This window comes from Malus sylvestris, chromosome 12 (assembly GCF_916048215.2).
Source record: "Malus sylvestris chromosome 12, drMalSylv7.2, whole genome shotgun sequence".
Classification (NCBI taxonomy): domain Eukaryota; kingdom Viridiplantae; phylum Streptophyta; class Magnoliopsida; order Rosales; family Rosaceae; genus Malus; species Malus sylvestris.
Window position 1 is genome coordinate 32,267,001 of NC_062271.1, and position 141,196 is coordinate 32,408,196.

General features: G+C 37.1%; 14 protein-coding genes and 1 long non-coding RNA gene across 30 annotated transcripts in view; 6 read left to right on the plus strand and 9 right to left on the minus strand.

Moving 5' to 3' along the window:
- LOC126591777 (phospholipase A(1) LCAT3-like) overlaps positions 1–2,208 on the plus strand; it is a 4,807-nt gene extending 2,599 nt beyond the window's left edge. The window contains exons 7-11 of the mRNA XM_050257454.1: positions 123–302; positions 549–706; positions 1,082–1,136; positions 1,622–1,675; positions 1,820–2,208. Of these exons, the coding sequence (XP_050113411.1) occupies positions 123–302; positions 549–706; positions 1,082–1,136; positions 1,622–1,675; positions 1,820–1,993 (621 nt within the window). The 3' untranslated portion in view covers positions 1,994–2,208. The remainder of the gene's footprint in view (positions 1–122; positions 303–548; positions 707–1,081; positions 1,137–1,621; positions 1,676–1,819) is intronic.
- Positions 2,209–9,246: 7,038 nt separating this feature from the next.
- LOC126592462 (AP2-like ethylene-responsive transcription factor BBM1) lies at positions 9,247–13,821 on the minus strand. 3 transcript variants are annotated; one of them, XM_050258137.1, is made up of 9 exons: positions 13,286–13,821; positions 12,351–13,095; positions 12,137–12,219; positions 11,928–11,936; positions 11,729–11,817; positions 11,232–11,305; positions 11,028–11,078; positions 10,760–10,836; positions 9,247–10,623 (listed from the first exon to the last, which is right to left on the minus strand). In XM_050258137.1, exons 1-9 carry the CDS (start codon positions 13,611–13,613, stop codon positions 9,602–9,604), a joined length of 2,478 nt encoding a protein of 825 aa, XP_050114094.1. In that variant the 5' UTR covers positions 13,614–13,821; the 3' UTR covers positions 9,247–9,601. The 3 variants fall into 3 exon arrangements, with proteins under 3 accessions (XP_050114094.1, XP_050114093.1, XP_050114095.1); XM_050258136.1 differs by having other exon boundaries at positions 12,351–13,098; XM_050258138.1 differs by having other exon boundaries at positions 12,351–13,112; positions 13,286–13,411.
- Positions 13,822–30,520: 16,699 nt separating this feature from the next.
- Positions 30,521–32,296, plus strand: LOC126592708 (protein FAR1-RELATED SEQUENCE 5-like). The gene is made up of 3 exons (XM_050258467.1): positions 30,521–30,688; positions 31,133–31,622; positions 31,956–32,296. The coding sequence occupies exons 1-3, from the start codon at positions 30,681–30,683 to the stop codon at positions 32,154–32,156; spliced, it is 699 nt and encodes a 232-aa protein (XP_050114424.1). The 5' UTR covers positions 30,521–30,680; the 3' UTR covers positions 32,157–32,296.
- Positions 32,297–32,584: 288 nt separating this feature from the next.
- On the minus strand, positions 32,585–34,737 carry LOC126592709 (ycf20-like protein). Of its 2 annotated transcripts, none has more exons than XM_050258468.1 (3): positions 34,596–34,737; positions 33,834–34,003; positions 32,585–33,224 (listed from the first exon to the last, which is right to left on the minus strand). In XM_050258468.1, exons 1-3 carry the CDS (start codon positions 34,605–34,607, stop codon positions 32,780–32,782), a joined length of 627 nt encoding a protein of 208 aa, XP_050114425.1. In that variant the 5' UTR covers positions 34,608–34,737; the 3' UTR covers positions 32,585–32,779. The 2 variants fall into 2 exon arrangements, with proteins under 2 accessions (XP_050114425.1, XP_050114426.1); XM_050258469.1 differs by lacking the exon at positions 34,596–34,737 and adding an exon at positions 34,118–34,583.
- Positions 34,738–34,846: 109 nt separating this feature from the next.
- On the plus strand, positions 34,847–38,322 carry LOC126592705 (putative metallophosphoesterase At3g03305). 2 transcript variants are annotated; one of them, XM_050258465.1, is made up of 5 exons: positions 34,847–35,321; positions 35,444–35,685; positions 35,929–37,230; positions 37,309–37,491; positions 37,801–38,322. In XM_050258465.1, exons 1-5 carry the CDS (start codon positions 34,994–34,996, stop codon positions 37,915–37,917), a joined length of 2,172 nt encoding a protein of 723 aa, XP_050114422.1. In that variant the 5' UTR covers positions 34,847–34,993; the 3' UTR covers positions 37,918–38,322. The 2 variants fall into 2 exon arrangements, with proteins under 2 accessions (XP_050114422.1, XP_050114421.1); XM_050258464.1 differs by having other exon boundaries at positions 35,929–37,491.
- Positions 38,323–38,563: 241 nt separating this feature from the next.
- Positions 38,564–46,315, minus strand: LOC126592707 (probable E3 ubiquitin-protein ligase ARI8). Its single transcript, XM_050258466.1, has 15 exons — positions 45,791–46,315; positions 44,400–44,524; positions 44,064–44,169; positions 43,848–43,938; positions 43,134–43,306; positions 42,500–42,604; positions 42,089–42,177; positions 41,253–41,360; positions 40,932–41,022; positions 40,735–40,824; positions 40,003–40,050; positions 39,730–39,801; positions 39,557–39,656; positions 39,355–39,481; positions 38,564–39,239 (listed from the first exon to the last, which is right to left on the minus strand). Exons 1-15 carry the CDS (start codon positions 45,971–45,973, stop codon positions 38,969–38,971), a joined length of 1,779 nt encoding a protein of 592 aa, XP_050114423.1. The 5' UTR covers positions 45,974–46,315; the 3' UTR covers positions 38,564–38,968.
- A 1,843-nt stretch (positions 46,316–48,158) lies between these two features.
- Positions 48,159–52,149, minus strand: LOC126591856 (phosphoglycolate phosphatase 1A, chloroplastic-like). Of its 2 annotated transcripts, none has more exons than XM_050257563.1 (11): positions 51,735–52,149; positions 51,269–51,336; positions 50,959–51,120; positions 50,801–50,872; positions 50,368–50,439; positions 50,145–50,204; positions 49,937–49,989; positions 49,433–49,530; positions 48,833–48,932; positions 48,493–48,596; positions 48,159–48,403 (listed from the first exon to the last, which is right to left on the minus strand). In XM_050257563.1, exons 1-11 carry the CDS (start codon positions 52,024–52,026, stop codon positions 48,297–48,299), a joined length of 1,188 nt encoding a protein of 395 aa, XP_050113520.1. In that variant the 5' UTR covers positions 52,027–52,149; the 3' UTR covers positions 48,159–48,296. The 2 variants fall into 2 exon arrangements, with proteins under 2 accessions (XP_050113520.1, XP_050113521.1); XM_050257564.1 differs by having other exon boundaries at positions 50,959–51,051; positions 51,735–52,147.
- Positions 52,150–63,270: 11,121 nt separating this feature from the next.
- On the minus strand, positions 63,271–65,616 carry LOC126592443 (protein HEADING DATE 3A-like). 2 transcript variants are annotated; one of them, XM_050258124.1, is made up of 4 exons: positions 65,054–65,616; positions 64,829–64,947; positions 64,640–64,680; positions 63,271–63,841 (listed from the first exon to the last, which is right to left on the minus strand). In XM_050258124.1, the coding sequence occupies exons 1-4, from the start codon at positions 65,249–65,251 to the stop codon at positions 63,618–63,620; spliced, it is 582 nt and encodes a 193-aa protein (XP_050114081.1). In that variant the 5' UTR covers positions 65,252–65,616; the 3' UTR covers positions 63,271–63,617. The 2 variants fall into 2 exon arrangements, with proteins under 2 accessions (XP_050114081.1, XP_050114082.1); XM_050258125.1 differs by having other exon boundaries at positions 64,886–64,947; positions 65,054–65,593.
- A 12,440-nt stretch (positions 65,617–78,056) lies between these two features.
- On the plus strand, positions 78,057–84,687 carry LOC126593972 (chromatin assembly factor 1 subunit FAS1-like). 4 transcript variants are annotated; one of them, XM_050260155.1, is made up of 12 exons: positions 78,057–78,871; positions 79,357–79,456; positions 80,673–80,820; positions 80,912–81,035; positions 81,103–81,470; positions 81,552–81,872; positions 82,562–82,643; positions 82,717–82,854; positions 83,133–83,546; positions 83,776–83,932; positions 84,115–84,160; positions 84,250–84,687. In XM_050260155.1, exons 1-12 carry the CDS (start codon positions 78,395–78,397, stop codon positions 84,329–84,331), a joined length of 2,457 nt encoding a protein of 818 aa, XP_050116112.1. In that variant the 5' UTR covers positions 78,057–78,394; the 3' UTR covers positions 84,332–84,687. The 4 variants fall into 4 exon arrangements, with proteins under 4 accessions (XP_050116112.1, XP_050116110.1, XP_050116113.1 ...); XM_050260153.1 differs by having other exon boundaries at positions 78,058–78,871; positions 83,776–83,913; XM_050260156.1 differs by having other exon boundaries at positions 78,058–78,871; positions 84,253–84,401.
- Positions 84,688–86,406: 1,719 nt separating this feature from the next.
- On the minus strand, positions 86,407–87,392 carry LOC126593905 (uncharacterized). Its single transcript, XR_007613056.1, has 2 exons — positions 86,879–87,392; positions 86,407–86,783 (listed from the first exon to the last, which is right to left on the minus strand). It is a non-coding gene; the product is annotated as an uncharacterized LOC126593905 (long non-coding RNA).
- Positions 87,393–90,131: 2,739 nt separating this feature from the next.
- On the plus strand, positions 90,132–94,561 carry LOC126593110 (stearoyl-[acyl-carrier-protein] 9-desaturase, chloroplastic-like). Its single transcript, XM_050258994.1, has 3 exons — positions 90,132–90,472; positions 92,316–92,820; positions 93,742–94,561. Exons 1-3 carry the CDS (start codon positions 90,357–90,359, stop codon positions 94,300–94,302), a joined length of 1,182 nt encoding a protein of 393 aa, XP_050114951.1. The 5' UTR covers positions 90,132–90,356; the 3' UTR covers positions 94,303–94,561.
- Positions 94,562–94,893: 332 nt separating this feature from the next.
- LOC126593111 (uncharacterized) lies at positions 94,894–95,829 on the minus strand. Its single transcript, XM_050258995.1, has one exon. The coding sequence runs from the start codon at positions 95,638–95,640 to the stop codon at positions 95,056–95,058; it is 585 nt and encodes a 194-aa protein (XP_050114952.1). The 5' UTR covers positions 95,641–95,829; the 3' UTR covers positions 94,894–95,055.
- Positions 95,830–97,669: 1,840 nt separating this feature from the next.
- LOC126593370 (splicing factor U2AF-associated protein 2-like) lies at positions 97,670–109,830 on the plus strand. Its single transcript, XM_050259415.1, has 14 exons — positions 97,670–97,813; positions 98,025–98,162; positions 98,484–98,624; positions 98,708–98,886; positions 99,150–99,362; positions 99,558–99,650; positions 99,730–99,768; positions 107,328–107,417; positions 107,508–107,610; positions 107,832–107,912; positions 108,623–108,699; positions 108,883–108,963; positions 109,099–109,190; positions 109,445–109,830. Exons 1-14 carry the CDS (start codon positions 97,741–97,743, stop codon positions 109,566–109,568), a joined length of 1,524 nt encoding a protein of 507 aa, XP_050115372.1. The 5' UTR covers positions 97,670–97,740; the 3' UTR covers positions 109,569–109,830.
- A 10,685-nt stretch (positions 109,831–120,515) lies between these two features.
- LOC126592524 (protein ASYMMETRIC LEAVES 2-like) lies at positions 120,516–125,982 on the minus strand. Of its 7 annotated transcripts, XR_007612672.1 has the most exons (4): positions 125,396–125,982; positions 125,224–125,286; positions 122,912–123,756; positions 120,516–120,678 (listed from the first exon to the last, which is right to left on the minus strand). XR_007612672.1 is itself a non-coding variant. In XM_050258231.1 (2 exons), the coding sequence occupies exons 1-2, from the start codon at positions 125,151–125,153 to the stop codon at positions 122,977–122,979; spliced, it is 903 nt and encodes a 300-aa protein (XP_050114188.1). In that variant the 5' UTR covers positions 125,154–125,186; the 3' UTR covers positions 122,825–122,976. The 7 variants fall into 7 exon arrangements, 1 of the variants encoding a protein (XP_050114188.1); XR_007612668.1 differs by lacking the exons at positions 125,224–125,286; positions 125,396–125,982 and adding an exon at positions 124,828–125,197; XR_007612669.1 differs by lacking the exons at positions 125,224–125,286; positions 125,396–125,982 and adding an exon at positions 124,828–125,197 and having other exon boundaries at positions 122,912–123,773.
- Positions 125,983–139,034: 13,052 nt separating this feature from the next.
- Positions 139,035–139,493, minus strand: LOC126592382 (serine/arginine-rich splicing factor SR30-like). The gene has a single exon (XM_050258064.1). The coding sequence runs from the start codon at positions 139,491–139,493 to the stop codon at positions 139,035–139,037; it is 459 nt and encodes a 152-aa protein (XP_050114021.1).
- Between the last annotated feature and the right edge of the window lie 1,703 nt (positions 139,494–141,196).

The window sequence follows — 141,196 nt, forward strand, 5'->3', positions numbered from 1 at the left end:
GTTCTTTAGCATTTCATCCATAACAAGTATTTGGCTACATTTTTCAGTTCTTACCGTTTTTTATTCTACAAGATGTTGCTATTAGGAAGAACTAAACCTGAATAAATTTGTTTCTCATATAGTTGATTGAGTGTCCATCAATCTATGAGATGTTGGCAAATCCAAAATTTAATTGGAAAAGGCCGCCAGAAATTCAGGTTTGGAGGAACAAATCCACGGATGGGGAAACTTTGGTTGATTTGGAGTCTTATGGCCCAATTGAAAGCATCCCTTTGTTTGAAGAAGCATTGAAATATAATGAGGTACCACTTTTCAGATTTTTCTTGCTACAAAACTATTTCATTTGCTTTGATTATTGGGGCAAGTCTTGCTTTCTCGTGCGCTGTTGTACTGTATTTTGGAAAACAATTTTACATTTAATATAATTAAATCCAGTACTTATCAGAGCTCAAGAAGGATACACTATCTCCCTGCACATTCTGATATCACCATGACTTCTTTCTCTCTTAATCAATAGCCAGAGCTTATGTCAATCTCCTTCAATGCAGCTAAATTATGATGGTGAAACGGTAGCTTTGCCATTTAACCATTCTATTCTCAGATGGGCTGCTGAGACTCGCCAAGTTTTGAACAGTGCTAAACTACCAGATAGCGTCAGCTTCTATAACATATATGGCACATCGTTCGGCACCCCTTTTGATGTTTGGTATGTAAGAGAACTACTTTATGAATTAGGAATACTTAAGGGAATAGAAATCCAAAAAAAGTAGCAGCTGGACCCAAACTTAAATCAAAACAGGAAACATGTGAACGGGCTTTGCAATCCTTGGTATGACTGGTTGCTTAGTTGATACAGAGACCTTTATTATAGTACACAGGCAGAACTACGTTTGCAATTGACTAGCAGAACTAATTTAAATGGAAATTCTCAGGGTTTGACATTGTAAAATAAAATGGTTTGATGAATATACAATCTAGAAGGTGCACCATTCTGTTCTCTTCATAAGTTGTATCATTTCCCTATCAAGTTATGCAACTGTGAATTTGGTAGTGCATCTGACATATTTATTTACTAATGCAGCTACGGTTCGGAGACAGCTCCAATTGAGGACCTGTCTGAAATATGCCATTCAATAGTGAGTTATTTACTCTTTGTGAAATCTTGAATTTTCAAAATGTTGTGTGTGTAGGTATCCCATGGGTTCAAAGCTTTAAACAGCCTAGATCATATGTCCCTTGATTTCTGGTTGCTTAACTAGTCATTGGTCTGAAGCCTATCGTAGTTTAAGAAAGTTGTACACGTGCACCTTTATTTTTGAAAATGTTAGGTCCCACGCTGTTCAACATTATCCAGACTCTGAAGTTATGATCTGCACTATTTTTATTCACCGTTACTCTCCCATTTCTTGTTATTTCCCTTACGTACATTTATACGCATCAACCCTTGACTCTTATTCCCTGTTTTACTTGCACCTCTAACTTCTGATTAATCCAGTTGCTGCTTTATCCAGCTACTAATCAAATAGTAGCATCCAGTTTTGACAAAGATTATGTACCCCTGGGATGTTAATGCTTTTATGACCTGTCCTCTCTATGATTTACACGATTTCTTTCTTTCCAGCCTCAGTATTCTTATGTGGATGGAGATGAAACAGTTCCGGCTGAGTCAGCAAAGGTGCTCTATCCGACCTATGATCCCAGTGTTAATATATATGCTCTCTTCAATAGTTCATGCTAAGTTTTATTTGCAAACTATTATTATGGTTTCAGAATTTGAACGAATTTGTTCGAACTTTCTATCTTGATTACTATCAAACAGGCGGATGGAATTGCTGCAGTGGAAAGAGTAGCAATAGCTGCAAGGCACCGGGAACTATTACGGGACAAAACAGTTTTTCAACATATCCTAAGGTGGTTGGGAGTCGAACAGAAGGTCAGCAGACATTCTAAGACATCCAGAGTTGCAGACGCCTCTTCAAATAAGCGTGCTTGAAAATTGAAGGAAATTCTGTGTTCAAATTATAACTATAATAGCACCTTATAATTGTATTGAATATTGTGTTTTTTAGCGTTATTTGTTATTTGAGTACTATATGTATAATATTCTTAGCGTGCATGTTAATTTCATTGAGTGGTGGCGTGTGATATTGAATTTAAATCACATTTACATACGCTATACTATATATGAATGAATTTTGTCACGGAAAATATGTTAATTTTGCCACGGAAAATATGTTTTGTCGATCTTGTATTCTTGCAATTGGCCTGCAGCTGGCTAGCTACCACTAAGAGCAAGTCCACCGGGAAAAAAATGTCCCAGCCCTCAGTCCAAAAAACAAGCTGGCCCTCAGTCCATTTGCTCCAGCCCGTGGAGTTGCCTGGCACCCAGCCCATGCCAGGCAACAGCCCAGCACGTTTTGGACTGACCAAGAAGCTGGCCTGTTTCTCGGGCGCGTGCAACACAAGCGCGCAAGGCGCGAGTGGGTTTCAGGCTTTCCTGAAAATGTGTCAGCCCACTTGGGCTCACCGACGTGGCGTTATGATAGCCGTTGGATTTCCAACGGTAAAAAAAATTTAAATTTTACTTTTAAACTGGACCGTCCGATCAAAGATCAACGGTCCAGATTAATTAACTTAATTAAAATTTATTAAAAAATACAGAAAATTTATTAAAAAATACAGAAAATTAAAAAAAAATATATTTTTTTCTTTCTATAGTTTATCTGATGAGTTTATGTAATTTTATTTTAGTGTGTTTTTTTTAAGTTTATTTGATGAGTATGTAATTTTATTTCAATGTGTTTTTTTTTTTAAGTTTATTTGAAATTTTATCCAAAATTGGTTAAAAATCATATCCGAAATAAACTTTAAAAAAAAAAAAACACACACCAAATAAATGCGCTGGGTGCCAGCGCCCAGTGCATTTTTTTAGGGATGGAGATGCTTTGGTCTGTTACTGTTCACTGGGGTCTATTACTGTTCACTTGAGTGGATAAATGCGCTGGGTGCTGGCACAAAGTCCTTAGAGCAGTTCCACCGGAGGTGGAATAGCCCAGCACCCAGTCAAAAAACCAGGCTGGCACCCTGTCAATTCACTCCATCCCGTGAAATCGACTGGCACCCAGCCCAAGCCAGTCCACAGGCCGGCCTAAAATCGACAGACCTTGGGACTGGCCTATCTGACGTCAGCGTGGTGTCGAAGGAGAATCCGAGCACCGAGACAACGAGCGGTGAATCGCTCTGGAGCTCGTTCTGGAACTTGAGCTCGCGCTGGAGCGAATCGGAGTCCACGAGCTTGACGGCGACGTCTTGGCGGGTGTGTGGGATTATGCCGAAGAACACGGACCCGGAGCCGCCTTGGCCGAATCGGTGCGTCGAAGAGAACGAGTCGGTCGCTCGGCGGAGGGCGGAGGACGGAGTAGGAGTACCGGTGGGGGGGCTTGGAGTTGGATTCCAGGGCAGTCCGTTTCTGGGTGATTTTTCGAAAGCAAACCAGGAGGAAGAGGAGGAGAGAGAAGGCGGTGGTGGTGGAGGCGGCGGCGAGAGGGTGGGGGAAGCGGCTGCTGGCTGAGGACTAGCTGCGGGCTATGGCGATGGGGAGTGAAGGAATTGGCGCATCGTGGGGACCAAAGACAGTCAGAGGAGTTGAAGGAGGAAGAAGAAGAAAGTGTTTATAATAAAAAATAATAATATTTTAATAAAATTGACTAGGCTATTTTTTTTTAGGAGTGGAGATGCATTGGCCTATTACTACTGTTTATTAGGGTCTATTACTGTTCATTTGAGTGGATAAATGTGATGGGTGCTGGCACAAAGTCCTTAGGGGTGGACTTGCTCTTAGGGGTGGACTTGCTCTAAGTGAAGGTATAGATTGTGTCGTTTTCATTTTCCTTTTTAACCTGAAGGACAAAAAATGAGGCCCCCTCTCCTCCTCGCAAATTTGTAAATTGCAGGTTCTTGCACAAGTCACAGTGGTAAATATACAAATCTTTTACCCGGCTAACTAGTAGTCTAGTAGTGATGATTCCACATAAAAAAAAAATTAAAAATTATAAAAAAAATCTAGTAGTGATGATCAATTAAAGCTGTAAAGGGCTAATTTTGCTGATTTGATGCTGAACCACAATGTCAAGATAACATTACACTTGATCATTTATTAATAATAAGAACAAGCGACGGTAGCAGTATTGTAAATAAGTTAAAGTTTGAAGACGGATGTAGTATTATAAAATAAGTTGAAGTTTCGTGGTGCAGGCAATTGTTTCTTAAGAAACGGTCGGTTATGAAAAAATGACTCCACCAATAGGTCAACTTATTTATGCCACCAGCTCCAGACTAACTTATATACAATAATGTCACTGCCTCTTATTTTTGTCCTTATTATTAATAAAAAAAATTATTAAAAATGTGTGAAGTCCTTTTCATTAACCTTTTTTCTTTTCGTCCTAATGAACTTCCTTAATTTCTTTATATAAAAATTATAATTGTGATGGTGTTTGTTCTAATTGCTATCCAAGTTCGTAGGGAAACACAAGGATGGATACATTAAGCCTGCCTACCCAAATAATCAATCCAAGTATTCAAATAGGGGTAACCACATAAAACTAGAATCTCATATATGGACAAGGATTGTCTGCCCTTCCACTTTCGGTGTCCTTCCGTGCTCTCCTGTTTTGTGGGGTCACGATTAAGCCATGTTAACATTTTATATTATTTTTTTATAGAAATAATAAGACAAAATGAATAGTAATATAAAATGTTGATGTGGTTTAACCGTAACCATACAAAAGGCACGGAAGTGGAAGGGTAGACAATCTTTGTCCCTCATATATGATATATACATGTTCAGGTCAGGAGTCAAGGGGGACGAGGTGGTACACGTGGAAGACAGCCCCCTTCAGTCACACGCAAAAGCATGTTCCCATCATGCTCTATATATATATATTTAAAATTGTTATTGATACTCCAAATTCTTTATTCTACATTTCAAACTTTCTATATTTAGAAAGAAAAATACATTTGTGAGGAGTGTAGAATGAAATTTTTAGAATACCAATAACACATCCATATATATTTATAAATTCGAGTTCATGCATGCATGCTCTTCTAAATAAATATATAGAGAGTGTGTATTAATAATTAATTGGCACCTAGATAATTACGCATGATGAGAAGGGAAGAAGATCAACTCGGGGCCGAAGTACCAATTAGTGACAACCAACACTTAAATCCAAGATATATATAGCTGTGCTTCCAAATTCAACTTCAACTGCAAGAAATATATCTAGAAGCTTTAGTTATAACTTAAGGAATTTAATTAGTTCCCAAGTACTTTTTAAATCAAATGATATAGTTGTTAATAATCAGATTATTACTTAAACGTTGATTAACGTGTATATTTTTTATTATTAATAAATTATTTGATTTGTAAATTTAATTTTAAATTTTAATCTCTCAAACATTTTTTTTTCCTTATTTTATTTATTATTATTATTATATTATTCAAGAGAAGACAGGGGAGAGGGATGTGGAACGAAGAGATGGTGCATAGTAATGGTATGGTCAAAGGTCAAAAAGGTTTGAATCCCAAACACACAGTTTTTATTTATTTACTGGCTAGGGTTTGGAGTTTCGATGTGAATTTTCAATACATTAATAATTAATTAGCCAAGAAAATAATTTAGAGGGGAGAGAGATGAATGCATTAAAACCCCACCACACCCCAACCCCCCTCTTCCCGAGAAAGGAGACGAGAATGAGCATTCCTAGACCTGTTAGCTTATGGGATGATTCTATTTGTATTTGAAGGAGATAAGTAAGGAATCGGATCCTTCCTGAGCCAAAAGAACTGAATCTAAAGATTAAATAATCTAGATCATTAAAATTTGATCAAATAACTACAATTATTATAATTTTTAAAGAAGTCTTCTATTTGTAACAGTTGGATCAAATTTTAATGATCCGGATTATTTAATCATTAAGTTCAGATTTTTTTGATCCGGAGGGAATCTGGTTCCATAAGTAAGAGTCTGTCTCACGGACACGTATGAGGCATCCATGCAGCAGCAGCACACTGCAGGTGCAGGGTTTAATAATTTATTATAAACCCTTCGACTAGATTCTGAATTTGGCTCGATCTTAACATAATTGATATTTAAAAGGATTATGCTAAAGTGATCAAAATTTTAAATTAAATGATATGTCATCAATTAAAAATAAATACGTTAATAAATAATTAACTAGTAATCCAATCATCAATATTTACCTTATTTGGTTCACAAAACTTAGTTTAGAAATTTGATTTCTCTATCATTATCTTATTTAAATGATAAAATGACAGTTCATATTATCGTATAATGTTACATGATTAGAAGGATATAGTGAAAGTTTTTATTATTCTATCTATATATAAGGTCATTACTAGGCCATCTTTTTAGCCACTCACATACTATTATTTTAATTTTATTAGTAATTTTTGTTTAATTTATTCAAATTAATGGCTAAAATGAATAAAGGTGTGTGCGAAGTTAAAAAAAAAAATTTGAGTGAATGACGTTTTATGTAAACCTAATATATAAGGAGAATAAAAAGAGTATGATTCTTTCTTTTCTAAATTCTACTCCTCTTCCTTCCCTTATTATTTGAACGATCACGATCGTCACGTTAACATTTTGTGTTAATTTATTTATGAAACGAAAAAAAACAAAAAATGAATGAGGAAAGGAGAGAACAATTTTAGGGAAGAGAATCCTATTAAAAGAAAAAAAAAGGCAAGACCGCATGGTATGAGAAGAAAAGAATATAGGAACGAGGAGGGGTTGGATCCTCTTTAGTTGTAACTAGCCTTCATGCACGCGCTCACGTGAGTGCATAAGACATTTTTTGAATCACGGCGTGCTACGCGGTACTTAGACATTTTAAATGTATTTATATGAGTAAATTGACAAAAGAAAAGTCAAATATTTAAAATAAATGAATAATCCTAGATCATGCTAGAAGAAACCCCTCATAAACCAATTAAAGCAGCTAAATCCACATAATAAAATCAGTCTCTATTGAATTTATATTAAGAATAGAGAAAATAATATTTAATAAATAACTTATTGAATCACATTATTACTAGTCATTGTAAGGCTAAGCCCACCCCCTCCATCTTAGTGTAGATAATATCATTTGTTCAAAAAAAAAAAAAAACAATCATTTGACAATTAATTTAATCACATTATTATCTTTGTGCGAAAGACATTTTTTAAAATCGGCATTACACGCATCTTAAGATGTTTTGAATGCGTTTAAAAATAAAGAAAATAATATTTAATGAACAACTGATTGAATCACATTATTGCTAGCCTATTGTGAGGTACTAATTATTTTAAAAAAAATGTACAAAAATTTTTAATTATTAAAAAATGCTATTAAATGACAAAAATACCCCTACTATATTTTATGCATTATTTTGAGTTGCTTTTGAAATTTTTATTTGAAGAGTATTTTATTTTTGTCTAATTTTTTTATGAAGTTTGTGACACAAAAAAATACTATTCATTAGTCCCTTGAATTTATATGCAAAGATAACAAAAGTCTTACTTTTCCTCGGGTGATGTGGAATTAAAGTTCTTCTTTCATGGGGGCCTAAGGCCGGGGTTGTAATATTTGCTGCATGCCATTTACCCAAAATAAATATTTTTGCATGGATAAGGGTGCGAGCGAGAGAGAGAGAGAGAGAGAGAGAGAGAGAGATCTACGCAGTGGTTGTGGGGGGATTTTGTGGTATTATATCCAAGAAGGCACGGGTGCTCCGCTGATTTCTCCAATGCAATCCCAGTTCCCACGGGGGCTTTGGCTCTCTTTGAAACCAAAATTGATAAATATTTCTATAAATAAACATCTCCACGATTTTCATGCCACATTATTATTTTTCTTATTTGTTGTGTATATATCTTCATGTTACTCGTGTTAATTCTCTTTGTACAAAAGTAATGTTAAGTAAATTTAAGAGTGTATTTTTGTTCACAATCAAGAATTATGATGTACGGTCATCATACATGTCATTATCTGACATCATTGGCAGAGCCAAGCCAAGTACAAGAAAGATCTCCTAGGCTATAATATAGGGAGAGTTTTGATTCTTTAACATTAAAAATATTAAGCTTTTGAGATATTATATGATTTTTAATAAACATAGTATACTTAACAAATGAAAATTTTAAATCTTAAGGCATCGCGCTTTGAAGGCTAGAAGCCTAGTAAACATAGTACAATTTTTTTACTTCAAATTATTACTTTCAAGTTTGCTATTATATAACTTTACGTATGCAACAAAAGATTAAAATTTGATTTCATAGTAATAATTATAGCTTAGCCCACCAACCGAATAATTCATGGCTACACCATTGTCTAACACTCATCCTTTCACGTAACTATAGTTTTTTTTTTTCAAAATTAGAAAAGGAACATTTAATAATAAAGTTAACCATAGTTAGTTGAAAGGACACATGTAAGATAATGAGGTGTATGGTGAGCATACACCAGAGTTCTAAATTTACAAACTAAATAATGTGTCCTTAATAAGAAAAAGTGTGGTAATCAACACTTAAGTAATAATTTAGTCTACACATTTGGTCTCCCTAGCATTACCTTTTATATAATCATCAATTCTATTTTGTTAAGGGTGCTAGGGAGACTAAATCAATAGATAAAATGAACTAAATGACATAGAAGTTAAAGATTGAATTATTACTTTAAATATTGATTATTGTGCTTATTTTTTATTGCTAACACATCATTTAATTTACAAATTTAATCTATAATAATCTAGTTTACCTAGCATTAGTGTATTGGTTCATCGTGGAACTACTAACTACAAAAGTGCATGCATGGATAATGAAATGTGTTTTCGTCGAATTCTCTTCCAATTTATGATGAATATTTGTTATTAAACCTTTTTTACCTTTGTTATTAAACATTGTTGTCCACGAAACGGCCAAAGGTGAAATAATCCACATTTCACGTTGTGTATGTTTTGATGATCTCTTACCCTAAACCCTACGAGAACAACACTTCCCAACTAATGTAACTGATAGTGTATAAATGCACGTAATTCAATTATTTTGGTCATCTTCACATAGAGATTAACTTGTATGACACACTACTAGAAGAGTTAAAACTCCATCGACCTTTGCATCAAATGTATGAAATACATGTGTTATTCAAAACTGCAAAGCTAAATTGGTGTTAATTAACATATAAAACTTTCCGAGAATCCATTAGAATATTCTCAAGTGCCCAAAACTCATAGCAAATGAGAAAAGTAGAGATCTCAGATGCTATTTCTGAATTCAGATAGACCGTTGCAAAATTTGCATAGAGTACCCTACTGCAAATTAAGTTAGTAACAAAAGACCAAATTAACAAAATGCCTATCTTCCCCACCTAACTAGGTGATCATCATCTAGTAATTAGCACAGAGGCAGAATGAAAAATCAAAATTAGGAAATTCGTTCCATATTTATACATCCTTTTCTTAATCCCCATCCTAATATACCAGACTAGTAATATACGTCCTCCCTTCAACCGTCCATCCATTTGAAACGTATACGCGTTAATTTGTGTCATTCCAGACTGTGAAAGGAGCCATATTGTTAGTAGATGTTGGAACTGCTATTGGCACCCAATTGTTATACTCGCTGCTTCCCTTCGCTACGCCTACTGATGAAACTGATGATGACTGCGGCGCCTGAACCGGAAGATAATACAAGCTCTTTGTATGATTATAAGCATCCGCAGCGGTAGTAGTACTACTTGAGCCAAACACATTTTCATAACTTAGCGCCGTTTTTACCTGATCATGATCGGAACTGCCATCTCCAAAAGCATTACTATTATTCTCATGACCATTAGCTATAACCGTCCCCATAGGGATAATATAGCCACCGTGATCTCCGGCAGTAGTACCATTGTATATGACAGAATTAGAACCTGAGCTATGTTCCATAGAATCCGTTGTAGTACTATTTCCCATGAGGTTGACTGGCTGAAAGAAATTGTGGGTACTTCCCAACTGAAGTAGTTGATGATGATGAAGATCTTGATGATGATAATCTTGTGGCTGATAAAAGCTTTGAGAATTAGTGTCTTGCTCTTGCTTGCACCAAACCCTCTGCCCGCCATTAGAATTATATGGCACTGCTGAGTAATAAGACGTCCCAAAAGGCGGGGCCACGGCCTGATGAGCAGCGGTGGCGGCGGCTTGGGTCAATGCAAGAGTTGGCCAGACGTTATTTACGCTCATTCCATGATGATCGCCATTTATCAGTTGCTGATGATATTGATCGTGACAATTACTAGTACTAGTACTACGAGTCATCATCATCAGCTTTTCGCGTTGATCGTCCGTCGTTGATCTGTGGTGTCCGTCAGCCAGTAGAGTCATCTCATGCTGATGCTGGTGATGTGCCCGCTCAACGTCTTTCAGTCGCTTCGCAGCACCACCAATGGGCAATGTGCTGCTCTCCAGAATCGACTTCACGTCGTATCTTGTCATGTCAAAGTTTGTTACTGCATTTAGTCCCCGGAATTTTATGGCTGCGATGTCATACGCCTCTGCTGCTTCCTCCTGAGTACCTATATATATATATATATATATAAATGGAAATTCATTAGGAAATTATAAAGTAAAAAAGCTAGTTATCATCGGTACCTTAATTAATTTCAAGGTCAAATTAAAATTAATATTGCAGGAAAACGAAATTGAACTTACTGAATGTTCCCAGGTAGAGATCTTTGTTCCCTGCTACTCTTCCAATCCTTGCTTGCCATCTCCCATGCTGGTGGTGTCTATTGCACATGCAACCAAATTAATTACATGAACCAACTATACATATGTAATATTTAGGGCTTACTTGTAACATGCATATGAATACCGATCTTTACATTGATGATTGAATGCTACTCACAATTGGTGCCTCCAAGCATTTTCAAATCAAAAACATATTTAATTGCGTCACATGCATACTCTGTTGCATTACCTTGTTACTCCTCGATAAATGGATGCACCACGAGAAAACCCACTACTCTTCCTGCAGCAAGAAAATTCATGGAGTACATATAATTAAATCGGCAATTTCATTATAATTAATCGGCTCCAAAACGAATTATAATTGATGGCGTAGTTTTGAGATATGATGCCACTAGCTTCATGGTCATTTATATATTTGTATGTATTTACGTACCTTCGCAAAGATGCAACAAATTCCTGTCTTGTCATGTGCTTCATTTCGTCTACCTCTTTCTCATAGTTGCTAATCTGGTATTATTTCAAATCATCGAAAATATTAGAAAACTCAGAGGTTATCCATCTCATATATCTAATCAATCAAAGCCATGCATGCATCTATAATATCACAACGGCGAACAATATATGATTAATGATACTTAATATTCTGGGATTAACTTGCGTGAATATTTGACACTTCCCTCCCTATATGTTAAGGATACTTAATGTCAGTTGGTAATGGGGAGTGTATACAGTATATATAAATATTTTTTAATATATAGTCGAAACACTTTCCCCAGTTTCCAAGCTAACCAAAGTGCGCATGTCAATACCAATGGCCGACATTGAGCAGATTTTGTTGCGCAAACAAAATAGGCAACGTGATCGATCGACATACATGAATAGTGGGAACTCTTTCATTAATTTTTTCTTTTATTACGTTTTATAACTCACCGGGAAGTTTGTAGTGGTTGTTGTACCCCAATATTTCAATGCTGCTAGGTCATAAGCTCTTGCTGCCTTTTCTTCCTTGTCATAACCACCTATGGATTAAGGATTTAATTAATTATTCAGTTTGATCATAGAAAAAGGGAGATCCGGAAAGGGGAAAAAATCATGTGAAGAAAGGCATTGACCTTTAAATTGTACGTACCCAGATAAACTGCAAATTAAAGAGGATTGAGATAGAAAGGCGGCCCAGATCAAGAACCGCACAAAAGAAACGCAGCACTATTAGTTAAAGAAAAACATGAAATGCATGATGCGTCCTTAAATTAAATAAATCAATAAACTAAACTTGAAACGAAATAATCATATATTTTCCTAAAAGATTCAACAATTAAATTAAAATGGATTATGTACCTTGCCTTCCCTTCCGAGTTTGTCCCTCTCTTCGGCAACTATTATCCCACAAATGAGCTTCATATCTACCTGTCCATCTGTGCCTGTGTGTACGCATAGATTGAAACAAGTAGAACTTTAATTATTTAAAACATTAATTAGACCCCCAAAATCCAAAAATCAATTAAAATAGTAAATGAAGAAATAAGATAAAATTAGTTATTTATATAGTTACCTGGTTACACCACGGTATATAGAAGTTCTCTGCCCAAATGTATCAATGGACTTTCTGGGCACAGCCTCAATAGCAGTAGAAGTACTAGTCTGGCTATCGATCCCAGACTGAGTAGTGGTTACAGCGGCAGTCCTAATAATTGCCTGCTTATTATTATCTCGATCTGACGAACAGGTTTGATCTCCAGCAGTAGTAGCACCTGCAGTACTCATCGAAAGCGAAAGAGTCTGCGCACTGGTAGTACTAGCGGTAGTACTAGTACTTTTGTTGGAGACACCGATGCCATTGATATCGTTTTTGTTCATCTCTTGCTGCTGAGGTGCCGGTTGATTCCTCAGCCACGTCTTGATCATAGAAAGCCCAATATTCGAGCTGCTACTGTTGTTATTAATTTTCCCGCCTGCACCGTCTCCGTTGATGACATCTGTGGGACCGGCACTCTCTAATGGAAGCTGCAAAGAAGAGGCGGTTCTGGAGAAGATGTAGTCAGTGTTATTAGTACTGGCAGTGTTATTATTGTATGCATGCGCAGAATTAGTGCTACTCTGGATGTGATCGTGATGATCCGCAATGAAAGAGTCTCGGCCCAGGAAGTTTTCGAGCTTTGGCTGTTGATGATGACGATTATGATGGTTTTCAAGGTTTAGGGTATTGCATGAGTTACTTCTTCCCATCAGCATAGAGAGGTGGTCTGATGTGATCTTGTAGTTGGTGCTATCCGATGAGTTCATGTTCCAATCTGCACCTGCTAAAATATGGTAGCTAGAACCAATTAACAATTAATTATTAAAATATACAACTTAAATTTTACGAATGATCTCCAGGACAAAAGAAATAAAAGAAAAAGTCATTCATCCAAAAACAAAAAAGAAAAAGAAATCAGAAACGAATGTATTTATATGGATGGAAGGGAGGAGGGGGGGGGGAAGACAAACCTTGGGAGTTGAACGCAGCTTGATGAAGCATTCCAAAAGATGGAGGGAGGTGGTTGAGGGAATGATGCTTAGGAGCAGTAGTAGTGGCGGATGAGTCGTCATGAGAATAAGTGAGATCAAAGCAGTCGCCGGAGGCATCGGTACCGGAGATTTCATCAGAGTACTTGAAGCCGAAGCGAGAGACTGGTGTGGTGGTTTGGGCAGATAAGTCATGAAGATCTTGGCCGTGCTGATGACGACGACGATCAGCACCCTCGGATATCATTGGATCAGCCGGAACAACTTCTTGAGGGGAAAGAGAGAACCCCAACCAGTTCATGGAACCCATCTCAAATGATTTGAGTTAAAGAAAAGAGATGATCAGACAGCTAATACTCCATGCATGAAGAAGAAGAAAAAGAAGATCAAGTGGCCAACTGGTTCAGGAACAACTATTGTTTAAAGAGAGAAGACAGAGGCTCCATTTCCATGGCGGTATGTGGGACTCATAGAGAGGAGGAAAGGTCAAAAATTTGCAGACCTAGAATCAATTGAAAATGACTATCATTTCTTCCTAAGCATTTATATACAAAGTTTTTAACACACGTCTCTTTCCTTTCCACTTCTTTCACACGCACGGCCGCCTCGACCTCTTACACATGTATAAATGATGAGCCCTTTAATAGACATTAGTTGTGGGACTCTATATCGAATTTTAACGTCCGAACGGTTGATTTTGTAAGTCTAGATTCATAGGTCATTTTTGTAAAAAAAAATCATTTGCCTATTTAATTATCACAATAAAATTTCATTGATTCTTATAGAACAAAGTATTCGTCAATTTCTTTGAACTCAATTAAATATGTCAGATATTTCCGATTTGGCTAACATTTTGCAAGTATGATCTAAGAGGTGCAACTTGAAAAATATAAGGTTCAGATCGTTGAAGTTCGATGTATATGAGCCCCACAACTATTCTCCATTTTAAAGAAAAAATGGAGATCTCTTCTCTTAAAGGTCTGCTATAAATGATAAACACAACATCCTTTTTATACACTTCTTTTTAATTATACCCGTTAAATTCATTTGATTTATCTAATTTGATAATTAAAAGTACAAAAAGATGTGTGAAAAGCTTATAAAACACAAGAGCAAGATCTTTTATTTGACTTATAAGATTAACGACAATAGGACGTTGGGGGGTGGTGGGGAGGGGTGATACTATAATTTTGCATTAAATCTTAGTTAACTAGTTAATATCCAAAAACACAAAATGACGTATTGGTGGATTGGAATTTGGACTTTCTTTTCCATCTTTCGTCCTGATGAGATCTAATCATTTATTTCAGTCTAGCTTAGGTTTTCCACATTAGTTTAAATGAGTTAGATATCTATATATAAGAATTAGGTAACTTAAGTTTAATACTTATAACACTATACCTATATTATTGTTAGTTCAATAGTTGTGAGAGCTATATTCTATAACCTAATCGTTTGATAGTATCACATTCATGAGTTTAATATAGTTGTATCACACTCAAATTTTTCAACTCATGGTAAGAATGTGATTCATATATGAACTCAATATATTTGTGTCACACTCCCTTTTTCCAACCTATTATGAAAGATCTTAAAACAATAATATCGCAAGTATGTTTAAGTACACACACAAATGAAAATCAGATGCCAAATGCGCTGAATAAGTTAAGAAATCAATTCATACATTTTTTTTATATAATTAGACCTATGTATCAAGAATTGCTTGCTAAGTATTGACTGACAAATGAGAAATTAACAATACTAATAAAAAGGTACACGTACGAGAGTAAGAAAAAAATTTATTATTGAATTGAATTTTTAATATTTTAAATGAACTCCATTACAATTGTATACTACTTAGAATGAATGTATAAACTAATTAAAACCTTTAGGTGTTCGTATATCCATAATTGGTAGTGTATCCATCAAGTGGAGCCTATTATATGTGGATGCTAGATAGTTCAATTAATTAGTTGCTATAATTATAGGAGATTATGAGACTAGCTAACACATGCATGGGTCTCATATTATATACATACATATATATATATATATATATATATATATATATATATATATTAATATACATGCAGACTATGACCATGTGTGCTCTCGTAATCTTAAAACAAAGGGGAAGAGATCCCCGAGAGATTTTTCAATGTGACCGGTACATGGGGTAGTACATCACGTGTCACTATACAAATAGTGGGATATGTGTGCTAAAAAGTTAATAACTTAAAAAATAAAATTTCCCACCACTACTATTGAAACACATGGTATACCACTTGTGTTCCCGTGACAATTAAAAATTTCTCCCCCTCTCCCACCAAATCCTAGGGATCTGGAGATCCGAGCTCTTGAAATTTTATCCAACGGCTACAAACAAGGGGGCCTTCTAAAAGTTATAATAATTGTAGTCGTTGGATCAAATTTCAAGGATTCGGATCTCCGAATCCCTAGGATTTGGTGGAAGAGATCAGAGGGGATCTCTTCCCAAAACAAAGTAGTCACATATATATACTACATATTACATTGTTCCCTTCTTGCAAGCTGTTCATGATCACATTTCCTTTTCCACTTGTCCTCTTGAAATATATTATCTTTGTTAATTCTTGTAAATGGTGAATTGTTTTGGCATATAATGTTTTTTCTTCGACTCATTGTATTTTAAGTTCAAATTTTTTTTTCTTTAATCTAGATTAGAATATTAATATTCTTTTCAATAAGAAAAAGGTATATATATTGGGTCCAACTTTAATGTTACGCTTTATTTTAGTTGTTAGATACAATTTCTCTACAACATCTGTTAGATATTCTATTTTTCTTATCATTTAATACTACGTAGCATTGAAGAATTTTCCATATGTTACATGTATTTGGTTAATAATCTCTCTCTCTCTAACTTTTCTCATGTGATGCATGATCAGTATCTCTATTAATCCAATCCTTCCTACCAAACAAGGTCTAAATGTGCACACACCAATTAATATCTCAAAATTCACTTAATTGGTGCTTCTTGTAGGAAGCAGTTCAAGTGTTTTTTCCAAAATTAACTTGCATTTTTATTAAGAATTATTTTCTAAAACATTTTTTTTAAAACGCTTTCAGTCATTTAAAAGAATTTTGCAAACAAGTGTAATCAACGAAGTATTCTCAACCATTTGTGGGAGAGGGATGCTCTCGGGTCTGCTCTCTAATATCGGGCGACCCATATGTTTCAGTCATTTATCTAATTATTCACTAAAAGAAAAAAAAATCACAAAATTTTTAAGCTTTCTTTTATTTTACCAAACCTAAAATCTCTCCCTTCTCTTCTCTTCTCTCACAAAATTCACTTACTTTCTTTTATTTTTTCTTCAACTCATTGTATTTTAAGTTAAATTTTTTTTCTTTAATCTAGATTAGAATAGGGAATTATTATTGGCAATCCAAAAATCTTATTTTACACTCCAAACTTTCTATAATTAGAAAGAAAAATACACTTATGAGGAGTGTAGAATGAGATTTTTGGAGTGCTAATAACAATTACCTTAGAAATATTAATATTCTTTTCAACAAAGAAAAAAGTATATATATTGGGTCTAGCTTTAATGTTATGATTTGTTTTAGCTAGTAGATACAATTTCTATACAACGTCTATTAAATATTCTATTTTTAATCTTACTAATTCATTTTGGCTTATTATATTAACACCCCACAAATTGTTGAATAACCCCTACATAGTTAATACACCATACATTTACTTTTTCACTTAAAAATTATCTTAATACACCCCACATACTTTCCCATAATACCTCCACACCCTACATTCTCAATATACACCTTATATTTTGTACATACATCCCACATCTTCTATACACCCCACATTTCTCAATATACTCCTTATATTCCTCCACAAGAAGTGTTTTTTTTCGCTCGGTCTCAGAGATTGTGATATTTGCGGCGTTGGGATCACTGATAATGCTCTGCCTATAAATCATCACCCTTTCACCAAGAGCACTGCTTTTCTTCTTTGTGTTGTTTGTAGGGAACGGGCCTTTCTGCTAAAGAATTGGAGATATGTGACTTCTTTGTGTATATTCCGCAGTATGGAGGTCGTACTGCTTCCTTGAATGTGACAGTAGCAGCTTCTATCATGCTGCATCAGTTTGTGGTTTCATTGGTCAAAAGCAATTTTTCTCAATCAACATGTGAAGCTTCCGAAACATTGATTTTTTGTTCCATTTGTTAAAAGCAATTTTTCTCAATCAACATGTTTGTAGTTTCATTGGTTAGGGTTTTGTTCAACAATGGAGGGTGGGAGGGTTTTGATAGTTGAGAAGATAAATAATGGGGTTTAGTGATTTGAGGTGTATTTAGAGATTTTTATTTTATTTTTTTAAAACCTAATAAGGTCAAAATTGTCATTGCATAGTGGGATAAATAAGTTATTTAATATTAAATTTTAATGTAGGGTGTATTCAACATTTTGTGGGATGCTAATTAAAAAAGCCTTCATTTTTCTTATCATTTAATACTATGTAGCATTGAAATTTTTTCCATATGTTACATGTATTTGGTTAATAATCTCTCTCTCTAACTTTTCTCATGTGATGCATGATCAGTATCTATGTCTTTCTCTCTCCTTAATTTGCTTGTTGTGAAAAACCTGTTTGTACGTAGTAGAATCTCTCTCTAGCAATATCCCCTTCCACCGAAGCTTAACTTTTCTTTCTCTAATTTTTTTTTTTTGGTGCTATCTTTCTTTCATTTTCGTTTCATTATGTTTCACTGCAATTTGCATTGCATTGCCCTGCCGCTGCCTCTGCCTCTGCCTATGCCTGCAGCACATTTGCCTTCTCTCTCTTCTTCTTTTACTTTGTGACTCTGAGTCTCTGCTGCTTACAAACAAATACACCCATAACTTTTTCACATTCCATCCAACCATATCACATTATTTAACTATATATTATCCCCTCGTCCTAATCATAAATCTGCTCCCCCGGCCCGCTTCAAACGGGGGTCTCTCTATCTCTTCGTCTACCTTTATCTACCATCTCGCCATATATACTTATGAATATGACTCACACGCTTGTAAAAAAAAAAAAAAAAAAAAGAACACTGTTAGTTTGATTAGTGCAGAAAGTTAGAGAAAGTTAGGCAGAGATATGGGATGGAATCCTTAAGTAGTCTTAATTATTTTATAAGTAACAAAGAAAAACAACAATATACATGTGTATAGGAACGGGATCCCCTCCTGAGCATAGGGTGGGATCCTCCTGATCGGATCATCTGGACCATTGAAATTTGATCCACGGCTACAATAATTATAACTTTTAGAGGGCTCTCTGTTTGTAGCCGTTAAATTAAATTTCAATGGCAGATGATCCGGTCAGGAGGATCCTCACCCTATGCTCAGGAGGGGATCCGGTTCCATGTGTATATGGCATGCAGCCAGCTAGCAGAGATATTGTATTGTATGAGAGAGAGGCTTGAAGCCTGCACCCCCATGCGAGGACATTAACCCTTGTCTTCCGGGTGGGTCTACGACTCTGATGAGATTGATTATAATTTCATTCTCTTTCAATAATTTAGTCATTTTTGAAAGGGACAGATCGATTGCCAGAAAATCTAACTCCTATTCCTATACTATATATATCTCTCAATTATACTCACTCAAGCTTTCAAATCCATTTACCTCAGATATACACATCCCTTTCATTTTCAGTGCTTTTTTGTCAATTCTGCCTCTCAGTCTCCATAGTATCATTTTCTTTATCCTGCACGTACGTACGCATATATCTCCGATAGAAATACACGAATTTATATTAATTAATAGAAGAAGAGTATATTCTTAGATATATATATATATACGCACACACACACATATGCATGTATTTTCAAAATTTGAATTTAGGGTTAGGGTGCAGAGAGTGACAGAGAGAGAAAGAATGAATAAATAATTAAAGGGGGGGCGAAGGTGGTGCTGAAAGGATGAGAGAGAGAGAGATTCATCTCGAAAGCTTCAAAAAACACCTCCCTGTAAGTTTGACCATCAAGGAAGGAAGGAAGGAACCAAAGACGGTAAAACACATGGCCCTATACCCTTTTTAAAAAAATAATTTATTTTATCAACGTAAGTTAACAATTATTAATCAAAGCCTGTTTACCACTGTAAAAATTTAAATTAAAAAAAAAAAAAAAAGCTCTCGGTATTCTAAATCATCATCATTCCTAACCTTACCTTAGCCCTCTTCTTAGACAGAGAAAATCATGTAAGGGAAATTTTAGAGAGAGAGAGAGAGAGAGAGAAAGTATGACTTTTGACCTAGAACTACTGAGCAATGTGGCAATCTTTTGGTTGGGGTCGGCAAAATGACAACCCTTAATAGAGCATTATTTATTTAGTATTTGAACAAGAACGGCTTAAATTAGTTTTCAAATTTCACCGTCTTTTGTTTGAAATTACTGTTAGCTCCCCGTGGCCATGTCGAGTTATCGACCCATTGCCCACCCACGAGTTAAGTGAAGTGAATTACAATATATAGTAGTCAAATATTGCTCAAGTACTTTAATTGAAGACATGAGATACACATGGGAATGGCAACACACCAATATCAACACATGGCTTCCATTCAATGGTACTCCCTTTTGGATGCCGCGTCCACTTCCACATGTACTTACTCAATGTTGATTTGTTGTAGCATTTATACTTATCGAAATATTTTATAACCACCATATCGAGTAGGGTGGGTTTGAAAAAACCGAAAACCAAAAAAAATAGGACCGAAAATCGAACCGAGATCGAAAAAAACCAAACCGAAAAAAAAAACTAAACCGAAGCTGTCAAACCGAATCTGGTTGGTTCGGTTTCAAATTTTTAGGTCTGGAAACCAAACCTAACTGTTATATATATATATATAATTATTTTTTATAATATTTTAATTATCAAAATTATCAAAATTCTCTGAAATCTTGAATGATTGTACAACTAAACTATTTATAAAGATTGAAATCTATAGTCTTTTGTGGAATTAGAAATCAACAAAACCCTAGCCACTAGTAGTAGCAGCCGCACCTTTTCTATTTTTCATTCCCTTCTTCTCTCTCTCGTCCCTGCCTCCAATTTATCCATTCTTTTCCATAACCCGCAGCCAACCCTCCCTTCATCCCAACAACCCACTATCGTCATCTCGCCGTCTCGACAGCCCACCCACAACCCTGTTTTAGAGCTTCTCAATCTTTTCCTTGAGATGAACTGTCTGATATGACTTTGGGGGAGCATCCTCCTTTCTATTCCAAGCTTCATTTTTGTGAGAAGCAACTTCTTGCGTTTCTTGGACCAAACTTCCACGGCCATCTATTTCCATGACAGTATCTTCCCTGGCACTGAGAGACTTGTGTTCTTTTTCAAAGGGTCTATGCCTAGTCTGATGAACGTGATCGTCCTCCCCAGTCTCTCTTATTTATTTTGTCGATTTATGGGTTTTTTTAGGGTAAATTTATGGGTTGTTGTTTTGGTTTGTATTGCATATTTGTTCAATTTTTATGTTGTGGGTTTGTTAGGCATTTGAATTTCAAATGAATGAATGTAATTATTGTTGTGAGTTGTGGATTAAGATAGTATTTTGATTGATTATGTGCTTGTGTTGCTCTTGGTGTTGCAGATTTGTTTCTTTCCAGATTCATTTCTTTACCAATTTCCAGATTTATTTGTTTATCAAATTTCAGATTTTAAAAAAAAAAATTCTGAAAAAAACCGAACCGAACTGAAACCGAACCGAAATTTTGATTCAGTTTCAGTTTTAGCAAAAAAACCGAACTGTTTTGAACCAAATTCAGCCCTAATATCGAGAATAACAAAAGATCAGGCAAGCAGAACACCCTTTCATCTCTTCAAACATTAATTAAAGTAAAATATATATTATTGATAAAATAAAATACAATGAACGCCCTGCAAAAAGAATACAAGAAAAATCTGAAAAGACTATAACAAGAAGTGATTAATTAGGCATGTACCAGTCTTTGTGATTATAATTAAGATGACACACACATTACAAATAGGTGTTTTATCCAAAATCTCTGTGCAACATGTGAGTTTGGAGGACTGAGATGAATTTCTGGTCTAAAATCACGTACGGTTTGATATCGATAACATAAGTACGTGCATGTGTACTTTGTATAGACACAATCGATCATTACAGATTATAACCGATCATGAGATGACCTGATCGTGGAGTAATAGTCGTGATCATATGGAATACATTATACATGTATGTATGCCGACCGGTAAACATATTTGCTCTAATATAGATATGCTGAACTGCGTTCTAATCTGGATGTGGTGAATGGTGATTGCGAATTTGCGATAAAGCAAAGCATGGGTTACGTTACGTTACATGCATTACTTGAATCCATGGCCTTCACGTTTCACAATTCAGAGATGCAGCAAAACATGTTGAAGCCCCAAAGTAATAAAACTTTATCAGCAAAACGTTAAAGAAATCATATATAGAGCCATAATTTAAAAATACATGTATACATATTTGTGGGCTAAGAGTAAGATTAAGAGTAACTAGCTAGCATGAATGTATTTTGTATATGATACAGTAAATTTTTTATATAGTCGTAATGGTGTGGCCAAATCAATTTTATAACTTTAGGGAGATTACTATCCTTAATGAAAGTTGTATGGACACAAAGTTCTAAATTAGTAGTGGAGCATATCGATTTTCAGGATGTACAATTGGATAGAGACAATCTTTAAAATCTAGTATGTAACATTGGAGAGACACCTAATCCTTAAAATCTATTGCTCTCTTTCATATTTCTCTCTAAACATGCTTAAAAATCTAGAAATATTTTGACTTCAACAAGAAGATGTTGTTGTGCAGGTATTACATGCCTGCAAGCTCAAAGACGCGGTATAAACTCTAAAAAAATTAAAGCATTTTCTAAAACAACTTTATAAAAAAAATATTTTAGTTCATCTCAATTTTTTATTTATGACATTGCATATGTTTGTATTTATTGACATGTATTATTATTATATGAATGCGAGTTTCCTTAATACGAGACCTAGAAATTATAACTTATTACAATATAAAGTTTATTTCTATACATAATTGGCCCAAGTTGGGACCAGAAAATTTGAAGACTATAAGGGGGTTAATTTCTTTATGGATAACACTTGTGTGTCACCACATGGGGGAATGCACGTATTTCACCATTTTTCGAATAATGTATTTTCACCATATAAGCTTTATAATTGAAATCACTCACATATAAAATCTTTATTTGAAGATTATTAGAATAAAAATTAGGGAAAATCAATGAAAAAGGTTTGAAAACTTTGAGTTTTAACAAAAATGACAAAATAAAGGGTAAAGTGAATAGTACCATAATTGATTTTTTAGTGTAAAAATGTGGTTTTTCGTTAAAGTGAACAATACCAGAAACTTTTCGTTAAAAGTTCCATAAAAATTATTCGAATCGAATAATGTTTAGTCATGTAAATGTATCTAATAAATGGACGGTTCATCAAGAACATGTTACTTAGTGCTCATACCGTCAATTTATTCTATAAATTTGGATGATTAAATGATCTCCGGTTTGAATAATTTTTGTAAGAATGATCCTCAAATGAAAATTTATAAATTGAATTGTTCAAATTACGATGTTTATATGATAAAAATACATTACTAAAAAAATAAGGGAATATGTGCATTCACATGTGAGGACGGAAGTATTATGCTTTCTTTATAGAACGGGAGGGTGACAAAATGACAAATAATGTATAGACAGACAAGCAGCAGGTAACAGGCAGGAGAAAATAGCGGAGTGATTTTGTTTCTCCTAGCCTATTCTATTCATGGGAAAAGGATCCATCCCGCAATCGTGTTTGTTTATCGTACATCGTGCGATTAGAAATTATATAAAATTTAAATAATAAATAGTACCTAACGAAAACTGATCGTACAATATACAATGAACGGATACAATTGTTGGATCTTTAAGATCCCTAGAAAAATGATCCGGCTAAAATCATTTTCCCTATTCATGTATTCTAAAATTGGGATTTGGGTCCTCTCCGAGGCAATTGGTTGGGATCCTCCTGACCAGTGTCTGTGGGCTGTTGGATTTTTATCCAACGACTACAATTATTATAACTTTTAGAGGATTTCCTGTTTGTACAAAAATCCAACAGCCCACATACACCCGATCAGGAGGATCCCAACCAATTGCCTCATAAATGATCCAAATCCCTAAAAGGGAAAGAGGGAGGGACGTACAACTACAGGCAGGTAGCTAAGCTAAGCTATGACTTTCACCGGCAATTAAAGGGGCAATGTGGTCAACGTATTGTCAAAAGAATTTTAGAATCGAGGAAATGGGAGGAATTGTCCCTAAATTATGATCCAATTGTAGCTTTGATTCATAAATTAAAAATTTATTATATTTGATCCTTAAACTTGATTAAATGTGGAGGAATAGTCCTTCGTAACCAATTCCGTTAAATTTTAGTTAAAAATGTTTACTTGTTAGTGAAAAGTGTGTACAGTAGAAAGTGCAGGCCTACCTCATCCCACCAACACTTGTAGCCCACCCTTCACCTTCAATCTTTGATACAGTACTCCCCGCCAACCTCCCACTTCCAACCCCCAATCGCTAATGCCTACTCCCTAGCAGATCCCAATCTGTAACCCACGGACCACTGCCTTCACCCGAAACCCGAACCTGCATCCCACAAAATTCTTGAATCTTATATGTCGAGACAGCGTGGATGGATGTCATTGTGAATTCGTTTGCAAAAGGAGATCCAGAGAAGTGTTCCAAATTTGGATTAGAAACTTTCTTTTATTTTGGTTGTTGGGAGAGTGCTACAATGGTATGGCTGGGGTTTGGAGGAGGGTGAGGCGGAAGGGAAGATGGGGGAGAGAGAGAGAGTTAATAGAAAATATGAAGCCCACAAAGACCACGTCATCAAATTAACAGAAAATCTCACAGTGTTAGTATGGAGGGACCAATGCTCCACATTTTATTAAGTTCAGGAACCAAATCTAATGAATTTCTAATTTAAGGACCAAAGCTACAATTCGATCATAGTTCAGGAACAATTTCTCCAATTTCCTCTTTAGAATCAAATTGTCTCCTTCTCCTTCAACGTAAATTAATAATTATGGTATACAACATTTTCGAGTGGCCAACATCAAGTTTTTTATAGGAAATAATTAGGATTTAAATTTGAGATCTCTTTGAATATTGTAAAAATTACTATATTATGATTTGGCTATATTTCTCTTCATTTATATATAAAAAAAACTTAATTTTGATTATCGCTAAAGGATGAGCTCAAACCAAATTAATAGGGTTAGTTAATTGTGAGGTTTCATCCACTCCTTCACTACTTATTGTAAATAATATCAAATTTATTTAAAAAAAAAATAACGATAATATCTAGTATGGGAAATATTTAAAATGTCAGTTTTTATTTATTTATAAAAGTAGTGGTCTGTTGCCCCCGAACAAAAAGAGAGTAGTGGTCTAGTGAGGAGGGGAGGCCCAAAATCGGAGGAACCCACCCTACCGACTTGGTGGGATGTCCAGGCAGTGCCGATGATCAATTCGATTGATGAAGAGAGAGGATCTATTTGGGCCGGGTTAGCCGATTAATCCCCACCTCTCCTGTGTGTTCATTAGCTGGATTTGAAGAAATTGAGAGTATGTGTGAATTGCAAAATATGAAGATTGATCGCTGGACAGTGCAATTCTGGCAACTTGTGTTGAGAATGAGGACATTGAGGAGGCTTCTAGTCTTGTGCAAAATCAGGAAGCAGCGGCTCAAAATTGTTCAAGAGTGGAGCAAAATGCTAAACGCGCGTATGCTGGCCAGGAATTTATTGAAACAGAAGCAGTTGCACATGCATGCCTTTTACTTTTACAATGCATTATTTTACGCAGCAAGAAGAGGTTTCAGAACACATACGCTGGTGTGAGAGATCTACCTAGCTTGTTCAGTCGTTCTAGGTTGGATGGCTTAATCATTGCTTGGGTTGGCTGTAAGGCAATGGTATCGATCAAGAAACTGAGTATTGGAAAAGTACGTGAGATGTGCAGTCAAAAGTGTTATATCCTGTTTTAGCCTTATTAATGTTTTGTTTGCCACCAGTCATTTGCCCAGCACTTAAGTATATAACATGTGTTTTTACTTATTTGTGTATTAACGACACGATTTACTTATTTGTGCAATTCCACAAGAATCTGAGAGAGTTTCAATCTTTATATTAACGGCACGATTTACTTATTTGTGCAAAGCCATTGGTAAGCTATTTCTTATTATATCTTACATTGTTTTTTATGACTTGGTTTTTGATAGGATTTTTAGGTACCTGCGCAAAGAGGTTAAAATCACACAAAATACTTGCAAGAGAATAAGGTTGTTGTAGTATAAATAGCTCAAGCAAATGTTGTTTTCCACACGAATTATTTAAAACAATTAATGCAAAACCAAAATCTTAGTTAATTATTTACTAAAAAAAATTGGAAAATGTTGATTTTGAATTTAAAAATAATAAAAACGAATTTTAATAAGAGTAATTTAGGAAAAACAACTAATAACCAATTAAGAAGAAAACAAATCAGAGATAAAAAGTTGTGAGAAATAAATTTGGAAAAACACTAGGGTTCCACCATCCTCTTAACAATTCTATGTAGATTTACTAATTACTTATGGATTACCCATGCAACTTTGAATGTTAGGTTTTCCTAATGCATATTCTACTAGTGATGTTCAAGTTAGAACGTATATCAAACGTGCAATTTGTTGGTATTCAGATCAAATATAAACATACATGACTTATTATGCTTTGTGAAAATCCTTTGAAAAACCATGCAACCCCTAAGACGTGGTATTCATCATAGGTGAAATTACAACTATCAATCACAATAAGCAATACTCAATTCCCCGGTGGTATTCCGACCGAATTGCATCCAATTACTTATCTAACATCCTAATGGTCGCAAATCATTAAGACACAAAGACAGTTTAAAGTACAGTGATTAATAATTCAAAGCATGCATGCATAATATCATAAGCAATTAAATAAAAACTACATATTCATGCTAAGGCTCAAGGCATCACCCTAACAAAAGAGAATTAGTTACGCATATGCAGAATAAAAATCACAAAGTCTTTATTGAAATAGAAAAAAAATGAAAACACCTTGTAGAATAAAGTCTGAAAATCTCTAAGCTTTGCCCAAAATCTTCTCTCCAATCTTGCGTACATTTTTTTTAGAGAATCCTCCTAGAGCCGGCCAAAAAGGCTTATTTATACTACTCTAATGAAATCCTCCTAGTAAAAGGTCTTAGAATAAAAATAGGAAACCTAATAAATTGAAATAAATTAGGAAACATAATCCTAAATTAACTTGGTAAATTCGTCTAAAAATCTGCACAGCTATGTTTTGAACCCAAATCAGCTCCAAAACTGGCCCAAAATAGCTGAATTTAAAGCTTGAACTAGTCTGAACACCTATCCAGAAGGACACGAACCCATTTGAGGTCATCATGGGCTTCAAAAATGCAATTTAAGCCCAAAAAATCATTTTTCAGCAACGCACACTGCTTCTTTATTTGATCGCCATAAAATAACCGCTTGGTAGAAAAATATCATATTTTGATATGAATGCACCAAGAGACACACAAACGTCCTCCAATTTGAATCACTCCAAAATTCGTTCGTTTGATCATGTTTTACTCTAGAGGAATTCAAATGTCCTATATTGAAAATATAAAGCAAAATATCAAAATTCTACCAAAATAGTTACCAAATTATACTAAGAATAGGATAAAATATATAATATCATTTTGACTCATCAGTTTTAGTTATTTAACAAGGCGTAGTATTTAATTTAGTTGCAGGATGAAGAGAGATGAAAATCAAGCAATTAGCTCAGCATAGCTTTTCGCGGTTAGCTTTGATCCTTGGTTGCGCTTCTCCAGCTTCTACGAGGCATTGTTTGAGCTAACTGCTGGTTGAGAGAAAGTGCTCTGCTTCATATAGGAAAACCATGCATAGACCTTTCTCTCAACCAGCCGTTAGCTCAAGCAATGCCTCGGTAGAATATTCAATTATAGTTACAATATTGGAGGAACATATGTACTCGGTATTCTCAACATCTCTCACAGAAGATCCTACATGCACATAACTGACAATGCCAACCAGATTTTATCAATTAAAATCAACTCAAGAGGGCTGTCGAAATGTATGTTGGTCGCTAGCTAGTTTGCGTTTTCTTTTATACAAACCTACCGTAAAATTTGTAAATTTGATATCTCACAATTGTTTTCTCATTAGATTTTCATGTTATGTTACCTATCTGTCGATTTAATAGTAAATTTTTTGGGTTTTTCCTGCGTAGCTTAGGTGGAAGACAAAGAAGACCCCCTTTTGGGGAGCCCAAGCCATCTATGAGATACCACTTTGGAAGAGTTAGAATTCTAACCTTGTGTCAAGACCTACGAGCGAAGGGAGACATGTTTTTTCCAAATATTTTACGTGATCGTGAAAAGAACAAGTTATAAACCATATGAAGGCGAATTTCCTATTTATTGGACGAAAGTATTTTTTTTATAGGACATCCAAGCCAACAACTTAAAAACAAGTAGGAAAAAAAATTAGTGGGGTCCCATTTACAAAACGGTCTTCTGCCCCTAAGAATATTTCCAAAAACTCCTACGTGAAATTTCAAAAGCTGACGGTGTGACGAAGATTAAAAGAAATAGATTTTATGATAGTTTTTGCACAAAAATTACAAAATAAATTAAAATCCCATATTTTTATGAATATTTTGAATTTTGCGTGCACGTTAAGGAAAACGTTACAAACCATTTGTAATCGGTTTTTTTTTACCATTTATTGAGCATCAAAATTATTTTTATAAAATATTTAAGCCGAAAATTTATAAATAAATAGAAAAATTGGCCCAAAACATTACCAAAACGAAGTTCTACACACAAGAATATGTCCAGAATGTCATACGTGGAATCTCAAAATCTCACAGTGCAACAAAGATGAAAAGAAATAAGCTTTATAATGGTTTTTTTTAACAAATTTACAAAACTGATTAAAAATTGTGAGTATTAAGGAAAGCTTTAAGGCAAAACTGATTAGCCCACAATGTTTGAGAAAGCAATAGAATTTTGTATTCTGGCTAAATAAATTGTTTGGGCATTAAGGAAAGTGTTATAAACCATTTGAAAGTAGTTTTACTTTTTATTGAGCGTTGAAGTATTTTTTTTATAGAATATATAAGTTGAAAACTTAAAAATAAGTAAAAAAAACTAGTGGGGCTTAAAATATTTACAAAATGGTGTTCCGCCTATAAGAATATATCTGAAAATTTCTTATATGAGATTTTCAAAACCTTAGAGCAATTCCACTCCTAAGGACTTTGCGCCAGCACCCAGCGCATTTATCCACTTAAATGAACAGTAACATACTCCAATGAACAGTAATAGGCCAAGGCATCTCCATCTCTAAAAAAATGCGCTGGCACCTAGTGAAAAAATGCGCTGGCACAAACGATCTACATCCCTACAAAATGCGCTAGCACCTAGCCCATTTAAAATATTTTTAAATTTTGTCAAAAGAATAAAAAAATAAAATAGTTTTAATTTCGGATAGGATTTTTAACCAATCTCGTCACGCCACATGTCATTATCTGAACGTACAATTTTGTGAATAGATTTCCGCTAAGATTTTCAACCAATCCCGACACGGCACGTGTCACTTCCGTTTTACAATAATTTAGCCAAGATTTCGATAAGATTTTCAACCAATCACGTCATGCCACGTGTCATTATCTGAACGTACTATTTTGTGGATAGATTTCCGATAATATTTTCGACCAATCCCGACACGCCACGTGTCACTTCCGGTTTACAATAATTTAGCCAAGATTTCGATAAGATTTTCAACCAATCACGTAGTGCCACGTGGCATTGTCCAGAACCTCATCCTTTCTTTTTTTGTCCATATAAACCCTACATCCCTACATCCATCCTCACACCAAGCTCAATCCTTCTTTTTAGCTCAGAATCCTTGTTCATCGCCATTTTTTCCATGTACATCGCAAAACGCTTTCGTAATTTTACTCCACATTTCTCGCTTATCCATCTCATTACCCGTAATCGGGTCATGAGTAGTGTGAACCCAACATTCACACAACGTAACATCTTCAATAAGCTTCCACGAAGACATTTTTTTCTCTTAAAGTGTAGAAAATATTGAAATGTAGATAGTATAGAAAGTGTAGAAAATATTGAAATGTGGTGTAAAGGTAGAAGATGAGGGTTAGGTATTTATAGGAAAAAAATTAATATTTTTCAAAATTTTATGTATTTTTTTTTAAATTTTATGTATTTTTTAATAGTTTTTCTGTATTTTTTAATAATTTTAATGAATTTTAATAGTTAATTAATTTGGACCGTTGGATTTGAAAAATATTCAAATCCAAGAGCTAGGGACTTGCCACGTGGCCAACGGTCATATTTATGACCGTTGGGTTGTTTTTTTATTTATTTATTTACTTTTTGTGAAAAAAAACTTGGACCGTTGATCTATGATCGGACGGTCCATTTTAAAAGTCAAATTTAAATTTTTTTTATCGTTGGAAATCCAACGGTCTACAAAAAATAGCCGTTGGAAATCCAACGGCACTGAGGAGGGCCACGTAGCCCTATTCTGGGTGAACACAAGTGGGCTGACAAGCGAGCCCCCCCCGCCTGCAACCCGGTCTGCTACTCGCGCACAAGCGCGCTTGTGCTGCACGCGCCTGCTAAACAGGCCGGCCTCTAGGTCTGTCCGAAATGGGCTGGCCTGTTGCCTAGCTTGGGCTGTGTGCCAGGCTCTTTTGCGGGCTGGAGCAAATTGACAAGGGGCTGGGCAGTTTTTTAGACTAGGTGCTGGGCAATATCCACTGGGGTGGAATTGCTCTTACAATATGGTGAAGCTGAAAAGAAATTGTTTTTATAATTTTTATGGAAATTTGCATAATTAATTAAAAATTATGAGTGTTGACCCACTCTTTTTGTGTTTTCGCAGAATATTTTGCATGAGTATTAAAAAACAAATGTTATAAAGTATACTAAAACAATTTTACTATTTATTGAGCATAAAAAATATTTTATGAAAATATTTAGGCGAGAAACTTAAAAATAAGTAGATATTTTTTATTTTTTATTTTTTATTTCGACGAAATATGGAAATACCAGAAAGCCTCTCCTAGTTCCCTATCGCGGAGGGCCTGAGCGTGGCGCTTTAAACAAAAGGGCTGCCGTCTGTGTGCATCTGAGCGACCACTGCCAGCATTTCGGGGGGCTTCCGAAAAATTCAATGACTCAGTAAGTTTGACATGCAATTATTCAGGCTTCCTTATTAATTTTCCGTCAATTCAATAGAATTGGGTTTTGCAATTTCCTTTTAGTTTCTGGGCGCGATTGTGATATTACTCTTGGGAATCTTCTTTTTCTTAGTTAGAATCATGGAATAATATGGAAATTGATTTCTTTTAAATTGTGTAATGTGTTGTTTGAGCTTCATCCTCCAATTCCTCCCGATGTTCCATAATCCATGTGCTTTAAAAATAAATCCGCTTAGATATTATTAGATAAATACATGAATTCGGATTTGGGAAATCCACAGGCAGTGATAGTGCTCATAGAATAGAATAAAGAAATGGGGTGATTTGGCACTAGAAGACTAGCTGCAGCCTGCAGGAATGGATCCTTAGAGTTTCATCGATTATAATTTCTTCTCAACTTGATGTAAATATGTATTTATTGCAGTGAATCTGATGGTGCATCGGTAGGAACTTCTCTTGTAGATATGAGTCATCTTTTTGGACAGGATGATGATGATGATGATGATGATCAAAGGACTCCAAGTTCTTGTAAAGATGGATCAAGTCTAGTCCAACCACATGAGCCGTATGTGGGTCAGGAATTCGACTCACAAGAAAGTGCACTGGCATTTTATAATGCCTATGCCACTCGTATGGGTTTTGTTACTCGTATGAACGATATGTATCGATCCAAACACGATGGAACCGTCATTGGGCGGACATTGGTATGCAACAAAGAGGGTTTCCGAAAGCCTGACAGGCGTGACAAGAAGACCCTAAAGCCTCGGGCTCAAACTAGGGTAGGTTGTAGGGCAATGCTGTCCATCAAGAAACTCAGTGTTGGGAAATGGGTTGTTACATGGTTCGTTAGGGAGCACACTCATGCATTGACTCCCAACAAAGCTCTAAAAGGACTGATCAATGATCAAGTACCGGTAAGATCTTTTACAGTTGTTATTGACTTTAATTTGTTTAAAGCAATTTTTTGTTTTGCGTCATGGATATTAACTCATATTAGACTTGAAACAATCTTATATCGAGGTTCTGCAACTTAATTTGGTCAATTAAATGGGATTTTTGGGAGTTACAGAGCTCATAATGTATCTGCTGCGCATGTTGCTCAATGACATATTTTTTAGGACTTCATATGAGAGTTACATTATTGAACAGGCCTACAAGTTGACATTGCAGTTGCATCGCATTAGTATGACCTGAAATTCATTTACCTCAGGCTTCTTTTCTTTTTTCACCCTGTCGTGTGTTTGTAGGACGATAAGACAAAGATTGCAGAGTTAACTAACGAGCTCTTCCTCGAGAGAAAGCGGTCTGCTGCACTTAGAGAAATAGTTGATCTTCTATTTAATCACATTGAGGAACATACGCAAGACCTGTCGAAGAAAGTTCAGCATGTTGTCGAAAATGTCAAGGAGCTTGAATCGGAAGGGAAAAACCGTCGTAGCCTCGGATAGGCCTGGCATTCTAATGTACATTGAATATTTTCACATTAGTTTGATACTTTTTATTTTATTTTGCGGAACAAGTATTACTTCGAAATTTTTAAGTATGAGTTAGCTGTGTTTTGTTTGAAACAGCCAACCCTATATACAAATGCTCGTATGGTTGTCACATGGCACAAGTAACGAGTGCAGAATGTAGAATGTAGCATGCTAGAGTTGAGAGGTTAAGCCATTATTCTGTGCACTATGGTGTATGAGGGTGAGGTTGTACCATCCCTTCCGATCCCATTCCCGCCAACACCATCGTCCTCGCCGCCAGCCCCAGCTCCAAAGATACCGAAACTGGCGGTCACTAGGGGGAAATCTTCTAATGATCCCATCCCCCGGAGGCATAATTCAAGAAATTTGTTTATGCAGGATTCATTTAGTAAGACAGTAGCTTTGTACATTAAACTGAGCGCTGCATGTACAGGGCAAACTTTCATTCGCAAAAATTTAGTTGAGATTGGTCATCTTACAATAAAGGTGGGTCTGGACTGGACATTCTACCGACGGATAAAGGGCGTTAAAAACACAAGTTCAGTAGTAAATCTCCATCTTCCAAACTTGAGGTGGGTACAACTGTAGAAGCACCTTTAACTACCCAATTTAAAAGCATCCACAAAGAGGCCTAGGCAAACACCTGCTTTCCAGTAATTTACCATCATGACAAACGACTTGAGCCTCCCACTCGATTGAGAGGGGGGCTTTCTATACATTAGCATGCCAATACCTTCAATGGCAGCAACCACTATACCCGCAACCAAAACATCCCAATCCCCGGTCTGCCCCAGGATTGTAGCCAACGCATTTGCCGTGTAGAAACCCAAAAGAAGAAGAAATATTTTCATGGGAAAATTTTTCCTGGCTAAATTCAGCTTCTCCAGTAGCTGTCTCCCACCTGCAGTCACTATCCGACCCAACCGGGTGGCATTGAGATTAGAGTTGTTGCCATTGATGCCCTCTTGCCCACCCTCATCGGGAATCCCACCTGTGTCCAAGGCAAAGGCTATTCTCCACTGTCGTCTTGTTGACTGAAAACTGCGTCAGCATACCAAAAATAAGCATGTTAAGAAGGGCATTAACATATTTTTTATGAAACAAGGCATCAGTATACAGCAAGCTTTTGGACCAGGAAACTTATAACTCCTAAATACAGTTCGCACAACTTTTATTTGATGTGGATATATAATGTTGACTGCCGACAAAAAGTTCCAAAATGACTGAAATCATTCTCTGTAAATCCCTCTCCCATTCCTTTAAGCCCCTAGTTCTTAGTGAAGGCAGGATCTTGGAATAAGTTCCTAATCTGCAGCAAATTTGGGCATAATTCCACATCATAATTTTCTACGACTCCGAAATAGGTAGGGTGGGGATACAGCAGATCAAAAAGAGGAAATCCAAGAAAGAATGCTAGAACAACAGAATCAGTCTATGCAACAAGGATGCATACAACTCACATTATTTATAAAGTGCTGCTAATTATTAAGGTATTCCTAGGAATAAGAGAAATCTTTAGTCATCCGTTCATATAAAGATATAATGCAGTTGACCTTATTCTGTAAACAACAAGAAAGCAGAAAATGCAAAAGTTCAGTCAGATATAGCATAGAACAATACAAATTTTGAATGACCCAAAAATATGTATACCTCCTTTGGGGGAATGGCAGAGACTTTATGCGAATCTTTGAAGTTTGGACCATGAAAAAAGTTGGTTCGCTGCAACAGTTGTGGATCATACAAGTTGCAAGAGCTACATGTGATCTTTCAGGAAATTGATTCTCCAGTGGTGGTGCGGTTCCTATTCGAGAGGCCAAGAACTAGAATAGAAGGATGGAAGGAAGAGAAAATGAAATTGTGAGTACACAACACAAGCCTTCAATTTGGACAGTGATGATGGTGACTCAAGGTTAAGGATTGTTACAGGGGCTCACGTGAGTTTGATTCTTGTATGGTTATGAACATAAATCCATTTTGGAGAATGAGGTGGAGCCTAATTGATTCCATGGCAAGGTTGATACTCATACTAGTGTGAGTGAGTCTTGGTATATTTGATAGAGTTGTTGGTATCAATCATCCATAACCAAATGAAATGAAGAAAAGAAAGCAAATTGCACATGAATTTATTTAGGAAGCAGAGAAAATGAACAAAATACATAATGATCTGACCTCCCAGAAACCCCTTCTTTTGCGAGAATACAATTAACAATCACAAACAAGGCAGACAGATGATGATAAGAAAGAAGCCCAAAGAAAAAAAAAAGGAAAATACTTGGAGCCAATTACTACTAGGGACAGGAGTCAGGACCCTTGGGCATGAACAGAAGAATCAACAAGCCGTTGACCCAGCCATAAGGAAACATTTATAATAAAAATTATAAAATTACAAGAGATAAAGATAAAGAAGATTACATTACTCGCCATTGAACTTTGAAGAGAACAAGTGCCAGTAGTCGGAAGACAGCGGCGGTGGCAAGGCTTCGTCTCAGCAGCGGCAATTATCAAACCGGAGCATGAATTCAGCAGCAGCAGCAGCGTAACTCTGGGTTTTACTTTTTGGAACAATCCATTCACTTTTTAACATTTTGTTTATGGAAATATACATCCCTGAAAAGAAAGACGAATGTCATTTACTAAAATGCCCTCCACTCTATGACTCGGTCATTGGTGTGTGTCTTATCTTGTGTTTCTGTTTCTGAATCTCAGCTGTGCAGAGTGAAGAAGACCCAGCAAATGAGGGCAATTGGGCGAATTGGGGTGAGCGGAACTGGAATATTCAAAAGATTATTTATTTATTTTTGAGGAACAAGATGGGTGGTGGGTCGAGTGGCATTCTGATGATGGTGTTTAGGGTAATAATGCTCTGCCACTGCCTCCCTCTATTTCTCAATCTCAATCTCAATCTGTATGCGGTAGCAGTAACAACGACTGAAGAATCCGAAGAAGAATTCCAACAACAACTGAGGAGGGCGGTAGATGTGAAGGGAGGCCCCGACTCAGTTGTGTGGGTGGTTCAGCTCTCTGATCTCCATTTCAGCGTCCACCATCCCGACAGAGCTCTCGACTTCAAGAATTTTGTGGGTCCCGCCCTCTCCTTCATCAACCCTTCTCTCGTCTTCATCACCGGTGACCTCACAGGTCTGTTTCCATATGTCATCACATGGATGATGGGTGACGGATACTAATAATCTCACAGTCACAGGCATAGTATTGATTAGTGCATACTTATGTTTGGATTTTCATATGTAATTATTAATCAGATGGAAAAAGCAAGGATTTGTTGACAATGAAGCAAAATGAGGACGAGTGGCTGGAATACCACAACGTCATGGAGGACGTCATCAAAAGGAGTCGACTTGACAAGACCCTCTTCTTTGATCTCAGAGGAAATCACGACAACTTTGGCGTGCCACAGCTCGGCGGCTCCTTTGATTTCTTTTCAAAGTACAGCATCAGTGGCCAGTTGGGCAGAAGACGGAATGTCAACAGTGTCACTCTTCAGGTATTATTCCTCTCACTTTCAGACTTTCAGTTTCAGAGAGAGATGCTTCATATCTATATGTCATCGTGTATTCAATAACTCAACTCAACTTGTGTGCTTAGTTTACCCAACATTGAGTTCAACTTTAATTGTACGTTCCCAATTCCCATGCTTTGATCACAGATGCAACCGTTCCCTTAAGTGTTTGTTAATTCAGAAGCTTTTCGTCATTTCCCCAACTTTACGCCTTTTATTTCCATCCAGACTGGTGATCGGAAGCATCTCTTTGTTGGAGTTGATACCACAATGTCTGTTGGTTTACGAGGTCCAACTAATCTCTTTGGGCATCCAACTGATCAACTATTAGCAGAATTGGATACACACCTCTCTCAGTGGGACTCTAGATCACAAGAACCATTAAGCAAGATTTCCTTTGGGCATTTTCCTCTTTCATTCTCAGTGACCTCAAACTCCGGGAAGAGACTAAAAGATATATTCCTCAATCATTCCATATCAGCTTATATATGTGGGCATCTGCATTCTAGCTTTGGCAGAAACTTGAAGAGGCGCCATCAGTTGAGTCGTCACTTTTTATCCTTGCAAAAGTTTTTCCAGCTTAATGTACACCAGCCCTATTTTCATAGTGCTGTTAACTGTTCAACTGAAGCCCCAGCCGCCAAAGAGTTCTGGGAGTGGGAGATGGGTGACTGGAGGAGGAGCAGAGCCATGAGAATTTTGGCCATTGATAGAGGCCATGTTTCGTATGTTGACATTGACTTCAAGTCAGGCACCAAAAAGACTATCATATTGCCAACTTTTCCCCTGGACTCACGGTTCATGTCAACATCTTCATCCCATCACGAGTATGAATGTCATGATATGGTCCCTTTATCTTATGGGACAGTTAGAGCCCTGGTGTTTTCTGTTTCTCCAATTGTATCAGTTACAACTAAGATCTATGACTCAAGACCTGGATTTCTCAATCTGGTATTTGAGGCACCCATGCAAATGATTGGGGATAACACCTCCAGGGGAGATCTTTATGTTGCTCCATGGAATCATAGAGCCTTTGAGGATCCAGTCCCTAGCAGATATTGGTTGCAAATAGAAGCAACAGACTTCATGGGCAGATCAATTTTATCTGATTTGAGGCCATTTTCTGTTAATGGCCTTACTACTATGACTTCATGGACCTGGAAGGAATTTATGGTCATGGGTTGTCAATGGGATGCCTTGTATTACCCAATGCTCTGGTGTGCTGTATATTTCGTACTCTCCATCCTCCTTATTCCAAAAGCTATCCTCACTTTCTCAGTTAGGCATTTCACTTACAAGAATAAGGGCTTCGTGAATGCTGTAGGATTGGTTTTTCAGGAGCTCTGCAGGCTTCCCGTAGCATGGTTTGGTTTTTTAGGATACTTGTTCTACCTTATATTATTCCCCTGGGTTACTGGGCAAGTTTTCACTGACGGCAAGGATAAAGGATACATGACCTATATGGGGTGGGTGGTCAAATCTTTTAATCAGAAGGGAAAACATGAGTATGTTGGATCTCCAGATGTAATGGTAGTGGTTCTTCCACATCTCGTCTTTGTGGTTTTTCCTGCTCTTTTCCTGACTGCAGCTTTGGCTACTGAAAAACAGATCTCCAGAGAACATTTTCTCTCCGTTACAGGGAAGAAAGAAGATGACTATGGTCCAGAGGAAAAGAGATCTTTATGGTACGATTACTCAGGTAATAGGAGATCAAATTCTGGTGTTGGAAACCGGTGGATTCGAAATGTACTTTTGGTTCTTTGCTTTGCAGTTTGTTGGAAGCACTTTATGGTAAGGTTTCTTTCACTGCCCCTCATTTCTGCTTAAAATATATGTCGTAAATATGTGAATACTTTTCCAGAATTCTTAAGATAATGGAGGCAAGAGAAGTGCTTGGAACCTTGCAACCACCATTCTGAAACGTTGCAAGGTCTCCAAACTGAATTCTCTTTCTTCTATCGTCCTGGGAACCATATTGAAGTAATGAGTATGAGGGCATAAATCAAGATGCATCTTTTGTTTTCTTTGTAATCAGTTTGCATATTGTACTTATGTATGTTGTACTTTGGTTTCTATGTTTCTTTTGTCTCTGGATTGCAGAATTGCAGGACTCTCATCAAAGCATATGAGATGAATCCCATTCTCCATTTTCCTGGATATAGCCTAACAATTCCACTACTGTTGGCTTATACGGCCTACAAAACCAGGAGTGTATAATTACCACGCGTGCATTGCAGGAAGCAAAATTCAACTCGCATTTCTTCATGTTGTATCAGCATTCCTTGTTGCTAGCCGGTAACCAGATTAGGGGGGATTCATTCATGCAAACTTGGGTTTGGGTCAGGTGACGAAATAAGACGACTGGAAAATTGGTGCTTTGAGTCTTAGATGTCCATCATGGCTGGTGCATTTGTACGTATGGGGTTGGAGATGACTTGTGTTGGGAAAGCAGGCAGCCCTAGGTCCCTACCTAGCTAACCTAGGCCACGCTAGGGATATATTGTACTTTTGTAACTTTGTTGCTTCTAAGGAGGTGGGATTTGCAATTCATCTCTCTTTTGCATCTTATGATACGTGAACTTGCTGAGAAATTGATCTTGTCAAATACCGTTTGATACAAAATTCTCTGTTAATCTTAATTCAGTCACAACAAAGCCGATATTTTAGAGCATCATAAGAACATGCGCCGGATGTAACTTCAGTCAGATTGGAAATCCAAATCGCCGTATATTTGGATTTTACTTGCACAATGATACAAGAAAACAAAGGAAATTGAAGAATAGTTCAGAGGGAAGTTGGAGCGAAAGGAAAACTCAAAGGGGATTTCGTTCGATAACATTCAAGATGAGAAGAAAAAAAAAAGGAAGATAAATAGTACGTAACTTATTTAATTTGCGCAGGTGCAGCAGGGGACTAGTTCACTCTTACAAGTTACAACCACTACCCCCGACTTTTTTTAAAGATTCAAACTTCGCTACAATTTTATCAGCAACTGATTAATGACATGAAAATCACAGATCCAGGGCATTTGCATTTGCATGAATCAAGACAGCAACGTAAATGCTAGGCGAACAACAGAACTATATACAGCTCATGTTCCTATAAACAAGCAAGACACTCTCTTCCTCCCACCCTTGTTATTTTGTGCATCCTCCTCGCACTTGCAATCCCAACCCGCCAGGCCAATTCTCCGCTGCAATCTGCCAGCCAAAGAGGCAAAACCAAGGCATCCACAACCGATTAGGCCAATTTGCATAGGAAACACAAGTTACCGGCGCTGTTGACACATCTGGCACACACTGGCCGACCTGACATTTGCGAAGGTGCAATGTTCACAGGACCAGTGGCCTAAATCGTCAATGTTTCTACTCGAACTACTAGACCTGGATGTTGTAGCCTTGACCCTCCCACCTCTTCCCTTACTTGAACCTCCCAAACACTTTGAGCTTACTGTCCTGCTGCAGGCACCATGGGAATCCACGTCTGATAGACCATTCTCCAGAGCTCGAACTAAATTTTCAAAGTAGTTTCGAGTCACGCTGTTTTCATTGAAATTGAACCGTAAATCAATAAACTGAAAAGCTATATCCTTGTAACCCGAGTCAACTTATCCAATCAGAAAACTATAGTGTAATATCTTTAGTCGAACATAACCTGGTCAATCCAGCAAGTTTTGTGCGGAACTCATTGAAATCTTTTGATGGGTCCTCATCATTAAGGTAGACTTGTAGCTCCTTTTCTGCACATTGATGAAGCCGTTCCAACCCAGACTCAGCTTCACCTGCAGAAACAGAAATTAATTAGGACAAAGCAACATGATGCATCGTCTCTCTTCGAGCTGGAGAAAATGACATACCTTGCAAGTACTCAAAGAACTGTCTCTTGGCATGTTCATGCTCCGGTAAATAATATCCATAAGCATACGTCCATTTTAGTACTCGCCTACATTCAACTATCTGAAAATACAGAAAATTTACTAAGAAAAAGCAAAACACTCTTGGTAGAAAAGTGTGGTAACTTGTAGGGTACCTGTAGCCAGGCCTCTGTAATGAACTTCAGCTGTGACTCAGGTTGGCACTGGATATCGCTCAGCTTCTCAAGCTACAATAACAACATCGACAGTATACATAACTTAAAAACGCTGAACAGAAAACAGTAGGTGGAGAAAATTGTACATATATAAAATACACTGCACTAAGCATAAACCCAGGAACACAAGCTATACACAATTGATATTCACATAAATCACCAATACCAGAATCACTAACCAAGAAAGACCTGATAGTAAAATGTTTTACTTACGTGCACAGTTTGCATCTGCTGCAAGTCTGCAAGTGCTTTTTGACGGGACTGCAGTGAAGGAAAGGTTAAAAAAAAAAATTAGACTCTAACATAATGTATTTTATTAAGTATAGTAGATTGTCATGAAGAACATGTATTTTGAAATTATTAGATACTATTTTATACCCCAGCAAAGAAGAAAATAGAAACTGCTAAAGCATCAATTTAAAAAATAAAAACATCTGCACATGCACAAAAAGCCTATGATAAACGTCAAGCAATTGACATTAAGTCAAAGAAAGCATCTGCTAAAGCATCAAGGAGTAAGCAAATAAGTCAAAGAAAGCCACATGACTTGTTTTATTAAAAAAAACAACCAATTTTAATAACTAATTGACATTTCCAACAATGAGCAAACATCAATACTTCAGAAAACTGAACATAGCAAGCATAATGATTAGTTGTCAACAGAATTGTTGCCTACAAGTTTGTAACATGTGAAGACATCAGCAATGTAAAGGAAATATATAAACTTGTCTTCTGTACGTGTTCATGCAGAGTCACATTATGTATATATGACTGTTTACTACCGAGGCAAAACATAGCTAATAAGTTAACCGAACCTGGTTCATTAAGAAAGATGTCTTTTAGATAGATAAACATTAGGAACTATGTGCATACATGAGAACTTCAGAACCCTGATATCTGAGTGACATCAGTTTTACTAAATTCTTAGGCAAACTAGGTACTTACCGATTGATTGGTTGCCCATCTTTCATAATAATGAGTGTACCTCTCCAGAGAGTTCTTGGCCATCTCTCTTCGTTTCTCTGCCTCATCATACTGTATATAACAATACGATAAGAATCATATATTATGGCACAAACTGAGTTAATAGCTTGAGAAAATACACGACCATCATAATAGAGATGCAAACTACATTAACATACCACTCCCTCCTGCTTTGCTGTCTCATAACGGTTACATGCATAAAAGCCACCTGTCCTTTCACCATGGTCCGACCACGCACCGAGGCAAAGCCTGAAAGCATGTACTACATGTATCAATGTTCTAGAAAGATTTTGTTTTTTCTCTTTTTGAGCAGATAGTGTTCAAACAAGGTGCAGATGACATGAAATCCAGCTTTGACATAAGAAAGTTATGCCTTTGTAAAAAACTAGGAAAGGGGCACAAGATATTAAATCATTTTTCAGATGATTGTGATACACAGGAAATCAAAGTACAAAAGGTACTGTTACTAAAATGCTTACCAGCAAAACTCAAATTTACAAGGTGGTGTGCAAGTGATGTGCATACAGCCTTGGTTTTTCTCAATCGGCCGTTTGCACTTTGGGCAGGGCTTGGAATTAGCCAATATCCTGAAATCCATCAACAATATAACTTAGTATTTTGAGCTAAAAAAGGTCGTACCCAGTGCACAAGGCTCCCGCTTTACGCAGGGTCTGGGAGAGGTGAAACTTAGTATTTTGAGCTAAAAACAATAAAAATTTATTTTGTGAAGCTGCTATTGATGACATGTGCATCAGAGAGAGATAGACCCTCAGGGAAATTTTGAAGACTTAAGTCTTCTTTTAATCCATCCCTGATGTAAACCTGACTGCCTATCTTTCTGTGGCTATACCTGTCAAAATATTTTGAACTAGGAACTGGAATAAGCACAATTTTGTCCAAACTATAAGCTTAACATCCAAACGTTGATATATTTTACTACAATATTTTAGGGAGTCATCAAGAACCCAGCTCCCAACTTGTAAAGTCCATACTAAGGGGACCATTACAGACCTTTTCTTTTGGCCGGCACCATCCCACACTTCAACATTGGCATTTGCGCACTACCTAGCTACAGGATTGTCGTGTAGATATGACATCAAAGCGTATATCCAGGATTCCAGGATAAGGTTTAGACATGTCATGCAATTATTATGGTAGGGACTGGCCATGCTTTAATCAAACATTACTTGGGTTCAGCACATAGATTATTTTCCCATCATCCTATGGGACCTGGAGAAGTCCAATGTTCACATCTGATCACTATTCTCCTACTTTATAAGGTTAGTATTCCGCCAATAACTAATGTCTTACGTACCAATTCATATTTTCAGATTCTGCACTATTCTTCATTATCCATTTTGACACAGTGCCGCAATCAACGGGACGGTGAGCTTCCTCAGTACACTGCAAGGTCAAATTCACATGATGTAAATGCCATGAGCACCTATGACGCACAGGATAACTTCATATGAAGCACCAAGTGGTATTATACAATGCTTAAGGGCTCATATGCATCATAAAACAAAGCATAAATATAAAACAAGAAGAAAAAATAACAAGCCATGTATATATGCATCATTACAACGCATATCATATTCTAATTTTTGGAGATTTCTCACATTGCTGCATCATATCATATCTTTATCCTGTACGCCATACAAAATGCACATACATGCAATATTCAACGAAGATAAAAACTATATGTGAAAATTTCAAAGAGACTCACATTCCAGCAAAAGCTATATGAACAGTGGCAGGTAACATCATAGCTTCCACCACCAACAATAAAATTTATTGCATAATCACAGCCTGGAGCAGGACACCATTTGGTCTACAGAGAAACATCCATGAAATAATAATGGTCAACAAAATATTGAATGAAGGCTAGTAAAAAAAAACATCCAAATGCAAAATATACGTTTAAAACCTTACAGAAAATCCATAAAGTCATGCATTACCTTGCCCTAGTTGTACAGAACAACTAGGGCAAGGTAATGAAGTTGTACAGAACATAAATATTTTTCTGTAATCACTTATCAGAAATGAAGCAATCTTTAAGTTTACTTCTAAGCTGCCACTGCAATACATTTCTCACTCATATACTGTTAACTATGACGTCACCAAGTCAACTGCATGTCTAGTTTACATAAAAACAATAGTACCGAATTTAAGATGGATCAACTAAGGCTAATTGATCAACTTGCCAACTAGAATGGTTCTACTTGTTTTTAATCACTATAACCTCAAATTAATTAAACGTTTGGCAAGTAAGAAGATATAAAGGCTAAGGTTTTGCGTTTATTTTGGGAGAATAGACAAATCGCTGATCATTGTGATCAAGGATCCAATCATGGGATTACCTTCCTATTGTCTTCAACATAAGATCTAAGAAAGTAGCGCGAATATTTCTCCTTCTCTTCATAGGAAGCCAAATCATTTATCATATCTTGGAAAACAACAGCACTACAAGATGGATCCGGACAGCGCAACATCAAACATCCAGGGCCATCATTAATGGCCGTGCTAATATAGCCTACAAGACATGGAAAATGATAAAAGAACGTAAGACAAAACTCGAAACTCATTTGGAAACAATAACAAGATGAAAAAATTATATATATATTTGTAAACTTCAGATTACTGGATACTAGATGACAGAGACGTAAAAAACATACAAAAATTGTATCAGCAGTACAAGAAATGGAACTACAATACATATAATACATCTCATTATCAACTCTACACATATAGCTCCTAGAAAATGCTATATATGATGGGAAAACATAGACCCACTAAATGATGACAAAAGGAGGACCAGTCTGGCCTTTTATGTGCAACCATAAAGTCACTAACAGAGGTCTTGCACAAATGCAAGAAATCCACATGTATTGAGGAACCTATAAACAAAAGTTTGACTAAATTGCTGAACATACTTTTCTTATATTACAGCATTCTTCCTTATATAAACGCATCCCTGGTGATAATAGAAAAGTGAAAAAATCATGCACACTACACTAAAAGTTCAACTTTTCCATGGAAGAAAAAAGAAAAAAATATATGACATTGTATCAAACCTGCCCAGCATGAGGAACAAAAAGGATGACCACAAGCTGCAGCATGCATCTTATCACGAGGATAGGTCTCAAAACAAATCCCACAATTAAGCTGTTAAAAGACAAGAACATGTTATCAAAGCTGTCAGCAATATATAACGGTTTGGAGCAAAAAAAAATAACTTTGAAGCAAAAAATGCCCAAACTTGATGACATACGAAAGCATGGACTGCTTACTTCACTTGCATAAGGGTATTCAACAACTGGTTTCTCGGGCAAGCCAACAGCCCTGCGAACCTTTCCTTCATCTGCAAACCACTCATCGTGTACTTTACTGACACTCCTGTGAGTATGAAGGAAGTATAGGTTCATTAGAAAATCCAGAAAAACAATGCACCATTGTATAAAACTTATCAAACAAATTGGGCAAGGTATAGTGGAAATTATGTGACAAACTAAATTTGGTTCACATAACCCAGGTACCCATTACCAAGAGTAAAGGCAATACATGTCAGCATGTAAAGAAATTAGCCAAATAAGCAAAGAAAACAAACATTGGAGACAGCAATTTACCAATTATGGTAGCGGAGCAGTATGCTAGCTGCAACTTTTGGAATAGAAAGCACTGTAGATATCCTCACAATATCCTCCTCTTGATGCTGACGAATGTCAGCCTCTGTCAAAACGGTGTAGTTTTGCTGCAATAAAGCATAACGAAATTACAACAATAATGAGAGCCACAACTAACTGATAAACTTCATTTTGGCCTATAGACAAGCATCCAAAACCCGTAAATTAAAGATCCATACATACACTTAGTAAACGAGATTATATAATGCAATAAAAAAATAAAGCAAAAATAAAGCACAGATATCACAGCCTAGTAGAGTTCATTACAAATTTCAAAAGTTTGGAATCCGCGTGTAGAAATCCACTAACGAATTTCATGTAAGGTGCAAAATTTCAATTAGTATGTATCAGTATCTTAAACTACAAGACTTTTCTCATCTTTGGACACAACAATGACAGCACACAACATTCTGCGATATGGATCAGTTTTAGCTTTACTTGTTCCGAGATCCAAATGCTTCAAGAGAAAGGTTACCAAATCCCTGGAGTTCACCGAAACAATGAACAACCTTCAAAGGATCCACAAAGATAAAAAATTAAAATAAATTAAAATAAAAAAGCCCCAATCACTTCAACCATGGTCAGCTACCAATCAAATAAATACCAAATTTCTCTAAACATAATTGGCTTTATCCATCAACAAAAGTCCCTGACTTTAACAAATCAACTAAAGTGCCCTAGGAGGGAGGGATGACTTTAACAAATCAACTAAAGTGCCCTAGGAGGGAGGGAGGGAGGGAGGGAGGGAGGGAGGAGAGGGGGGGGGGGGGGGGGGGGGGAGGGGCGCGGCACGTGCCCGAGGCCTGAACAAAAAAAAATTACAAATCAAGTCTACAAAAGAATAAAAAACACCAGATATAGTTAACCCACGATCTATGCAAACTCTTTTTTGTTAGGAATAGCAGCAACTACGGAAATCCTTCCTTGGTAACTCTAGCCCAACTAACCCAAATATCAAAATCAAGGATTATTAACATTATAACAAAGCTAATAATTCTAGCAGAATTAGCATTTCCACAGTACAAGTAAAGGCTCCGACTTTTTACATTCCCACAACACAAACTAAATTTACATTTCGGATAAATCAATGAAACCTAAGATCAAAATCAGCAACACTAACATTACCACAAAGCCGACTACAAAAAAAGAATAATTTTTTTATGATTGGACCCAATATAAAAATTAAGCATATTTAACATATGGACAAGTATTAAAAGGGCTCAACTTTCAAAACCCAGAAGAAGCATGAGAATAAAAAAATCAATTAGCCAAAATCATTTCAAAGAAACTAAAAGAGAAGTTATGAAATTGTGATAATTGAAGAGAAAAGCCACCTGGTATCGATGCGAGGCGACATCATTGGAATCGTCGGAGTCGTTGTCGATGAACTCGTAATCAGCAACTCCAGCGTCGTCGCTGTCCATAGCGCCAGCTGCATCATCATCGCCGCCACTGTAGAAATCGTCGTCGTCGTCGTCGTTGGCGTCGAGCATGTCGAACTCTTCGTCCGAATCCATTTCTTGGATTTCTGACGAAAAGGATCAAAACCCTAATTGGGAATCAATCCTAATTTGCATAGGACCGACTGGGGGTTAGGGGTGATTAGATTAGAGAAAGAGAGGGGGAGTGGCAGAAATGGAAATCAAAGGAGAAGGGAGCGTGAAAGGGGGAAAGAGAGTGTGAGCATTTTCTGTGGTTGACTGGTTGATTGGTTGATTGAAGAAGGGGAAGGAAAGAAGAAAGGATTCTGAGGAGATGGAAATGGAAATGGAAATGGAGAGAGGAAAATGTTGCTTTTCATGATGACTGGGATGGCCACGGTAGAGGGAGAAATAGGAACTCTTGCCGAAAGATGAGCAGGACTTCTACTCAAAATTTCTCAAATTGTTATAATTCATTGTCAATTTATAAAATTTTATGTTTATAATTAAAACCGTTGATATTATAAAGAGAAGTGTTATTAACATTCCAAAAATCTTATTCTACATAACTCACAAGTGTATTTTTCTTTCCATATATTGAAAGTTAAGTGTAGAATGAGAAATTTGTAGTGCTAATAACAATTCTCATTATAAATCATCATATAAAGACATGTTCTGTAAAAAATCAATTAAAACTAAGATCGTTTGACCATCAAATTATTTAAAAACAAATGAACAGTTGGCCATCAAACTATTTAAAAACAAATGAACGAAATTGGTAAAAGCATTACGAACCGTTATGTATTTGCTATAATAGATTGACTAAACGACCTTAGCTTTATTTTTTTTGCAAAGATGATATTTACAGTATGATTCATAGTATGAACGGTTCTAATCATACGCATAAAGCTATGTGATTAAAACACTAATGACACGTTTACGTAACCATAATGAAAATATAAGAAATTAAATTGAGGGGAAATTGAATTGAGGAGGAGTTGAAATGAGAAGTCATAATCGGATTCCTGTTGAAGCTATTTACTTAAATGTTCTGGAATCGAAATAGAAATGACACTAATTTCATAAAGTTGTTTACTAATTCAGTAGAATTGGAATATAAACCAGTATAATTACTAAAATGCCCTTGTCCCAAATCAAATATTTTATATACTTTTTTTAATAAAATTTGATATAATATATAATAGTAAGAAAAAAAAATTATATTGCTTTTTTATTTCATAAACACACTAAAATGTTTTTATTTATTTTTTATAAATTTAAGTATTTATTTTAATATTTAAATTTTATCTCTCAAGTTGTAGTTTCTTCTCTTCGGCATATGTATAGACTTCTGCATAATGTGAATGAGCATGGAACTAAAAAAAGTAAGGAATTGTGCATAATTAAACTAGGGCTAATGAGTTTATAAAGGATAGTCTTGGAAATAAAAAAGGTAAGGGCATAAAGGGAACAAAAGTATCATTCCGATTGTCCAAGCAATCAGGAATTGAATTACCATCTACATCTAAGGAATCCAATTCCACCAATACAAGGAATTGAATTCCAAAATTTGGGTGGGCCCCATTGTTTTTTTTATTCCTCAATGTTTAGTAAATAACGTAGTACTTCGTAATCGGAATTCAATTTTACATTTTCATTCCGATTACGGATACTTAAACACGTCCTAAGAGTTTTGAGTAGGAGTTCCTACTCATTTTTGAGTAGTTAAGTATGGTTCAAGAAATAAGGGTCACATTTTCCCTTTTCTTTTTGGAACTACAAAAGATAAATCAAATTACTATGCATTGGTGTTTAGTAGTATTACAATAGATAAAAAAAAAACACAATACAATAAATCAAGAGAGATTATATTCACACATCTCAAATTATTTCTTCACTCTTTTAATTTTTTTTTTATTTTTTATCAAGTGTTAGTGCTGTGTAGATATCAAAAAAATATTAAAAAATAAAAATGTGTGCAAAAAGTAATTTAGGATGGGTGAATATAATCTCTCTACAATCAAGTTAACCAATTTATCAACCATAAATTTTATCCGCGAGAAACATGACAGAGTTCTTCTCATTCAAATTGTTCATTTTATCTCATAGTAATGGTAAATTTTTATGAACCATCTTTTGTTTATGTGATTGGACATATAGTAACTACTTTGGCTATCCATTGCGCATCATCTTATGTTACTTTTCTAATAGTGTCATATTCCCAACCAAAAAAATGAAGTCTACCAGCTCTTTCTCTTTCTCTGCTAACCCTGGCGGCAAATTTTATACGAAGCTGTGATATTATTAGTGTTATTGATAAAAAAATAAACCATTTTTCACAAATAATGAAATGGAAGTTATGACTGGTAAAGCCAAATAATGACAGATGAGCACAAGATTGTTTTTAGGGGTAACATAATCATACAGTTGCAGCCTTGAGAGACAAAAAGTCTGAAATCTTGTTTGTGTAAAAATCTGGTTGTATGGAGTTGTCGGGACTCTGAAGCACCGGCAAGGTGGTGACGCCTATCACACACAACGGAAAAGCCTTCCTTAGCTAAATACAATCCAAAATGAAGTAAAAATTTGGCCCAAGTAATGCAGAATTTGGTTACCTGAGAGAACCAGAAGAGTTTTGCAACCACCATTTTGTCCAAACAGAATATCAGTATCTAACCTGTCCCCAACCATGCAGATCTGTGACTTCAGGATACCAAATCTGTCATTGATCAACTCCAATATGTTAAATGCTAAACCAATAAAGACTACATGTCAAATCTAAAGCGCATTATCTGCATCACACCATATGATGTGCAGATTGATAGATGGCCTTGTTGTTTTGTAGCATAAGACTTCTTATCATAAATATGGTCCTATTTGCTCAGGATCAACAGCACTCATGTTACATAAGATAAAAAATTAAATAAATAACAAGAAATAAGGCATTTGACTTACTCGTTTGCTAAGTAGTCCATCATAAATGTAGAGGGTTTTCCCACAACCAATGGCTCGCGTTGAGTAGATCCACTGATAGCACCAACCATTGAACCACCACCTGCAGTATAGTATAAATTATAGTAGCTCCACCAATTCAGTAACAACACATTCGGCCAGGTACTTTTAGGTCCATAAATTCAAAGGTTTCCTAGTAAACTTTGAAGTTTAGGTCTCATATAATCAAGTGATATGGAATACTAACCCATGCATTCAGTAAATGAAGCATGGATAATCTGATTCAACATTCAGAAGATACACAAGTTCAAAGATTCCAATGAGCTTTTTTACTAAGATCTACTAACTGGTGGAAATTTTCACGCTCGTATCTCCTCAACCTCATTTTTGTGCTTTGATAATTGAATGGGAACAAGGAGATCAAAGCATAAAAACAATTGAACGAGTGCAAGGACTGCAAAAACCGCTACACCTAACAAATGACTTTTGAATTTTACACAAAATCCATTTAGAAAAATATTTAATTTTTTTGCAGCATAACAGCACATTTGAGAATAATGTAATTAAAACACAGAGTGCAACAAGGAGAAGAAAGAAATGAACCTGCCCATTCCTGAGCATCTGTAAGATGAGTGACAGCATCACGATTCGTAGCAATGAAAAGACATCCAGGGTTTTCACGTATACAGAGTGTCCCATACCTACCATTACATAAACGTCAATATTAACTGAAACAGAAGATAAAATGCAATACATGTAACAAGTGCATAGATAATAAGACCATTATGTTAAGATGATTTGGCATTCGGTAAGGGGGTAAAGTACCTTGTATGTTACCTTCCATTTAACACTCTGTAAGACTGTAACACAATATTTGCATATAGACCCAAATACAAATACATTCCAAAGGAAAAGAAGACAGTGAACTTCCGGCAACTATGTGGGGGAGAAAAAGAATCTAAAAAAGAGGGTACTAGAAGCAGCAATGATTCTTCACACTTTAATAACAAAGAAAGTACAGTCCCTTGTAACCAAAAATAAAATATAAAAACTTGCAGTATCTTCAACACAAATGCATTGACATACACAACAATGAACAGAACTTACTGAATTTTGTAGTAGTTGAAATTTCGATCAAATCCAACCACAACAGCTCCAACCTAGAAGACAATGAACAAATAGAATTTCCAATATTAAGTTCCGAAAAGAATGCAGAAGCTTTAAATCTTTTGGGAGAAAGTTCCACTTGTATTTTTATCTGTAAAAACCCAAAAATAAACTCAGTTCTATGATGCAAGAAAGGACAGAAGTATACGCTCTCATCATGCTCCATCAGATATCCAGGTTTCAGCTCTATTTTCTTCCCACCATCTTCCTGGAAGAAAAAGTCGGCACTATAAAATACCATGCATTATAAGTATTATAACAGGAGCATTCTATCTCTCAAATGAATAACAGATCATTTGATTTCAGTGAGGGATTTAGAATAGAAAACTTGCAATGTATTGAAACTTATGCAGTTTCTAACTCATACTTACTGGTCCACCAAGGTACTGATATCCAGCAAGCTCAAGCTCCTTCAAGATGCCTTCCTCACCAATCACATAGACCTATAAAACGCCAAATCATCAGTCTATTATCATCAATATTCATGATTAGAATGCGCTAACTATATGTAGTGTTAATCATGAGGTGCCAGTAACTGTGGAAATACATTAAGTCACAATTTCTTGCATGTTAATAAGAAATACCCTTCATATAATACTGTGGCTACATGCAAATAAAATATTAGATGAAATAATATTGGAAAGCATTATACATGATTTTAACAGAAATAACAATGAAGAAGATCACATGCCATATGATGCAAAGTTGCAAACCATTCCCCTTCACAAAAACTCCACTTTTATGCAAATGAATAGAAACAATATATTCACTTTTTTTTTTTTACCAACCAGGCATGGAGGTTACCTTTTTATCTTTTGGGAAATTAATGGACTTCAAATAGGCAGCGGCAGCAAAAGACGATGCAAAAATTTCCTCCTGAAATTGTTCTAGTGTGGTTAGAATTAATGACTTGCTGAAATCTGTGAGCAAAAAAGAGAAAAGTGGTGCATTGTCGCACTGACCTCATTGACATTCAGACCAAGCGTCTCAAACTTTTTACCGTACTGCTTCCTAGACTTTGTTGAGTTGTTGGTGACGAAAACTAATCTTTTTCCCTGAAGGAAAAGACAATATGCATGTGGTTTGAGGGCACATAACAATGCTTGCCTCTTAGAATTATCTACCTGTATCATGCTACATTACATTTGGATCCGAGAGTAAACCTAAAGAAACAGTTGAAGATATATAAACCAGTGAAGCAAAATGATTTTGCTGGCCCCATGATATGAATGTGTAGATAACTACAAATACTACATTGGCAGACAGACAGACCTTGGACCGGAGCATGTCCAGAGTTTGGGGGACACCATCTATGAGCTTATCTCCTTTCCATATAACACCTGCAGTTGTTGGGTGAAGAGTAGAAAGATCAGTTAAATGGAGCAATACCAATATACCATCCAAGACACAAATAAATAGCATAAGATTGTAAGACAAACATTATTCAAATTCTAATGGAACATTCATGAGTAATCCTATTCCTATCATATCATATCCTGGTTCGGTGGCTCCTTCCCTCAAATTAGCAATCTAACTCAACACTTGGTTCTGAATAAATTGAATTTTCCATTTTAAAAGGTAATCAGACAAAATGGTTAGGACTTAGGAGGGAATCAAATAAGTACAAATGCGAATTTCATGTAATAGAAATCAAGTATGAAACAAAGAAAGAAGAAGATCACTGGATGAACATTCAATTCAACAACATAAGAAAATGAACAAGTTGAAGAAGGTGGACCATCGCAGTCGAAGATGAAAGTCTCCACAGAGTCAATGAGGTCATCGGCATTCGTGAGAGGCTGCGCGGAGGCCCGAGTGGTGAAGCTGTCCTCCATCATTGACTTCCTAGACTTGTGCTTGTTGCTGTTGATGAAGTTCCATGAGAGATTACGCGTACTAGTAGTAGTAGTAGTAGTAGTAGAACGAGTGCAAGAGAGATTGTTGCTGTTGATCCCAAAGGACCCAAACCCAAACAATTGGGAACTCTTCGCGGAAGCAGAAGCAGAAGCTATCACTATTGTTGCTGACATGCTGTTGTTCTGCTCAGCATCTCTCTCTTTTCTTTTTCTTCTTTCTTTATTGCATTAGGATGAAGGGTCATCAGATATCCTTATATTTTTCTACCCTTTTCTTTGGTGTACGTCGTTCGAGGCATAAGCCTTTTTAGTTTTTCCCTCTCCCTTTCCTTTTCAAAGGCAAGGAAACGCAAGGAAGGGGTTGTTCGTCGCCACGTGGTGGTTTTGGGTGGCTTGTGTAATCCAATCATACTGGAGCGGATGACATTTTTCAGTTTTCTTCTCTTCTCCAATCTCCACTTTGGGCTCAAAAATGATCCACACCCTTGCAGCCAAGGGCTGCCATAACAAAAGGCCCAAATATCTCTCCAGGCCACCAGCCCAGTATTACTAGTTTTAGCCCAATATAAACCTTCCGTGGGTCTCATTGGCCTATGGGTCGGGTCCACTTTCAAAATGTCAAATCACATGGACGTGGTAATGGTACTGGGTAACTGCTACTTTGTGTCGTCGCGATGTCAAATTCCAGCTTCACGGGGACGGGGAGGTTTCAGTCAACTCGTACTCAAGTGCTTCTTTCGGTGATTAAAGTTTAAAAGCTGTGTGTGATATTGTCTGTCACGGGTAAACAGTAACTCGATCGTATCCTAAAAAACAACGAACAGTAACTTTACCTTCTTTTACAATTCTCTAAGATATTAGCATCGAAAAACTTGGCTGGTTTTGTGATAGAATTTGCTAGGTCTAAGTTGAGCCTCACGCATGATGATATTGATATGTATGTAGAAATCTAATATCTTGCTCTTGCAGTAATCAAGAGATTGAGAGAGAGTGAGAGAAATTGTAGAGAGATAATGAATATGTGAAGAATGATTCTTATTAGCTTTCACAGTACACTTTATAAAATGATATAGATATATAAATAACTGTCTATTGCCTAGTCACCAATCTCACATAACAATTTTATCTACTAATTACTTAACCACTAAGGTAATTACTAATCCGGTGCCTTGGTGCACTGTGATAGGGTGATCCTCTATTACCCTTAACACCCCCCCCTCAAGCTAAAGGGAGAGGATCAAACTGAAAGCTTGGAAGACAAGGAAGCAAATTTGTCTGCAAGTAAAGACTTAGTGAAGATGTTCACTAAGTCTGCAAGTTGAACCAAAGTGTTGACATGCACCATGATATGACCAAGAAGAACTTTCTCACAAATGTAATGATAATCCAATTCTACATGTTTAGTTCTAGCATGAAAAACTGTATTAAAAGTGAAAGCAATGGCACTCTTATTGTCACAGTATATACTTGGAGTCTTGAGTATGGGAAAAGAGATATCCTGCAAAATCTTGCAAACCCAAGTCAATTCAGCAACAGTGTTAGGTAGATACTTGTATTCAGCTTTTGTTAAGGACCTAGCTATTGTACATTCTTTCTTTGCACTCCAATAAATTATGTTAGGTCCTAAGAACACACAGTAGCCACTAGTGGACCGTCTATCCACTGGACAACCAGCCCAATCAGCATTAGACCAAGATGTTAAAACCTGTGAACCTTTAGTAAACCAGAGACTGAATCAAATACCTGAGGATTCTTTTAACAGCTTGTAGGTGCATAGTACGAGGAGTATACATATGTTGACAAACTTGATTAACTGCAAAAGCTAAATCAGGTATTGTTTATGTCAAATACTGAAGTACACCAATAATTGATCTATGTGCGGTGGGATCAGAGAGTATAGTGCCTGAATGATCCAATTTTGCTAATCCAACTGGAGTATTACAAGGTTTAACTCTAAGCATATCACTCTTTTTCAACAAATCCAAAGCATATTTGGTTTCATGCATAAATAAGCCTTTGTCATTTCTCTGAACTTCAATACCTAAAAAATAATGGATGTCTCCTAGATCTTTAACTGGAAACAATGCTTGTAGTTAAGAGATAATAGACTAACCGACTTGAGAAGAACTATCTGTGATTATGATATCATCCACATACCCACCATGATAAATGTGATAGTGTTGTCCCTCTTAATGAACAAGCTAGTGTCAGAATATGAGGAAGTAAAACCGAGAGAAAGAATGGCATTGTAAAAAGCTTTATACTAGGCTCAAGGAGCCTATTTTAAACCAGAGAGTGATCTTTTTAGTTTACAAACATGTGGAGGTTTAGCTTAATCCATGAAACCAGAAGGCTGCACCATGTAAACATCTTTTTTGAGATAACTATGCAAAAAAGCATTGCTTACATCTAGTTGATGAATAAACAAATCATAATTGACAACAACAATAGACAACAAAATCCTAAAATGTAGTTTGCTTGGCTACAGGACTGAAGGTCTATGAAAAATCAAGGTCTTCCTATTGATGAAACCCCTTAGCCATAAGCATAGCCTTGTACTTTTCTATAGTGTCATCAGTCCTATGTTTAATTTTGAAAATCCACTTACATCCAACTAAGATGTATTGAGGATTGGGAGGAACCAAATCCCAAGTTCCAGTAGTTTGAAGAGCTTGAATCTCATCATGCATTGTTGTCTTCCAATGAGGATTCTTAGAAGCCTGTAGGTAAGTGGTAGGAGTAGGTGGAAGTTTAGTGAGATGATCTACTATGGAGAAAAGATGATGCTTTATTGTAGTAAACACTTTTGGTTTGAAAATGCCTAACTTTGCTCCTGTAGTCATAGGATGATGATTAACTGGAATGTGAGATGATTTTTGCATTGGGAGCACTAGTTATTGAGAGACAAATGACTGTGAATCTTGGGATTCGTGAGAAGTACCTTGAGGAGAACACTGAGAATTACAATATGATTGCTGAAAAGATGATGAGGTAGTGGACAATGTATTTACTGGAGGCAGTGGTTGAATAGGTATTGTAAATGGCAGACAAGTTGTAGAAGTCAAAAACTACATGTCTGGAAACATACACTCTGTTTGTAGTTGGATTAAGACACATATAGCCATTGTGATTGAGACTATACCCCTAAAACACACAAAGTTTGCTCTTTGTATCTAGCTTATGTTGTGCATAAGGCTGCAACCAAGGATAACATGCACAATTAAAAGTTTTCAAAGTATGATACATAAGGGAAGCTTTGAACAATAATTCCCAAGGACTGATATGAGATCATTGATGAGGTAATTTGTTGATGATATACACAGCTGTTTGAAAAACATCTACCCAAAATTTAAATGGCAACCCACTATGAAACAATAAGTTTCTACCCATATCAACTACATGTCTATGTTTTCTCTCTACACACCCATTTTGTTCAGGGGTGTAAGGGCAACTGAGTTAATGTGTAATGCCTTGAGTATTAAGAAAAGTTTGTAACTCATTTATAAGGAATTCGCCCCCTGAATCAAAACTTAAACATTGAAGTTTGCTTGTAAACAAATTCTGAACTTTAAGAACAAAGGTCTTAAGCACAGAGCATACATCAGATTTGTAGTGAAGTGGATAAAGCCAACTATACTTGGTAAAGTCATTAACCAAAATGAGATAGTATATATAACCAGTACATGAGGAAGTAGGAGAATGACCTCATACATCAACATGAACAATATTAAATGGCCTAGTGGAAGTACAAGGCAAACCAGAAAATGGTAATCTAGAGGCCTTCCCCAATTGACACTCAGAACATATAGACTGTTTATTCAAAGTACCAACTACTGGTAATTGACCTTTATTTAAAACTTTAGAAAGAATTACACTAGAAGGATGTCCAAGCCTATATACCAGACATGAATATCAGCTTTAGCAATCATCAAAGCTTGTGGAGATATAACAATGCCAGAAACACCATTGGAAACATTCCAGTAGATTGGATATAATCCTCATTCATTAGGGCTCTGGAATAGCATCTTCCCAATGCTTAGATCCTTTACGTAAAATCCAAATGGATCAAAGGTCAATGAGCACCAATTATCATATACAAATTTATAAATTGAGAGCAAATTATGTAATGCTTGAGGCATAAGTAACACATTATGCAGTTTAAACACAACATTAGAAGTTCAAATTAAGGCATATCCAGTGTGAGAGATACACAAAACTTTACCATCACCCATGAATAACTACTCAGTGCGGGTGTAGGGAATTGCAGAATTAAGAGCTGCAGGATCTGGTGTAACATGATGTGTAGCACCACTGTTAGTGAGCTAATAGCTTGGAGCAGTCATTTGAGAACCAGCTATAGCATTCATTCCCATGGGAGAATTGTGAGAAAGTTGAGCTGCAAATTGTGTAAGACGACCACAAGATATAGCAGAATGTCCGTGTTGATTGCATAACTGGTAAGGAATGGATTTATCAGGATGAAAATTGCCCTGAGAATTGCCAGAAAAATTTGAGCGTGAAGGAAAAGGTCAAAGAACACTTCAAAAATTGTTGTTATTGTTACGACTAGCTCCAAAATTTCGATTTGGATTGTAACGATTCTAATTCTGATAACGTCCATGAAAATTGCCTTTATTGGATGAGCCTTGCTATCCACTGTAAGCATGAAAAGGCGAAAAAGAAGATGAGGATCTTGTTTTGCGCTTTTGCAGAGATATTTCCTTGCTCATAAGAAGACCATGAAACTCATTAATGTTAACAAATATAGTTATGGTTTCAATTGAGTCAACAAAGGATTCATCATCATCAGGTAAACTAGCAAGTGTATAAGCAACAAGATCAGAATCAGAAATCGGTTCACCAGCAGCTGCTAATTTGTCTGAAATATCTTTGATTGAATTCAGGAAATCAATCATTGTTAAATTGTCTGAATCTTGGCACAAAGGCTATGGATATGAGTGCGAAAAGCACCAATAAATCGATGTTCAAGAGATTGCCATAAAGATCGAGAATCAGCCATTCCAATCGTCAGAAGAAGAAGATCTTCGGCAAGTGTTGAATTTATCTAGATCATTAGGATTTGATCTCGTTCGCACTAGATCTTATAAGCAGGATTAGTAATTCGAGATCCAGAGGAATCATAGAGACATACGGGAGGACAAACATAATCTCCATTAAAAAAAGCTTGTAGCGTTTCAACATAGGCATGAACAAGTTGCGCCAGGTGATGTAGTTTTGCCAATTTAGCTTAGTCGGTACCATGCTGGCAATATTCTGAACCGTGATAGAAGCCAGAAAAATCGATGAGGAATTAGAAGCATCTTCAAGATGATGAAGACCAGAAGAGGTGACCGGAGAGGAAGAGTCAATAGAGTTCATGGCAGTAGACATCGCAATTTGGCAGAAAGATTTACGAAAATAGGAAAGAAAATTAGGTAAGACCTGTTTGACATATGAGAAAATTGCAGAAAATCGAAAGCGAATGATCAATTCGTCGCTAAACTATAACAGCGATACCATGTAGAAATCTAATATCTTGTAATAATCAAGAGATTGAGAGAGAAAAAGATAAATTGTAGAGAAAGAATGAATATGTGAAGAATGATTCTCATTAGCTTTCACGATACAATTTACAAATGATATAGACATATAAATAACTGTCTATTGCCTAGTCACCAGTCTTACATAACAATTTTATCTACTAATTACTTAACCACTAAGGTAAGTACTAATCTGGTGCCTTGAGTGCACTGTGATATGGTAATCATCTATTACCTTTAACAATGTAACTATTATGCTGAGTCGTAACTCAACTGCCATCCTTTTTGTTTGTTCTCGTCATAGGGTCAATCAAAGTAATCATGCACTTTACTTTAAGAAACCCAAATGCTCTATTTCTTAATAACTTCATGTATACGTGTTTTGACAAAAAAAAAATTGTAATGTATCGTGCATGTGGGTATATACATAATCGTATTTCGTTATGGATCTCTCAAATAAGTTTATTTGAATAATTTTTTTGTTAACCCTCAAAACTAGGAGTTCAATTTAAGGTGGGTGTGGTAACAACAAGATGTGAGTGTTTCACAAGAAAGAATGTGCTACGTTCACTGGAGAATATGTTATATATTTGTTATGAGTTACAAGGGTGCTCAATACAAATAGTAAAAGCTTTTTCCCTTCAATTTGATCTCTTTTAAAGGGTATTCCTTCCCTTTCTATAGGTCCGAAGTGAGCCCAAAAAGTCTTGAGCCTTTACGTCTCACACTGTCTTACTTAGTAAATGAATTGTACTAGTAGACTGTGTTGCAGGCTAACTCTACGTTGTGTGATCGACACACAGAGAAAAAGTAACGTTCGAACAAGGTTATTCGCTTGGTTTCCACATCGACAACCCCTCAAGCACATCGCTCATTTGAAAATGGTTGGAATGCAACCTTTCATAGTCTTCGTTTTGTGTTAGTGACTGACATTGGCTGGGGCCATTTAGACACACTTGTCTTGAACTCCGTTCCATACAGCAGTGAAGTCCACCAACTGGTCAGAGTGGTTGGAAAGTACTTTAAGTTGGACTCTCATTCCTTTTGTTGGTGGTAAAAAGCATTCCTTGACTCAAGCAGTATATGGCAATGCCCTTCAGCTCTCCTCAATTGGGTGTTAGGTGATTAGCGCTATTGGGTTATTTTATGAAGGAAAAAGGAAGACCACATTGACTTCTCATGAAGGTGGGTGTCGTTGGTGGTTCTAGAATAAAAAGGTTTGGGAGGTTGTCTCAGTGGGTGGAAGGAGAGTGAATGTTTTGTTTCTTTGCTTTGGTGTCGTCACAAAGTTCAAAATTTTCCGTATTTATTTTGTGTGTGTCTTTCATTGATTGACACGTGTTAACAAAATAAATCATTTTTAACTTTGTTGCCACAAAGTCACACACAAAATGAGTGCAGAAGATTTGATCTCACGTGAGTGGAGAACAACATTGTTTGAGCTGTTCAAAATACGACGAAAACAGGAAGATTGAAAACAATTAAACCTAGCTACAAGGACGTTTGATACTTTCACACCTTAAAAGGGGCAAAAGCCTATAAAATTTAAAAACAAAGGCAAAAATCTTTTGGGGGCCTCTCAAAAAAGGCATTTTTCCAAATGCCTTATATTTTAGGGAGTTTTAACGAAACACTCTCGGTACTATTCACTTTTAACGAAAATGACATTTTTACTCTAAAAAGTCACTCATGGTATGTCACATCTCAGTCTCAACTTCGCCGTAGCACGATATTGTCCGCTTTATGCCCCGACCACACCCTCACGGTTTTGTTTCTGGGAACTCACACGAGAACTTCCCAGTGGGTCACTCATCCTAGGAATGTTCTTGCCCAATCTCGCTTAACTTCGGAGTTCCGATGGAATCCGAAGCCAGTAAGTTCCCAAAAGGTCTCATGCTATATGAAGGTGGGCATATACATATAAGACACATCACCTCCTCTCTGTTGGTCAATGTGGGATGTTACAATCCATCCCCTTTAGGGGCCCGACTTCCTCATCAACACACTCGCACCACACAGCATAGTGGCTCTGATACCATTATGTCACATTCCAGACCAACTCCGTTGTAACACGATATTGTCCGCTTTGGGTCCCAACCACGCCCTCACAGTTTTGTTTCTGGGAACTCACACGAGAACTTCCCGGTGAGGCACCCATCATAGGAATGCTTTCGTCCAATCTCGCTTAACTTTGGAGTTACGATGGAATCCGAAGCCAGGGAGTTCCCAAAAGGTCTCGTGCTATATGGAGATGGGCATGTACATATAAGGCACATCACCCCCTCTCCGTTGGTCGATATAGGATGCTACATGGTACTAGTCACTTACAACACATTTTTGTAATTTTGATTAAAACTTAAAATTTTCAAACCATTTTCATTAATTTTCCTATATTTTAATGGGTCAATAAAGGATCATGTGCTAACATTATTATTGGGCTCAATCCTCAATGTATTTTCTTATCCAATTGGCTATCTTTAAATCTCGTTTGGCAAATACGATTATATGGGAATAGATAACTCTCAAGTTTTATGGTATATCGTAGGTAAAAGTGAATGATTTTTTATATAGAGGTAATTAGAAGAGGATTCGACATGAATAAAACTATCCCTTCTAATCCTACCATATTGGAGAAGATTGGAATGGATGAGTTTTCTTCGTGAATCTCATTAAAACCAATCACTTACAAGTAAAGAAAAATATATTATTAAACCATAATATTAAAAGGCGACAAATTTAAATGCAAAAAGATGGATCATATGTTAATGAGATTAAAAGGACGCATCACCTACAATACCTGCGGCCAATAATTTGATTTGAAAATTTTCAACATATATGCACAAATAACAAATTACGACTTCAAAATTATTGATCATCTTAATACTGACATATATAAAGGTGAGTGCACACTTCCCTTTAAAATTGGGGTGAATCATAAGATTCTTAAAAGTGATAGTGGTCAAGAGCTAGCAAGATTAATTATTAGTTGATGAAAGTGTATAGGAAAGTTGATGCCAATCGACAGCTCCCTTGCATTTGTGTTGAGCAAAGGTCGGCAGGCCCATTCCCATCCCTTTGATTGATTAACTTGATTCTGACAACTATCGACTCGAATGTAGATTATTCACCAAACACGCAATTAGCAACGTTGCGCAATTTGGGAGGGGTAATGTTAGAATACCAATTAATAAGTCACTAATCTATACTATTATTAAGAAAATCTTCCTTGTCAACTTTTTTTTCTATTTTGCTCTCACTTTTGATACACACTATTGACAAAAGGAGGGCAAAATAGTAATTTTATACCTTTTGACAAAATGACAATCGTATCCCTATTTTTCTTATTTTACCCTCTTTTTATACTTATTTTTCCTATTTTACCCTCACGTTTGATACACAATATTTACATAAGAAGGAGAAAACAATAATTATGTAATATTAAAAAAAATATGCACTTATTAAGAGAAATTGTTCACACATACAAAGTGAAAAATTTAATGCACATATGAAACTATCAAATTTAGTTAATTACTGAAAAATTTAGAGGATGGTTGAAGTAAAAAATGTGAACATGTTTACTCTTATCGTGACGTCCACTATATGGCGTTGTGTTCTTAAATTAGGATGTCATAGTGACATACGACATACGCATTCCTTATAAAAGAGTGATGCCTTATGCCCACGAGTGTCGTACCAACATGCAAACCCTATTCCTTTATGCGAAAATCTTAACCACTAAATTCACTATAAATGATGTGGATTTAATTAATCTCATTAAGTGAATTGAATAGTTAAAATTTGTCTACATGCATGTAAATGTACGGATGGTAAATGTAGAGACTCATGATCCATTATTTAATGCGAAAATTACAGCATAGTGCTGCCCTAAACATGAATTTCGCATAAAATTGACCACGTGTAATTTTGCTGAAGTATTACTATTTGGATCATATTTACTTATATCTTAATATCACTACAACGGAGCAGCGTGCATCTAAACAACAAAACCATGCATAGCTACTATATAATCAACTAGATTGGACTTATATGTTTCCTTCCAAAGAGGGTGCTTAATCAATTAATATAGCTAGATGGATATATGCAGTTACTAGCTATGTACCACACACAGACACACACAGAGGGTGAAATCATTAGAGTGGTAATTTTTTCGTGTGATTGAACTAATAATTGAACTGGTAACAACATTTAAGTGTGGTGGATTCGCGATGGGCATATCAAACAACCATGCAACATTTGACGGTATAAGCTTCAGACTGTTCTTGGACAATCTGGCTGCCCTGGCTGCGAACAGGCCCTTGGCAGTCATCATTTACAATGACGTCAGATATTAGCCGCTCACACGGGCAAAGCCACAAAGGGACAAGGAGGGATAGCCGCCCCTCCACTCACCGGAAATGAAGCCCAAGAGCGAGTACCCACCCCTCATCTCGCCGAAAATGAAGCCTTGTTTTTTGCTGCAGCTGCACAAACACTGCACAAACGCTGGCGAGCCACAGAGACGCAAGGAGGTGTGGTCGCACCTCCGATCATCGGAACTCGTCTCTAAGAGTGATAAGTTGCCCCTCTGGACGTCTGATTCCTCTGAACCTGCACTGAAATAGTGAAATTTTCAGACATCTTCTCATGAGGAACAAGAATGGTAGTATATTTCAGTTCATTGGCTTTAATAGGAACGATGTTGTTACGTTTATTGGCTTTAAGAGGAACAGAGTCGTAATGTTTATTGGCTTTAATGGAACAGTGTCGTTTCGGGTATAGGCTTTTGACTTAGTTATATCTACAGTCCACATAAAACTGGTTCGGCCCAAAAATGATATTCTTTCTATCTACTTGAACTATCACTTATATCATCTCTTTAATAGATATGAGACTCGCGACTTTACCTCTGTAAGAGTTGCCCTTAAACACCAACACACGGCCCTTACCAACTCACATGACCAAGACCATATCGCAGCTAACACGGCCACCATCACTCACAAACGGATCGCCTGCTAGGGCACATCAAAAATTGGCTAATTGCTTTCATATACATATTTGGATGAGGATTTTCTAAGTTCCAAAGGAATGATGCCAAGTTATTAGGGAAAGTACCACAAAATATGAACAACATTGCAACTGGTTTATATTGACAAATTATGAACGATATTAATATTATTTACTATCTAAAATGATGTGATTATCGATATTTTTTGGGACCTTTTACCTTCTAAAATTCAGCCTTTCCTTCCGAAAATTTATGACTTCGCCACTGGCCACTCGATCCCCCACCTTCACCCACCCTGAGTTACAAGAGCTCAAGAAAATCTCCACCCTGGAGCGCTAGCAACAGGGTTGAGCTTGAGGTAGGCGGCCAGCCAAGAGTCAAGACACACACCATACGGTGTTTGAAGCCACCCAGGGGAAGCTTGACTTCAAGATCTTCCGGCTGACTGCCGGTGACATCACTTACCTCAGAGAAAAAGTATTTTTAGTGTTCTTGTTTTTCTTGGTTTTCCCAGCCACGTGGAAGCCTAAGAAAGAGAGTCGTAGGAGACTCGCTTTTTGAACATATCTTGCTAGCATTTTTATTGATTTTATAATAAATTCTTATTTCATTCACAAAAAAGCTACAATTAAAATGAATTGTTATTAGCACTCCAAAAATCACATTCTACTTTTCAAACTTCCTATATTATGAAAGAAAAATACACTTGCAAGAAGTGTAAAATAAGATGTTTAAAGTATCAATAACATTTCCCTTAAAAGAAGTGAACAATTAATATTGGACAATACCTGTGTATATTATGAATATTTTGATCCATATGGTCTTAGATAGACAATTACACACGACATTTTTGTATTTAGAACAATTCATTCCTTGGAGCAAAAAGACAAACACTTTATTATTTACTTAAATAATCAGCTTTTAGTCCGAGCCACACAAGCACGTTGATAGCTAGTTGTTGCAGTTCTTGGAAAGAAAAGTATGTATTGTCAAACAAGCATGTCGAAATGCTATACCAGTTGTGCGTACACATCGATGGACTAGCTCCCCAACCAGCTACCTAAATTATTTTTATTAATTACTATAGTTGTAGTACTACAGCAGCAGCGGTAGTAGTAGTAGTATATATAATCATTATTTTTGCGGACTACATATATCTCTTTATCGTTTAATTTCGACAACGTGATCTATAGATTATATACCCTTACTTATTATCAAAGTTATCTTCTCCTTCCACCGGAGCCGCCCTCCCTTTGGCAGTTAAAATAGACGACAGACACCGGTAATCCAAGATTATAAAGCTCGGCGAAGTCTCTGGTATTGAAGTTCTGGCGCCATCCCGGAGCATACACCGTTTGCCTACCCAATTGGCGAAACACCACCAAAACAAAGCGATGAATCCCCACTGTTGGCCGTGGACTTTCATAACACACTATCTCTTGCCCTGCATGATCAATATATATGGGTTTCATTATCAGTGTTCATGCTTGAATATAAGGGTTCCTTCATGGCAGACAATTAGGGTTTGGGTAAAATTATTACCCTGGGAGATCCTAGCTAATAACAAAGCCTTCTCCTGAAAAGACCTTTACCACAGAGCTTATAGGCCCAAAGGGACATTTGCTACTGGAAAAAAAAAGGGTGTGCTATCCACAGATCCCATTTTATTTCTCACACACTCCTTGATAATTTATGTCTGTTAATTTTCTTCAAAGTGAATTTAGGGTTTAGGTTTTAGAATAATATATTTGGCAATGGAGAGTAACCTAACTTACCTATAAATTCATGCAATGTCTTTTCTTTCGTATCAATGTATGATTCATTCTCAACACACCCTCTCAAGCGTGACAAATTTTTCAAGCTTAACCCATAAACAACACAACGGGATAACGTGGAGTACGTGTGGCCTTTTGGCTTCACACGTGGAACAACCTATTCTGATACTATGAAGAAAGTTGAGATTTCATCATAAAACCAATTGACAAAATAAGGAGTAATCCAACTTATTTATAAGCTCATGCAATGTCCTTCATCAAATTAATGTGTGATTAATTCTTAACATAATATAGGGTTTATGATTAAGATATGTGGGCTTGTTTATTGTTAACAATACAACAAAATTAATGGTTAGAAATAAAAAAGTATAATTACAAAAGATTCCTCTAAAATAAACATAAATAAGAAAGAACCACATATAGTCAAATTTCAAAGCTGATCTGAAGATGCAGTAGAGACAACTAACCGAAGCTTGCCGCAGTAGTTGCTGGAATATCGGTAACCAACCTGAAACATTCGTGCAATCAGAAGTATCAGTACTACACTCCTTCCCCACTCTTGAAAGATAAACGCATAAAGAAGAAGTTGAAACCTCGCTGGCAAATTACTCTTCGTACTGTATTAAGAAGTGAGTTAAGCTTAAGGAAAGATATACATATCCCTGTGCAGAGAGAGAGAGAGAGAGAGAGAGAGAGCGCTACAGGATACACACCAATGCAAATATTCCTTTAGGTTGGGGTCACTTGGGCTGGGTGCATCAGGATCCACCATGACCTGCAATTAATGGAGTTAATTAATGAAACCCGTGCATGTTAATTTCATATATTCTCAATTCTGTATGTATGTATATATATGTGATGGATGGAAGATAGAAACTTACCAGAGTGTAGAAAGTCCTGAGATCGTCTCCACCAATATCAGCTCTAGGTTGTTGGACAACTTCAGAAGGTTTGAGCTCACAACCATTGTTAACCTCCTTAGTACCGTAGGTCACCCTCAGAGAAACAGACCTTGTGAAGGGGTCTAAAACATCACCAACCACTCGTCCAACAACAAGGGGGTCCCTATCCCTAGGCATTTTCTTTCTTTCTTTTGGAGAGAGAGAGACGGAGAGAGAGAGAGAGGGTACTTGTACTACTAGCTATCTGGCCAGATCTATGTGTATATGTATATGTAGCTAAAACTCAAAAGTATCCAGGTAAGTTGTGACTTTAGATATTGAGAGTTTGGTGATCAAAATCAACTATTTATATTCTGTTGCATTGCATGTTATATTGCTATTTTCCCGGTTAGCTTTTGTTTCTGGGCACTCAATGAAAGATTCTGCTCCGGCCATATATCAATCGCTCTTTCCTTTTTGCATTTTGCTCTCTTGATATTTTTGTTATGTTCTTTGATTTCTTACTAAATTCCTCTGATACGAAAACACGGGAATTGGCGATTGGCGATTGGCGATATGCCCTTACTCTTTCATCCACTGTAAAGTCAAGTAGGACCACCAGTTTTTATTCCCATTTGATCAGTTTATGCGTTGTCGGTCCAAAAGCTCCCTCATCATCGTACACCTTGTTAAAATCTTCTCTTTCCCTCCCAAAGAAAGAAAAATCTATAAAGTTATCATTTAATTTCCAGATACATACATGTATATACACTAAAACTAACAACAGTTTATTTAGTCAAAGTATATAGAGGAAAGTTTTGCATTATTATTTTAGACTTTAGATTGTATTAGGTTAGGCTTGTTTAAGAAATTGAGATTTTACCATAAAACTACTAGACAATATGATAAGTAAATTAATTTACTTATAAATCCATGCAAATGAGACATTTTTCAATGTGCCGAGAACACTGCCTCATGCACCAAGTGTCATAATACAAAGTTCATTCTCTCATCAATGTATATTCATTCTCAATACTTATTGTCTCCCTTAATTTATTGTACTTTTAATTTTTATTTTATTAATGTATTTACAACAATGTCTTTTCATGAAAGAAATGTAGGATTGAATTTGACGAAACCAGATCCCCACCTGAGCATAGGGTGGAGATGTTGAGAGTTGTCCCATATCGGTAAGAGACCAGGTTTGCTATGTGCTTATATAGTTTTGGGTTACTCCTCATATTGGTTTTATGATGGAACCCCAATTTCATCATTGTATCATAGCGGGTTGTCTTCGTGTGAAGCCAAACGGCCACACGCGCTCCATGTCACCTAGTTGTTGTCTACGTGTAGGCTTGAAAATCCGCCACATGTGCGGGGGAGTGTTGAGAGTTGTCCCACATTGGTGAGGGACTAGGTTTGTTATGTGTTTATATAGTCTTGGATTACTCCCCATATTGCCAATTAGTTTTATGGTGGAACCTCAATTTCATCAAGGGATCCTCCTGACCGGGCCATCTAGGCTATTGAAATTTGATCTAACAGCTACAATAATTATAACTTTTAGAGGGTCCCCTTGTTTGTAGCCGTTAGATCAAATTTCAATAGTCCAGATGACCCGGTCAGGAGGATTCCCACCCTATGCTCAGGAGGGGATCCGGTTCCGGATTTGACATCGTTTTTTAATTAAAAAAAATATTACTTTAGATTTTCTATGTTAAACTTCATGGAAAAGGATTATCCGGTTCCGGATTTGACATCGTTTTTTAATTAAAAAAATATTACTTTAGATTTTCTATGTTAAACTTCATGGAAAAGGATTATCGCAAGATACTTTTTCAAGGGATCCTAGAGATCTCGTAATTATGTTCGTTTATAGTAAATTATGCAGTCATAAATCATTTAAAATTCAAATATAAATAGTACTTAATGAAAACTGACTACACGATATACGATGAACGAACATAATTACTGGATCTCTATGATCCTAGAAAAATGATCTGACAAGGATCCTTTTCCAAACTTCATATCCATTCACAATAAAGAATTTATAGTTGCATAAAAGCATTCTTCTACAAATAAGCTACACACTACTAAAACAAATTACTAATATTAGTCTAGCTGATTCCGTATGAAAAGGTAGAGAGATTAGGAGGGTAGAGAATCCTTCTTCTTTGCCTACTCAATTGCTGACATCACTAGAGATGCTATTACCAGCAGGCATCCTAATTCCTCATTCATGTAAAATGGTAATGGATTACGTCATTGGCCGGCCAGCCATTGACAAGATATATATGCTCAGGTTCAACAGCGAAGGACAGAAAACCACTCTGTATTAAGGACTTGGATTGTCTACCCTCTCATTTCGGTGCCCTTCTCGTGCCCTTCTGTTTGTGTGGTCACGGTTAAGCCACGTCAACGTTTTATATTACTATTTCTTTTTGTTTTATTATTTTTATAAAAAAATAATATAAAATGTTGACGTGGCTTAACCGTGACCACACAAAACAGGAGGACACGAGAAGGGCACCGAAATGGAAGGGCAGACAATCCAAGTTCCTGTATTAATGTATATATGCACTATTTACAGTCGGTGTAATTACGACCAGAATAGATAGACCATGACTCGTACGTGAGTGATGAGTGTACTATGTGCCTGCTGCGCGCTACTAACCAACCACGCACTTAAAAGTCACTGTCTACACATCATCACACACTGTCTGTCCTCGTTAACTTGAACTAGCACATTACACCCCACTACATATGCTTGTTTGTTTGGTCCATGGAAGGCCCACCCTAGCTAGCTAGTTGCGTCTTCATCACTTAACCAATATTTGCATGCCCTCATCAACTTTTCTTTTCTTTTCTTTTCTTTTACTGCTAATGTGTTATACATACTACATAATTAATGCATATATTGTTTACACACATCAACAACTCAAAAATAGCAGGCGAGTTCTAATATTTGATTTACTGTGTATTTGTTTATTTATTTTCTCCCTATCCAATTGAGAGATCCTCTCATCTAATTAAGTTTCAGTCTAAATTGTCTCACCGTAGATCTCTGCTTTTGGCCTTGGACTTGGCGATAATCCTGAGTATATATACAATCCATCTAAGACTCTTCCCTTTCTTCCCTCTCATACTTCTCGTGTGTATATTGTTTGGTTTTACATTATTAAAGAGAACTTTAATTGTGGTCAATCTCTTGCTAAAAGCTATTGAGGAAAGCCTTTGTGTGTGTGTGTGTGTGTGTTTTTTTTTTAATTTATCTGTTTCTATGCTTGACAAAGATTATAGGAGAAAACTCGATATTTGTTGGGTGATAATGAAAGAGAGAGACAGACTAGCGCTGGGTACATGTGCGATTTTTATTCTGGAATTTCAGTGATTAAGTCAGGGCATTATGTGTATGGAAAATGAATTTCCCATTCCCTCCTTTCGAAATTCAAATACCACCTATAACTAAGGGATCAAGTTCCTCAAAAAATGAGGAATTGAATTTCTAAACTTTTGAAGGTCTCACCATTCTTTTGATTCCTTAAAATTTAGTAAACACACGAGTGGTTTATGATTGAATTTTTTTTTTTTTTATATTTTAATTCTGACTATGAGTACTTAAACATGCCATATATGAATGAGGTATTTGTTGATTTGCCCTTGAACTTGTATAGAGCTGCCAATTTCCCCGCTGAACTTTAATTTTAGCCGTTTATACTATTGAACATTTTTAATTAGTCAAATTGCCTCTTGAACTTTAATTTTAGCCGATTATCCCCTGAACTTTTGTAAATAGCCAATTCCCCCCCCCCTTGGCGTTAGATTTTAAAAACTTTCATTCAATTTTTCGTCCATCCAATTTTTCATCATTTTTCCCTCATACAGTTGTCATGTGTTGTTTTCGTGATTAAGATGGATGGAAAACTTGATGAAATTTTTTAAAAGTGATACTTTGGATGCGGTCCATAATCCTTAACATTATTTGATTAAAACCTTAATAATATTCAAACTTTGATCAAAGTCCCTTGACTTTGTACACCTTATTATATTACTATTAATATTTTTATAGTTTTGACATTAATTGTTTGATATTTTATGAGATTTATAATCCTATAAATTTAAAATCCCTCATTATAATCCTATTAGAAACGGTTACAAAAAAAAAATCAAACATTTTGATTTAATAAATGGATAAAAACTATGTAAAAATAAGAAATAATAAATGGCAAAAGAATGTATCCATAGTGTTAAAAAAATGGGGTGTGATATCCACACACCCCATTTTACTTTTCACACACTTCTAATTTTCGACTGTCAGATCGGATGAATTGAAGAAGATCAACAGACATAAATTAACAAGGGGTGTGTGGATAGCACACCCCAAAAAAATAAGTACATTTCACATATAACAAAGTGGTACATTAATAAAGAAGAATGGGTACATTATAAAACTAAAAAGATAATACTACAAATGAATTGTTAGGGTACAAGTAAAAGATTAAAAAATTATGAGTACAAATGAATTTAAAAAAAATAGAGGTGCTAAAATAAATTAATACATGGGTACAAAATAAAATACTACAAATTTTAAAAAAATGTTGCAAATTAAAAGTGGGTACAAACTAAAAATATAAATATATAATACAAAGTTTAGGCATAAAACATAAATATACCATATGTAATTTTTCTATCACTGATTAAATATACAATGTCACGTGACGGTATACACATGGGTACACATGGGTATTGTTACATCTCGGCCCGGGCCCCCACCACATCCCAGGCTCGACTCCATCGTAGCACGATATTATCCGCTTTGAGCCCCGACCACGCCCTCACGGTTTTGTTTCTGGAAACTCACACAAGAACTTCCCAGTGGGTCACCCATTCTGGGAATAGTCTCGTGCGAACTCGCTTAATTTTGGAGTTTCGATGGAACCCAAAGCCAGTGAGCTCCCAAAAGGCCTCGTGCTAGGTAAAGATGAGAATATACATATAAGGCTTACAGGATCCACTCCCATAGGCAATGTGGGATCTAACAATCCACCCCCCTTAGGGGCCCGACGTCTTCGTCGGCACATATCCGGCCAGGGATTGGCTATGATACCAAATTGTCACATCCCCGCTTGGGCCCTCACCATATTCCGGGCTCGACTCCACCGTAGCACGATATTATCCGCTTTGGGCCCCGACCACGCCCTCACGGTTTTGTTTTTGGGAACTTACACAAGAACTTCTCAACGGGTCACCCATAATGGAAATGCTCTCGTGTGAACTCGCTTAACTTCGGAGTTCCGATGAAACCCGAAGCCAGTGAGCTCCCAAAAGGCCTCGTACTAGGTAGAGATGAGAATATACATATAAGGCTTACAAGATCTACTCCCATATGAGATGCGGACCGAGCTCGACTCCACCGTAGCACGATATTGTCCGCTTTGGGCCCCGACCAAGTCTTCATGGTTTTGTTTCTGGAAACTCACACGAGAACTTCTCAATAGGTCACCCATCTTGGGAATGTTTTCGTGCGAACTCGCTTAACTTCGAAGTTCCGATGGAACCCGAAGCCAGTAAGCTTCCAAAAGGCCTCGTGCTGGGTAAAGATGAGAATATACATATAAGGCTTACATGATTCACTACCTTCGGTGATATGGAATTTAACAATCCACCCCCTTAGGGGCCCGACGTCCTCGTCGGCACACATCCGGTCAGGGATTGGCTCTGATACCAAATTGTCACATCTCGGCCCGGGCCCTCACCCCATCCTGGGCTCGACTCCACCATAGCACGATATTGTCAGCTTTTGGCCCCGACCACGTCCTCACGGTTTTTGTTTCTGAGAACTCATACGAGTAGAACTTCCCAATGGTCACCCATCATGTGAATGCTCTGGCCCCATTCTGGCTTAACTTCGGATTTCCTACAGAACCGAAGTCAGTGAGCTCCTAAAAAGCCTCGCGCTAGGTAAAGATTGTTAGAAATATGCCCTGAAAGTCAATCTTTGGAAGAAACATTTCAGGACAAATGAATCGATGTATGGATGACTCTTATACATCAAATGGCAAAGATACTAATTAGGACTATCTCAATAAATGATATATGTCCTTATTAATGAATCCATGGACAATAGATCGATTGAAGAAGTAATCTAATGATGTTAGACTACAGAGACCTTCTTCACATAACCATTATGTCCAAAAAGGTTTCTGGTCATTGGATTGTCGGAGGGACATTGACAATGCTTAGACCGGTACATACTGTGTCCACTTCAAATGGAAGAATGGAAAGTCTCATCCCATTTGTGTAGTGACACTAAGACAAGTATGTAGGTGCTCATTAAGGGAATGAGTTCACTGAACACAATCGAACGAGAGTAGTTGCATGAAGGTCTACTCACATGTCAAGCAAGTAACTCTAATGGTTGGAATAATGTAAGTAGTCCTTTGACCTGAGGCATCGTTGTTGTCTTGTGGCTAAGTACTTAATCTTTGATTATGTCAAAGTCACCCCATTCGCGGATGTCCACGGCATAATTGGGGTTAAGCCACTTAGTCATGAAGGCAAGTGAATGCGCAACAAGGAATCTCTAATTCTCAATTAGAGATGAAGAATACTCTAAGATATGATTCGGGAATCTTCGGCCGAAGTATCGAGCGTAATAAAGGAAAACGTTCCTATACGACTCAAATGAATCATATAAGAAGGAATAATCACATTAGGGGTTTGACATAATATATACATACCCTAGTAATGTGATTGAGAGTATTGTTTTAGAGAAAGATCGAATTACATTGTAATTCCAACTGAATAGGTTCTCCAGACAACTTATACATTAGCTTGGGTAGCTATGACATATAGTTAGATGTCACTCATAGCTTGTGAGTTCTTCTAGATAATTAAATGTAGTCATCAAAGAAGAAAGGTGAATTAAAAGGAAGTTTTTAATTCACTAAGTGATTGGATTAAATATAATCAATTGGATTGATGTCAATCACCTCACTGCCTTGCTAATTAGAACCTAAAATGATTGTACACCGATACACTCTTGTAGTGAGTAATTAATGGATGATGGAAATAATTAATTGGATTAATTAAGTGTTGTGATTAATTTAGAAAGTCTAAAGAAATCATAAAAGCGATAAAATATCGTTTTGGGCTTAAAGAAACGTTCGGGTTTAATTGGGCCCATTGGGCCTAAACCCATTGGGCTTTTATTCAAGCATTGGATGACTAGAAATGAATAAAAGCCCAAAGCCCAAACCAACACAAAGGGGCCGGCCCTTTAAAGTGGAGAGGGAGAGATATTTAGTCAAGTTGTTGACTAGGTTTCTTTTTGTCTATATAAGGAACTTTATAGAGATTTAATCCTTAAGGGTTTTTTGTGTGTTTTAAAACAACAAAGAGGCAAAAGAAACATCTCTCTAAAAACCACAAAAGGTCGGCCACCTTGAGGGTTATTTAGCTAACAATCTTTCACCCTTTTGGTTATTCCTCCATCCATCTCACTACACTAGTGGGTGTGGATATTTAGAGGTCTTCTCCTTTGGAGACTAAAGGAGAACCTTGGAGCACTCTTACTAACAAAGTGGAGGAGGCAAGGAGGGAGGCTAGGCTCAAGGACTTCAAGGAGCAAAGGACTTGGAGGTGGTCCATCCTTGGTCTAAAATCAAGATCAAGAGTTATAGATCTATACTTTCACTTAGTTCTTTACTTGAATGTTTTAGATGCATTGTATATAAACCTATGAACCTTGAAAGGGATTTGCATGACTATAGCTTTGATATTATTTGATAAATTGCTTCCGTTGCTCATGTATATAAATTTTGAATTGTATATGCATGCTAGTCATTTAGAAATCCCATGTGTTAAACTCATATTTTTCCCTTCAAAGATGATAATATACATATAAGGCTTACATGATCCACTCCCATAGGCAATGTGAAATCTAACAGGTACAAACACAAATAAAACTTTAAAAAATTGGGCATAAAAAGAAACTAATATATGGTACAAATTAAAAATGAAAAGAAAACTGGTACAAATTAAAAAATATTTGCAAATTAAAAATAGGTACAAACTAGAAATAAAAATATATGATAAAAAATTTAGCCATAAATATAAATATACTAATTGTAACATTTTTAACACTAAATGAATATATTTAAAAATAAAAATGTTTTATTATTCAAATAATTAATGATGTTATTAATACCTAAGGACCTTGATAAAAAATTGAAAATGAATATGATTTTAATCAATGGAGTAACAAAAAATGATGTAAACCTAATTTCCCTTTTTAAAATCTAGCGTCAAGGAGAAATTGACTATTTATAAAAGTTCAGACAGGTAATCGGCTAAAATTAAAGTTCAAGGGGAAAATTGGCTAATTATAAAAGTTCAAGAGTAATCGGCTAAAATTAAAATTTAAGGGAGAAATGTGTGATTCTATACAATTTCAGGGAGCAAATTGATAAATATGCCTATATGAATTGCCTTTCTCTCCCCAGTGATCCGTCTCCATCAGACAAGGATCCTCGCCAGATCCTTTTCCTGTGGATTCGAGGAATCCCGTGATCATGACAGTTTATCGTACATCGTGTGATCAGTTTTCGTTAGGTACTATTTTTATTTAATTTTAAATTTTAAATTTTAAACGATTTATGACCGCACGTTATACGATGAACAATCATGATCACGGGATCCCCCGAATCTCCAAGAAAAGGATATGACGAGGATCCTTTTTCGTCTCGATCGATGTTCCCTGCTCATTTGGACAAGTTCATCTAAAAGGAAAATGACATGTCCATTCATCGTACATCATGCGATCATAAATCATTTGAAATTTAAATTTTAGAATTAAATATAAATAGTACCTAACGAAAACTGACCACTTGATGTACCATAAACGAACACAATTACAAGATTCCCCGAATCCCTAAGAAAAGGATCCAACGAGGATCCTTTTGCCATCTAAAAATCAATGGATCACGTACAATGCATATATTTTCATTACTTTATTTATTCAACTATTCATCTCCGTTTCATTTTTTTCCCATCCTTTTGTAAATGATTATAACCTCTTTTTCAGATGATACTACGGCGATCCTTGATATGTGGGCATATAGCATGCACCCTTTAGGCTTCGGATCCTCTTTATGAGGATTATGAGAATCCTTCAATCATATTCGTTAATCGTACATCGTGCAATCAGTTTTTGTTAGGTACTATTTATATTTAATTTTAAATACAAAAAATTTACAATGATTTATAGGTCTGAATTTAGAGTCTATTTAGTTTAGTGATTGTTTGGTTTTACTTGTTGCATGGAGGTTTTTTGTTTGATTCATGTGAAAACAAGAACCAAATATATGTGTAGAGTTAGATACCAAGTTACCAATGACACGTAATGATGACGTAAAACGGTTAATGGTTACCATTTGCTCTAATATGAATATGGAACAGATTGATATTTTGGTGTGTGCTTGTACCTTTTGGGCATGAGAGAGGGAGAGGATGGGTGTGTGGCAACTGACTCACTAGTCACTACACAGAAAGAGAAAGAAAAGATTCACTGCACAAAGAAATATAGAGAAAGGATGGAATTCATGACTGAGAAGTAAGAGCTAGCTAGCTAATAGACGAAATTGAAGTCTTGAAGGGAAGGGATCATTCATTCCAACCGAAAACGAAAATTAGATACTATTTTATAGAAAAAGGAGAATAAGATAGACATGAGATGAGGTGAGAAGCAAAAGCAAGCTGGACAAAGACTGCTTATCCAAACAAACAAGAAGGAAGAGAGCCAGAGCCAAGGGGATACAGACTCACTTTTATTTCTCCAGATAATAAAGCATTGGTCACCTGAGAACCTTCCCGATACGGAAATTATTCGCTTCTGTGGGCATCTGTGAGGGAGTGTGGTAATCCCCACTTGCCAAGTAAATATTCTTTTTCATACAGCCACGGCCACCGGTCCATCTCCCTTCTCCAGAATAACACCTTCTATGAATTGCGAGTGCATTGCAATCGTGGTGTTCACTGCTAATGAAAATATCATATATGAGATGTAATGATCAGGTCTTTGATCATCACAACTGATATCATCTCATTGAAAAAACAAAAACATAGTCATATTTTGTTATGCCAGAAAAAACTCGATTTTTAAGTTGGAAAGCGAATTGCATCTCAATTCTAGTTTCATGATAAGGTCTTGATCATTGTAACCGGCATAATCTAATTGAACAAAAACAAAAACATAATCATCGTCTGTCCTGTTGAAAAAAAAAACTCAAATTTCATGTTGGGAAGTGAATCACATCACATCTCAATTCTAGTAAATAATTTATAACCAAAATCAAAATGTGACTGAAAATAATATCAAAGTATCTATTAGAATTAAGTCCAAACGTATTACACATAATTCCCAAAGGAACATTATGTTCCTACACCTCACAAAATAAATGTGAAATTAAACAAGTGGTGAGGCCTTATTCATCATAAACATGAACAATTGACCGGACTAAACAAAATGTCACATATACAACCATCTAATCAGAATATATAGATATCTAGAAATTAGTTAAATAAAATGCATGGACATCAAAACCTAATCCTAATTTTCCCAGGAACAAGGACCACTTCCCAGAATATGTCTACTTTCCCACAACTCCCTCTTTGTTAGTCATCATTCATAAGTCCTGGTCACCAGTGCCATCTACCTTGTTAGGCAGTTTTATCAACACTAAAGTGTCGAAGGGGCTTCTTTCCCCGATTGTGCACTTTGGGTTGGCAGAATTCTGTCCTTACGAGAGTAACACTCAACTAAACCAAGTTCTTCCTTATAAATACAAGGGTTGTATCATCTCTTTAACTCAAACATCTTGTTTTTCACTTCTTCTTGATATGTTTTTTTTTTTTTCCGACTTGTTTTAGTCATAACTATTTACTCTAGACGGTACCAAAAATTAAAGATCAAATACTTCTTCAGAAAAAAAGAAAAATACCATCATATTGAAGACGAGCTTATTAACAAGCCACACACACACACAAACACCATTTTGAATATAGAGAAGGATTTAGAAAACTAGAATATCCCTAAGTTTCCGACATGTGACATATATTAGAAAGAGATAATCAAATTTAAATCATATTATTCAATTAAAACAGTTGAAAAAAACCATTTTAGTCACTTATGCTAGTGTAGATTTTCAACTACTCTCTCAACACCAACATATGCAAAAGGGTCATAACTATTTGCATATAGGTATGAACACAAGCTTACTAAGATTTTTATTTCGAATCATTATAGAGGCCCCAAGATCCTTCTACCTTAATCCGACTTCGTGGTGATTGATAGCGTTTTCTGGGTACTCCAATGTTTCTTTGGAATTTGCTCCGACAAAGAAACACGAAAAATTTGACATATGCAAATTCATATGTCAATTCACATAAGATTAACATATCGATTGAAGTTTATTTTTACTTTCAAATTTGAGTACATGACATTTCATTTAAGATTTGATATCTTCGTTGGACAATTAAAAATCTCGATTCCCAAAAAGAGAGTTCCACATTAATTATGCACCTCTCCACTCTCTCTCTCTCTCTCTCTCTCCCTAAAACGTCACTGACTTCCCCCAAAAAAATCCCCTTGTTTTGGTCCATCAATGGCGTGACCTTTTCCATCGATTCCGAACGCAGTTTGAATCAAACAAAGCCTGAAAATCTCGAGATTCCCAGAGAGAAAGTTCCAGAGGAGAAGGAGGAACCCGACTTTGGATAGGTCTAGATCCGAGTTCGGAAGATCCAAGAGGTGATTTTTGAGACGTTGAAATCCAACAAGCCTTGTGGGTGAATGAACTCGTCGAAGGGGATTATTGGGCCCCAGTCAGATTTGATCTTGGCAGAGTAGAAAGAGAATTGAGCAGAGAGAGACGCGAGGGAGTTAGTCCCCGCGAATCCCATGGTTCTCAACGGGTCCCATTAGCGAGGGAGTTAATCCTTGCATGGCCCCCTTAGGGCGTGCGTGTTTGGCATGCCTAATAACACACCAGATAGTATTATTTAATACTATTCGGTGTTTGGTGTCATTCTATGTTAAATTAGCACCGAATTATTTATTCGGTTTTGGCCTATTAAATATGATGTACGTTGGATAATTTATACACTTCAAATCGTCGGTATTAATTAGTCGGGTCGCTGAAAATAAAATCAAGCTGACTCTTTTTCCATCTCTCTTGCTAGTTTTAAATTGTGAAACTCAGTGCCATAAATATTCTTCAATCTCCTTTTGAAGAAGTAGATGAACATGATAATCTTTGATTTTTTGTGCAGCAGTAACTTTAAGAAATAGGAGGAAGAATTACGGACAAAAACAAGTCCAAGATGAATTGAGTTTTTAATCAAGTACTGTACCAAACGCCCGATTAAATAGTCAGTACTATCCGATGACAAATTATCCTATTCGACTGAAATAATCAATATAGTCCGAGCTGCCAAACGAGATCATTTAACTTAGTCTCTCCACTTAACAAACACAAGATAACGTTAATATGTAGTCCATTCCAAAGACTGTTTGTGAGGCCAAACAAATGAACCCTTTGTGGTTTGTGCCTCCGCTCAACCAGGAGTGAGGGAGAAGAAGGGCGTTGGATACTAGAATTCTGAATGTTTGATGGTCAATTTTAGTTAAGTCTTGTTGAGTTAAAAAAAATACAGGTTCTTTTGTTCAAGAAAAAAAAAATACAGGTTTTGATGCCGCGTAGAATAAAGGCTCGTGACCGTTCAGGACCCAAATATTGTCCGTCCCGGCGCGGCAATTCCAGTTACCGCTCAAATGCAATGGCATTCAGGCGCGAAAATCGAAATCCACCCTAAGCGGGAATTTTAAGGCAAACCAATTTGGCGGGAGAAACAAAAATTATGACAAATAGGAAAAAGAAATTTATCCTAAAAAGCAGAAAAAGAGGAAATTAAATCGCTCTTGAAATCATTTTACACTATTTATAGAAAAGAAATTTGTTAGCTCTTGGATAAAAAACTTGTTAATCTATTTATCTAATTGCCGCTCTCTGCCTCCGCTACCGTTGCCTTTTCTTTTCCAGAAAACAAAAAAATCTCAAAAAAGGTTTTTTGTTTGTGAATATTTTTCCAAAAAGCCATTATTTCTCTCTCGTTAGGGTGTCGGAGTCTTATCTCGTTTTTCTTCCTAATCCCCAATCCAATTGACACAAACAGCGCCTTTACCCGTCCTGTCCAAATTCCGTGCGAGTTCGGGATTCGTATCTGTGGATTTCAACTGGGGTTTGACTGAATCGGACTTTTTCTAGCTCTAAGCTTTTAAGAATGATGTGTGAAGTGGCGTTAATCGACGGCGGAGATGACCCGAGCAGCCAGAAATCTACCATCCAAGATCAGGTGAGGAAGACCCAGAAGCGAAAGAGGGCTAGTTTGGACCCAGAATGTTTGGGAGTCGAAGCGAAATGGGCGAAGATTGAATCTTTTCGCAAGCAGCTTGATGGGTTGTTTGGGTACTACAAGGAAGTGATGGGTCAGAAATTAGATTTAGATCCGAAGCAGTGTGGGAACAATGTGAATTCGGTCATTGGGGCTTTGATCGAAGAGAGTAGCCTGCCATTGTCTAAGCTTGTTGAGGAGGTCTTCGACAAGGTCAAGAACTGCAATGAGGTTCTTGGGAATGTGACTTTGGCCCATGTGAAGAGCATTGTGCTCTTTGTTGGGCAAAGAGTGATGTACGGCGTGCCAAATGTTGATGCTGATGTGTTGGAGGACGAGTCCGAGTCCTGTCTTTGGTGTTGGGAGGTAATGTTTGTATAGTTTTGACTTTTTGTCAAGATTCAATATTTGCCCATCTATTTCGTGTATTGGTTTGTTCAATTTTGTGTATTTTCCTGAATTTGTGGTGATATATTCATGAACTTGCGTTTTGGTTAATCTAGTTTTGATTGTTGTTCTTATTGGGTATGTTGTTGTTCATGTGAAATTGTATTTAGATTGCTGTTTAGGTCTGAATTTAATGGCTGTTCCGTTGTGAGCATTTTAATTTGGTGCTTGGAAAGAAAAACTGCATACCCTGGCAGTTTAACTTTGTTTCTGAATATTTGGCAATTCTATGTTCGCCCATAGTTTTTTTCTCTTTTCAGATGTTGCCTATAGCTACTGCTTGCTTGTTGCTTGCGTATTGTTGGGCCGCCTACTAATTGTTGCTGTTTGTGAACTTCCTATGCTGCAGTATTTATATTATCTTTGGTTTAATAAGTTATTATGTTTTCTTATGTATTATATAGACAAGAGATGTAAAGTTGATGCCAGCATCTGTGCGAGGAGTATTGAATATTAGGCGTACTTGTCGAAGAAAGATCCATGAGAGGGTTACTGCTGTTTCTGGTATATATATGCTTACTTACATAGATGGCTGGTTTTGGTTTGCTTATGCAGTCCTTACTAATAATGAGCAAGGATGCAATGTATTTTATCTTTGTTGTGTTTAGTTTTGCAATACATGAATCACATGAAGGTTGTCACCACAAAACAGATTGCTTCATCTAATTCTTATTGTCAACATTATTATTGACTCCAGCGGCATTCTCTGTCGCTGCGGTACCAATATATTCTTTAAAACCTTGTAATCTAATACTTATTTGTTAGGCAGAAACAGAAGTCTGCAATGCGTAGAGCGATTTACTGCATAAGTTGGGTTTCACTTCCTTTAAGTTAAAATAGACTTTTCAAGCATCAGGGAATTTGGATAATTTATCTAGTTGTATTCCTCGTCTTCTGTGTTTTTGTAATTTAAGTGCTTGCTGAGGCTATTTATATACCGAAGGAAAAATCATGTTATGCTCTCTCATATGCACATAATGTATCTGGCTTGAAGACTACTTGTGATGTGACTAGCCATGCATAAACACTTCTCGATTTCTAACCTAAACAGAGAGAAGAAGGGTTCTGGGGTTGCTGGGTAGTCTTTCATTTACTTAATACAAATTTTGGGGTCAGACAAGGATAAGGTCAGAGAAAGTGTGCTTGTACCCAAACCGAAAAGAGGGAAACAAAGTGGAAACTAGAAAAGAGGATGATGCAGACAATAAAGACAGGAAGTGACTACTTACATTCATTTGCTTTAGGTTGATGTTTCCAATTAACTATCATAAAATTTATAATGCTTCTTGGGGGGCATGGTCCCATATATTAAGATTATCTTTGCCAATTATAGATTTTATTTCTTTATTCTTTATAGGGTATTGACATACCACTGAGAAATAAAATGAATAAGAGTGTAGAGTAATTAAAACTGATGCAAAGTAGTACGCACCAACCTTTTCTGCCTGCTCATCATGTTTCTTCAACTTTGGGAACCCTCGTCTAGTGTCTTTTTAGTTATACACGATGTGCACTTGAATTCAGCTCAGCTCACTGAAGAAGGTTTATCTAATTCATTTTCACGTGGCTATGAAAAGAAATTAAAGTTGGTTTTTCTTTGTACATGACTCCAGGATGACTTGAACCGTTGTGCACCTTTAATTCCTACACTGTCATCTTCATTAAGTTCGTTTGCGTTTTTTATTGTAAGATGAGTCACTGACATATATATTTATGTTAGCAATGACAATGGCGCTACAAAATCCCGAGAGCGATCAAAATTACATACATGACCTGACGAAGGCATCAGAACAGCTTGATAAAGCGCTGTCTGAGGAAAAGATTCGATCGTTAATCGATCGCTTATCAGTGAAAAATGGTGCAGACATGTATGTATTTTCTGCCAGTATCAGTAAGAGCATTTCTATTTTACATTTTATATTCATTAAGGTCTTTATTTTGTTTACCTATTTGTTGCAGGGCAAAGAAGGAAGCAAAAAGAGAAGAAAAACTACTAATTAAACAAATGGAGAGAGATAAACGAGAGGCCGAGAAAGAGAAAAAAAAATTGGAACGTGAGCGTCAAAAGGAAGAGTTGCAAAGTGTAAGTTATTTTTTGATACCTTTTGTGCTTCCTAGTTGTAGTGTCATGACATTTAGAAGTATTTCAGGAGAAAGAGTTAAAGCGGCTGCAAGGGGAGTCAGAAAAAGATGAAAAGCGTCGTGAAAAGGAAGAGTCTGAAATGAGGAAACTGCAGAGGAAGCAGCAAGAAGATGCTGAAAGAGAACAACGCCGTCGAGAAAAGGAAGAAGCTGAATTGAAAAAAAAACTTTCCATAAAAAAACAAGCTTCAATTATGGAACGGTTTGTCAAAAGAAGCAAAACCAGCTCAGCGTGCCAGAATGACCAGCTCCCAACTAAAACAATTGTCTCTGAATCATTGAGTAAAAACAGTGAAAATATGCCTGATGTAGTCACTCAGTCAATGGACAACACTCTTTCATCTAATGTAGAGATTAATGCTGAGGATATACGCAGGTTGGTATTATCAATATTCAAACCATATATCACTAAAGATGTAATCGTCTCAAAGTAAGATAGTTTCTTCACACATTGCAGGTCACACTTGTCTTCTTGGCGTCATGTTGGTCATTATATTCGTTCAAACAGAAACCAACACTGGGGCCGACGTCAGAAGCCTAAGACTGAACTAGTTAAGGAACTCAAGCTCACAACCAGTAAAGAGCTAGTTCATGGGGACGATTTAAGCACGGAGAAATTAGCTGATAGATGGGGAGAACAAGTTTCCAATGATAAATCATGTCAGATTAATACAGATTCTTCTCTTGCTGCTGTTAAAATATGCAAGCGGGGAAAACAGTTGTTACAATTTGATAAAAGCTGTAGACCTGCATTTTATGGTATATGGCCTAAGAAAAGGTGAGTTAATCTCCTTCATGGATTTTGTTTTTGGAGTGTGAGACTTTTTAAGCACATATTGTATGGCTCAAAAGGAGGTCTAAAACTGTCAACCTGCACGGTGTCTCCACTTTTTTATCATTTAACTTTAATGACTGCTTGAAGTTTCAGAAGGCACATATCGTTTGTCAATCGTCAAGTAATTTGTTGGGAACATGCCAATGTTGACATAGAACCCACGGGTCGGCACATAGTCTGTTTATATTTGTGTCTTTCTGTGGCTGACCCTAATTAGTTGGTATCACATTTTTATTGAACACTTTTAATTGGAAATTCTTGGGCACAACGGTAAAAGGGAAGCAAGAAATTACATCATTTGAGTACTTTACATGTTTTATTTGTCTATTTGCATCTAAATTTACGTAGTGTATATTTTGTAAGGGGATTGTTATTTGCACTCCAAAAACTCATTTTGCACTCCAAACTTTCTATAATTAGAAAGAACAATACACTTGTGACTGTGAGGAGTGTAGAATGAGATTTTTGGAGTGCTAATAAAAGTTCCCTTTTGTAAATTTCATTTTTGTTAGTCTTTTTAAGCAGTAATGAAATTAAATCATGACATTTTGTCTTATGTGATGTCTAGAATGCTTAACTGCTGTGTGCTCAAATATGACACTGATCATTTTTATTGTAATGTTGTCTTTCAGTCGTGTTGTTGGACCATGCCACCCTTTTAGGAGGGACCCAGACTTGGATTATGACGTTGATAGCGATGAGGAGTGGGAAGAGGTAATATATGACTCTTCATGCAATGTAGTTGATATGTAGGAGATGATTGTCAATAATGACTGTCATTATCCAGGAGGAGCCTGGTGAAAACCTTTCAGATTGTGATAAAGACGATGAAGAAAGCTTGGAAGAGGGGTGTTCAAAACCTGATGATGAAGATGAAAGTGAAGACGGCTTTCTTGTACCTGATGGGTATCTCTCTGAAAATGAGGTGAGAAACTGTGATTGGTTGACGTTGTGTAGTTACTTTTCACCCTTATGATAATGCTTTGGATGATCTTTGTGTATGGCCACCAAAATTTGGTGGTTGTGCTTATGTCTGTATGAAAGCCATTGCCATAGAGTAATTCCATAGGCATAACATTTCCTCTCTGAATCTTTCTACAGTTCTACCTGTTACTGATGAGTGACGTGTTGTCCATTCTCCTCGTTTAAATTACCTTTATATGAAAGTATCTATTTGTGAAACTTGCTATTTTATGCATGCAGGGTGTGCAAGTGGACAGGATGGAAACTGATACAACATTTGAGGAAACCAGAAGCTCACCCAGTATTAAGCAAGATTTAGAGAGTGAAAAATTCTCTATATTGCTTCGACAGCAAAAGTATTTTGGAAATTTGACAGAACGTGCTCTTCAGAAAAATCAGCCTTTAATTATATCAAATTTGGCGCATGACAAGGTCTCTTTGTTAAAGGTTGAAGATCTTAATGGTACTCTTAAGCTGGAACAGATGTGCTTGCAAGCTCTGAGTATGCATGTATTTCCTGGTTGCTCACCTGTGGAGATATCAGTTGATGGCATAAAAGAAGACAACCAAGAAGTTTGTCTTTCAAGTGGCAGTCTCTGTATTAAATCAACCTCTGCTGTGACAGCTATACCAGAATCAGATTTGCCTACAATTGTAAGTAGTGCATTTGTTTCTACAGTTTAATTCAGAAACTTTTTATGAGATTGTTTCCAGTATACATGAGCTGTTTCATTGGTACTGCATCCTAAACTTAGTATTAGTATAAAGTAATAAACTAATAGGAGTGGTTGGGGATAGCTTCATAAATAATTTTTCTTTGTTTAAACCTCTTTCTTAATGTTGCCAACGGTTGGCTACTAAGAATAATCTTTGCAATTTTCAGGTTTCTGTCATTCAATCATGCTCACAGAGCATCAATAAGGTGTTACAAACTTTGCAACACAAGTTCCCAGCTGTATCGAAGTCTCAGTTAAGGAATAAAGTGCGCGAGATATCGGATTTTGTGGATAACCGCTGGCAGGTTAATGACTCATTACTCGGTTGAGTGCCATTCCCGCTCCTCTCAAGACCCACTTGCGCACACACATGCACAGACACATGCGAAGTCTTGAATATTAGAGATCTTGTAGTTTTGTTGCTTGGGAGTGAGATATGCCTCTTTGGCTCAGTCTAATATATGTAAGAAGTTATGGTTTGCTAATATACGGTCATCTTAATGCAGGTGAAGAAAGAGATTTTGGAGAAGGTTGGCTTGTCAATATCTCCTGGTATGGGTAACTGTGTTCAGATAAATGGTGTTTACCATCATGAACCTGGTTAATGTATTCATTTGAGACTAATATTCGTCTGTGATTAGCAGAAAAGAGTGCTGTGCGGAGCAAGAGTATAGCTATGTTTTTCTCGAAAAGGTGCTTGCCGCCTACTGGCAAAAGCTTTAATCCCAATGAAAATTCACCTCAGCTAGCTGGGAAGGCAAGTTCTGCAGAAGGGCATCGGAGTTGCACGTAGGAACATCTGTAGCTTCTTATTTTAGTTGCCCGTTATGTTATGTAATATACGGGACGTGGTACATGGCTGTGTTTTGGTGAGTGGCATGTTATATATGCTAATACTATTTACTAGCAGCGTGTATCTGTGAAATCCCATGTGGTATAGATGGGGTTTGATGTAAAATCTGTGTCTGAGAATTCAGATAGTAGAACAGAATTCACTGGCATCCCATTACCGGTGGTAGAAATTTTTTCTGGGTTTGCATTTACAGCTTGATAATACTAGTAATCTTGTTTTGGGACTATTGAGGAAAGTTTTAAGAAGGAGAAATAAGCTGGTTGAAATGAAGAGACGTATGTATCTACTAGTGACTGACTTTTCAACATAATAAGTAATTTTGGGGTGGTGAGTGAGTAATTAATTAATGAGTATCATCTTGTATATTAAGAGAGAGGCGTATCATTTATATATATATATATATATATATATATATATATATATATATATATATATATGTGTATGTATGGATCGTAATGGGTGGTGGCTGGCTGGGTTATTGGTGGAAAAGCATTGACAATGAATGAATTTTGAGGATGCTTTTGTCCCAGAAGCTTTAAAGCAGCAAAAGCAGAAGTCAAACCAATTTTGCTTGCTTGCGTTGCTTGCTTTGTAGACTGACTTGTCGACAACAACAAAATTGAATTGGAAGGAAAATACAGGTGGGAGATTGTCGCTTTTTTCTTCTTCTCTACCCACCACTACCAGTCTACCATTCTACCAGTCTAACAGTACCAGACAACTGTTAACCGATCCGACCCATTGCTGCCGACTGGTTTTACTACTACTTGTTTACCGTTGGGAATTGTCCACTTTTTCAAGGCCTAAAATGGAAATGCCTCTTCATGAATTTCAGCTACAATTTTCTGTTTATATTGTATGATTTTGTTTTCTGTCAATGATTAGACTGGATTAGATTCAATCTTCTATATTCTATCATTTTGTTTTGCTCCAAATCCAAATCCAAATCCAACTCCAACTCCAACTCCAACGCTGGCTGCTACTTCTTTCTCTACAGTTTCGCTCCTTAAATACCATTTCATTTTTTATTTTGTTTACCAAAAGAAAAACCCATCAATTTGTAACACCTGTACGATGATTCACCTTGCGACAATACGGAGATGATACAAAGCTGGGCTGTGCATAATCAACGCAATTAACCATGGGATATTGCTCGTGCTGTTGTTGTGGGAACGTGGCTTAACCTTGAGCTTTGAATCACTTTTGTAATAGAATAAACTGCTGGAAACAAAGAAGGAATGAAAGGAGAGATAAGAGAATCCTAGTCCATATAGATAATTTACATTTCTTACCTCACCATGAAATGAAAAGTTTAATGATTTCTCTCGTCTTATATTTTGTTGACATGAAAAACGACGCCATGACCTAGCAATATTATCTTCACTATGAGGTGAGAGATTGAGTTAAGTCTTACAATGAGTTAGTAATAATATGATTCAAATTTACCTTTGATGAAAATCAGACCAAACACCTCTCACTTACAAGTTTTTTTTTTTTTGAAAATTTTACCCCAATTATTGTTAGCAACCTAATTAATGACTGACCGCACAAATGTACATGTATATGGAAAATACTTTTCGCACTCCTTTTTCAAAGGAAAATTAATGAAAAATATTTGAAAATTTGAGTTTTAACGATAAGGATAAAATAAATGGTAAAGTGAATAGTATTATGATTGATTTTTTAGTGTAAAAATATAGTTTTTCGTTAAAGTAAATAGTACCGAAGTTTTTCGTTAAAGTTCCCATTTTTCAATATAATATAAGCATGCACTCCCTTTGTTTGGATAAGAAATTAAAAATATGTGGTCTATTTAGAAATGGTTTTTATCATAAATAATCTCTGAAATTGATCTATATTATCAAGATGATCTTTGAAATTGAAAATTAATCAATGTAGTTCCTAGAAATGGATGTTGCAAATTAATATGGTCATTCCATCACAATTAGGTCAAAAATTCTGTTATATATATTAATGTGGCACATAACTAGATCCCACAAAGTCTCTAATTAAATATTATCACGTGAAATTAAAAATATTTAAATAATCCTTTTTTATTTTTATTTTTATATAATTAAAATCTAAAAATAAAAAGATGAACAGTTATGTTCTTCGCCTCCCCAATTCAAAACCTTCATTGCCTACTAGTTTTCGGGATTTCAGAGATCCTTCACTTTGGATAAAATTTTCGCTGCTAGTGTCCACCACATGGTCAACCCCCAATTGCTTCAAATACTCCACCTTCTCAGCTTCCCTGCAAATCCCAACAACACAACCCCGCAAATCCCCAACAACACAACCCCGCAAGGCCAACTAGTCCAGCTGCACGAAGAACCAGCAATATCTATAACAACCCTTTTAAAAAATTCAAAAATTATCAAAATTTAATGGCTCATCTTCCATTACAAAAGCCAAACCAGTCACGATCTTTACTCCGGTCACCGACGGATTCACCGCGCGTTCCATGTCCAGTGGTGGTGATGCAATCTGGAACCATGGCACCAGCTTTTGTAGCTCTCTGCTGCTCTGGTTATGTTGGTGGGCTTTTGCCTTTAATGAAGTTCATGTTTCCAGAAAGAAAAATCTATATAATTGAAATCAGATAAAAATATAATGAAATTTAACACAAATTGAAAAAATTGCAATGAGAATAGCTATCAAGATTGGAGTTGGAATTAGATATGTAGAGCCGGATTTAAGCGAAAAGGATGACGATTGTTGTTTGGTGGCTGGGTTCGTAGAAGACGATGGCTGGGTTCAAACAAGAAGAAGATGATTTTTTGTTTTTTTAGAAATACTTTTCTTTGAAGAAATTAAAACCTTTCTCTAATTTACATGTCATCGTAAAATTGAAATAGGGGTTCACAATGTGCCAAGTCAGCATACTAACAGAAATTTTAACGGAATGATGACCTTAATTTGCAACACTTATATTCAAAAATGACATTGATTTTTTTTTAATTTCAGGATGTGATAAAAATCTATTTGAAAATAAAAAATGTATAACTCAAGAATAAAAGTTATCTTCATCGAGATTAATCATTTTTTCATTTCTTCAAAATAAAAAATCATTTTTTTTTCATTAAAATACCTTGAATTTAGAAAGCTATCCACTCAAATCCAATTCTCCACAAACGAGACCGCGAGGTGATGAGCATATATATGCGTGTGTAGGTTCTTTTTTTTTTCTTAGAGAAAATCAAAGTGATTTCATTCGATAATTGAAAATTTAAAAAATTTTAACTTTTGAAGTTTTTGAATCGAGAGGTTTTGGATGTGACGGTTTGGCGTGTTACTAGTTTACTCGTATTACAACACATATATCTATATTATATCATGATTCATATTATAATAACTATCGATGCAAAATAAACATACACGTGTTCGAAGTCAACCTCGATTGGACTTAGGTATTGAAGGCGTTTGGGGTATGCAAGGAAGTCTCGAATACTCAAGTTGACATGGTTTAGGCTATGTAAATTGTGATTACTCTCAAGGAGAATAATAAACTCTTTTTGTGGATTTGAAGTTGGGATAATTTCTCATCTCTCGTCGGTATGAAACTCTAGAAACATGATTACTGTGGTGACATCTATCACCGAGCATGTGGGTTCCAAGTTGGGAAAAATGTGGCAGTGGCGAAGCTAACATGAATTCATTAGTTGTTTTTTATCCCAACAACTTTAAAAACCTATGTATATTTGTTTATGTTATAAATTTAATAATTTAAATATTAGTATTATTAATATTTAAATATTAAATATTCAAGTGAATGAAAATTAAAGTGGAAAGATGGGTTAGTCTTGAATTACCTATATATTAGTAGTCAGCAATTGTTCCCTTTAATTTTATTTTGTCATGAAAGTGGTCACACTATGGGCTTGACCAGTTAATCTTGTTTGAATTCAAACAAAAATATAATTGCCTTATAACTGCCTATTTGGAAAGACACATCAGTTAAACAAAAGGCATTGACACATGTGTTGTATCAGACACCTCATTTGTTGGAACCACTTGAATACCTGAAAGGTTTCCTCCAGCCTTTTCACAAGGATGAGATATGATTGTTGAACAAAGGTTGCATCCTTTATCTTTTGGAAGCAGACATAACCTTTGAAAATGGGGCATGTCAATGCCTATAAATAGACTACCAAGTCAAGCAGTTTATATATAGTTTTGCATCCAGAAATCAATAAGAAATTAGAGTAGTTTAGTGTTTGATAAAGAGAGTTTTAAACACTTTTGGTTCGCTGTTCTTTGTGGATTGGAGTGCTACTTCCGCAAAAAGAAAGATCGTTGTATCCTGGGAGACATTTGCCAACGCAAACCTTGAGGCACCATTGAGGGGCAATATTGTCTTAAGGCTATAGAATCAAATTCTAGCCTTGATCTCTTAAGGTTCTTCTATTCCTTGTTCTTCTTGCATTTGTAGAGATTTTATTGTGTATTATTTAATAGTTTATAATAAAATATATAGCAGTTTTTCTAAAGCTTTTTCCAACCGTTTATGCATTGTATTTAACTTTTATAAACAGCTAAGCAAACTAAACTACAACCTCATCCTCCTACTTCTTCTATTTTCTTTTATCATATTTGTCCTTTATTTTCTCTTCTTGTGTTCGACTATGTTGTGCAATAATGTGCCCTATGAAATACTTTAGTTGAAAAGTCTTGTTAGTCTCCACAATATCTTGCATCCACTATAAACAAGTCTCTATAAATAATAGTAGTTATCGATATAAGTTGGCATAAACTTTGAACATATGTTAACTGAATTGACAGGTGCCTACAAGATGCTCGATGAAATGACTCAATAAAGCTTTTTTTATTGATATTATGACCTCGTTATTTGAAAATCCTGACTATGCCATTGAATGTGGGGCTTTGCATTGATTAATTACTCAAGGGACCAATGATATATCGCCACATGGGGGATCTTCATGGGGGTTGTCTTGCTTATCATCGATGGTTACGATGAATGTTCTTTACACTAGGCCTCTTCGCAAGGCGATTTTCCAATTCGTACAATAGGCCTTTGTTTCTACAATAAACTTTTAGACCGATCGGAAGAATGATAGGTTTCCTTATTAATCTGAAAGAAATGGTGCTTTGCCCATACGAGATCCTTTCCTCTCAATCATTAGCGTGAAAACCCCTATTAACATGGTTCGCCTGAATTGCCTTGCTAAGTTGAGGACTTCTTTCACCAATTGGTACACTAGGGTGCTCCTTGCCGATTTGTAGTTTAACTCGTATTCTACATGTAGTGTAATGGGGATGAAGACACGGTGCATCGAGATGTTCATATATGAGGATTCGCGTTAAATGGATAGGTGTGAGTGTTGGCCACTTATTCATCAATATTATTTATGATGTACATTCATATTATACCACGTGAATAAAATACGTTATATAATTGTGTGAAATTATACATTAAAATTTGTAAAATGTTGGTAGGAGGAATTAGACTTTTGTTTAGCCCACCTTGTTCGTCTCTCTTTGATATAAGATATGATTGTTTGTTAAAAAAAAAAATCACACAATTCGCCCCCCCCCCCCCCCCCACAAAAAAAAAGCTGGAAGGAACGAAAGAGAGCAAAGCCAAAGCCAACCGACTGCCCGAAAAATAAAGTGGCAACGGCGTGATTTGGTGGGAATGAGTGGCCCTTATCGAAACAAGGTAACTTTAAATAAAGAAACTTGCCGTCTCCCTCGCCTAACATTTCCTCGTTTGGTTGCGGCTGTCCTTCTCTCGTCGCGTTGCCTTCCCCTTCTCTCCCACTGAGAGCCTCACGTCACATAACCTGAAACCAACTCTTGCAATTAGCACTTCTCTGAGATTCACGAAAGCGGAACGCTCGAGAGAGGGAAAGAAAGCTTAGAGAGAAAGAACCAATGGCTGTGAGTCTGAATTCGATGCTGACCTTCCCGTCTCACAGCCTCACTGCCAAGTCCCACAATCTCAGATCTCCCAAAATATTCATGGCCTCCACTCTTCACTCCTCCACCAAGTGAGTTTCCTTCTATTCAATTCATTTCTGCATTTTCATCGCATGCGTGCGCGGCTGATCATCTTGGGTTCTCGGATGCCCACTTGGCGAAAATGCAAATGGGTATCGCCAAGAACGAGTTTTTAACCATTCTGCTGATCTGGGTTTTTACTTTGCTAAAGGTTTATGCTAATTCAGCTGAATAGGGGATGTTTTTGGATTTCTGGGCTTCTATTTTGCGTTAATCTCATTCATTTTGAGAAATATTTTGTTGTTATTGAGGTTAGTGAACGTAATTGAAATTTATCTTATTCCTATTTTATTTTTTTGTTTAATTTTTGGGAACTGGTTGTTAGCCAATTCCTCTTTTCTTTCACCTGCATGCATGGTTCTCAGTTCAATTTTTGCTGCAGGACATATAAAAGAACTAATGATGATTGGATGTTTTTTGAATCTTATTTTCTGAAAAAATTAATAAAATCCTCTTCGTGCTCTTATTGCTATTGAATATATTCTATTGATCTTGCTGGGATATTTTAAAAGTATTTCTGTTATTTAAGAAAATCGCCAGTAGGTTTTCTGTTTGTTGTTTTCAATCTGAAGGCATGCGTGTGTTATTTAACTATTTCTTACATTAGTTGAGCTGTAGATCTGATTTCTTGGGTTTCTCTTTCTTTTTGAACTGTGTCCTGTAAGTTGACTAGTTTCATTTATTTAATCGATTTACTCAGTATATGTTATTTCATATACAAGTATAATGTATTAGTTCCCCCCATTTCTTATTTTTTTTTGTGCAATTTGTTGTTTTGTATTTCTCCGAGTACTTGTTATCAAAGAGTTATGGAGAAAGAATATGGGAGAAAGGGTAAATGAAGAAAGTTGGTGGGAGGGAGAAGAAGAAACAAAGAATAAAGGTCGTACCCAGTGCACAAGGCTCCCGCTTTACGCAGGGTCTGGGAGAGATGAATGTCGGCTAGCCTTACCCCCATTTATGGAGAGGCTGCTCCCAAGTCTCGAACCCGAGACCTACCGCTCATGGGCGAAGACACTTGCCATCGCACCAAGTGCGACCTCTTAAGAAGAAACAAAGAATAATTAATGAAAATAAAAACAGCTTTAAAATAGTTTTGGGTTTTAGTTTTCATTTTGTGTACTTTTCCTCGTACATTTTCTCTACTTCATTCAGACAACTCTTCTTCATCCTTCTTTCCCCATATCTCTAGCACAAAAAAGTGAACTAAAACTAAAAACTAAATGGCCCTTTTTGTGTGCTTAATGTTTGAGTCTACGCATTTGCTTGTTTGTCAATTATATATCATTTTATGGGTTCGTGCAATGTAGGTTGTCAGATCATTGTTTTCATTGTGCTAGACAATTATTCCTTATATTTTCAAGCGTTTAGGTGTCATACTTGTTGATATGGTTAGTGGTATTCTTATTGAGATTTGCAGTGGTATCCATGAATCCACTATGCACATGTTCTCAAGTTTTCAGTTTTAGCTGGTACACCGTGAGCAACAACTATGGTTTCTTCTGTTCAATTTCACTTCTGAATTTGATAACTGCCTGTATATTTGATTTCTCTGTTCTGTATTGTGGTTGGTCATGTTTGTTCGCGTCTTCTTAGATGAGCTTACATCTCTTTTCACTCTCACTCTCTCTCTCCCTCTCCCTCTCCCTCTCCTCTCCACCCACCCCAATTGGCAATCTTAGTCTCTTGCTCGGTTCCTGTTTTTGTTAACTTTGTATAACTCTATTTACGCTCTATCTCCCACCTCTATATAGTTATATAGAGAACTATGAGGTTGTTAGATTCAGTAATTGAAGCATACCAATTTTAGATCTTTTCTTCTGTTTTTTACAGAGAGACTGAGAATCTGAAGAAGTCTTTTGGCCCTCCGCGTGAGGTACATGTTCAGGTGACTCATTCAATGCCTCCACAACAGATTGAGATTTTCAAGTCATTAGAGGATTGGGCTGAGAATAACATCTTGGTGCACCTAAAGCCTGTTGAGAAATGTTGGCAACCACAAGATTTTCTTCCACTTCCCGAGTCAGATGGATTCGAGGAGCAAGTTAAGGAGTTGAGGGAAAGAGCAAGGGAAATTCCTGATGATTACTTTGTTGTGTTGGTTGGTGATATGATCACAGAAGAAGCCCTTCCAACGTACCAGACAATGCTTAATACCCTAGACGGAGTTCGGGATGAGACTGGTGCAAGCCTTACTTCCTGGGCTATTTGGACCAGGGCGTGGACTGCTGAAGAGAATAGGCATGGTGATCTTCTTAACAAGTATCTTTATCTCTCTGGACGAGTAGATATGAGACAAATCGAGAAAACAATTCAGTACCTTATTGGATCTGGAATGGTGAGTTCTTTGTTTCCTCTCTTTTGGTCTGTTTTTGTTATTTTTTGGACCCTGATATTTTTTTGAGACTTTTCTGAGTCCACGCTTAGGAATTTCAGCATTGTAGCTAAGATTTTAAAGTTATATTAATCTTGAAGGATACAAACTTGTGAACTAAGGGGCAATGCAATTTGTTATCTTCGTTTTTTCTTTTACATTACTTGCTGACTGGAGTTCGGGATGCTTAAAACTTTTCAGCTGGCATAAATATATTACAGTAGGGAAGATGAGAACAAGTTATGAAATGTTAATAGTATATGATGTCCTAAATTTCCGGCGTATATGGAAGACTTTCTTTATGTTCATTTATAATACTATGCTTATGGCACCTTAGAGAACCTCTGCATTGTAACTGTTGTAGAATTCTAGTCTAGTTGATGCTCGAGTTTTTAAGGGTCATGTCTAATTATCAATTCCTTGATGTAAAAAAAAAGGGATGTTTAAATTTCTGGTGATGATTATGAACAAAATGGTTGTCTATTATCTCATGTCTGCTTGGAAAATGAAGCATTTATGTGTGACTTATTGAGTTAACAAACTATTTCGAGGAATAGCCATTGAGAGATTACCTTGATTAGAATGTTGTACCTGCATGATTGTCACTTATTTTCATGGATGTAATCTCATGAGTTATCACTACGATGATTTAGACACACAAGCACACACATGCTGACAGAAGATTCTTAAGAAAGAACATCTACCCCATTCTCCCACTCTCCAATTTTGGTTGCTTGATTTAAACTCTGTACAGCTTAAGCTTTTTAAACATAGTTGAAATTTTCTGTTTATACTGTTAGTACCATGACTATTGTTACTATTATTATTATAAATATTAATATTTCATTTATACTATTTTGGTTTTCAATTTTGCGTTTTCTGTAGGATCCTAAAACAGAGAACAATCCCTACCTTGGGTTCATTTACACTTCATTCCAAGAGAGGGCAACATTCATCTCCCATGGGAACACAGCCAGGCAAGCCAAAGAGCATGGGGACCTGAAATTGGCTCAGATATGCGGCACCATTGCCTCGGATGAAAAGCGCCATGAAACTGCGTATACAAAGATTGTGGAAAAGCTGTTTGAGATTGATCCAGATGGCACTGTGTTGGCCTTAGCTGACATGATGAAGAAAAAGATATCAATGCCTGCCCACTTGATGTACGATGGTCAGGATGATAATCTGTTTGATCATTTCTCAGCTGTTGCCCAGAGGCTTGAGGTGTATACTGCCAGGGATTATGCTGATATATTGGAGTTTTTGGTTGGAAGATGGAATGTGGAGAAGTTGACTGGTCTTTCTGGCGAGGGACGCATGGCGCAAGATTTTGTGTGTAAATTGCCACAGAGAATCAGGAGGTTGGAGGAAAGAGCACAGGGAAGGGCCAAGGCTTCTTCCCTTGTTCCATTCAGCTGGATTTTTGGTAGGGAAGTAAAGGTTTAAGCTGGTGGTGGGTGCGTGGGTTGTGCAAGTCGTGCAAATTGGGCCGCCCCAACTATCCCCATATCTATGGTGTCTGGTAGAGAGTAATTTCGGTAGGGCTTTTTTGTTTATGCACTGTTTGTTTTTCTTCCTAGTATTTTGTCGTATTTGTCATCCTACCTAGAAACTAGACCACAAAAAAAAGAAAAAAAGAAGGGAGAGTAAGGATTGTGTTGGTTTCGTTTTCCCTTTAGAATGAATGAATGAATTGTGTTGTTTATCTGCTGCTTCTGCTTTCCCTTTCCCTTGATTATTCCTTTTTTTGTTGGTTGTTTAGTGGTTCACTTCAGTTTATGAAGTAATTGAATGATTTGCCTTCTCTTGTGATGATATCGTCCATCCGTCGGTTGGAGGGTGAATGATTTTATTCTGTAAATAATTCAAAATTGGACTCGCACTGCCAGCCACAACAATTCCAAAACTGTTGTCACTGGTAATTACAAATTAAAAGTAATCGAATCAAGTACTAGCAGTCCCAACCCAGCCACTGCCAGCCACAACAATTCCAAAACTGGTAAATACAAATTATCGAGCGAGCGAGCGAGCGAGCAATTGAATTTGAATCAACGAATTAATTACTACATAATAATAAGCAGCAGCACATATACATATTAATGATAAGGGGGATATTTTATAGAATATAAATATAATATGAAATCAAGGGAGCCTCTCTGCCGAAGCTGAAGGCAGTTGTTGTATGTTTGATGTTCCGTGTCAGACTTGGAAAGGCCATGGCCAGTCCTTCAAATCCTCGTCAGCTGCTTGTTGCACCTTGGAACTCCTCATACCAGCACCAGCACCAGCACCACCACTTCCCTCAACAGAGGCATAGTACCTCAGGAAGAAGGCGAGTGTGAGCACCACCCACTCCAAGCAGAATATCACCACGCTCAGCCCTCCTGCCAATTTCAGAATCACACTCCCATCCTCTTCCCTCACGTACGACTTGAGCTCCCCGAGAAAGTCCCCCGTCCTCGTGAACACCAGAACCGCCACCGACCCTTGGAATATCGCCGTCAGCACCGTTGACACCATGTGCGCTCCGTACCACTTGGAGCTCGACCTGCTCCCCGCCGCCGCGCATCCCGATATGGCCCCGGCAATTGTAAGCACGTGGAGCAGGATCAAGAAGAAGCCACACACCGACGGCAGCAGCCGCAGAGACAGCGTCAGGAAGATGCAGCTGGAGGCCGCTCCCAGCAATATGTAGTTGCTCAGCAGGAACACCTTGTGGGTGTGGTATGCCGACTCTGACCTTGCTCCTCCCAACTTCGCCACATTCATCGACATGCCACCCATTTCCGAACAATTATCGAATGTATGTGTGTGCCTAATTTGTAGATTGTCTCCACTAAATACAATACTAGATGGATCTGGGATTTCTCAAAGCTGATTTTCCCCTTTTCCTAATCGAGATCGAGAGAGAGAGGGGTTTGTGATTCAGATTGTGGGGCAAAATCCCTATATATTTATATATATAAATGGGGTTAGTGGAGTGGAGGGCTAACGGTCACCTTTCTTTTGGCTATCAAGTGGGATGTGAGAGGCTCCCAAATCAAATATGTGACTTCTTGTTCGTGAGGATCAGAAATATGACCGTTGGCGTTGGGACCAACGTTAAATATTACCAAGCTTTTGTAACGGCTACTTGATTAATTTGTGATCTTTATTTGTTTTTGTCTGATTCAATTATTCTGTCGCATCTTTACATTATTCATAATTTCATATGCTCTTGCAATATTGAATTGACTAGGATTCAAGGGGTAGGATGAAACTATTACTATAATTTGGTCGCACTATCGAGAAAACTTTTCCTGCAAACAGTACTACTCCCTGCTTCTGCACAAGTAATCCCATTATTCCGGTTCTCATCCAACCCTAGTAATTTTGATCAATACTAGTAGAAATCACACATTTTGTGCGTGTGTGTAAACAATTTCTCTTAATAAGTGCATATTTTTTTTTCTATACAATTATTAAGAGAAGTCTCATTGTCAACTTTTTTCCCATTTTTTCTATTTTGCCCTCCTTTTTGTCAATAGTGTATCAAAAGTGAGGGTAAAATAAGAAAAAAAAGGGGAAAAACCGCCCACCTCCTCCCACGTTTTCCACAAGCGGTTGCGCTTCAGTTAATTTACTTATGTGTATGAAAAAATGATGGTAGAACAATTTCTCTTAATAAGTGCATATTTTTTATCTTATGTAAATATTTCGATATAAAATTACTATTTTATCCTCCTTATATAAATATTGTGTATCAAAAGTGGAAGGTAAAATAGAAAAAAGGGGAAAAAGTTCAAAAGATACAAAATTACTATTTTGCCCTTCTCATGTCATCATTGTGTATTCAAAAGTGAAGGCAAAATTGGAAAAAGTTCAAAAGATACAAAAATACTATTTTGCCCTCTTTTAACTACGCAATGACTACTGCGTAATCCTACTTTAAAGCTAATACAGAAAATAACAAGAGAAATGAGGGAATAAGTAACCGGATTAAATTTTGATGGTTTTGTTGTCAACGAGGTTGCGGCGAGAGGCTTTATTATAAGGAATGCTCAAGGTAATCCTATAATCGCTGGTGTGTTGAACCTAGGAGAAAACACTATTTTTGTGGTGGATGCCTTGCCTCTTCGTGAGGCTATGAGATTGACTAAAAGGAAAATGTTGAACCACATTATCGTGAAAGGAGATTCCAAGCTTATTATTGATGTTATTCAAGGGTTTTGTGACGCTCTTTGAGAGATTAAGTCCATCCTGGAAGATGTTTGATGGTGTGTTGCCTTGCTTCAGTAAGCCAAATAAAATCATGTATTTAGAGAAGCCAATTTTGTGACTGATGCCTTAGCTTCTATTGGTTTGAAAACCTACACATTTGGGATTCTTGTATCCCTGCTGGAGCTCAGAATGCCTTGTCTTTTGACTGTAGAGGAATTGGATGTACTAGAGTGTTGGCAATTTGAATGAAATTTTTTTTTTTGAGCAAAAAAAAAAAAAAAAAGCATTTAAAATTCAGATTCAACATCCCCTTGTAGGAATGGGCCGTAAATGAATTTGGTTTATGGGTAGAAGGGCTTTGGACCTCAACTTGAATTAGACGGGTCAGGTGACCAAAAAGAACCAATTAGGCCCAAGTGATGGGAAAGAGTCCAAAGTTTCCCATTCTTTTTTGGGAGTTTCAAAGAAGAGTCTACGGTATTGTTTACTTTAACGAAAAACCACATTCTTATACTAAAATATCAAATTTAGTACTATTTACTTTACCTTTTATTTTATTTTTATCATTAAAACTAATTTTTTTTTCAAGTTTTTCATTAGTTTTTCATTTTTTTTCCGATCAGATTATTATTACACACTATTACATTTACAATTTACTCTGTTAGTCGGAGTAGCAGGCAAACGATGGGGTTGGAGGAGGGCTCGCAGAATCACCAGCTAGAAGAAGAAGAAGAGCAAGAGCAGAAAATTCAATCGGGTGCGTGGCGTGCAATTAGTTCTTTATATTTTGTAATTTTCGTTGTTTAGCAAAATCACCTCAATCCTAATCGTTGTTGAGCAAAAAACCCTGGGAAGTTGGAACCTGTATAAATAGATACATATAATTAACGTTGTATGAACAAATACAATGCAAGAATAGAATAAAAGAAAAGGTTTTTGATGTGATTTGATTTGGGTTTGGTTTGTAGGAGTTGGAGTTGCAGCAGCAGCAGGAGGTTGGGAGCAGAAAAGATTGGGGATGGAAGAAGAGTTGAGTGAAGTGGGATGGTTCATTCTGGGCGAAAATCAACAGCATGTTGGTCCCTACGCATTCTCGGAGCTGCGGGGTGAGTTTGTTTTGTTTGCCTTGCCCTACCCTTACCCTAGCAGCACCTTATATTATAATATTTATAATCTATGATAATAATAATAGTAGTAGTAGATTATATATAGTATGAATATGAACATTCAATTGTCTTTGCCGGATGAAGAATAGTGATTCACCCTTATTGCTATGTAATGTTGAATATGGAAATTGAATTTACTGGCACATTGTTTCCTTCTTCTCAATTAAAAGTTCTACTCGTAATCAATCGAATAGAGCACTCTTTCAGTCTCACTTATCATGTTCAATTTCACTTCTAATTTGCTTACTTACTTCGCGACAGAGCATTTCTCAAATGGTTACCTCACCCTCCATACGCTCGTCTGGGCTCAAGGAAGATGCGCATGGCAGCCACTCTCCTCCATTCCCAACCTCGTCACTGCAATATCTCACCACGACCAAGTACCTCATGTTTCAACCGCAGGTCAATCATTTTTCTTCTTCTTTGGAATTGGATTATCACTTCCATGAATTACAAGACTTACAATTTATTCACTTCCATTGCAGTGCCCCCAATCCCAACTTCTGATGAGGAAGACTTTGACAAATGGCAGAAGCAGGTTAGTGAGACAGAACAAGCAGATAGTGACAGACCTTCCACGCCCCCGGAGGGTGAGGAAGAATTTACCGATGATGATGGGACTACATACAAGTGGGATCGGGGTCTTAGGGCCTGGGTTCCTCAGGTTGGTTCATGGTTTCTACAACTTCTTATGCTTTTCTTATATTTTATTTTATTGTTTGTAGTGGTTTTTCTGTTCATGGTATATCTGGTAGCCTGCGAATGAACGCACACAAGTTGATTTTGTTGTTTGGTTGCACATTGATGAACCTTGAATAGAATGTTATTCCAATTTTATGAAATAGGAAAATTTGAAATCAAACTTGAAAATTTGTCTTGTATTTGTTGAATTTATATTTGACTGATTTAATATCTATTATCGAATAGGATAGCGCTTTCGGGGTAGAAGATATGACATTTTTGCAAGAAGAGGAAGTTTTCCCCGCTGCCAATATTTCTGAGGCCACCGCAAGTGAAGAGGTTAATGCACCTGTAAAGGCTTCTGATCCCTCTAAAGAAGATGATATCAATGGTAGAAGTGAGTTAGAAGGCAATCAAAGTTTTAAGAGGAAATTGTCGGATAAGGAAGCTGACAAGAAGGTTTGCCCCCCCCCCCCCCCCCCCTTTTTTTTCCATCAAAAGTCTGCTAATCAAACTGTATTTTCTGGGGATATGTGATTGGATCCTATTATTAAATTCAGTTATGCCAGTCTAGACTGGAAATGAACTATGTGTATAGGATTTATGTAGCAGTACCAGTTGACTCCCCCTTGTCTTATTTCCTTCTATTTTCAGGAAGCTAATAAACCTCCTGATAGTTGGTTTGAGCTGAAGATCAACACACATGTTTATGTAACCGGATTGCCTGATGACGTCACAGTCGACGAAGTAAGTCACTGTCATTGTTTCATGATTTCATCCTCCGTATTTATTGGGGCATGTTACTAATTTTGGTGATATTCGTCAGGTGGTAGAGGTCTTTTCCAAATGTGGGATTATAAGGGAGGTAAACTTTTCTTCTTCTTTTTCATGAAGTTCTAAGTGGGTTGGGTGTAAGGCAAAGGATCTAGAAAACTCAGGGTTTAAACTATGGTATTCGGGCACAAATAGAACGAGAAACGGTGTTGGCATCATCGTGGACAAGACCTTGACACAAGATGTTGTAGATGTCAAGAGCGTAGGAGATAGAATCATGGCAATCAAGATTGTAATAGGACAAGAACTTATCAATGTGATTAGTGCGTACGCACCTCAAGTAGGGTTGGATACGAGTTCGAAGGAGAAATTTTGGGAAGACCTTGGAGACTTGGTGCAAGGAATTGCTCAGACGGAGAAGTTATTTATAGGAGGAGATTTAAATGGACACGTGGGCAGGGAGACAGGCAACTATGGAGGTTTTTATGGTGGCCATGGTTTTGGGGAGAGAAACGAGGATGGGGAAGCTATCTTGGATTTTGCAATGGCATATGATCTCTTCTTAGCCAACACCTTCTTTAAGAAGAGAGAAGAACATGTGATCACCTACAAGAGTGGGTCGTCAAAAACACAAATAGATTTTCTTCTAATGAGGAAAGGGGATCGTATAACTTGTAAGGATTGCAAAGTTATACCAGGAGAGAGCGTGGCTAATCAACATCGCTTGTTGGTGATGGATGTACATATCAAACGAGTGAGAAAAAAGAACAAGACTTGGAAGTGCCCAAGGACTAGATGGTGGAATCTAAAAGAACAAAAACAAGCCATTTTCAAAGAGAAAGTAATCACCCAGTGTGTGTGGGATAGAGAGGGGGAAGCTAACCAAATGTGGGATTCCATGGCTAGTTGTATCCGAAAAGTAGCAAAAGAGGTATTAGGAGAGTCCAAGGGCTTTGCCCCACACCAAAAGGAATCTTGGTGGTGGAATGAGGAGGTACAAACAAAGGTGAAGGCTAAGAAGGAATGTTGTAAAGCCTTATACAAGGATAGGACCGATGAAAATGGTGAAAGGTATAGAAAAGCGAAGCAAGAGGCGAAGAAAGCTGTGAGAGAAGCTAAGTTAGCGGCTTATGACGATATGTATAAGCGACTAGATACCAAAGAAGGAGAGTTGGATATCTATAAACTAGCTAGAGCAAGGGAAAAGAAGACAAGGGACCTAAACCAAGTGAGGTGCATCAAGGATGAGGATGGAAAGGTTCTTGCTACAGAGAACGCGGTTAAAGACAGATGGAAAGGTTATTTTCATAATCTTTTCAATGAAGGACATGAAAGGAGTGCTTCTTTAGGGGAGTTGAGTAACTCAGAAGAGTGTAGAAACTACTCTTTTTATCGTAGAATCCGGAAGGAAGAAGTGGTTGTAGCTTTGAAGAAGATGAAGCATAGAAAAGCAGTAGGCCCAGACGATATACCAATCGAAGTGTGGAAAGTTTTGGGAGAGACAGGTATAACATGGCTCACTGACCTTTTCAATAGGATTTTGAAAACGAAGATGCCAAATGAGTGGCGAACGAGCACTTTGGTGCCTATCTACAAGAATAAGGGCGATGTACAAAATTGCATGAACTATAGGGGTATTAAGCTAATGAGTCATACAATGAAGCTCTGGGAGAGAGTCATTGAGCATAGATTGAGGCAAGAGACACGGGTTTCAGACAACCAATTCGGGTTCATGCCAGGGCGCTCAACCATGGAGGCAATCTATCTCTTACGATGATTGATGGAAAGATATAGAGATGGGAAAAAGGATTTACACATGGTCTTTATAGATTTGGAAAAAGCGTATGATAGGGTCCCAAGAGACATTCTTTGGAGGATTTTAGAGAAGAAAGGAGTACGAGTAACATATATCCAAGCTATACAGGATATGTATGAAGGAGCAAAGACTGCCGTAAGAACTCATGAAGGACAAACCGAAAGCTTCCCCATAACTGTAGGATTACATCAAGGCTCATCCTTAAGTCCTTACCTTTTTGTGTTGGTAATGGATGAGTTAACAGGACATATTCAAGATGATATTCCTTGGTGTATGCTTTTCGCAGACGATATAGTGTTGATAGATGAAACTCAGGAAGGGGTAAATGCAAAGCTTAACCTTTGGAGAGAAGTGTTGGAATCTAAAGGTCTTCGCCTAAGCCGATCAAAGACAGAATATATGGAGTGCAAGTTCAGTGCAAATGGAGGCCAAAACGAGTTAGGGGTGAGGATCGGAGATCAAGAAATACCAAAGAGCGACCGTTTTCGTTACCTAGGATCTATCTTGCAAAAGAACGGAGAATTAGATGGAGATCTCAACCATAGAATACAAGCTGGATGGATGAAGTGGAAGAGTGCATCCGACGTGTTATGTGACCGCCGTATGCCACTGAAGCTCAAGGGAAAATTTTATAGGACGGCAATAAGGCCGGCGATGCTGTATGGCACAGAATGTTGGGCGGTGAAGCATCAACACGTACACAAAATGGGTGTAGCGGAGATGAGGATGCTTCGTTGGATGTGTGCGCACACGAGAAAGGATAAGATTAGGAATGAGGATATCCGGGGTAAAGTAGGAGTAGCCGAAATTGAAGGAAAGATGAGAGAAAATCGGTTACGGTGGTTTGGACATGTGCAAAGAAGGCCTACTGACGCTCCGATTAGAAGATGCGACTATGGGACAGAGGTTCAGGGCCGAAGGGGTAGAGGAAGACCTAGGAAAACTTTGGAAGAGACCCTAAGAAAAGACTTAGAGTACTTGGATCTAACGGAGGACATGACACAAGACAGAACACAATGGCGTTCTAAGATTCATATAGCCGATCCCACTCAGTGACTTGGATTTTCCAAGTCTCCAACCGAGAAGTTTTCCTCACTCGGGAAATTAAGGGAACACTACCTCAACCTAAATGCTCCACTCACAAAGCTTCAACATACAAGCTTCAACAAAAGAAAATTCAAAGAACTTAGCGAAGAAGGCTTTGGTGTATTTAACACAATACGTTGAAATGAAGGAAAGCTTATTTTTTGATATCCCCGATAAGTTACAAATATGTACATATACTTGAGTCAAAATAAACAAACAAGAGGGAGCCTTCACAAAGGTTGCTTAGGAGAAGTCTCAGCAGTCGGTAGAGCCCCAGAAAGAGAAGGCACCGGAGGGGGATGATTCGGAGCCTCAGTACTGGACAGAACCCTAGAAGGAGGAGGCATCAGAGGTTGATCATTTGGAGCTTCATTACGCGGTACAGCCCCAGAAGACGAAGGCAATAAATGCCTTTGGAACAAACCCACAAATCTTTGATGATCAAGTAAAACCTGACCATCAGATTCCTTCATCTGGTCAAGCTTCCTCTTCATGTTTGTAGCATAGTCATGTGCGAGCCGGTGCAACTGTTTATTCTCATGCTTGAGCCCTCTAATTTCCTGTTTGAGACTCATCACTTCAGCCGCCAATGATTCAACTTGGCGGGTTCGAGCAAATAGGCGTTGGGCCATATTAGACACAGAACCTGCACACTGAACACTAAGAGCCAGAGAATCCTTAACAGCCAACTCATCAGACCGTTTGGAAAGTAGTCTGTTATCTTTGGGAGTGAGAAGGTTCCTGGCCACTACCGCAGCGGTCATATCATTCTTCATCACGGAATCCCCAACGGTAAGAGGACCAGTAGGGGAGATGAAGGATGGGCGCCATATGTTGTCTGGAGAAGGCGGGGCTGCCTCTTCAACAAGGTTCAAGTCAAAACGACGGTCGGAGGGGCCAGACATTTTCAAAGGTGTTGAAGAGAGAAGAGGTCGGACAAATCAAGATCTTAGAAGTGCAAGAATGGAGCTTCTACTGGTGGATATTCAAGTGTGCTTTGGAACTTAATGTCTGCCCCTATAAAAATCTGCACTCGATGAAGCTTCAGAAATCGAAGAGGCGCCTGCTCAGAAATTGAAGAGGCGTTTGCTTTCTCAAAAGCTGGGCTGCTCAGAGACCACGAGGGTCGATCTCAGAAATCGAAGAGGCAATTGCTTTCTCAAAAGCTGGGCTGCTCAAAGACCACGAAGGCCGATCTCAGAAATCGAAGAGGCTTGCTTTCTCAAAAGCTGGGCTGCTCAGAGACCACGAGGGCCGATCTCAGAAATCGAAGAGGCACCTACTTTTCCAGCCCTGTCAGCACCTGTCACATGCACACTCAGCTTTGCGGAAATTATGGGCATTCTGTCGAAGATTTCTGGCGAAGTAGAAAGCACATGAATCGTACTGTTCAATCACCCACTTCCCACACGCAACAGTAGCTCATGGGTACCACATATAACTTTGCCAAAGTTCTCTGACAAAGTTGAGACACGTGAAGCTTGCAGCTCCCACTACATCGCTCTGACCAAGAAGGGTAAAAGATTAGCAAATAAACAACACTAACAAAGTTTAGACACATAAATTTTGAAGGTCTAGCTACCATATTATTACCCACAAGGGTAAAGGAACAGTACCACTGCTGGATAATTGGAAAGTCCCGGTGTGTCAACCTCTGTGCTTCGTGGCAAGGTAGACTAGCAAACATGCCCAACCTTTACTCACATTCGAGAAAACACTCCCAACAAGATTGCTTGCTCCAAAATCGAAGAGGCACCGCCCTCCGAATCTCGAGAGCCAGACTCCTAACATGATTACTCTCAAAAATCGAAGAGAGGGTAAAGGAACAGTACCACTGCTGGATAATTGGAAAGTCCCTGTGTGTCAACCTCTGTGCTTCGTGGCAAGGTAGACTAGCAAACATGCCCAACCTTTACTCACATTCGAGAAAACACTCCCAACAAGATTGTTTGCTCCAAAATCGAAGAGGCACCGCCCTCCGAATCTCGAGAGCCAGACTCCCAACATGATTACTTTCTCAAAAATCGAAGACACCGCTCTCCGAATCTCGAGAGCCAGACCCCCAGTAGGATTGCCTTCTCAAAAATCGAAGAGGCATCGTTCTCCGAATCTCGAGAGCCAGACCCCCAGTAGGATTGCTTTCTCAAAAATCGAAGAGGCATCACCGCCCTCCGAATCTCGAGAGCCAGACTCCCAACATAATTACTTTCTCCAAAATCGAAGACACCGCTCTCCGAATCTCGAGAGCCAGACCCCCAGTAGGATTGCTTTCTCAAAAATCGAAGAGGCATCGTTCTCCGAATCTCGAGAGCCAGATCCCCGACAGGATTGCTTGTTCGAAAACCGAAGAGGCACCACTTTCCCAACTTCAAGAGCTGGATCTCCTTGGATAAAGCTTGTCTGTAATCTTCACACGCAATATCAGCTTTCCAGATACCACAGACCACTTTTTCAAAGTGCTCTGACAGAGTTAAAACTTGTGAAGCTGGCAGCTCCCACTACCGTGCTATGACCAAGCAGGGTAAAGGAATAGCATTATTACTTGATGTTAGGGAGACTCCTATATATGTCGACCTCCATCCCCAACGGACAGGCAGACCTGCAAAAATGCTCAACCCTTCCTCTTATCTGAGAGGGCACTCCCAACGAAGCCTTTCGAAATATTCAGCTTTCTTTCCCCCCGATAATACCTCTGTAAACAAGCTATACTAGAGCAAGAATATCTCATATCATCAGGGTTAAAAGCAAGAGTATCCCATATCATGCTTTTTCCCTGTCTTTTCTTTTGGCCTTGTTCTTAATTGCAAGACAAGGAGAAAGAGAGCAATCAGTCAGCACTTGGAATCAAGCTTCCAGCCAGGAACTGACTGCCTGGAACCTCTTACCTGATTACTTACCTGGCATTGCTCTCGAGTACTCATCTTCAACACCTTATGCTTCCAGGGAAGATCCCGCATCTGCCTGAGGAACAGATAGGGCAAGTGAGAAGGATACAAGGAAGCATGTGGAGACAAGCGTAACAGCACACGTGCCGATACATCCATTACTCTGTCAAAAGCAAAAGTATCCCATATCAGCAGGGTCGAACGTACTCTAGATTTGATGGACTTGTTTTGACCCTCAAATTCTTCAGTCGGCCTTATCTCTGGAGGAAACCAGAAAACCCTCCAGCCCAGTTCAAGAATAAGCCTGTGGAAAGTTACTTCTTCAAAAGCAAAAGTATCCCATATCATCTCTTCTCATTTTTATTCTCTTTATCTTTCATGCTGCCTGCAAGATAGGGAGAATGTGAACAATCAGCCGGAGCTCTGATTGCTTACCTTGTCTGTCACCTCTTTCAGCAGATCCCCTAGCTCGGCGACTTGGGGGACTCCTACTACATGGTTTGTATCGCGCTTGACCAAGCCTGAAACTACAAGTAAGCTTCAAGTGACATTGATACATTACCTTGTGCATCTCCATCAGGTACAGATACCACCCCTGGATGGAGGAAGAGTACTTCCAGAGAAGATGCCACATCTACCTATGAGACAGATAAGGAAAGTCAAGACGATACCACACTCCAGTACTAAGAAGTTTCGTGGTTACGAGATCATTCTCCCACAATATTTCCTAATGTCATTTGTACTAAATCATTCACTTGTACTCACTAAAGGAGAGCTTGAACCTATGTACTTGTGTAAACCCTTCACAATTAATGAGAACTCCTCTATTCCGTGGACGTAGCCAATCTGGGTGAACCACGTACATCTTGTGTTTGCTTTCCTATCTCTATCCATTTATATACTTATCCACACTAATGACCGGAGCAATCTAGCGAAGATCACAAAAAGTGACCGTTTTCGCTACCTAGGATCTATCTTGCAAGAGAACGGAGAATTAGATGGAGATCTCAACCATAGAATACAAGCTGGATGGATGAAGTGTAAGAGTACATCCGGCGTGTTGTGTGACCGTCGTAGGCCACTGAAGCTCAAGGGAAAATTTTATAGGACGGCAATAAGGCCAGCGATGTTGTATGGCACAGAATGTTGGGCGGTGAAGCATCAACACGTACACAAAATGGGTGTAGCGGAGAGGAGGATGCTTCGTGGGATGTATGGGCACACGAGAAAGGATAAGATTGGGAATGAGGATATCCGAGGTTTGGACATGTGCAAAGAAGGCCTACTGACGCTCCGGTTCGAAAATGTGACTACGGGACAGAGGTTCAGGGCCGAAGGGGTAGAGGAAGACCTAGGAAAACTTTGGAAGAGACCCTAAGAAAAGACTTGATTTTGGATCTAACGGAGGACATGACACAAAACCGAGCGCAATGGCGTTCTAGGATTCATATAGCCGACCCCACTTAGTGGGAAAAGGCTTTGTTGTTGTTGTTGTTGTCATGTTGTTAATTTGTTCATTAGTACCTGACGGTTAAATAAAGTTGAGCTAATTATTGAATTAATCTTTTTGGAATGGATTTTAGTTTTTGTAGTCCAGTGTTTAGAGTATAAAAAACAATCCGTTATATAGCTTTGAATCATATTTTGCATAATGAATTTTATTTTTTGTAGTCCAGTGATTGTTTGCAACCAAATTCTTAGACTTTTTCTTAAGAGTTATTGTCAAATTATATTGGAAAGTGGCCTTGTTATCGCATCATGATACTAAGTGTGAACATCTATGCACTGCGTAGCTTAATGGATAAATATCTGCTCTCATACTTAACAGCTTATAAACTCGATACTCATTAATGAAATTTATAGGATCCTGAAACAAAAAGGCCTCGTGTGAAGCTGTATGTTGACAAAGAGACTGGAAAGAAAAAGGGAGACGCACTTGTTACATATATGAAGGTAACAATGCTTTTTATTACTTCTGCTGTCTTTGTGATTGTAACATGTCATATCTGGGTATTTTATAAGATGTGTTTATGTGTACTATAGGAACCATCAGTTGTTTTGGCTACCCAAATTTTGGACGGAACACCTCTACGCCCTGGTGGCAAGGTTTTTATGTCAGTCACCCAAGCTAAGTTTCAGCAGAAAGGTAATTGTTAATACGTAGTAGACAGATGATATTGGTTGAACTGTTTTTTGCTTTGTATTTTTAGTTTGAGATTTTAACATTTTTGCTACTTTATAGACAAATGAGAGAACTACTTAAAAACATCATTGACACAATATTAGAAACATTTTCAACAGCATGCCATAGATTATGAGCTTTCAATTGTGTTCTGTTTTATTTATGAGCTTTTGTTATGTATCCAGGGGACAAATTTGTTGCCAAACAAGCAGACAACAAGAGGAAAAAGAAACTGAAGAAGGTGGAAGAGAAGATGCTTGGCTGGGGTAGGTTCTTATCTTAATATTAGTCGTTTTCTTACTTAACCTTATTTTTCATGCTGATTGATAACTAGAAGGCTTCTTGCATTAGATATCTTAATTCTGGGGAAGGAATACCTCATATTTTGATTACGTTGCATTTATGCTTAAAGCTTCTAGTCCTGTTGTCCAAATGTAGTATGCGTAGCTTCTGTAGTTAGTTGTTCCCTCTCTTCGTGAATAATAATATGCTTTTTTGTTTTATCATATGACATATATTATATATCTACATTTTGAGTTTTAAAATGGGGTGTGCTATCCACACATCCCTTTTTACTTCTCACACGCCCCTTGTTAATTTATGTCCTTTGATCTTCTTCAATTCATCTGATCCGACGATTGAAAATTAAAAGGGTATGTGAGAAGTAAAAAGGGGTGTGTGTATAACACACCCCTTTAGAATACAAACTACGTTTTCTTCTACCCTCGGTGTGTTCATTGTTTGAGTCATGAGGAAATGTCTGCGGATCATATACATATTCTTATGCTTCACAAGTAGTTTCTTGGTGTTTTGGTTTTACAGTGAAGCATAGTGTGAATCTGTAATGTGGATGTCTGTGGATAATTAGCCTATGCGTCATAACCTGCTGGACATGTTCTGTCATAATTTTGGCATGAATTACCTTATGTGCTCTGCAACACTCATAATATGATCACATTTTCTTCTTATTGAACAGCCGGCCGTGACAATGAAAAGGTGTCAATTCCAGCTACCGTTGTTCTTCGCTACATGTTCACTTCTGCTGAAATGAGGGTAAGTTCATAGCTGTCCATGCTGCTGGAAAACTTGTTTTTTCCTTCTGCGTAACACGTATCGACGGATCAATAGTTGCTGATGTTTATTTGCACACAACTTTCTCAATATATAAAGCCTGTGCGAGAATGCTATTTTATCATTCTGATCCAGTTCCGGTTACCTTTCTCTTAATGTTTACAGGCAGATGAAAATTTAGGTCCAGAATTACAGGCAGACGTTCAAGAGGAATGTGCGAAGCTTGGTCCAGTGGACTCAGTGAAGGTAATATACCCTTCATGTGTGTGTGATGAAGAATGGTACTCAGAATTTCTCCGTGATTTGTGCATACATGTCTATCTATGTTCTTTTTTCTTTTCCCTTTCCTAATATCCTCCGGTTCCTTTTTTTTTTTTGTAGGTTTGTGAGAATCATCCCCAGGGAGTTATTTTGGTCAGATTCAAGGATAGGAATGATGCTCAAAAGTGCATAGAAATGATGAATGGGAGATGGTAATTAATATTGTGTGTTTAGTAAATTACAACTGCAGTTATTGTGTAAGGCTGGGTAGATGGTGCTGCTGTGAGATTTTTCAGTGTTCCCAGAAATATGAGCTGGTACACCACTTGTGATGGCACTGAAAAATTTCTCGCTGCTAAGAACTTAATTGTCTTTTTTTTTTTCGTTTTCCAATGTTTTTTAGGCTTACCATTTTCTTTTGGTTCTGCATTTAATTTTTACTATTATTTTTCATATGTTCATTTAGGTTTGGCGGTAGGCAAATACATGCAAGTGAGGATGATGGTTTAGTTAACCATGCTTCTGTCCGGAATCTGGATGAGGATGCTGCACGGTTAGAGCAGTTTGGCGCCGAACTTGAAGCTGAATGAGTTTTATATCAATGCTCAATAGTTATGTTAGTCATACATCTGAATCAATATTCCTTGTAAAACGATCCGGCATCCGATGATCGTTTACTGTTTGTAGAAATTGTTGTCACGGGATTTATGAATTTGGAACAGGGCCATTGTGAAGATGTCTTAGTCGGGTCTTGTAGGTTGAAATACTCTTAGTGCTTAGAAAGTAAAGAAGCGTTTCTGAAATTGCCGGTAATATTGTATGTTCTGCCTAATTAATGTCTTTGCTGCTAAATACCTAGCCGAGTTTGTTGTCATTTTTCGATTTACTTAACTGTTTCTGATCTTTCGTTGTTCACGATAAGAAGTGTTGTGTCTGTAAAGGTCTGTGTCTCGAGTGGTTGTATGGACACCAAACCCCAGAACTTTCACCTTAGTGTTTCTCTCCCTGTTTTTCTTTCAATCCGCCTAACACCATGGAACCCTATATGATATAGGGTTGAAAATGCCAGGTCTAGGTGTACTTAGGATTGGAACTTTTCATTGTATAGTGCATTTTATTATGCTAAAATTCGATGTGGGATTTTTAAATTCTTCAACAAAACCTCTCACGTTAGACCATATAGTGAGTCATAAATGCAACCGTTTCCACTTCGGTGATGATTTTTTTCTTTCTTTGTAATTCAAAGCAAAGGAAGTCAAGGCAAAGACCCCAGTACTTCAAGCAAGGGAAAAAAAGTAAAGTCTCACAAACTTATGAGTCAATCAACCTGCTATGATATTCTGTTAAAATTAGAGAGAGATGAGTTAACGTTTCACTGTTAATAACACCAAATGCAATTAAAAGTAAAACTATTCAGTGTATATTATACTTTAGTTTATCAATTTAATTTTGCGGATGCCATAGTTAACATGTATATGGATAGTATATGTGAGGAGTGCGAGGACAGAGTAAAAGAGAGTTAAATACTAAGTCGTTACTTTCCTTGAAGAGTGAGGGCAAGGGCAAGGTTAAGTCAGGAGTGAGAATGGGCAATGGTTATGGCGGGTGGGTAACCGAGGTTATTTACCCATAACCATTTATGTTCATACCCGCATAACCGTTTACTCGTTGGGTAATTGCATAAACGGTTATACCCATACCCATACCATTTATAAATGGTTAACCTTACCCATAACCGTGAACCCGTTTACCCATTTAACTACAACCATTTACCCATTTTTGAACCCGTTTATCATTTTTTTACCCATTTACCCATTTACCCATTTTTTCACCCGTCTCTATGTTTTTTTTTTTTTTAACAACTTCAAAATTACAAAATTTGGAGATTTCTAAGGCTCGATAGACGACTAAACATCATAGTCACACACTGCATTTTGTTTCACAACATTAACGAAGACCCATTTTTTCGACATTTTAGCTCATTAACCATAGAAAACATAATACTTAATCCTATAAAATAAAAAGTTAGAAGGCTGCCCAACATAAATTGAACATCTAAAAATCATATCAAGACCCTTTTTCTCCATTGACAAAACAAAAAGTATGATTATTCTTTAACACATAATCAATTATACAGAAATTCAAGCTTAATCAATTGCTAAAGCACAAAAATTCATAAAAATATCGCAATTCTTGGAGAAACCCAATTCATGAAACTTGAAATAGTGAGCAATCAAAACCCAGCACCAAATAAAAGTTAAAAAGAAAAATTAAATTTGATGCCCTGTTTGGTTTCTGAGAAAATGCAAGAAAATATGGAAATTGAAACCAAAGAGAAACCGAGAGAGGGAGAGAGGAGGGGAACGTATGGAGACATTTTTCGAGGTAAGAATCTTGAGAGAGTGAGAGATGAGCGGCGTAGATGAGAGAGATGAGTGGCGTAGATGAGAGAGAGAGCAACGAGGAGGGAGAGATGAGCGGGGACGGGATGTTTCGGACTCTGGCAGAGAGATTGAAAATTTAAGGTTTTTAATTTTAAATTTTTTTTTTAAATTATATATATATATTAAATTAAATGGGTAAATGGATATCCATTATAATCGCAGATAATACCTATAACCGATGGATATCAGTTATAACCACAGGTAATACTCATAACTGCCCATTTAAATTTCACAGATAAACGGTTATACCCATAACCGTTTGTTCGTCTAAATAATTACCTATAATTGTAACTGTGAACTTTAAATAGACGGATAATCGTTATTACCTAAATTCATGGATATTTTGTCCATCCTAGTTGAGAGTTTGGAGGGGGACAAAAGGCACGTTAATTAAAGAAGGGGAAAGAAAAAGATGTAACAGGTGTTGCTCCTGATGAAAAGTTCTTTTTCTCCTTTTTTTTTTTTCTCTCTCTCTCCTATTCTTTCTTTTTGTTTGTTTTGTAATGGAAGTTTGATTTTTATTATTATAAATATTGGAAAGAGTGTGAGGCCAAATTCCAAGAAGGGGAGGCTGTTGAATTAAAAAGTAAATGGTTGAAGAGAAAATGAGAGAATAGTCAAGATTCAAGGCCCTGCCCTGCTGATGCCTGTCTGACCTGCCTGGAATAATACTTTCTAATTGATCAGTGTGGGCTGAGGATTAGTCATCTCATATTCATGCCCGCCTGCCTGCCCACCTGTAGAGAGAGAGAGCGTGAGAGAGAGAGGGAGGAGAGGGAGAGAATAGTGTTGGAGTTGGCACTGTCCCATAAATGCAAAAGGGTTGTGTTAGGCATTGAGAGAAAAGGATCATCGCCAGATTTTTTCGTGAAATTCTAGAATTTCGCGATCGTGATCGTTTATAATATATCATATAGTTATAAATTATTTCAAAATTTAAAATTAAATATAAATAGTATCTAACAAAAATTAACCTTATAATATATAATGAACGATCACGATCGCATAAGTCTTAAGATCACCAGAAAAAAGATCCGAGGATAATCCTTTTCCGGCATTGAGTAGTAAATACTGGATGGATTTGTCCTCGAATGAGGTGCTTTTGTGGGGGTTTATTATTTCACTGCGCGGAGCCTGAGGCAGAGGTACAACCCGAAATAAATGCAAAATATTTACATCTTTCTACAATTTGTTTGCATGCTCATATACTGGTACGATTTGCTTCTTTCCTCCACTTGGAAAAAAAAAAGACATAGAAAAGAAGAAATAGAAGTGCTAACGTTAGATAAATTATAGATTTTGGTGAGCCAATCATCTTTTGTGATAGAAATAGAGCTCACCAATAGAAGTATATTTATCTTTACATAGAGATGATATAATGTTATCTTCCTAATAATTTTTCTAACATAGATATACTATTACAATGGCATTTTATGTTAATAATACAAAAACAAGTAAAATAAATAAATAAAATATCTTTATATTATTGACGTAAAAATTATTAAGTATACCCATACCATACTAATTCCCTTCCTAAAAAAGCCCGTGTCGACACCCATCAGGCCACCACCGCCTAAGCTATCTTGAGCTTGAGTCTCGCACCATCACATTCACATGTATTATTTTCAATCTAGACGACTTCTAATCTCCTTTTTTGGATCTTTTACTTTGCTTCTTGAAGTCTAAGATCTAAAAATTAGGTTGGATTCTTTATGTAATGATATTTCTTTTTATTTGTAAGTGAGAGGTTTTAGATTTAATTTTTATCAAAATCGAATTTGAATATCATTATTGATAGCCCATATTATTGCTAGCCCGTTATGCGTCACATTACTTTTTTTACACAACTTCTAACACAAGTTTTTGTGTGCTACTTCATAATGTATTTTAAAGATTCAAGTTGTTTATCTTTTAGAACATTACCTAAAGACCATCCTTGCAAAAACTTAGACAAATCCAAAATCACTAAGACATTCATTTGTAGTGAAGAAAATGAACGAATACCATTCTACAAAAAATCCTAAACCCTTAACCAATAGTCGTATATAATTTGGATAATTTTTTGTAAACGTGATCTTAAAGGAAAGACCTAAAATAAACGATTCAAATTGTTAAAATACATTATATAATGAACCCCATAAAACTTATGTAAAAGATTATGTTAGAAAATAGTGCCACGAATATGTAGCAGCTACGTATGCTGAATGCGCATATATATATAATATACATAATATGCTGAATGCATCCGAACATAATACAGTATTGCAATAGCATGCGTACAAGAAGCGTCAGAGGATTAGTAAGTACGTACCCCAATTGTTAGGGGTGGGTTCGGTTTCGTTCGATTCGGTTTTTTTTTTATTTGGTTTTGTTCGATTCAATTTTGGTTTTTTTTTAATTTTATAAAACGATTTTTTTAATATGAAATTTAGAAAAGCGGTTTGCATTGGTAGATTAATAATAAGAAAATGGGAAAAGTGGGAAAGTGGAAATGTAGTTGTACATATACAAGATCATATAAACCAGTCCTATTCTGTCAACAACCTTAATTGCAAAGTAAAATTATCACCGTATCCATCCAAAAAGCAAACAAATAGAGAAGCTCTTCCAAGTTCCAAAGCCTTCCAAATTTTTTTTCTCTATAACCAATGAAATATCCTCCCTAATTGAACGAAGTATGCTCATTGAAAAAGTGTAACATCCCACATCGACCAATGGAGAGGGGTTGATGTGCCTTATATGTACATGCTCACCTCCTATAACACGAGGCTTTTTTGGGACTCACTGGCTTCAGATTCCATTGGAATTCTGAAGTTAAGCGAGTTTGGGCAAGAGCATTCCTAAGATGGATGACCCACTAAAAAGTTCTCGCGTGAGTTCCCAGAAACAAAACCGTGAGGGCGTGGCCGAGGCCCAAAGTAGACAATATCGTGCTACGGCGGAGTCCAGCTGAGATGTGATAAAAAAACCCTAGGCTTCGTTTCAAACTTGGCAACAGAGTTTCACAAAAGAAATATCATGGGCATACATTCATAAAGTGTAAAGGGATTCAGTTTGGTTCGGTTTGATTTTTTTTTTCGGTTTCGGTTCGGTGTTCGATTGTTTGAACCCATCCCTACCAATCACTGATGAAAAAAAACATTGTATATATGAGTTAGAATTTGAGAATATATGTTTTTGACACACGTTGATAAATATAGACGGTTCAGATTGTTAAAAATTAAAAAAACCTAATGAAAAAAATTTCAAAACTTTGATTTTCATCCAAAAATCATCTTATAATTTTATTTAATGATAGGAACAAAAGAAAAAGAAAACAAAAATACTAACTAAAGGCGCGTGCAACATACCTTTGTTGTTTTTGACTCTGCACCTAAGTTGTAGCACATGCACGAGAGTGAAAGCTCTTATGCTGGAGAAATTTTTCAGTGTGATTGACACATCAAGTGGTACATTATGTGACATTATATAAGTAATGGCATATGTGTGTTAAAAACTTAATAACTTAAAAAATAAAATTTCTCACAACTTATATAAATACACATGATGTATCATCCATATTTCTGTCACAATGAAAAAATTCTTCTTATGCGGCCATCAACAATGAGACCCCATTAATTTCATGTAACCAAACACACACAAAAAACAAAATCTGCCACTCCCCATTTATAGCAAATGGAAGCCTGCTTCTATTAAAAAACCCATAAAATAAAACCTAATAAGAATCACAAACCCAAGGAAAAAAAATGAGAATCGAAGAAAATTCTCCCATTATAGCAATTGTAATGTATGTAGAATTCTATATCTTATAGGGAATTTTAACGAAAAACTTCTAGTACTGTTTACTTTAACGAAAAACCACATTTTTTACATTAAAAAGTCAATCATGTTACTATTCACTTTACCTTTTATTTTGTCCTTATCGTTAAAACTTAAAATTTTCAAGCCGTTTTTCTTATCTTTTCTTATATGATTGATGAAGAGATTATTAATAGTAAACGCATAATATAGCAGATCAAGCTAACTGGGCCGGATGACAGAATTCCCCCAGGAACCTGTCGGACATCGACAAATATCTAGTCCTAAATGTAATTATTGAGTTTTCTCTTGGTGTTATAGGTTTGTAATAGTAGAATGTGGCCTTGTCTTGCTGTGCGTGTAGGTGCTTACATCTTTATTTTTGCGTATCATTTTACAACATTAAGACATTTTTTTTGGGTTTGTGATTTAAAAAAGTAGGATGAAAAGCAAAGAAAATTAGAAGAAGAAAATGTGTTTAGAAGGTGAGAAAGTGCCGACAAAATTTAAGAAGATGAGAGAATAATAGTTGTGAGACTTCCTGGAGAATATCATATTCAGTTTTAAAAATAGTCAGTGCACGACAACCTTTCAGAAATAGTGCCCGTGTTCAGTTTTAATAATAGTGTAGTACCGGTGTTCAATTTAGAAATAGCGTAGTACTCGTGTTCAATTTCAGAAATAGTGTGATATTCGTGTTAGTTTCAGAAATAATTAGTGTTCAGTTTTCAGAAATATTGTTCAGTTTTAGAAAAATAGTACCGTTTAGTTTCAGAAATAGTGTAGTGTTGTTCAGTTTCATAAATAGTTTGTACGATGGATGCATGCACGTCTTTTTTTCTTTCTATTATATTTTTTATTATATTAAATTTTTGTCATTTTCATTAAAATTTAAATCATTTTCATTAAACTTTAAGTCTTTTTCATTAAATAAAGTTATCAAAATTGATGTTCTTCAATCCTAACCCCATATATATATATATCACATAGGCTAATGATAGAGAGTCTATCTATTTAAATCATATTTTATAAGCTATATGACATAGTTATTGACGATTGAAATATTACTTAGGCCATCTCTAATATAGAAGGCTAATGTTTCAAAAGCAAAAAAAATGGTCTAATTTGTCCAAAAACTCATCTTCAACCGATGGGAAAACTATAATTTTATGAAGCCTATTAGGCAATTATTTGGCCAAAATGACATCAGGTTGGCCATATGTAACCCCTATCTTAGCCTTTTTTTTTGTAGCCCAGCTTCTCAGCTGCAATAATTTATTCAAATTCAACAACTAGATTTGAAAACATTCAACGATAGTTTAACTAAATTAACAAATAAATTTAAGGTATAAACTGTAAACTCATAAATTTTTGCCAAGTTAAGTTGTGCATTTTACTAAAAATTGGTGTCATATTTAGCTTAATCAGTTGGAGATGGTATATGAGAATGACTTGAAATATTTTTTTTAAAAATAATTTTTAAAAATTATAATTTTAAACAAGATTATATTTAATTTTTCTAGTTAGAAATAGCCTTAATATTGATTAACGTTTTTTTTTTTTGTTAGTGATAACATTACATAATTTAAATTATTAGTCTGAACATTTGATCTACCTAATATATACGACGAAATATGGATATGCGAGATAGAGAATTAAAGAGGAGAGACAGATGACACTGGCAAATGCCAATGGCATTAAAGGCCAAAACCATCATTGCAATAGTACGTCATCATTGTCATGCAAATCAATTTTCATTTTTCTTTTGATCTGACTTGATTTGACTACGTCCGTTTTGATTTTGGAACCAAATAATGAAGGGAAGGGAGGAAGGGAAGAAGATTGGATTTTTCAGTTTTCACCCATGAGAGGCATAAGAAGAGGGAAACATTTGGCCAGTATGATAACCCTTTGATCAAATAATAATCTAGTAGACTTTATAGAATTATGACGATCGGTTAGAGATAAATGTTTAAACAAATTAAGTCATTTTTTTGGCTTTGGAACCTTTAACCATCTTCATTAGAGATGGCGGATAAGCTACTAACTTATCTCTTTCACTGATACGTGACGAACTACCTAGCTTAGCTAGCTATCAAATTTAAGAGTGCGTATGCGTAGCATCTGCAACTTAAGAATCTATTAATGCTTTAATAGGACATAGATCATCTCTGGATCCAGTTGTCCTAATCCATTTAGTCAAATCATCCAGGCTATTGAAATTTGATCTAACGGCTACGAACAGGGATCCACTTTAAAAGTTGTAATAACTTTAGTTGTTGGATCAAATTTCAATAATCCGGATGATTTGATTAGGTGGATTAGGACAACTGGATCTAGAGAGGATCCATGTTCGCTTTAATATTAGAAGAACATATATAGATGTACAATCCTAATCATAATTAATTCAAGAAAAGCAATCCTTTGTACAATCAATTACAATTTTATATTCTGATTCGAACACTCCCTGCCTTTGTATAAATTTCAATTAATTAAATGCATGTTTATTTGTCTATGATTTCTGAATTAAACACTCCCTTTTCAAATTGGTGCATAAATCTCAAACATGCCCAATTTGGCCATATGCTTTGCAAATATTTTATTCGACACAACTTTTGTTAAGACATGCAAGCTGACCTTCCAACTTAACTTTGAGTATCTCAATAATCTTGTGGTCTAGCTTCTCTCTGATAAAGAACCAATCTACTTCTACATGCTTCGTTTGATCATGATCAACCGGATTAGCTCCGATCTGACAAGCAGCTTTAATGTCACAATACCACTTCATAGCCTTTTCTCAGACCATATCTTAAATTTCTTATGATATTTAGTGACCAAAGCATTTCAATAGTTCCCAAAGCAACGCCTCTGTACTCTGCTTCGACACTTGAGCGAGCAACAACATTCTGTTTCTTATTTCCATGTCACCAGATTACCTCCCACAAAAGTGAAGTAACAGGGTGTTAATCGCCTGTCATCAACCGATCTTGCCCAATCAACATTTGTATACACTTCAACTTTCAAATGACCATTCTTTGAGAGCAAGATCTCTTTCACAGAGCTGACTTCACATACTGTAAAATTTGCATCCATGCATCCATATGTTTTCTTTCTAGGATCATGCATAAACTGGCTTACCACACTTAAATCATAAGCCAAGTACGTCTGCGTATGAGCCAGATACATCAATTGTAACATCCCACATCACTCAAGGGAGTGGATCCTGTAAGCCTTATATGTATATTCCCATCTCTACCTAGCACGAGGCCTTTTGGGAACTCACTGGCTTCGGATTCCATTGGAACTTCGAAGTTAAGCGAGTTCAGGCGAGAGCATTCCTAGGATGTATGACCCACTGAGAAGTTCTCATGTGAGTTCCCAAAAACAAAACCGTGAAGGCGTGGCCGGGGCCCAAAGCGGACAATATCGTGTTACAGCGGAGTCAAGACTGGGATGTGACAAAATGGTATTAAAGCCACTTTGTCGTGTGGTGCAAGTGTGTCGACGAAGACGTCGGGCCCCTAAGGGGGTGTATTGTGACATCCCACATCGTCCAAGGGAGTGGATCCTGTAAGCCTTATATGTATATTCCTATTTCTACATAGCACGAGACATTTTGGGAGTTCACTGGCTTCGAGTTCCATCAGAACTTCGAAGTTAAGCGAGTTTGTGTGAGAGCAATCCCATGATGGGTAACCCACTGTGAAGTTCTTGTGTGAGTTTCCATAAACAAAACCATGAGAGCGTGATTGGGACCCCAAACGGACAATATCGTGTTACAGCGGAGTTGAGCATGAGATGTGGTGGGGGCCCGGACCGGGATGCGACATCAATCTTCCTACCAACCATTGATAACTCTTTTTATCACATTGGCATATCGCGAGGAGGAAGTATATAACTATACAAAAATCACAATTACTCTAGGAAATAATCAAGAAGACCTATTAGGAAATAATCTAGGAAATATCAATTACAATATTTACATTTCTATTCTAACACTGCCTGCCTTTAATGTAAATTTCAATTAATTAAATTCATGTTTACCTCCCTATGATCTGTATGTCTGCTTCTTCTCCTTCCGGCCTAGCCACATCATATTTCTGATCAATCTAGCTAGCTAGTTAATCTCTTTTTTGTGCAGCTTGATTTCTGTTGTTTTACATCGGATTTTGAGTAGGATTTTTTTTCTTTCTTTTCATATATTAAAGTGAGTATTCTGTAAAGAGGGTAGTAAATGGTCATGACATCTTCTCTGGAATGGCCCTTCATGTTTCTGGCAGAAGGAGAAAAACTAGGCTAACACTCTCTCTCTCTCTCTCTCTCTCTCTCTTTCTTGAGGTTGAGGGTAGCCTTAATTAATTTTCCCCATCACCTATCCGTCAGTCAGTCATTTTGTCTTATTTCGTTGTCTTCTGCCTTTGTCCGGGAACGGAAGAAATGCCTTATGCTTGCTTAACAGTCTCCATGACTTCCAAACTAATTTTGCCCAGGCATTTATCATCTGTATCTGTATAGGTACTCTCTACAGTGTGTATAAATATACATATATATATGTATATTTCAAAATGCGTATATATGCTGGTTAAATTATTCCTTTTGCCGCGTCAGTCTAATTAAACTATGAGGACAAACACACATAAACCCTATTATTGGAAAAAGGACACATGATCGATTAAACTTGATTATTTCTCCACTTGCAATGAATATTGTCGAGTGACTTACAACATTTGATTTCACCAGTTGGTCAAATGGCGTCTGAGTGCTGTTAGAAATTTTATGTTAACTCTAATCCCGTACAAACTAAAATGGTCATTAGTCATTTTATATACTAATTAACTAATTATTATGGTAATCATATTTTGATGCATGCATGCACGCATGCATCCAGCATCCATCTTTCCAGAACTACCATATCATCTAATTAATATGGGGTTATAGAATTGACTTAGCTATCATAGGAATAGGATCATATATATGGGACTGCAAATAGATATATCTGTCTCCTAATTTTACTGTTGAGACAAAGAGTGCAAAAAGAGTACAAACAAATCCAGACCCATGCACTGTGCCAGCTCCATAAGCGGACACGAACTTGTGGTGTTATACTGTGAGACTGCTGCGAGTTCAAGTACACTTTCTGGACAAACTTGTTTTTCCCTTTTCCTTTATTTTCTGTGCAAGTTCTTGTTCTTTTTCTCCCCATTTTTCTTTCTCCTTAGAGGACGGAGGAGGATAATAATATTATATGCATGAAAACAGATACAGTTGATAAACTATGTGTGCATGAGAAAACAATTTCAAACAGACATAAATTAGATATAATTAAATTGTCTGTAAAAGAGGTATTTGATTAATTAAATAAAACCGTCAACCTCTTCCACCCATCTCTCTCTCTCATCGCTGTTTATTTAGGCTTTTGAAAAATTTCCAACTTTGTTTCTTGATAGTACTTGATACCCTGCATGTGTACCAAAACAAATGGATAGAAAGAGTTAACAAAATCATGAGTGTATGGGAGTCTGGGACTATGTATGATTTGTAAAGCAAAACCTAATTAATCATATACTAACTAGCTAGCTTTTCGCATGACTTGAGATTGTCATACAATACAACCGTGCGCAGTGTAAGTGTGGTAGCATAGCGAAAAATCTGAGTCCGGACTCCGGACATCGGGTGCTATATATGCACTCCTCACTGAATTTTTTTATTAACAAACGATATTTTTTATTTTAAGAGAGAGATGGTAAGTTTAGTCTCATAATAGGTTAGCAATAATGTGGTTTAAATTCGTCTTTGACGAAAATCGAACATAAGACCTCTCACTTACAAGTGAAGAGGAATATCACTAAATCATAATATTAATTGACTATACTCCTCACTGTTTTGGGTATAATCATTTTTCTTTAACAGTAAGAATTTATGTTGTTTTAAATGGAAAAAGGAAGAACAAAGAATTGATAAAAGTACTTTGATGTAGGTACGTAGGCATTTTGTTCAAACATTAAGCAGTGCGATTTGTGTCGCCTTCTTTTTCCCTTTGATTAAGTTGGATTCTTCTTCGGAAGTGCTCACTTGAAAATATTTAGGGTTTCTAAAATTTAAAAAAAAAATTGTATAGGGTGGGTTATTGGCGCTCGCATTTTGTTGATATACTAATAATTTATATGTATTAATATAAAATACTATTTGGGTCGTAAGGTTATGTTTGGAGGAAGGATTCTCAAAGTCCCAAGTCTACCGTGAAATAACATCTACACACCAAAAATCTCTTTCTTCAAATTCTCAGACATGCCCCCACCGTTTATTGTGGAATCAAATAAACCCCAAACACTAGTGACGTGAATACTCATACACTTTGGTTAAAAAAAAACGTTAAATTTGACAAATTGAACATAAAATCGATTGTTTACTGCATATAAGGTATAACTCTTTCTTTCATTTTGCAATAAAAAATTCTACTCTTACCATCTAGTAGTATCATCTCTCTAATAGAGATGAGACCCATATGTATTGGCAGATCCTATCTCAATTAGAGGATGGTACAAATGATGGTACACTTAAATGATAAGTGTAGATTACTCTTTTGCAATTGGAACAATGTCATACTTCTAGTCAAACCGACGAGAGTTTTTTTTTTTATTAATTAGATATTTCTCTTTATTATGGAGATATTTTGGTACCGAAAAAGTGAAGACATTTCTATAGACCTCTAAGAAAAAATTGAAGATAATGGTGTGTGAGAGACAAATAATGGTGTGTGTGAATCATTTCCTTAAAACAATTTCGGTAAGCACCTTCCAAAACACTACCTCAGTAGAATTTTGCGAAAAATTTCGACTTTTAGCGTCTCTTCGCTGAAACTTAACTCACTTTCGGTTGGAAGCTACTGACTTTTAAAACAATGTATCACTTGGGAGTTGGGATACTGTGCGGGTGTACGAATAGTATTTGATTTTTTGGGTAAAAGGGTGTACGAATAGTTTGGCTAAGTTAAGTGGGTGTAAATGATAAATTTTAGAATTTAGAGTATTTTCGGTAGATAAGGTGTACTTAACAAATGTAGGATGTCAATCAAATCACTCTAGTATTTATAGTTAATTTTGAGTATTTTACTGATCATTTTAATAGTAAACAATAATATATTACTTTTTTTTAAAGAGTAATAGTAAGCAATCATATATACGAGACTAAATTAGTTTAGAAATTTAGTCTTTATAGCATTATTCAATTTGGAAACTAAATTTTGAAAACTAAATGATATAAAAGTTGATGATTGATTTATTACTTAAACGTTGATAAACGTGTTCATTTCTATTGGTGACACATCATTTAATTTACAATTGTAGTCTTCAAATTTAATCTTTCTAGCATCACTGTTTTTTAAATAACTAAATATGAACTTCAACAATTAATTTTCAGTCTTAAAAAAATATTAATTCTCACCATAATTAAAATTTTTGAAAACTTTTATTTGATCAGCATTTGGCCTGATTGATTGTATGTGAATTAGCGCATAATTGACCTAAAACAGTGATCATACAGTACTAAGTAAAGGCACTTATATATCCAACCCTCAAGAGTTAGAACAACGACAATAAAACTAATAAATGGATCACAACCAAACTGATAGTATTGTGGAAATCAAATATAAATTTGTAATTTATATATTTATGTATAACTAATAAACGTACCTTAATTAATTTGATGGAATTGGTTGAAGTTGTTGTGAGTAAGTAAGGAAAAGAGGAAATCCTAATTAAGAAGGATCAATGGTTCGGCGGTCGTCGCCAGCAGCAGCCCTAGTTTGCTGGAACTGATGACTGAGTTGGCCATGAATGCCCCCTACAGCAGCGTTCATGGACAGAAGGCTTGCATCGTAGTTGTTTCCGGCATCAAAGCTCCTAATCATCATCTGTTGCTGATGATGGGAATGATGGTCTCGTTCTCGATCTCTGGGGAAAAACTGGTGGGGGTAGTGTTCTCGGCCACCACCGCCGCCTGAAATGAGATTTATCCCCATTCCCAAGTTGTTGAGTGAAGAGGACTGTAAATGTAGAGGATGGTGGTGATTGTTATTATTATTGTTATTGTGGGTGTGGGTGGCAGCAGTGGCAGTTGCGGCGGCGGCAGCAGCGGCGGCGGCTATGAGTCCGTGGCTGGCAGTGAGACCCTGCAAGTTCTGATATTTGGAGAGTTCGGATTTAGCACAGGTCAGATCCATCTGAAGTTGGCGGAGTTGGTGCTGGAGGAGAGAGATGACTCCAACGCAGCCGTAGACGGGATCGCGGAGGCGCATGTCGGCCTCGTAGGCGAGAGAGTTGACGGCGTCCTCACGCTGGTGGGGGTGCAACTCGTTGAGCAGTTTAGTGACGTTGCTGGCCCCAAAAACTTTGTGAACATTAGCAAACTTCTGCGGCTGGTCCGGTGGGAAGTACGGCGCAAATACGCACTCTGGCTGGCACTTGCGTCGCAGGAACTTACACGCGGCGCATGGTGAATTCGTCGACGATGATGCCATCTTCCACCTCTTCCTCCTCTGTAAATAATTTTGACCTATACAGTCATTAATATAACATATATAATATACGTGTATTAAATAAGACCATCACCCATCAGCATATAAAGATCGTGAAAATTCCAAAAATAAAATTCAATTCATATGGCATTTCCAGAAATAAACTGAAAATTAAAAAGAAAAAAAAGTCTAACTACAAAGAAATGGAAAGAAAAAAACCTTATACATTCACAGAATTACAGATGGAAAAATAAATTTTTGGTCGATGTTTAGTTTTCTTATCAGTATCTTTAAACTTATCCAGTTACCATGACGGACAGTAATTAAGTAGTTATTGATGATTATCTCACCAAACATTGATTTGAATTCTTGCACCGAGTAACAAATGATGCAAAAGGGATGAGAAACGTACGGCAGAAAGGGAAACAATGAATCATGATGAATGCATAGACCCAACCCGAGTGGAAAAGAAATTAAACAAACAAATGGGACTTAATAAAGAAACGAGTTGGAACAAGAAAAGAGAGAAAATGCAAAATCTATGGTATAATGGCCGTTTGCCATAGTAAGAGCAGCGCCGGCCAATCAAAGTTGGAATTTCCTTCTTAATTATGACCTTGAATAATTCCCCAATAAAACCAACTAAGTAATCAAAAGATTCAAAATTAGCGTGAACGCGATGGTCAGCTAAAATTGGTGTATGGTATTATTTGCCAGAAAAAGAAAGTAAAAGTACAACGAAAACATTGATGCATTCACTAGACAAACACGGAGACAAGATAAGATGCAAATAACTATATCTCTCACCACCCCAGAAACCTTAAGCTGCGGGTAGCGGTGCAAAAATATAGATCTCCTCTTGTAGGGAATAGTCGACCACTAGATAAACACTAAGAGAAGATAAGATGCAACTAGCGAGCTAGAGAAAAGGCGAGGAGGAGAGAAGAAGAGAAGAAGAGATTATTTGATCGGGACTTTAATTTGCAGGGTCCTCTCTCCCTCTCCCTCTCTGTGTATGGTTTTAATCGGAGGAAGGAAGGAAGCATACAGTAGTAATAATATTTAACTAAAAAAGAAAAAAAGGTTATTTACCCGTGGGTTTGAGCCTGAGAGATTGGATCTCGTGATGGAAAGGAGTTCAAGAAAAAGGGGTTATGTTTCACCGTTCTCAATGAAGGCTTTGGAAGCAGATCTTGCTTGAAATTCATACTAGAAAAATTATATATTTTCTGGGAAGATTTGTATGGGACAAAATAAATTTTAATTAACTAAGAAGACTTTATTGGGATGAACCAAGGTCCAACTTACTTACCTGTAGTAAGTAGTAACATGCTATAATAATGTCCAATAAAAACGTAAAACGTTGAACCAAGTGTTAAAAATGGAAAGGAAAAAACAACAAATTCCGTCCAGGCCATGGGTCTTTATTGAGGACAAGAATGAGATAAAATAATAAGAATTAAGAGGATGTGACTCGACAACTCTGACCGTGTGGGTGGAAGGGAAAGATTATCAACTCTCTCAACTTCTATTCTTCTTCCTTTTATTGTCCTGAAAGTTTAGCAAAAAGCAAGAATAATAAACAACGATAAATATAAGTATTCATCAAATTAAAGATAAATAAATATTTATTTATGGAAAAGGAGAGTAAGAGTAGTACAAGTTCTAGTCTTGCGTGCGTGCGGTGGCCTCGATTTCTACGGTCAAACCTTTTTTTCTCGTTGGAACTTTTACCAGGATTACCACTACTGTACCAGACTAGTAGACTAGCAGTCGGTGTAGTGTGAAAATGGAGGGGAGGACCCGATCTCCAGACCACAAACACAAAGCCTACACTTCCAAACGTTTACTTTATTTTCCACATATGGTGATAATACTAGGTGTATATTTCGATCTCTCTTGTAGTTGGATAGAGATATATGTTTCCTAGCTAATTTATTTGTTTGAACTTTATTTATTGCTATTTCTCTCTATATTTTTTCCCTTCTAGCAATCTACTATTATTCAGGAGAAGGAAGCGGTTGGAATACATATATATATAATTATATATAATTATATTCAGGGGTTCATGCAAATGTCGTCTTCTTTTTGCACTCTTTTTCTTATCGACCGCTTCTAATTATTCGCCGGAAAACAAATGGCACGGAATATGCATATAAAGATGATGCTCGCAAGGCAGTCCTAAGGCTAAGGAAATGACTCGTACGTGACTACGTGGAGAGAGAGAGAGAGAGAGAGAGAGAGAGAGAGAGAGGATTCACTTCACTTGCTAGTGAATGATATTAATATCTAGGAATGTAACCCCAGCAGAACCACAAGCTAAAAAGAAAAAGAAAATATCCCCCAGAATCAGTGACTATAAGAAGACCCGGACAAAGTCAAACAACTAGAGTTGAGCTGGTGTTGGTGAGTGAGAGTGATCAGGTGATGCAAAATATATATGATGAGTTTGAGGGTATTAGTCTGTCCTTGCATAATTAAGTAAATTATAATAGTCCGTTGGGCCTTTGAGTTTATTTATTTCTCAGTTGTTCTTTTTATATGCTATAGAGTGTGTGTGTATATATATGTAGTATTAATCAGAGATTGGAGTCTGTGATATCGGGAGTGACATGACCCATCTTCGCATCCCCAGTACGGTAGATACAAGTTATAGCATCTTTATCTCTTTTCCGTATGGAAATGAAAATCTTATGGATAATACCTTCTTTTTACACTCCCTTATCATTACTAATTTACTTAACTAATCTCTTTTTACTAAAAAAATTGGATAAATTATATTTTACCACTTTAACTTTGGGTCACATAACAAATTCATACCTCATCTTTTGAACATTGCAATATTATACATCGACTTACAAATTTGTTATAATGTCAAGCTTCTGGTGTGCGCAGAGCTTTCTCTCTTTCCAATCTCTCATCTTCCTCCTCCTCTGTATTGTTGTAGCTCGTCCAACTCTCAACTGTTTGATGTTTCAACATTATAAATTTCATGGATCACAAAAACGGAGTTGTGGTGTTGAAGATGCTATCCGAAGATTTTGATCCAACAATTGTGGCTATGGATCCTCTGCCTCTGGTCGTAACCAGCACCGTCAACTGTGATCTCATTTAGGGGTGGGCATAAAAACCAAGAAATCGTGAAATCGAACCAAACCGAATGAAAAAAACCGAAGAAAAAAAAAACATGCTGACCAAAACCCGTCAAACTTAGACTGAGAACTGGACCGAACTGTTTTGAACCAATTTCGGTTTGGTTTTGGCCTTTAAGAAACCAGTTCAAACCGAACCAAACCGTGAGGATATTTATATTGTTTTTATTACATATTAGGCCCAATTTTGTTTTCTCACTAATTTGCCCAGTCCAAGTCCATCTTGTTTTATAGGCCCAAATTATTTTTAAGGTAAATTATATTTTACCCCATCAGGTTTTGGTGCACTTGCAACCTCATACAATATCTTTAAAACATTTCAATCTCACACATTTTCTTTCATTTCATTGCAAATTCATACATCCATTAGTCAAATCGTCAATTTGACTATTAAATGATGACGTGACATATATAAAACCCTTATATTTTAATGACGTGACAAATAAAATGAAAAATTTTATTTGAACCCATATAACATCTTTCTACACATAACTTAAATTTTAAATATGAAATGTCAATATTATCCTATTACATAATTACCATCAAGTACAATATACAATTAACAATAAAAATAAAATTTATCAATAAACTCACACCCATTAATCAAACCCTAACAAAAAATGGCAGCACCCCAATACAAATCATGTTACTAAAAAAATTGATCAGCATTACAATTTTTATGTTTATGTTCATGGTTCTTTCTCTTACACAAAAAATGACTATCCAATGCAAATGAACAAGAAGTTTTCTCACCGAATAGAGTTGCTCTCAACTAGATTTTCTATCTCCTTTGAATTGCTTCTCATGTATTTAGTTGACTTTTGAGTTTTCTGATTTCAAACAGATACAATTTGCTTAACTTTAGTGGATCAATTCCACTGCCGAGGTATATATCATTAAATCTTTCTAGGGTATAGACTTCTTGGTCTCCTAAAATGTTGGCCCTACATAATATCTTATAATTTCATAGTTTTAGTCAAAATTGCATTTTTGTTAAAAAAAATGAAGTTAGAATTGCATTTAATTTTTATGACTTCAGAACCTCTCACAGTATAATGGAAGAAGAACAATCTTTGCAACATTTTTCCTCCTGAACTTTTGATTCAAGACTAGAATGTTCGAAATGATGCTTCTCTCTTAGCTCCTAGTATTTTGTTTCATGGTACTGCAGATTACTCCATACCATCAGATGTCAAGTATACGTTTCCCCATAAATGAATTATTTGATTGCTTGTAGTTATTTCTTAATGGAAATAGTGTGAATCTATACAATTGATGCAAAGGAACCTGAAATTTACCGAGACTAACACTATAAAGAAATCAAAAGCAATTGTTGGAAAAGGAGAGAACGTACATAGAGAGAATGCTTTGATTTTGATTTGTTAATTTTCAAATGGGTGCAAATACAATTTACATATTGAATTGGGTTTGTGAGGGTAGTTTAGGTAGTAAATTTGGGTTTAAAGAGATATTAATAGTTTAATTAAAACTAATATAGGTGTAAAGAGTAAATTAAGTGTAGAAAGAAGTTATATGAATTCAAATAAAAATTTCCAATAAAAATAATTAAATATTAAAAACTAAGGTGAAAAAAATGAAACCTCCACTCTTCTTCTCCTGATATTCCTAAAAAAATGAAAAACGAAACCTCAAAGGAGGAGATGCTCCGCCCACCCCTTCTTCCAGAACCTCGTCCCGCATTCCATCTCTTTTTCTCTCTCTCTCTCTCTCTCTCTCTCTCTCTCTCTCTCTCTCCACACTTTAAATTGCACATAAATAAAGCTTCAAATTTCAAAGAAGAAGAAGAAGATTAAATTCCAAATTTCCATCCCAATTTTCCTGAGAAACAAAGAAAATTTTCTTTCCAGGAAGCCGAAAAAGAAGAGCATCGCCGCTTCGTTACCGGTGGGTGTGGTGGCGGCTTTGCAGTGATGACGGTTGTTCGCCAACGGCTTTCAGTCAACTCCTACGTCTTTCAATCGAGTCCAACGAGCCAATTTGTGAGATTAGGGTTGGGACTGAGCGGGTGACTGGGTGTTGGATAGGGATTGGGGTTGGGACTCTCCACGGCCGAGCTCTGCTCGATTAACGCCAGTCCGGGTTTTTTTATCACAGAGCTCAAAGAAGAAGGAAATGTTGGAAATTATATATTATAATTAATATTATAATATTTAATTTTTATATGAATGAAAAATAAAAGTTATGTATTATAGTTGAATTCAAATTCATGAGTTGCGTCTGTTCGTTGGAACTTTAGGTAACGGTCACAATGTTTCAAAAAGGGGTGACTTGAGTTCTATATAAACTCAAACATCCCACATATCTAATGGATCAAAAAAAAAAAAAAGAGTTTTCTCCACTGTCTTTTATTTTTGTTAGTCAAACTCCGAGTTGTGTCTTGAGAGTACGGAATATATGAAGTTCGTCAGAGTCCGAAGATTGAAGTGCTTTGACTTTGGATTATAGATTATTGAATCCTGGGAAATGGACGCCTACCGAACTACAAGCATAAGAGTAGGAGTGAAATTCTGTTTTTAAGACATTGCATTTATGCAAGTTTCAATCTCCAAGTTTGTCAGTTTTTTTAACTTTATCTCTAGTTATTTATATTAATCTTATACATAAATTGATGTTTGTTGTGGCCTATATTTAATAGATAGGTGCGGCAAAGAGAAGAAGAGAGAATGGAGAATAGGTTTGAGGAATTGTGTGTTAATTCCCCAGTCCTTGTGCCTTTATTTATAGTAATTAGGAGGAGAGAAACTTGCTCTCCAAGTAATACAAAGTATATTAGGAAAGATCTTCTAGATCCCAAAGGATTCCTATTTTATCTCTACTTAGGATTTACACAATCACATATTGATAAGAACATATGTCACAACACTCCCCCTTGAGTGTGCAAATACTCAAGTAGATGGCGCATCAAATCTTCAGGCAAATGTAGAAGTAGTGGATGAAATCGTCTCGTTTAGTCGGCACAAGTAGCGAATGCGAGTCTCAAAAGACGGAAGAATGCAGGAGTGGTAAAACTCACAAAACCTTACTATGGCAAAACCCAAGGTGGGAGAAAAGCCCATAGGCTAAGGAGAAAAGTGAGAAGTTGCATTAAGTCAAAACTATACGTCTTCTGGACGCAAGTAGAAGAGCTCACAAGGGTATGATCAGCCCAGGATGGGTGCCTCGTTAAAACCTAGTTAAGTAGCAAAAACCCAGTGGGAAAAATGCTCCTAATCGTAGGGAAAAAGAGTACATTAAGATCAAGTGAGTATACTTCTAGATACTCCCCCTGAGTTTGACAAAACTTCCAAATGAAACTACAAGCATTACAAATGAGAAAGTTACGCATACCAATTCATTGGACAAGCTTCTGGAAGGTAGACTTTGGTAGTGACTTTGTGTAGATGTCGGTAAGGTTGTCTGGGATTGGACTGCTTGACTTCAATCTTCTGATGCTCATGCTGATGTAGACACAATATGCTTGGTGTTGACTTTGTTGGATGTATCATGATCTGGTCGATACATACAGCGTTGTATTCATGGATCGTTGCTGGGACTCAACGATGGATGAAAATCGCAAGGATTTTGAATATGCTCAACAAGAATTCTCGACTACATCTTTCACGTGATGAGATATAGTGAGTCTTGGAACGATTCAAAGTTTCGCAACAAAAAGGTCTATCTAGTTAACCTCCAAGATATTGCGGTGTTCCTTAATGGTAAAGACATAACCATGCGGGGACGTACCTTGTGCGGTCAGACAAATGGTCTGATTCAGCGAATCCCACAAGGTAGGCATCATTCCGAAGATCAAGGGGGTGTGATCTATTCTGAGATGCATAGGGAATAAGCCCAGATCCGTAGTAACAGAAAAACGTCTTTAACACCAAGTTTGGTGGTGGCGTGTTAGGCGCAGTGCTGCTTTATGCCAAAAGATTATCAGCACATAAGATGTCTGATCTAGTGCATTTGAGCTAAGTACAACAAACGCCAATGGTACTTAGATATGGCTGCCTCACGTTCCAATATGGAACCTTATGCTCCATACCCTCCGTAAAGGTCTCATTTGCATCTAGCATACAGATGATCAGGATATACTCAGACGTAACACCTTCTGGGTCTAGTTTGAGTGGTGGACCAGAATACCATCAAAACTAGCTCGAAACTTCAGGTCGAGGTAAATGTCAAGTTCTCCCAAGATCATTCATCTTATAGTCCGATATGCGAGTTAATTTTCTCAACTTTAGCAATTTCGGATTTTATACACGCAGGGGCATATATCCCTAACTGATCAAATATTCACTTAGACGGGTATACCACATCTGCCCGGATAGTTATGCATCCGTAAAGTGAAGGCCGCTTGAGAATCAAGAGGATGTTCTTGTGGTCTAGAACTATTTGAATCAGTACATGTAAGTCCTTTGGAAACTCCATGTAGGTTCATATCACGATCCCAGAGATACTACAACCACGTTTGTAATGCTGCGATCAATCACATGGCGTATGAGAGAAACCTTGTGCCACAAGGCGTCATATTGCACTATTTCATTAATCTCATTCGTCATAGATTGATTCTTTTAGTTGACCAATCAATTCTACGTTGATATTAATCAACGGAACGCGGTTCGTTATCGTCGCTTTTCATTTATGTCGATACCATATAAATGAAACATCATTTATGATAATCTCATTCCAATTCCATATCTCATCCAAACTAGTATACTGGACCAAGAACTTCAGGTCTCGGGAGTAATCCGGATTTAATCTCATGAGATGAAAAGGTCTGAGACAGCGATCGAGGGGCGGATTCATTTGTGCCACGTTCCTTCTCTTTTGGGGAAGTGAATCCTCGAACCGAGTGATCTACCATGCTTCTGGCATAAGATAGATTGATTGGCTAGCCGCCAATGTACGAGGGTCGGCCATAATTGTGGCTTTCCTACTTTCAGGACAAAGGTCCGAAGTACATTTGGTACACATCTTTGCAGGCACATTTGCAGCTGGTATATGTGATCTCGTCACTTTTTCTAGATCAGAGGAAATGTCTGGTTAAACTCTGACGATCTAGATTGGGATCGATATGAGACATAGTGGGGACGTCCACGATAATTCGCGTCGTTCTTTAGGAACGGTGACGTTCTTATCTCCCCCTAACGACGGGAAGACTGTCTCATAAAAGTGACAATCCGCAAAATGAGCGGTAAAGAGATCGCCTGTCAAAGGTTATTTAGTAACGAATATTAGAAGGAGAATCATAACCGACATAGATTTCCATCCTTCCCTGAGGACCCCTTTGTTTTTGTGTACGTAAGGGCGGCGCAAAATGGCACATAGACCGCACAACCAAAGACGCGCATATGCGATATGTCGGGTTCGTATCTGGTAACCAACTGACACGCGCTTTATAAGGTTGGGTCGTGACGGGCCTCAGGCAGACCAACATGGTTGCTTGCAATATTGCATGGCCCCAAGCAGAGGTCGGGAACTGTGGTACGTATGACCAGTCGACCACGCAATCATTTGAAGGCGTTTAATGAATACTTCTGCTGGGTCGTTCTGGGTATGAACATGGGACTGGATGTTCAACTTTCAAAAACCCAACCGACATGCAATATCCATCGAGATTTAAATTGTTCGATGTAAATGTCGATGTAAATTCTCCAACTTATCCAATCAAATAAATTTGATCAAATAATCAGGGTGGTGAGCCCTGAGCTTGTTAATCTGAGCTACCATTGTGGAGAATGCAACTTGTGGACAACAACCACACGTGTGACAAACGTGTAGAAGCATCAACCAATATTATAGAATATTTAAATGGTCCGTAGGGTGGTTGAATCTATCCACAAATGTCCCATTTGAATCCTTTGTAAAAAGATGGAGGGTGCTAAGGTATAATACATGTCCAGGTATGATTTCTTTACTTCTGGTAAAAGGATGCCCAAAACGGCGCATCACGAATCATCCTAGATATCCCAAACGTACATCCATAGCGAAAATTCCTTAGGAATCGCGGGCTTCTGGCCGGCCACATAGTGGACTTGAATGGATGTAATCCATTCGTTAAGCGTTCCATCTTCTCTAGAATATGCATTTAACTATATTCGTAAGAAGTGCAAAATGGTAATATGCCAAGGAATTTTACTCCATTTTTCTACATTGGTTTCAATATGGTAATAATACTCTCGAATATCTTTAAAGCTCAAAAATGCGTTCTTCCGGAACGAAGTGAGTATAAGGCTTCCCTTTATGGTAAAGTTAATACCATTGGACAATATAGGGCAGTGCCATGCCCCACAATCAGGTTGGATAAGCCTGAAAGGTTGTCGGGGGATGATTAGGTATGAAGTTAGCATAGAACCAGACAGCTAACTTCCCCACAAAACATACCTAAGCATGAGTTAATTGTAGTCACATGTGGTAATCTTCGTTAATTAACTCTTTTATTCGAGAATAATGGTGACATCCAAACACTAATCTTAAATCCGAGAACAAAATAAATTATTCACAAAATAAACCAAAAAAAAACAATGGGGTTCGGCCAATAGGCCGTCCATGTCAAATTTCGCTCTTCCAAATGTATTAGGTGGAGCAAAATGAGTCTCACAAATGGACTACGAGAATTGTACCTATTCATGGACGTAACAGTTTCAATCATGTTTTGCTTCAGGCAAAAATTCATCTTTGCATGATTTGAAACAGTCCATAACGGATTTGAAGAGTCATGGAGTCCTCATCAGGGAGGTACTTCCATTGGATATGCTTCAGGCATAATTCTTTGAATAAGGATCATGACGGATCCTTATTCACGTCTTGTATCCACATAAAGTAGTTTACTATTCGAAACTTCCAAATCAGTGAAATCGAACTTGTTACGGTTCGACAATACGCTGAATGGAGGAAACAAGAATGTGATTGGTGTTTTAGGAAATAAAATTTCCATAAACAACAAATTTAGAACATTCAGGTTCTAAGACATGGTTTAGTTTAAACGGATTTAAGCATGGAGAACTTCGGGTCTCAACATGAGTGTTGCGCATTAAGAAACTTCAGGTTCATATGGCACTTGTCCGAAACTTGGGGTTCGGAAGTATGAATTTTAAGTTCATAATATCTGCAGGCAAACACAAATATATATGCAAGCAAATATGCAACAAGTATGTGCAAAAATATAACTTTAGGTTTACAATTATAATTGAATTAATTTATTTGGACTTCGGGCCAAATTAAAATGTGGGTGAAAAAATATATAACCCATTGGGCCTAAAATAATTAGGCAAATAAAATTCGTGGCCCAAAATAAGTCCTCGAGTGGCTATATATAAATCTTGTCATGTGACCTAAGCCCAAAATTGGGCTAGGTTTAGTCTCTGGCGGGGCTGCAGGCCCACGGGCAGGAGAGAAATAACTAAGGGGGGTCACGGGTGAGCTGCAGGCTCACGGGGAATGGGTTGGGCTGCTGCTGGCAGGCCAAAAAAATGTTTTTTTTTCTTTTCACACGGGCCGAGGAACTGGAGCCCAATAGGGCTCGGGTTGAAGAAAACCAAAACAACCCAGCGTTGCTGGGTGTCAGATTCGAACCGGGGGAACGCCGGTGTCGCTTCTGGCGACTGTCCTCGGGGTCTATGGCAATGCAAAGCTTGGGGGTTCAACTGGGGAACCCAAGTTGTAGACGGAAACTTTGGTTTCAACGTCAGAGGTCCGAGAACGATTGGGGTTCAAAGAACCCGTCGATGTTCATCGGGTTTCTGAAAAAAAAAAACCCATCGTCTTCGACAATGGCGAGGTCCCAATCACAACTGCAGGTGTGATTGCCCAGCAATAACGGCGTTGATGCCGTGGCCGACTTCGGGCGGCACCTTGTGTTAGGGTTTGATGCCGAAGGCGTTTTTCAGATGGAGCAAGGGTTTTGCTCCAGTGCTTTGCAATCTATAGTGGGCTCGTGTGAGCCCAGTATTGTTGGGGTCACGGGGAGGGAACCCTAGGGTTCTTGCGGCTTTTGCATAATGCAAAGGCATGGGTTCGAAGAACCCTAATTTTCCCGTTTCCAAATTATTATTTTTTTCAATCCAATTATATTCATAAATAATTTAATTGTATATATATTTCAATGAATCACGTATTTACTTTGATGCATATGCAAATAATAGTTTCAATGCATGTACATATGTAAGATTCAATTCATAAAAAATATCAAATTCACATAATTGTAGCAATTTTGGTTATGAGGCATACACAATTTATGTAGAATCTAAAATACGTTAAACGTAAAGTTGGGTCATGCATCATGGTGAATGTTCATGCGATCAGGGCTTCAAAAATATTGAGTTAAAAACCGTTGTTTTGGAAGAACCTGATTGCGTGATGATATGAATGAACTGGTTTGATGCAGAAAAATTATTTCTTCAATTTCGGCTTTCATCTTCAAGCTTGTATCACGTTCAACATAAGAAGAAAAATAAATTGAATCAATAACAATATATGAATTCAATAAAATCAAGATTTAATCAATTAAAAATAATTGAAAAGTAATACTCCCCTGATTGTAGACGAATAAATTCTCTTTAAATTCTTCTAAGCACAGCGTGAAGAGCGTGCTGATAACGTGTTGTGGCCTATATTTAATAGATAGGTGCGGCAAAGAGAAGAAGAGAGAATGGAGAATAGGTTTGAGGAATTGTGTGTTAATTCCCCAGTCCTTGTGCCTTTATTTATAGTAATTAGGAGGAGAGAAACTTGCTCTCCAAGTAATACAAAGTATATTAGGAAAGATCTTCTAGATCCCAAAGGATTCCTATTTTATCTCTACTTAGGATTTACACAATCACATATTGATAAGAACATATGTCACAACAATGTTGTGATTTTCTTTATGATTATTATCATTGTAATTATATTGTTATTTTTCATATTTTCTAATATTGCTCCAACAATCTAAAGATATAATTTTTTATCTACGGAATAATTAGAAAATATGATGATGTGTTTTGTAAGATGCATATGCAGTTTACGGGAAAAGCAAATGGGATGGTAAGCATTAGGCTTTACTTGATTTGTGCTTTTGCATAGTATGATTTTAAAACTTTGGCAGTTATTATGGCAATAAATCAGTACATTCTAGTAAAGAAAGACTGAGAGACACAAATGTGTTAGTTATATTAGTTATTTCGAAGAACATGACAATTATGTGTTAATTCTTGTGTTTGCTATTGTTGATGCACAAAACCGGAGGGGTCTTGAAACAACGTAAATCCGACCATGAATCTGCAAGCAAGTAAATAACATAATATGTATCGTGGTTCACCCCAATGTTTGGGCTACGTCCATACTGATATTGTATTTCTCTGAGATGTTGGAGAGGATGGTGAGGGAGAGAGAGTGAGAGCCTCTTAGGGTGAGAGTGAGGCTTGAGGTTTGTGAGGGTGAAGAGACCCTTTTATAGAATAAAGGCTCCTCACTTATTACATATTTGCCCCTCAATTTATTACATAATTACATTTGAGTGCCCCGAGTATTTATACGAGATCTAAATACGGAGGCCCTAAGTATGGTACAAACAGTAGTCCCTCAAGTCTTCAGTCAAGAGAGTCTTTTGGCTGGAGATTTGAAATTCAGTCTATGTGTGGGCCGAAGTAACTAGATGTCGTCTAGGACTGATACTCGATATGAGGCGGTGCTCAATCTAAAATGATGCTAAACTAGAAGTAGCACCTGCTATGAGGCTGCTCTGCTTGTGGCTTAAGTTGCCTTGGTTGGCTCGGCTTGTGGCGTTGAAGGTGAGGGAGTCCCTTTTATAGAATAAGGGCTCATTCCTCAATACATAAATGATGAGCTAGAGTTGATGCTCGCGGCTAGGCGGTTTCTCAGCAGGCGGTGATGCTCTCTAATGATGGTGAGGGAGTCCCTTTTATAGAATAAGGGCTCGCTCCTCAATACATAAGTGATCGGCTAGAGTGATGCTCAACTAGATGGTGATGGAGTCCCTTTTATAGAATAAGGGCTCGTTCCTTAATACATAAGTGATGGGTTAGGAGTGATGCTCCCGGCGAGGCGGTTGCTCAGTTGGCGGCGATGCTCTCTAATGATGGTGAGGGAGTCCCTTTTATAGAATAAAGGCTCGCTCCTCAATACATAAGTAATGGGTGCTCTCTAATAAAAGTGAGGGAGTCCCCTTTATAGAATAAGGGTTCGCTCCTCATTACATAAATAATGGGCTAGAGTCCCCCAAGTATTTTTCATGAGGCCCAGTTGAGGCCCAATAAATGGTACATAATGTAGTCCCTCAAGTTTTCGGTCAATAAAGTCTGTAGGCTGGATACTTCAAATTGAATCCATGTATGGGCTGAAGTGGTGGTTGTTCGGAGGTGGTACTTGTATGTTTAGCACTGAAGCTTTGTAGGTGAAACTTTGCAAGTGAAGCTTTGAAGCTAGAGCTCTGTAAATGAAGCTTTCGAAGCTGGAGCTTTTGTAAATGAAGCTTTTGAAGCTAGAGCTCTGTAAATAAAGCTTTCGAAGCTGGAGTTCTATAAATGAAGCTTTCGAAGCTGGAGTTCTATAAATGAAGCTTTCGAAGCTAGAACTCTGTAAATGAAGCTTTTGTAAATGAAGCTTTTTGAAGCTAGAACTCTGTAAATGAAGCTTTCAAAGCTAGATTGACATGAGTGATGCTCATGAATGTTTATGTTGATTGCCATGAGTGATGCTCATGAATGTTTGACATGAGTGATGCTCATGAATGTTGACATGAATGATGGTCATGAATGTTTATGTATGATTGACATGAGTGATGCTATTTAATGTTTATGTATGATTGACATGAGTGATGCTCATATATAATTTTAGAGTATAGGACGTACTTTTGATCACCTAATTGGTGATAATAGCGGCATGTTGCCAAATAATTTTGGAATACTGGGCGTACTTTTGATCACCTTGTTGGTGATAGTAGAGGCAGGGTGCCGAATAATTTTGGAAGTACTGAGCATACTTTTGATCACCTGGTTGGTGATAATAGCGGCAGGGTGCTGAATGAATTTGGAGCCATAGAGCCTGGCTCTTTTGGGCGTACGGGCCTTCGCCCTCCACATGACATTGTAGCCCATTACTTTGGGCTTGTAGTTTTTATTAATTTTTTTATTACTCTCTGATGGGGTTTATACAGATGTCTCCGAAAGATAAGGAAAATAAATTACATCATTCAAAAAATAAATCTGATCATCTGCTCAATGGGTCACGCCCATAATTCCTTTTTTTGCATGCCATCACCACCGCAATTATGTCTGCTTCTTTTTTCTTTTGCTTTCTGCTTTTCTTGATCTCCCCGCTCATTCTCTGTCCACCTATGTTGCTTTGTAAGGTATCTTTTGCTTGCAAACCTACTTGCTTTTCTTTGACAGCCTGGTCGTGCCCATCCATTCTCACTCCTCGAGCCCATCAAAACACACGAGTAAAGGGAACTCCACATGCCTCGTTGTGTCTTGGCCATCTAGAAAGAAAGGGAACTCCACATGCTTCGTTGAAACAAATGACCGACATATCCCAGGGCTGTTGCAGAACTCTGACCCTCATGATCCACTAGTGTTAGGAAATGATTCAAGTTCCTGTTCTTGTGCAGGACCCCTAGTGAACTTTACAGGATATATCAATGAAACACGTGATATCATATGTTGTTGTCGCCTTCTTAGCATTTTTTGCAAGTTTTTTAAGATGAACATACCCATTGTCATTGGATAGTAGCTGATTTGATTCCTCCAACCGCTTTCTAGCAACAGATAGAGCTGTTGTATCCATTTTCTGATTGTGAACCTGATTCCACCTTGCTTCCGGCATGGCACCTGGCGGTAAGAAACAGGGACAATGTCGGCACGGTACTCGGCGATCTTGATGAACATGGGCATGGCGAGATCAAAGTGGGTGCGAGGCGGGTTGCACCAGCAGCCATTGTTGTTGGGCTGGGCGAAGTTTGGAGGGCAACAGTTTGTCTTTCGTGAAGCTATGTTTGGCAGTGAGCTCCGGCACCCATGTTTTGGGGCTTCTTTTCAAGATGTCCATGGCAAAGTTTTTTTGATTTGGGAGTGTTGGGGTTTGGATGCATCAAGATAAGCGCAGGTCCTCAAGTCGCCGGTGAACTTGACACTCGGCATGAAGTTGCTAACAAGAACATTCTCCTTCTCGACCAACTCCATGTCGAACATATGCGACAAGGACTTGTAGTCGAGGACGGTGACGACGTTGGGGTTGACGTTGATGAATAGCGGGAGGCAATTCAGTGACTAGCACATGATAGTCAGAGCGTCGAGAAGCACCACGGCTGCTGCTACTACGATTGTAACTGCTGGAACGATGTGACGAGGAGTGCCGTCCACCATGTGCTAGTTCAACTCGTAAACGAAACCCATCAAAGTCGTACCCATCCTGGCCATAAATTGCATCATTAGCATCACGAGGATCTTCATACTCAACAAAAGCATAACCTGGTGGTCTTGGAGGGATTTTGAGATCAATGTCAACAATAGGCCCATACTTCAGGAATAAACCTTCAACTTCTTTCATACGAATATCTCCAGGTAGATTGCCGACGTAGATAGTGCGACTCGATCGACTACTCATCTTTTACTCCCCTTTAATTCACAAAGATTGCAAGAGAGAGAGAATGAAATGGGTCAGTTATGGTCTGATAGAGTTAGGAGATTCTAGAGAGTTTTAGGAGCTTCTGCTTTCTCTTTCTCTAGTTTCTCTTTCTTCCCCATTGACTGTCTTCGCAGTGTGGTGTCGGAGTTGAAAATGGTTTTGTTTAATTGATATTGGCTTGAGAGAGAGAGAGTTGAGCGTCTCTTGGTTTTGCAGATCCACGGTGGACAGTGGTGAGATGAAAAAATGAAAGAAAATCGACATAGCTTTTTGTGTCGTATCCCATAGATGGCGCCAAATGTTGATGCACAAAACCGGAAGGGTCTTGGAACAACGTAAATCCGACCGTGAATCTGCAAGAAAGTAAATAACACAATATGTATCGTGGTTCACCCCAATGTTTGGGCTACGTCCACACTGATATTGTATTTCTCTGAGATGTTGAAGAGGATGGTGAGGGAGAGAGAGTGAGAGCCTCTTAGGGTGAGAGTGAGGCTTGAAGTTTGTGAGGGTGAGGATGCCCTTTTATAAAATAAGGGCTTCTTACTTCTTACATATTTGCCCCTCAATTTATTACATAATTACATTTGAGTCCCCCGAATATTTATACGAGATCTAAATACAGAGGCCCCAAGTATGGTACAAACAGCTATATTTGTTTGTCGAACTCAAATCTATATGTTCATATTAAATTGGACATGTCTTTTCTCACTTGGTGCATGGCGGCACGATCGTTTTCTTCCATTTTCAGTATGTCCAATTATGAGTTACAAAATGATCAACTTTAAAAATTTGATCGTTTTATTGTGATTAAATTTGTGTTCTGTATGAGAATCTTATCAACTGGAAATATGGGAATTAAAATCCAGTGCGTTCTTCTATACGAGTCGCACCATTTGATAACGGGACCTCTTGATTAGAAGTTGAGGGATGAACAAATTTTGGTTCAAGAATGGATGAACCATTTTGAGACAGCATAATTGGTTTGCAGAATCTGGAAATATCGTTTTTTCCAGATAAAAGAGTTTGTCATTTCAATCAAAGACCAAAGATTGTCTAAGGGGATGCAATTGACTTGTGTACGTCAAAGTCTGAGTAACTCTTAAATGAAGAGTTGTGACTCAAAACACAAGTGGCTAGAAATTGCATCTTTCTGTCAAAGCCCAAATTGTTTTAATCTGAACAAATGCGTGAAGGACGCATCCCTCTTTCCAAAAACGCTGAAAAGGTATGGTGACTTATTGGTCATTAAAAGGTCTCTTATCAGACTGTAACAATTCGGTTACAGAGATGGTGTGGTTATGAACATGATCTTTTATTTTTTTTCCAAACGAAGAGATCGATGATGTCGTTTGAGTGGCATCGATCAGTTAGCTTTGTTGTAGATGCGAAAAGCCATTACATGGCAACTGCAGATATCTTTTCTTTACTGTAAAAGTAGAGATGTAAATGGTAGTGCGTCTTGGGCTGTAGAAATTACTTGCATTATTATTGTGTTTGTTTTCTGTGAGATTAGTTTTTGTGGCATCCATGTTTTTGCTCCTATATGTGTGAGCGATTACAATCTTTCAATTAGGAAGATGGGTCTCTTGGAAAATTTCTGGAAAACATGAATGGAGCATATTCTTGCTCGTGTAGAAACTTATGGTGAATAGATATTTCACTGGACATGTCTTTGTTCA

Excerpts from the sequence above, each read along its gene's own strand:
- LOC126592462 (XM_050258136.1), bottom strand. The coding sequence starts at position 13,613 with ATGGGTTCCATGAACTGGTTGGGGTTCTCTCTTTCCCCTCAAGAAGTT. Across the intron at positions 11,306-11,728 it reads CAACCACTACAAACTTCCCG|ATTAGCAACTATGAGAAAGA; the intron begins GTGAGTTATAAA and ends AAATAATACCAG. Across the intron at positions 10,837-11,027 it reads ATTTATCGAGGAGTAACAAG|ACACCACCAGCATGGGAGAT; the intron begins GTAATGCAACAG and ends CATGTGCAATAG.
- LOC126592708 (XM_050258467.1), top strand. Across the intron at positions 31,623-31,955 it reads TGATCAATGATCAAGTACCG|GACGATAAGACAAAGATTGC; the intron begins GTAAGATCTTTT and ends GTGTGTTTGTAG.
- LOC126592709 (XM_050258468.1), bottom strand. Across the intron at positions 33,225-33,833 it reads CTGCCATTCCCCCAAAGGAG|TTTTCAGTCAACAAGACGAC; the intron begins GTATACATATTT and ends ATGCTGACGCAG.
- LOC126592705 (XM_050258464.1), top strand. The coding sequence starts at position 34,994 with ATGGGTGGTGGGTCGAGTGGCATTCTGATGATGGTGTTTAGGGTAATA. Across the intron at positions 35,322-35,443 it reads CATCACCGGTGACCTCACAG|ATGGAAAAAGCAAGGATTTG; the intron begins GTCTGTTTCCAT and ends ATTATTAATCAG. Across the intron at positions 37,492-37,800 it reads TTTGTTGGAAGCACTTTATG|AATTGCAGGACTCTCATCAA; the intron begins GTAAGGTTTCTT and ends TCTGGATTGCAG.
- LOC126592707 (XM_050258466.1), bottom strand. The coding sequence starts at position 45,973 with ATGGATTCGGACGAAGAGTTCGACATGCTCGACGCCAACGACGACGAC. Across the intron at positions 43,939-44,063 it reads AATACCCTTATGCAAGTGAA|CTTAATTGTGGGATTTGTTT; the intron begins GTAAGCAGTCCA and ends GTCTTTTAACAG. Across the intron at positions 39,657-39,729 it reads TTACAGAGGCCTGGCTACAG|ATAGTTGAATGTAGGCGAGT; the intron begins GTACCCTACAAG and ends CTGTATTTTCAG.
- LOC126591856 (XM_050257563.1), bottom strand. The coding sequence starts at position 52,026 with ATGTCAGCAACAATAGTGATAGCTTCTGCTTCTGCTTCCGCGAAGAGT. Across the intron at positions 51,337-51,734 it reads TTTCATCTTCGACTGCGATG|GTGTTATATGGAAAGGAGAT; the intron begins GTCCACCTTCTT and ends CAACAACTGCAG. Across the intron at positions 48,404-48,492 it reads AACTCTTCTGGTTCTCTCAG|GCGTCACCACCTTGCCGGTG; the intron begins GTAACCAAATTC and ends TGTGTGTGATAG.
- LOC126592443 (XM_050258124.1), bottom strand. The coding sequence starts at position 65,251 with ATGCCTAGGGATAGGGACCCCCTTGTTGTTGGACGAGTGGTTGGTGAT. Across the intron at positions 64,948-65,053 it reads TCAGGACTTTCTACACTCTG|GTCATGGTGGATCCTGATGC; the intron begins GTAAGTTTCTAT and ends CATTAATTGCAG. Across the intron at positions 63,842-64,639 it reads AACTACTGCGGCAAGCTTCG|GGCAAGAGATAGTGTGTTAT; the intron begins GTTAGTTGTCTC and ends TTGATCATGCAG.
- LOC126593972 (XM_050260153.1), top strand. The coding sequence starts at position 78,395 with ATGATGTGTGAAGTGGCGTTAATCGACGGCGGAGATGACCCGAGCAGC. Across the intron at positions 81,873-82,561 it reads GGTATATGGCCTAAGAAAAG|TCGTGTTGTTGGACCATGCC; the intron begins GTGAGTTAATCT and ends GTTGTCTTTCAG. Across the intron at positions 84,161-84,249 it reads TGGCTTGTCAATATCTCCTG|CAGAAAAGAGTGCTGTGCGG; the intron begins GTATGGGTAACT and ends GTCTGTGATTAG.
- LOC126593110 (XM_050258994.1), top strand. The coding sequence starts at position 90,357 with ATGGCTGTGAGTCTGAATTCGATGCTGACCTTCCCGTCTCACAGCCTC. Across the intron at positions 90,473-92,315 it reads ACTCTTCACTCCTCCACCAA|AGAGACTGAGAATCTGAAGA; the intron begins GTGAGTTTCCTT and ends TGTTTTTTACAG. Across the intron at positions 92,821-93,741 it reads ACCTTATTGGATCTGGAATG|GATCCTAAAACAGAGAACAA; the intron begins GTGAGTTCTTTG and ends CGTTTTCTGTAG.
- LOC126593111 (XM_050258995.1), bottom strand. The coding sequence starts at position 95,640 with ATGGGTGGCATGTCGATGAATGTGGCGAAGTTGGGAGGAGCAAGGTCA.
- LOC126593370 (XM_050259415.1), top strand. The coding sequence starts at position 97,741 with ATGGGGTTGGAGGAGGGCTCGCAGAATCACCAGCTAGAAGAAGAAGAA. Across the intron at positions 99,769-107,327 it reads AATGTGGGATTATAAGGGAG|GATCCTGAAACAAAAAGGCC; the intron begins GTAAACTTTTCT and ends TGAAATTTATAG. Across the intron at positions 108,964-109,098 it reads GTCCAGTGGACTCAGTGAAG|GTTTGTGAGAATCATCCCCA; the intron begins GTAATATACCCT and ends TTTTTTTTGTAG.
- LOC126592524 (XM_050258231.1), bottom strand. The coding sequence starts at position 125,153 with ATGGCCTGGACGGAATTTGTTGTTTTTTCCTTTCCATTTTTAACACTT. Across the intron at positions 123,774-125,047 it reads CATGTTACTACTTACTACAG|GTCAAAATTATTTACAGAGG; the intron begins GTAAGTAAGTTG and ends ATGACTGTATAG.
- LOC126592382 (XM_050258064.1), bottom strand. The coding sequence starts at position 139,493 with ATGAGTAGTCGATCGAGTCGCACTATCTACGTCGGCAATCTACCTGGA.